Source organism: Cherax quadricarinatus, chromosome 4 (assembly GCF_038502225.1).
Source record: "Cherax quadricarinatus isolate ZL_2023a chromosome 4, ASM3850222v1, whole genome shotgun sequence".
Classification (NCBI taxonomy): Eukaryota; Metazoa; Arthropoda; class Malacostraca; order Decapoda; family Parastacidae; genus Cherax; species Cherax quadricarinatus.
Genome location: NC_091295.1, coordinates 12,452,855 through 12,597,033, shown reverse-complemented (window position 1 = coordinate 12,597,033; position 144,179 = coordinate 12,452,855). Strand labels below are relative to the sequence as shown.

Sequence of the window (144,179 nt, the reverse complement as noted above, 5' to 3'; positions counted from 1 at the left end):
GGAATGAAGGTGGGGGTCTAGGGCAGTACCCCATAATCAGACATTAACACTGCAGCAAAAAATGCATGAATTCTCACACTAAGTGGGATAAATAAAGACTACAAATACTACTACGGTTTATTTACAGAGTCATGTATTGATAAATGAAATACTGGGATAAATATAGACCAGGAACATGATTCTGAAGACGATTGACAGACGGCATTTTTAAAGACTTCTTCAAGTGTCATCTGTCTTATTAACATAGGTTTCTGTCTAAGCAATCTCTCTCTGAGTAAATTGACATAATCCCTTGCTCATTGATAAATGCACAGTGTTCAAGGCCAGCAATTGCTTGCCTTGAGTAAATAGAATTGTCAATGATTATTGCTTGAGTAGCATTTATTTTGTTAGTGGGTTGGATTTGTGAAGGACCTGCCAAGTATGGGCCAACAGGCCTGCTGCAGTGTTTCCCCTTTCTTATGTACCCACGACACCAATCATACGCAGCCCCTCCCACTCGTACATTTGTCCAATCTCTTTTTAAAGCTACCGAAGGTCCTATCGAAGCTAAAACCTTGGGTAGTTTAAAATTTAGGTTGGAGAAATACACGAAAACAACACACTAAAAACAACAGACATAGCCCCACTCCACAAATGTGGCAGTAAAGCAATCCAAAGAACTACAGACCGATAGCACTAACATCCATATCATAAAAATCTTTGAGAGAGTTCTAAGAAGCAAGATAGCCAACCACCTAGATACCCATCAATTACACAACCCAGGGCAACACGGGTTTAGAGCAGGTTGTTCCTGCCTGTCCCAGCTACTGGACCACTATGACAAGGTCCTGGATGCTGTAGAAGATAAACCCCTCAAGGAAGGCTCCTTGACGCTGGTGAGGGGCTCTTGATCTAGGGAATTGGATCTGTGCTCCAGTTCCCTGAATTAAGCCTGAATGCCTTCCATCCCCCCATAGGCGCTGTATAATCCTACGGGTTTAGTGCTTCCCCCTTGATTATAATAATAATAATAATGTAGAAGATAAACAAAATACAGATGTAGTGTACACAGACTTCGCAAAAGCTTTTGACAAGTGTGACCATGGTGTAATAGCACAAAATGCGTGATAAAGGAATAACGGGCACTTGATGAACTGGGATGAGGCACAACTCGTTCTCACTGAACCAGACCTCAGACGCTGACAGTGCCCAGAAGCCTCGCTAATCACCGTCACCGACACAATAGAACTTAACATTGGAAACCACAAAATTTCTAAAACATTAGCATACAAGATACTCAAGCATCACCAACCCAACAACGCAGGAGTCACGTGATCTCATCGTCTACCTGTCCTCATCCCATCATGGCATTCTTCAGGTCACCATGCATCACTCGCATCTCAATCTCTACCTCTGTTAGAAGTGATACCTCTGTATGTTAGAAGTGATCAAGGTCCCAGGACCGAAACGTTTTCTAATGTCATAGTGTTTGCTTGCGTGTCTTTCTAAACCATAAGGGGGATTACCAATAGACCCCTGGCTGTCTTCAAGAAATCACTGGACAGGCACCTAAACTCAGTACCTAACCAACCGAGCTGTGATTCGTACATCAGCTTGTGTGCGGTCAGCAGTAACAGTCTGGTTGATCAGACCCTGATCCACCATGAGGCCTGGTCTCAGACTGGGCTGCGGGGGCATTGACCCCCCAAAACATCTCCAGGTAAACTCCAGGAGTGAGAGGGGTTGGATATGAGTGGAGCTTGCACATGAGTAGCTAGAATTATCAAAGCTTATTGCTTGGATAGTGTTTATTCTGTTAATGGGTTGGATTTGTGAAGGACCTACCAAGTATGGGCCAACAGTCTGCCTAGCATGGTTATTGAGGCAGGTCCTTCACAATCCATCCCACTAGCAATATTTGCCCAACCCAGTTTTCAATGCTACCCAATGCTGATGATACCGTGCTAATGGGAGATTCTAAAGAAAAGTTGCAAAGGTTAGTGGATGAGTTTGGGAGGGTGTGTAAAGGTAGAATCTCGTCAACTATGGTGCTCTACACACCAACTCCAAGGCTGAGGGACTGATTACCTCATCTTTTTGTATATAGTTCTACTATCTTCAAGTTATGTCCTAGAACCTGTATTGATAAAGCCACTGGTTGGCAAAACGTCTACAATTAAAGATACGCAGATGTCGCACATGTCTAATTTTCATCTTGTCAGTATTATATACCATTCATGTACAGTTCATCATCATAAATGTAGAAAGTTGATAGTGAACATAGATAAGAGTAAGGTGATGAGGGTATCAAATGATTTAGATAAAGAAAAATTGGATATCACATTGGAGAGAGGGAGTATGAAAGAAGTGAATGTTTTCAGATATTTGGGAGTTGACTTGTCAGAAGATGGGTTTATGAAGGATGAGGTTAACCATAGAACTGAAGGAAAAAAGGTGAGTGGCAAGAAGGGAATGTGCTAAAGTATAGTGGTACCAACACTTACATGGGTGTGAAGCCTGGGTTGCACATGCTGCAGTGAGGAGGTGGCTGGAGGCAGTGGAGATGTCCTGTCTGAGGGCAATGTGTGGTGTAAATATTATGCAGAAAATTCAGCGTGTGGAAATTAGGAGGAGGTGTGGAGTTACTAAAAGTATTAGTCAGAGGGCTGAAGAGGGGCTGTTGAGGTGGTTTGGTCATTTAGAGAGAATGAATCAAAGTAGAATGACTTGGAGAGCATATAAATCTGTAGGGAAAGGAAGGCGGGGTAGGGGTCATCCTCAAAAAGGTTGGAGGGAGGGGGTAAAGTAGGTTTTGTGGGCTAGGGGCTTGGACTTCCAGCAAGCATGTGTGAGCGTGTTAGATAGGAGTGAATGGAGACGAGTGTTTTTGGGACCTGACGAGCTGTAGGAGTGTGAGCCGGGTAATATTTAGTGAAGGGATTCAGGGAAACCAGTTATTTTTATATAGCTGGACTCAAGTATTGGAAATGGGAAGTACAATGCCTGCACTTTAAAGGAGAGGTTTGGGATATTGGCAGTTTGGAGGGGTATGTTTTATATGCTTCTAAACTGTTGTATCTGGGTGGCTCTACATTATGTGTGAGTGAGATGAAAGTGTTGAATGATGATGAAAGTATTTTCTTTTTGGGGATTTTCTTTCTTTTTGGGTAACCCTGCCTCGATGGGAGACGGCCAACCTGTTGAAAAAAAAAATTATTTAAACATGTGCAAGTCCCACTCAAATCCAACCCCCTCTCACTCATGTGTTTATCCAACCAAGGAAGAAGCACGGCATCTAACCTAGTAGCACCTCCAAGAAAAAACTTCGGTTTTTGGAACTTTTCGAATTTCAGAGTTTTGGATAAAGAGATGAGGACTGTACTGACAATATGATTAACAAGATAAGTGTGCAACACTTATTTTTATTACCAAAATAATTTGGCTGCCCAGCAGGTGTTACAAGCTATCCAGAAATAAGCCTCCCCTCGTCCTATTGTCTTGTATGCTTGTCACATTTCTTGTAAAGCTTTTTTTTTATTTGCTGGGCTCCTGGATACACCAGTGTTCAGGGCAATTACCAAGCAGATTTGGCCTCTCGGTCAGCTATTCACAACCTCCCAATTTCCTTTGGGGGCATTTCTTTCTCTGACTATTCTTCAGTAGTCTCAGCAACTCTATATCCACTGGTAACATCGGTCTCGGTTAGAATGAAATAAATTATTTTCCATCAAACCATGACTGGGATTCTGGGCATCTTCCTTCTGCTGTCAGGCTTGCAAAACTTTGCTCTTATGATTACGAGTGAGACACGCATGACTCGTACACATACACCTGTCACAGATCGGGCCGTGGGGGCGTTGATCCCCGAAACCCTCTCCAGGTATACTCCAGGTATACATGGAGAAACAACTCGCCCCACTCTGTGAGGACTGCTGGGCCTCACTGTCTGTTCACCATACCTTAATTGATTATCCTATTTATTAGTGGGCGTGCATTTTTTTCTTTCGTCAATGACCTCTAGCACCAACTATAATTTAAATTTTACACTTGAACTAACCAACCTCTTGCTCACTCCTACCCCCTCACACACTTCTACCCTTCACACACCACTATCCACAGTGCTGTGTGACTACCAGGAGTGTACTTGGGGAGGGTCTAGGGGGTCAACGCCCATGCAGCCCAATCTGAGACCAGGCCTCATGGTGGATCAGGATCTAATCAACCAGGCTGTTATTGCTGGCTATACATAAACAGATTTAAGAACCACATCCTGGCTGATCAGGTACTGACTTTAGGTGCTTGTCCAGTGCCTTCTTCAAGACAGCCAGGGGTCTATTGGTAATCCACCTTATGTAAGCTGGGAGGCAGTCTTGGGACCCTGACACTTACTGTGTTGTCTCTTAGTGTAATTGTGGCACCCCTGCTTTTCATTAGGAGAATGTTGCATCTCCTGCCGAGTCTTTTGTTTTTGTAGGGAGTGATTTTCTCATGCAGGTTTAGTACTAATCCCTCTAGGATTTTCCAAGTGTACATTATCATGTATCTTTCTCACCTGCATTCCAGGGAATACAAATCAAGGAACCTCGATCATTCCCAGTAATTTAGGTGCTCTATGATACTTATGTGTGCTGTGAAAGCTCTCTGTACATTCTCCAGGTCAGCAATTTTGCCTGCCTTGAAAGGGGCAGTTAGTGTACAGCAGTATTCCAGCCTAGAGAGAACAAGTGATTTGAAGAGAATCATCATGGGCTTGACATCCCTAGATTTGAAGGTTCTCATTATCCATCCTATCATTTTTCTAGCAGATGAGGTAGATACATTGTTGTGGTCTTTGAAGGTGAGATCCTCTGACATTATCACTCTCAGGTCTTTGAGTAGTTGAAATTTCTCTCCACTGAACTTCAAATTGTTTTCTGCGGCACATTTAAAGATTTGGTTGACGTCCTCCTGGAGTCTTCAATGGAGGACACTGTCATGGCAATTCGGGTATCATCCACAAAGGAAGACATGGAGCTATGGCTTACATCTGTCTATGTCAGATTTGAGGATGAAGAACAGGATGGGAGCAAGTACTGTGCCTTGTGGAACAGATTTTCACTGTAGCTGCCTCAGACTTTACTCTGTTTACTATTACTCTTTGTGTTCTATTTGTTAGGAAGTTATAGATCTGTCTACCAACTTTTCCTGTTATTCCTTTATCACTCATTTTGTGCATTATCACACCGTGGTCGCTCTTGTCGAAGACATTCGCAAAATCTGAGTATACTACAGATTTAGCATAAAATGAGTAGGAAGCTTTAGAATGGGTAGGGGTTGTGTTGATCGTGTTTACATTGAAGTACATAAGTGAACAATATTTAGATAAAGGTAGGGATGTTTTCATTGCATTTATGAATTTAAAAAAGGCATATAATTCAATTCAATTCAATTCAAGTTTATTCTCTATAATGGTTACAATGTGGGGTTTACAGGTTTTGGGTACTGTGTGGTTTACATGTTATAAAATACTAATTACAGAGGGGGCCACTAGGACACCTAGCATGGCTAGGCATTTCGAGCAGACTTGGATTAATTCTTAACATTAAATCTTTACAGATTATAGTATTAAGGCTAAGTGACTACATCATAATTTGTGAGTTTAGCAATGTGAATGCTTTTGTTTTGGCACAATACAAGGTGTCTATATTGGAGTATCATAGGCAAACTTATGACTAGTTAGGATTTATTATTTTAAGATTAGTATTTCTGGGTTTATAGTCAGTGGGTGAGTGAGTGTAATTGTGAACCACTAGGTGGTTTATCATGTAGTTAGTTGTCAGGGTGGATCAGGGAGATAAGATGTTTTCTAACTGTAGTTTTGAAAGTGATGAATGTGTCTGCAGTTCTAGAGTTTTCAGGTAGGGTGTTCCAGATTTTAGGTCCTTTGAAATACATTGAATTTTTGTAAAGGTTTAGTCGAACACGGGGAATGTCATAGAGATGTTTGTGTCTGGTGTTATGCCTGTGGATCCTGTCACAACTATCAAGAAAGCATTTTAGGTCAAGGTTAATATTGGAATTTAAGGTCCTGTAGATATAGATTGCACAGTAGTAAGTGTGGATGTTCTGAACAGGGAGTATGTTTAGATCTATGAAGAGTGGGGGGGGAGGGGTGTTTTGCCAGGGATGGGATTTAGTGATTATTCTTACTGCGGCTTTTTGTTGGGTTATTATTGGCTTTAGGTGTGTTGCTGCAGTTGAACCCCAAGCACAGATAGCATAGGTGAGGTATGGATATATAAGTGAATGGTATACAGTGGACCCCCGCATACCGATTTTAATCCGTGCAAGAGGGCTCATTGGTATGCGAAATAATCGGTATGCGAATGAATTTTCCCCATAAGAAATAATGGAAATCAAACTAATCCGTGCAAGACACCCAAAAGTATGAAAAAAAAAAATTTTTACCACATGAAATGTTAATTTTAATACACACAAACTGAAAAAGGCATGCACACTTACATGACACTTACTTTTACTGAAGATCTGGTGATGATTGATGGGATGGGAGGAGGGGAGAGAGAGTGTTAGTGTTTAGAAGGGGAATCCCCTTCCATTAAGACTTGAGGTGTCGAGTCCTTTTCTGGGGTTACTTCCCTTCTTCTTTTAATGCCACTAGGACCAGCTTCAGAGTCACTGGACTTCTGTCGCACAACATATCTGTCCATAGTGGCCTGTACCTCTCGTTCCTTTATGACTTCCCTAAAGTGTTTCACAACATTGTCAGTGTACAGGTTGCCAACACGGCTTGCAATAGCTGTGTGAGGGTGATTTTCATCCATGAAGGTTTGCACTTCAAGCCACTTTGCACAGATTTCCTTAATCTTTGTAGTAGGCAACTTCTTCAATTTCTCTCTCCCCTCCTCTGAACCAGTTTCCTCAGGTCTGGCCTCTTGCTGTTGAAGTTGATCTATCAGCTCATCAGTGGTTAGTTCTTCATTGTCCTCCTCCACCAACTCTTCCACATCCTCCCCACTAACCTCCAACCCCAAGGACTTTCCCAATGCCACAATGGATTCCTCAACTGGCATAATCCTCTCAGGGTTAGCCTCAAACCCTTCAAAATCCCTTTGGTCTACACATTCTGGCCACAGTTTCTTCCAAGCAGAGTTCAAGGTCTTCTTAGTCACTCCCTCCCAAGCCTTACCTATAAGGTTTACACAATTGAGGATATTAAAGTGCTCTCTCCAAAACTCTCTTAGAGTCAGTTGAGTTTCTGAGGTCACTACAAAGCACCTTTCAAACAGAGCTTTTGTGTACAGTTTTTTGAAGTTTGCAATAACCTGCTGGTCCATGGGCTGCAGGAGAGGAGTGGTATTAGGAGGCAAAAACTTCACCTTAATGAATTTCATGTCCCCATAAAGTCGCTCTGCCACGTCTGTAGGATGACCAGGGGCATTGTCTAACACCAGGAGGCACTTAAGTTCTAATTTCTTTTCAGTTAGGTAATCTTTCACATTGGGGGCAAATGCATGGTGTAACCAGTCATAGAAAAAGTCCCTAGTGACCCATGCCTTACTGTTTGCCCTCCACAGCACACACAAATTCTCCTTGAGGACATTCTTTTGCCTGAACGGTCTGGGAGTTTCAGAGTGATACACTAATAAAGGCTTAACTTTGCAATCACCAGTAGCATTGGAACACATCAACAAAGTAAGCCTGTCTTTCATAGGCTTATGTCCTGGGAGTGCCTTTTCCTCCTCAGTAATGTAGGTCCTGCTTGGCATTTTCTTCCAAAACAGGCCTGTTTCATCACAATTAAACACTTGTTCAGGTTTCAGTCCTTCAGCCTCTATGTACTCCTTGAATTCATGCACATATTTTTCAGCCGCTTTGTGGTCTGAACTGGCAGCCTCACCATGCCTTATCACACTATGTATGCCACTACGCTTCTTAAATCTCTCAAACCAACCTTTGCTGGCCTTAAATTCACTCACATCATCACTAGTTGCAGGCATTTTTTTAATTAAATCCTCATGCAACTTCCTAGCCTTTTCGCTTATGATCGCTTGAGAGACGCTATCTCCTGCTAGCTGTTTTTCATTTATCCACACCAATAAGAGTCTCTCAATATCTTCCATCACTTGCGATCTTTGTTTCGAAAACACAGTTAAACCTTTGGCAAGAACAGCTTCCTTGATTGCCTTTCTGGTGCCCACAATAGTAGCGATGGTTGATTGGGGTTTCTTGTACAACCTGGCCAGGTCGGCGATATGCACTCCACTTTCATACTTATCAATGATCTCTTTCTTCATCTCTATTGGAATTCTCACTCTTATTGCTGTAGGGTTGGCACTAGAAGCTTTCTTGGGGCCCATGGTCACTTATTTTCCAGAAAAAGCACCGAAAACACTGTAAAAATACGAAATATTCCGATTGTATGCTTGGATGTTACCGCGGAGGCTGGCTGGTAAACAATGCCAGCGGCGGCACATGTGCGGCTGGCTGAGGGCGCACATTGGACGCGTCTCGGACGAACAGCGGTGAGCGGGTTTTTAAGCGGTATGCGAGGCAAAATTTTTGCGCTTAAAGCAAGCGGTATGCGGATTAATCGTTATGTGATGCCAACGGTATGCGGGGGTCCACTGTAGTGTGAGAAGGGCAGTTTGCGGTACGTAGTATTGTATCTTGGAGAGGATGCCCACCGTTTTGGATACTTTTTTTGTTATGTGTTGGATATGGGTGCTGAAATTTAGGCTGTTGTCGAGGTATAGGCCAAGGAATTTGCCCTCATTATGTCTGGCAATTTGAGTTTTGTCAATCTTAATGTTAAGTTGCGCAACACCTGCTCTGCTACCAAACATAATATAGTAGGTTTTGCCAGTGTTAAGTGTAAGTTTATTGGCTGTTACCCAAGTCAATATTTTGAGCAGCTCCTCGTTAACAATGGTGTTGAGGGTGGCAAGATTAGGGTGGGAGATGACATAAGTCGTGTCATCAGCAAAGAGAATGGGTTTCAGGTGTTGGGATATGTTTGGAAGATCATTGATGTAAATGAGGAAGAGCAGGGGTCCAAGGACACTTCCCTGCGGAACTCCATTATCAAGTGGCTGTATTGATGAGGCTGTGTCTTTAATGGTGACATATTGATACCTATTAGAAAGGTAGGATTTAAAATATGCAAGCACATGGCCTCTTATACCATAGTGGTCAAGTTTGTGGAGTAGGATGCCGTGGTCTACTGTGTCAAACGCTTTTCTTAGGTCAATAAAAATTCCTAGCGGATATTCCTTATTTTCCAATGCTGTGTAAAGCAGGTCTAGCATTTTTATAATTGCATCATTAGTGCTTTTATTTTTCCTGAATCCAAATTGGCAGGGGTTGAGTATGTTTTGTGACGTTATAAATGAATATAGTCTCCTGTGCACGAGTTTCTCGAAGATTTTGGATAGCAATGGTAAGTTTGATATTGGCCTATAGTTGTTTAAGTCTGTAGGGTCACCACCTTTATGTATTGGTGTAACCCTTGCTGTCTTGAGTAGTGTTGGGAAAGTGCTAGTTTCTAGTGACTTGTTAAAAAGTAATGTAATAGCATGCGAAAGGACATGGGCCGTTCGCTTGTACAATAATGGTGGGACGTGAGACAGATTCCCTGAGTTATTTTTAAGTGACTTTATGATCGCGGTGACTTCCGTGGGCTCAGTTGGTACAAGGTAGAAGGAATTTGGGAAATTTCCATCTAGGTAGTCCCCGGCACGGGCATTGGTACGTGGGATTTTACTGGTGAGATTAGATCCTATGTTTGAAAATAAGCCGTTTATCTTGTTAGCTGTATCGGTGGGATGCAGTGGTGTTTCATGAGGTTTAGTTAGAACAATATTCTCGTTTTTTTTTCAGTTTGTGGGTCCGCAGAATCTGGGAAAGTGTTTTCCAGGTCTTTTTTATATCTCCTCTTGTGTCAGTGAATCTGCTGGAGTAGTACTGTACAGTTGTTTGGCTTTATTAATTTGGTGAGAACCGTTGAATATTGTTTAAGAATATCTTTGTGTATTAAGCCCTGTCTATATTGCTTTTCATATTGGTGTTTCTTATCAATGGATTTCAGATTGCTGCTGGTTAGCCATGGGCAACCAAGCCATTTATTCGTGATCTGTTTTGTTTTTTTAGGACAATGTTTGTTGTATAGTCTAAGTATTTTGTTAAGAAAAATGTCTGTCCAATCGTCAGTACCATTGGCATTGGAGAATTCTGTAGGCCAGTCAACAGTCTCTAGGTCTGCTGTGAAATTCCTTATTGAGGCCTTGTCATGGAGTCTAAATGAAACTTTGTTATATTCGAGTGGTGGCTTACTAATGTTTGTTAAGAGGAAGGTTGGGTAGTGGTCAGTAGTGCTGCCTGTGATTATCCCTGATTTAAGTGGGGCTAGTATGTTGGTCCATATGTGGTCTATTATGGTTGCACTTGTCTCAGTCAGCCTGGTTGGTTTAGTTATTGTTGGTATGAGAAGTGCATTGTTCATATTGTTGATGAAATCAGTTACAGTCTGATCATCTGGTAGGCCAAGGTTGATATTGAAGTCTCCAGCTAAGAGAAGGTGGTGCTTGTTCATTTGTCTGTTTGTTATTAGTGACTTTAGATTCTCACTGAAGTTTGGGATGTTTGTGTGAGGTATCCGGTATATGGCACCGATTGTTATAGGCGCCTGAGGTTTTTTACAGTAAAATTAGCAAAAATGTATTCCCCATATTCATCACTAAAGCAATTAGTGCTAATACAAGATAGTTGGTTAGAGTAATAGATTGCAGTACCACCCCCAACTTGGTATGGTCTGCAGTTGTGGACTGCTGTGTATCCTGGTAGGGGGTAGATATCAATTGTGTCCTGCTAAAGCCAGGTCTCAGTAAGAATAATGCAGAAGAAGGGTGTCTTTAGTGACTCGAGGAGTGCCAGGAGGTCATCATAGTGTTTGCTTAAGGACCTGATGTTGTAGTTAAGAACTGATAGACTTTGAGCAGTGTTCAGGATAGTGTTGGCTTGTGATGCTGTGTAATAAAGGCAGTTACTTTCCAATAAGTTTTGATTGTGTGTTAGATTATGGAGGTTTAGATCAGGGTCAACGTGATCATTCATCTTTTAGGTTTAAATAGTGGTTGTTTATATCCTGTATTATGTGGTGAGTTCTAATACTGATTTCTGTAGTGGTTGGAGGTTTGGATAAGTATACCGCTAAAGCACTTTGGTCATATAGAGTATAGTCACTAATAAACATAATGAAATTGATATTGTCAATGTGTTGTGCTAGAATGAGCCAAAGTACAACTAGGTATAAACTAATACTATAAAAAAACAAATTACAAGTGGCACCAGAGTCACTCTTGTAATTGCCCTAAGGTCTAATATAATGAATTTATTGTTGTCTATGTATTGAGCTAGAATGAGCTAAAGTACAACTAGGTATAGTTAGTTTAGGTGTTGTCTAAGTATTGAGCTAGAATGAGCTAAAGTACAACTAGGTATAGTTAGTTTAGGTGTTTACCTGGAGTTTACCTGGAGAGAGTTCCGGGGGTCAACGCCCCCGCGGCCCGGTCTGTGACCAGGCCTCCTGGTGGATCAGAGCCTGATCAACCAGGCTGTTGCTGCTGGCTGCACGCAAACCAACGTACGAGCCACAGCCCGGCTGATCTGGAACTGACTTTAGGTGCTTGTCCAGTGCCAGCTTGAAGAGTGCCAGGGGTCTGTTGGTAATCCCCCTTATGTGTGCTGGGAGGCAGTTGAACAGTCTCGGGCCCCTGACACTTATTGTATGGTCTCTTAACGTGCTAGTGACACCCCTGCTTTTCATTGGGGGGATGGTGCATCGTCTGCCAAGTCTTTTGCTTTCGTAGTGAGTGATTTTCGTGTGCAAGTTCGGTACTAGTCCCTCTAGGATTTTCCAGGTGTATATAATTATGTATCTCTCCCTCCTGCATTCCAGGGAATACAGGTTTAGGAACCTCAAGCGCTCCCAATAATTGAGGTGTTTTATCTCCGTTATGCGCGCCGTGAAAGTTCTCTGTACATTTTCTAGGTCGGCAATTTCACCTGCCTTGAAAGGTGCTGTTAGTGTGCAGCAATATTCCAGCCTAGATAGAACAAGTGACCTGAAGAGTGTCATCATGGGCTTGGCCTCCCTAGTTTTGAAGGTTCTCATTATCCATCCTGTCATTTTTCTAGCAGATGCGATTGATACAATGTTATGGTCCTTGAAGGTGAGATCCTCCGACATGATCACTCCCAGGTCTTTGACGTTGGTGTTTCGCTCTATTTTGTGGCCAGAATTTGTTTTGTACTCTAAGTATTGAGCTAGAATGAGCTAAAGTACAACTAGGTATAAATTTATAATATAAAAATACAAATTAAAATGGTATTTGCAATTGCACTAGGGTCTGATATAGGTTGTTAACAAAATCAAGGGTATAACTAGATTTAAATTAACAAAATAAAATTCACAAATTAAAGTACCAAAAGAATAATAAGTAAAAAATAACAATGGCAATGACTTGGTTATAATATGATAGTAAGATGGTAGACAGGTACTGTTGTGATAGAAACACAGGCCTTATATCTAGGCTTTATTGAACATAGAATCTTCATAGTACTTCTGCAACAACAAAATATAATGACTAGTACATCTAATAACTGCTTCTACAGGGAGGGTGATGTCTTGCATATGTCAAGAGAAAAGTTATAACTACAGGCCACATATTTAAACTCACCATGTAATCTGCATCACTAATATATGGATATAAGAGAAGAGAATCACACACCACGTGTTGGCGCCCATGACACACACCAAGCTGTTGTTGTTGTTAAGGGCCCCGAGAGGTGGTGCAGTATTATCCTGCTGCTGCTCCCCACAGGAGCAGTATCACTACAATCTCTCCCTTCTAAAATATCAGAGACACTAATCTCCCAAACTGTTAGGTGGGCGACGTATACGTCCCGACCTTCGTAGCCCTTGAGCCTCTTCACCAGGTTCAATATTTTCCAGCGGGGTTTGACTAACTGCTGGAGCAGAATCAAATTACTAAATAAATAAATAAATAAATAAAAAGAATCCTCTATTTCCGTAGCGGTAGTCTCAAGGGGCTTTCCAGGAGAAAACGAAGCATCTATTAGTGTATTTTGAGATTCCACACTAATGGGGATTTCAACTGGGGCTAAATGTCTTGTAGATACTGTAGTCTCTTCACCATTTTGGTAGCGAATGTGAGCGTAATGTGGATTAGCTTGCAGGAACTCTACCTCTTCCACTAAAGGATCCGTCTTGCTCATCCTACGGCAATTCTTCAGGAGAATGGGTCCAGGATGACATAACCAAGTGGGCACGGAGGCTCCCGTAGAGGAACGACGTGAATAGTTGAGGAGTCTTTCATGAGGGGCTGCATTAGTAGCTGTGCACAGCAATGATCTAATAGAGTGAAGAGCATCAGGTAGGATAGTTTGCCAGTGTTGAACAGGTAGATTGCGCGACTTCAATGTCATTGTAACTGCCTTCCATATAGTACCATTGAACCGCTCCACTTGACCATTGCCTTGAGGGTTGTAGCTTGTTGTTCTGCTGCAGGCAATACCTTTGCTAGCCAAAAGCTCCTGAAGTTCGTTACTCATGAACGAGGATCCCCTGTCTGAATGGATATAAGCTGGCATACCAAAAATAGATAACAACTGTGAAAGGCGACTAATAACAGTTGAAGCAGTCATATTTGCACAGGGGAACACAAAGGGAAATCTTGAATATTTATCTACTATGTTAAGGAAATATCTATTCTGATTTATGCTTGGTAGAGGTCCTTTGAAATCTATATTCAGTCTCTCGAAGGCTGGGTGGATTTTATGAGATGAGTCTTCTCTGGCTGATGAAAGTTTGGCTTGCACTCTGCACATACTCTGCATGCTCTGATCACTTGTCGCACATCTTCCACTGAGTAGGGCATGTTCTTTGATTTGACAAAATGGTACAGGCGCGTAACTCCTGGGTGACACAAAGCCTTGTGGAGTGCTGAGAGTGATTGCAAATCATGACATGCTGCTCCACAGTGGGACCTAGAGAATGCATCAGGTGAGATGTTCTCTTGACCCGGTCGGTACAGAATATCAAAGTCATAACACGATAGTTCCATCCTCCAGCGTAATATCTTGTCATTCTTTATCCTACTTTTGTGCTTCGTGTCGAACATATACATCACGGACCTTTGGTCAGTCCTTATGGTGAAATGTCTACCAGTTAAATAATGCCTCCAGTGGCGAACTGCTTCTATGATGGCCTGGGCTTCCTTTTCTACAGCAGCATAACACTTCTCTGATCCTTGAAAAGTTCTCGAAAAGTAGGCTACTGGTCGTCCTGCCTGAGATAAGACTGCAGCAACGGCAATGTCAGATGCATCCGTTTCCACTTCGAATGGTAGGGACTCATCAATGGCTTGAACTACTGAGTTTTCAATGTCCTGTTTGAGAGTATGGAAAGCGGCTTCTGCTTCCTTTGTCACAGGAAATGTGGTAGCACTCAATGGGCGGACTTTATTTGAATAGTTGTAGATCCATTGTGAGTAATAAGCAAAGAGACCAAGAGTTCTTCGGAGTGACTTTTTGTCTTGAGGCATTGGAAGTTCCCATAGAGGTCGTAGTCGTTCAGGGTCTGGGAATATTGAACCTCCTTCCACTACGTAAGTAAGTAAGTTTATTCAGGTATACACAAATACAGTTACATAGAATTATCATACATAGCAGCATATGTGTAGAGAACCTAGGATAACCCAAAAAAGTCAGACTGAGTGACTTATTTCCATTGGGATGCTAAGCCTTTTAGTTGAAAAAGTGCACTTTTCCTCATTGTAACTGATATTTTTCTTCTTGGCGGCTTCCAAAAACTTATCAAGGTTTGCATCACGTTCCTCCTGGATCTTGCCACAAATAGTAACATTATCTAAATACGCATAAGTTCCCATGAGTTGCTCTTCCTGAATGAGTGAATCCATAATTCGTTGGAAGCAGGCTACCCCATTTGTGAAAATTTGTGTGGAGTGCCTCCAAGTGAGTCGCCTACCCTGGCAAATTCTGTTGACACCGAGCTCTGAGGTGGGTACCTCAGCCTCACAAGTGGCTTATAGGACAGATTTTCACAAATGATTGGTATTGCAAGAAACCTCGCCTGCATGCACGTATAAAGGACTAACTTACTTTCTTCTCTTAAATCTAACACTAACATTGTCATACTATCTTCTGACAAAGGTAATTCGGTAGTTATCCTTGATCGCGAGGATTACCTCCGTAAAGCTGATGTCTTGCTCTCTGACTCACGCACCTACACTCCTCTCATTTCCAACCCTCTTGATCGCATCAAGAGAACTTTCAACAAAAAACTAAGGACTCTCTCCAACCTCTGTCCTCCTGACTTTGACCTTGTTCAACGGTTTCGTGTCATCTGTCCCTCTCTTCCCTATTTCTATGGCCTTCCCAAAACTCATAAACCTGATATTCCTCTTCGTCCTATCATATCCTCTAGAGGTTCTGTCTCTTATTCTCTTGCTTCTTGGCTGGCCAAAACCCTCACTCCCTTTCTTGGTACTTTTTCTCCTGCCCACCTCCGTCACTCTCAAGACTTCATTGAACGGGTTCGCTCTCTCCCAACCTGTAAGATGCTTAGTCTTGACGTTGAGTCCCTCTTCACCAATGTCCCTCTTGATGATGTCCTTGATTTCCTTAGAGAGAAGGCCCATGAAGGGTTTCTTCATCTCCCTATCCCCACTGATGTCTTTCTTGATCTGATCCGCCTCTGTGTGGACTCTAACTCCTTTTCCTTCCAAGGGAAATATTATTCCCAAACCTTCGGTGTCGCTATGGGCTCTCCTCTCTCTCCTGTCCTTGCTAATCTTTACATGGAATACTTCGAGACTGTTCTTCTTCCTACCCTCGATGTGCAACCTTCACTCTGGCTCCGCTATGTGGATGACATCTTTCCTCTGTGGCCTCATGACTCCAGTCTCTTCCAACCTTTTCTTGAAGCTCTTAACAATCTTGCCCCTTCCATTAAGTTTAAAGCTGAATGGGAATCTAATTCCTTACTTCCTTTCCTTGATGTCCATGTCCACCGCTCAGATACAGGTTTTTCCTTTTCCGTTTACCGTAAACCTATGCACAGTGGCATGTACATTCACTACTTTTCCTATCATGCTTCCCCTGTCAAGAAAAGTGTTCTTATCTCCCTCTTTCTCCGTGCCCTCCGCATCTGTGATCCTCAGTTCCTTCCAGCAGAAATTTCCACTCTTTATAATTCGTTCTCCCGTCTTGGCTACCCTTCCCATTTCATAGACTCTGCCCTCTCACGTGCTAAACGCAATTTCTTCTCTCCCAAACTCTCTACTCATGGAACTCTTCTATCCTCTGCCTTCCCTACATTTCCGGTCTTTCTAATCTCAACAATTCTCTCCGTCCCTTAGACATCAAGCTTACCTTCCGCCAGACTAACACTCTTCGCACTAATCTCGTTCATACCTCTCCTCCCTCTACAGATGTTCCTGGTGTCTACTCTATTTCTTGCTCCTCCTGTCCTCTTCAATACTTTGGAGAAACTGGTCGATCTCTTTCTGACAGACTTAGGGAGCACAAAAATAGTGTTAGGCTTGCCGACACTAACAATGCTCTTTTCTGTCACGTCAGAGATCATAGCCATCATATTGACTGGTCTTCTGCTAAAACTGTCTTCCCTACTTCCAACTCGAACAGTCGCCGTTTAGTTGAATCCTCTCTTATACACAACTTTCCTTGTATGAACCTTAGCCCTGGCTTCGTCTCTGTAGATGCCTTCCTCTCCCACTACATTGTAAAATGCTCCAAACTTCAGAACACCCGTGACTTAACCTGAATCCTCATTTTTTCTTCTTCTTCTTCTTTTTCTTCTTCCTCTTCCCCTTTCCTCTCTCCTTTTCTCCTCTGGGTTGTCTTTCTCTCTCCTGTCTCGTGTTTCTGTTCCTTCTTTATTTTATTTCACCACTTCCCCTTTCACGCACCTCGGTGCACTTGCTCTCCCTCTGTGGGTTTCTAGCTCTCTTACAGTGCTCCCCTTCCTTTGTATTTGACTGGCTCGTCTTCCTTATTTCACACTTCTACCACTACCACTACTACTACCTCTTCTTCTTCTACTACATCTAATGATGAAATTAGACACATGTGCGGCGTCTGGTTGTCTTTGTTGTGGACGTTTCGCCATCCAGTGGCTGGCTGGATGGCGAAGCGTCTACGGTGGGGATGCCCGGGTGTTGTGCATGTGTCATTTCATCTTGTCGGTATTATATACAATTCTTGTACTACTACTACTACTACCACTACTACTACCTCCACCTCTTCCTGCCTATATATAGCCGTCCTGCTCCACCTCTGTTAGTGTGACTTTGTCAATGGTCCAAGTCGGACCGAAACGTCGTCGTAAGCTTCTGTCTTTTATGTGCGGGTTATTTGTGTATCGTTCCAGTCACGGTATTGTGCCTTTTTGTTATTTATTTATCCTGATCTTCACTTCCCTAAGCTAGCCTTAGCCCCTTTGGACTCCCCCTCAGAAACCACGTGCAACCGGGAGCATTAATTCCTGCAATATTCAATCGTAATTAGTGTCCTGCCTGCACCTCAGAAATTCCTATATCCAAGAGGGTATGTATCCCCTAGTATAACTATGCAGACTCAGACACTAGCTTCTAGACTGCTCTGAGACACTGGTACTTACTGGGCATGCTCTGCCAGCTGCAACACAGGCCCACAGATAAACTCACTCACAATCTCCCCAGACACTGGCCAGAAATCTACGAGATAAAGGAGGTCTTGTCTTACTGTATGGGCCTGACGGAGGAGGTCATCTACGGTACATCGAGGTGCCTCTACCAGATTTCCCTAGGTCTCAAATGTGAAGACACGTGGGGGCACCGTCTGCTGATCACGGCACGTCTTGTCCAGTTGGTGTCTGTCTTAAGAAGAACGAGCTGGTCTCCCTTCCAGACCCTCGTCTCTTCGTTCAAACTAGGGCTGCCAGTTCTCCCTAGCTAACTTATCCTAGTGTTTGCCTACATTATCGGCCTATTACTACCTATGTTAAGGTCTTAGGTCTACTTTATCATTATCTACAGATGCCTTAGTAAACCTAATATTAGTGTACTACCAGTAAAACTACCTACTCCTTCCCTGAAGAGTAAATCTATAAATTAAATACATGCCTACCAAGAATCCATCGCCGACAAGAGAATGCTTCCCTGTTTGGGTGGGGTATAAGGGCCATCCAGCTCAGCCGTCCCGTACGGCCATGCTGGATCTGTCCTGTGGAATTTTTGGGACCAAATAAATTTCCACATCCTCCCGCCGGCAAAGGTAGGCGCTAAGTCTAAATCAAGTTCACCTTCCGCAAGCCCCCACGGCGGACCCTGGACACGAGTGCCGTCCGGCCACTCTCGTCGAGCAGACTCCGGTCTAACTTCAACCGTCCAGTTTCCCCTGTGTGGACCTCTGGGGGTGTAAACTTGTTGATTCCGGTGGTCTTAGCACCCTTTCCCTTAACTTTAACATCTTTCGCATGTCTAGCCTTGACTGAGCGGCTCTGTACTTTCCCACCCAGTGGCCCACATGCCCTGGTAGCCTTTCCTCCCACTGTTACGAGGTTCCCTGGATTTAAAGGCAATCTATCTCCCTTTTTACGTACCCTGTAAAAGTGTTTTCCCAAGGTGGCCGAGCGTTCGTCACTACCTACCTGGTGCAGCTTCCCTGGCGGTTCATCGTGTATACTGGTACTCATTATCACTACTCCCCCAGCTATCATGGGGACAGCTTCTCCTCTATCTGGCGTGGCAGGGAATTCAGGTGGAATCCTGCCGCCTATGATGTATCCTACTGGGGATCTGTATAAACCAATTCCTTCCTTAAACGTCCGTCGTGTAGACAGGAAGTCATCTATACGATTGGCTCCCACCAGGATACCTACATTTCTGACTGTGTCAGTGGTAATTCCCTGGTCTGCTAGCTTCACGTCAAGGTCTTTCAATCGCTTAGCTGCTGCAGCAAGACCTCTCGCTGTAATTGCCCTGGGTAATGTCTCTACCACCAAAGCTGTAATGTCTCTGTGATGTCCACCTAATTTGACTGTGACATCCACCACATCATAAGATTTGGGTGGGACCTGACTTACAGCCCCTCCCAACATCATACTCACTTTCTTCGTGGCCTTCAAATTTAATTTAGCCACCAACTTCTTTGTTATCAAGGATACTTGTGTTCCTGGGTCAAAGAATAATCGGGTTGCTTCGGACCTGTGCCCATTCACAACCTTTGCCATGACTGTAGGTAGGGCAGCACCTCCGTGATTCTCACTCGGATTAGAGACTTCACTCCCACTAATCACGCTGGCTACCATTTCAGGCTCAGACTCACTTTCTATCTCTACCTGAGAGATATCCCTACTAGCTTGGGGTTCCCTTAAATTATTGGGACATAGCGCAGTATGGTGCTTACCTTTGCGACAGACTCGACACTCACTGAGCTGGGTGCCACAGTCTCTCGCAGAGTGTTCCCCACAACACTTGAAGCAGTCTCAACTCCCTTAGTCTCTGTTGCCTACTGCTCAGTGTTATATACTCCGGGCAACTCGTACTAGAGTGTTCGCCTTCGCAGAACACGCATATTCTGGCATGAGTGCCTCTGAGGTTCTGCTTAGAGGTTCTTACCTTAGACACCTCTTTACCATAGTACACTCCAACGTTAGTCGTACGAGCTTTAGACTGATCTCTCGAGATCTTTGAGCAACTTTCTGGGTTTTTATGTGGCGATGGTGGTGACTCTTCTCTCACACCTATACTCAAATGAGAAACGAGTTCTCCCAACCCCTCAACAATTTGTTTTATCGTGAACCTATTCGTCTGATATTTTAAGTGTAACTCATGCACTGTCGTGCTAGCCAGTTTCCTCTGAATCACCTGGGTAAGGACCCATTCTGAGTCATCCTCATCATGCAAATCTCTGAAACTATTTGTCAAGCTCATAATTTCAATACGGAACTTCTCTAGGCTTTGACGGTCATGTCGGCAAGCCTCTAGATCCAACAACCGATAAAGTATAGCTACCTTTATCTCCTCAGTGTTGCCAAACATGTCTTCTAATTGGTCTTTGACATGTTGGTAATTAGTGTCAGTAATCTGGTAGTGCCGGACCAGGTCTAAGGCTTTACCCTTAAGCTGCGACCGCAAATATTGCAACTTGACGGCATCTGACAAATTGTTCCTGTCATCTATCTGGGCTCTAAACTGATCCCAGAAAGCAATGTACTCTGTTAAGGTTCTGTCGAACATTGGTAAATTCAACTGGGGCAACATATTGACAGGTGTGTGGTTGTTTGGGGTACCTGCGGTGTTCAACCCCACCCTTGGAATACTAGCCTTTAATGTACTTAACTTATCTTTGTACATATTCATCTCCTGATGACAATCTACATCATCCTTAGTGAATTCGTCCATAGCCTGCTGAAGACTTCCCTGGGATTCATCATCCTCAATAGCCTGTTGCTCATATGCTGAGAATGCTTGTTCATAGGCTTCCCATTTTTCCCCCAAACTCTTCAAGCAGTCCTGCAAATCATCGCAGTCTACGTTACTGCGTTGGCAAGTAGCCTTGCACCTGTTATGCGTTCTGTTCAGATGCCCTTTGTATGCCGCTACTGATCGTTTTAATTTTGTTAACACTGAACCAGACTCTCCTGAACCCCCATCTGCCATTGTCGAAGTTTAATGAGGAGTGTGACACTAATTGTACTTTACCCAGTCCACCCCACAGCACGTCACGGTGTTAGGCAAGAATGAACGAGTCTTAAGGCTTCTCAACAAGCTTAACAATTCCCTTTGTTACACTGACTCTACTATGAATCAAAAATTTACACTGTTAGCTCTCAAATCCCAATCAAAATGTGTATCGATGTGAAAGCTTAACCTAGCACTTTCCTGTACAATGCCAGCAAATAATTACAGGACTTAACCTAGTCTCAGGTACAATTCACAAATCCCACATTAACATGAATCAAAGACAATGAAAATCACACAATAAAAAGTGCAGTATACAAATTAAACTCACTTGGTTAACACAAATAAATTCAACAATCAACTTGTGAAACAGTAAATGAATAATGTATGTAAATAGCTTGGCCTAACTGCCCAGTTTACTCTGTCTAGCATGGATGGTTGGATTAGGTAAATCCTAACCTAACTAGTGTGCTATAACTTAAACCTGTCCTAGCTACTATAACTGTTGTAAATATTGTACAAGCCTAGCCTAACTGTGGCTACCTTGCAAATCCACTGTAAGTAATTAACACACAAGTCTCCTACTCTGGATTACTTGTAATCACTGTAAATAATTAAATTCACAAGCTTCTCTAGCCTACCTGGCCTGCCTGTAAATTACTGTAAATAATAACTTCTGTGTATAGTCAGCTTGGCCTAGCCTCTGTGTAACTTTGGGCCTAGGTGTGCTAACTTAACCTAACTCTGTTAAACTGGTTCCTAACTGTGGCCTAGCTATGATAGCTTAACCTAGCTATTCCACATCACGGCTTTCGAAGGACCACTTTTGTGAAAATTTGTGTGGACTGCCTCCAAGTGAGTCGCCTACCCTGGCAAACTCTGTTGACACCGAGCTCTGAGGTGGGTACCTCAGCCTCACAAGTGGCTTATAGGACAAATGATTGATGTTGCAAGAAACCTCGCCTGCATGCACGTATAAAGGACTAACTTACTTGGTGTTGTAGCATATATCCTGATCTTCAACTTCCCTAAGCTTAGCATTAGCCCCTTTGGACTTCCCCTCAGAAACCACGTGCAACCGGGAGCCTTAATTCCTGCAATATTCAATCGTTATTAGTGTCCTGCCTGCACCTCAGAAATTCCTATATCCAAGAGGGTATGTATCCCCTAGTATACTATGCAGACACGGACACTAGCTTCCAGACTGCTCTGAGACACTGGTACTTACTGGGCATGCACTGCCTGTTGCACACCGGACCCACAGATCAACTCACTCACAATCTCCCCAGACACTGGCCAGAAATCTACGAGATAAAAGTGGAGGTCTTGTCTTACTGTATGGGCCTGACGGAGGTCATCTACGGTACATCGAGGTGCCTCTACCAGATTTCCCCAGGTCTCAGATGTGAAGACACGTGGGGGGCGCCGTCTGCTGATCACGGCACGTCTTGTCCAGTTGGTGTCTGTCTTAAGAAGAACGAGCTGGTCTCTCTTCCATACCCTCGTCTCTTCGTTCAAACTAGGGCTGCCAGTTCTCCCTAGCTAACTTATCCTAGTGTTTGCCTACATTATCGGCCTATTACTACCTATGTTAAGGTCTTAGGTCTACATTATTATTATCTACAGTTGCCTTAGTAAACCTAATATTAATATACTAACAGTAAAACTACCTACTCCTTCCCTGAAGGGTAAATCTATAAATAAATAAGTGCCTACCATCAATCGCCAACCCGGGGAGAGAAATGTGTTTATGTTCGGGGAGAACGCTTTTTGTTTGGGTGAGCTATAAGGGCCATCCAGCTCAGCCGTTCCATCACGGCCATGCCGGATCTGTCGTGGAACTTTAGGGACCAAATAAATTTCCACAGTATACCTGAATAAACTTACTTACTTACTAATCACTAATATATGGATATAAGAGAAGAGAATCACACACTATGTGTTGGCGCCCATGACACACCAAGCTGTTGTTGTTGTTAAGGGCCCCGAGAGGTGGTGCAGTATTATCCTGCTGCTGCTCCCCACAGGAGCAGTATCACTACAGGTACACAGGTACAAAGGATAATATAAAGGTTGAGTTGAATATACAAACTTGAAAATTTGGCAACAAAATGTTATGAAAAGTATAAAATAATGATTAACGTACAAAAGTAAAATTGACTGGTAGTAAATATGGTGTTTAATAAAATTTTAGTAAGTAATAATGATTACAAAAAATATTAATTAGCAAAAATAAAGTGAAAAAGTAATGTTTATTTCAAGTATTAAATTTTAAGAACAGTTATTTGGATTCAGTATTGCTCTTGGGAGATTCTGAAGAGAAGTTGCAGAGATTGGTGGATGAATTTGGTAGGGTGTGCAAAAGAAGAAAATTAAAGGTGAATACAGGAAAGAGTAAGGTTATGAGGATAACAAAAAGATTAGGTGATGAAAGATTGAATATCAGATTGGAGGGAGAGAGTATGGAGGAGGTGAACGTATTCAGATATTTGGGAGTGGACGTGTCAGCAGATGGGTCTATGAAAGATGAGGTGAATCATAGAATTGATGAGGGAAAAAGAGTGAGTGGTGCACTTAGGAGTCTGTGGAGACAAAGAACTTTGTCCTTGGAGGCAAAGAGGGGAATGTATGAGAGTATAGTTTTACCAACACTCTTATATGGGTGTGAAGCATGGGTGATGAATGTTGCAGCGAGGAGAAGGCTGGAGGCAGTGGAGATGTCATGTCTGAGGGCAATGTGTGGTGTGAATATAATGCAGAGAATTCGTAGTTTGGAAGTTAGGAGGAGGTGCGGGATTACCAAAACTGTTGTCCAGAGGGCTGAGGAAGGGTTGTTGAGGTGGTTCGGACATGTAGAGAGAATGGAGCGAAACAGAATGACTTCAAGAGTGTATCAGTCTGTAGTGGAAGGAAGGCGGGGTAGGGGTCGGCCTAGGAAAGGTTGGAGGGAGGGGGTAAAGGAGGTTTTGTGTGCGAGGGGCTTGGACTTCCAGCAGGCATGCATGAGCGTGTTTGATAGGAGTGAATGGAGACAAATGGTTTTTAATACTTGACGTGCTGTTGGAGTGTGAACAAAGTAACATTTATGAAGGGATTCAGGGAAACTGGCAGGCCGGACTTGAGTCCTGGAGATGGGAAGTACAGTGCCTGCACTCTGAAGGATGGGTGTTAATGTTGCAGTTTAAAAACTGTAGTGTAAAGCACCCTTCTGGCAAGACAGTGATGGAGTGAATGATGGTGAAAGTTTTTCTTTTTCGGGCCACCCTGCCTTGGTGGGAATCGGCCAGTGTGATAATAATAAATTGCACTAGTAGTTATACTAGAGGTTATTTGGCAGTACAAGGTATTTAAGAGTACTCTAAGATAGTAAATGTGGTATTAAAACAGGTTATGGTAATTAAACAAGTAATAGAGTGGATAGGGGAGCAATGTGGCAGATGTTGTAAGTGTATGGAATAGGTAGTAAGTTACTAAATTCTGTAAAGAGTTTTTATGAGGATAGTGAAGGATACGTTGTGTATCTTTATATGTATATGCTTCTAGACTGTTGTATTCTGAGCACCTCTGCAAAAACAGTGATTATGAGTGAGGTGAAAGTGTTGAATGATGAAAGTATTTTCTTTTTGGGGATTTTCTTTCTTTTTGGGTCACCCTGCCTCGGTGGGAGACGGCTGACTTGTTAAAAAAAAAGTGAGGCTCAGGATGGGATGTGTAGGAGAGAGGGAGATTATTTTTCAGTGAAAGTAGGCCTTAGACAGGAATGTGTAATGTCATTATGGTTGTTTAACACATTTATAGATGGAGTTGTAAGAGAAGTAAATGCTATGGTGTTGGGGTGATGGTTGGGATTAAATTATGGGGAATCAAATACAAAATTGGAGGTGACACAGTTACCTTTTACTGATGATACTGTGCTTTTGGGAGATTCTAAAGAAAAGTTGCAAAGGTTTGTAGACAAGTTTGTAGACTTCACAATACAGCACTACATTGCCTTCCCTATTATGTTCACTCTCATGACCGCCACAACCCTTCCATATATAGGATAGTCACTGATGTTAGCAGACATTCTTTAATTGTTCATCGCCCCTGTTTACTCTGTCCCTTTTCTCTTCGCCTACATTTGCTCTTGTCTTCTCTTCAGTTACCACCTTTCTATGTACATGTAGCATCCCAGTTTTCCCTACCCCCTTGGGAAGTTCCGACGGTTCATGTCTGTTCTTTTCCCCTCCCATGCACAAAAGCCCAACTGCCTATGGTGGCTTCTCACTGTCCTTTTCTTGAAAACTTCTGCTCTCATTCTCATGCCGTCACAGTGTGCACCATGGTTCTAATTCTTCTGATGGCGTCGGATTTACAGCAGTTTTTCCGGACAGCGTCATGCGAGGGCATTTATTATCCTCGGCTAGCATTTTTATGGCTGAATTGTGTGCCATTCTCGTAGTACTTATCCGTATTGCATCTATGCCTGTGTCACCATTTGTGATCATTTCAGGCTATAAGAAAATTTGATATGCCTCATCATATCCAACTTTGGTTATGCCATATCCCTAGCAAACACAAAGATATTGCTTTTTTGTTGGGTCCCTGGTCATGTTGACGTACAGGGCAAGGAACAGACAGACACTGCTGCGCAGTCAGCAGTACATGACCTCCCAGTTTCATATAGAGGTGTTAGTTCTGCAGACTATTTTGCTATAATTGCTACCCACCTTTGCACCCATTGGCAACAATGTTGGTCTGATCTGCTCCATACCTAACTCCAGTCTATTAAACCAAGTATTGGTTTCTGGCCATCATCTTGTCATCAGTGTCGAGGTTGGGAGACTACTCTCTCCCTTCTTTGCATCGGCCACACTCATCTTACGGGTATCTCATGGAGAGGCACCCTGTTCCACTCTGAGAATTATCAAGTTCCAGTTTCTGTTAGCTACATTTTGTTGGACCATCCTTTCTATCAACGAGCATGCAGAATTTACCTCCAACATCGTCACGGCTCTACTGCCCTTATTTTACCTTCCATTCTAGCTGATGGACCTTCCTTTAACCCAAACTCCCTCATTCACTTTTTGACAGCAACTGATATTTACTGCACAAACTCTGATGGTGATGACTCTAGCACTCCTCACAGCCCTTTCTACCTCAGTCTCTTGCTACCCACTACCCCTGCATCCTTCCCTGCCCTGCTGCGCTGTATGACCCTTGTAGGTTTAGCAGTTTTTTTTATTATAATAACAGTACTACACACAACACAGCACTACACTTCACAACACAGTGCTACACATCACTACACTACACAATACAGCACTACACTTCACAACAGCACTACACATCACTACACAATACAGGACTACATGTCACACATCACTACACTTCACAACACAGCACTACACATCACTACACTACACAACACATCACTACACTTCACATCATTACACAACACAGCACTACACAACACAGCACAACACTTCACATCACTACATTACACAACACAGCAGCACACTTCACAACACAGCACTACAGTTTGCAACACAGCACTACACATCACTACACAGTACAGCACTACACGTCACAACACAGCACTACACTTTACATCACTAGATTATACAACACAGCACTACACTTCACATCGCTACACTACACGACATAGCACTACACTACACAACACAGCACTACACTTCACAACACAGCACTACACTTCACAACACAACACTACACTTCACATCACTACACTACACATCATAGCACTACACAACACACAGTACTATATTTCACAACATGGCACTACACTTCACAACACAGCACTATACTTCATAACACATCACTACACTTCACATCACTAAACTACACAACACAGCACTACACTACACAACACAGCACTACACTTCATACAGCACTACACTTCACAACACAGCACTACACATCACTACACTACACAACACTACACTACATGACACAGCACTACACTTCATTACACAACACTACACAACACAGCACTACACATCACAACACAGCACTACACTACACAGCACTACACTTCATATCACTACACAACACAGCACTACACTTCACATCACTACACTTTGCAACACAGCACTACACATCACTACACTACACAACACAACACTACACAACACACCACAACACTACACAACACAGCACTACACAAAACTACACTTCACGGTACTACACTTCATATCACTGCACCACACAACACAGCACTACACTACACAATATAACACAGATGGGAACATAAAAAGTCTGGGCTGAATGGTACTGGCCTTGATACTGGCCATGTAGTCACAAACTGTAAGGCTGGAGGTGATGTCCTGGGAGACAGTAATAGTAAAGCTGGAGGTGCTGTCCTGGGAGACAGTAATGGTGAAGCTGGAGGTGCTGTCCTGGGAGACAGAAATGGTGAAGCTGGAGATACTGTCCTGGGAGACAGTAATGGTGAAGCTGGAGATTTTGTCCAGGTAGTCGGGAATTATACGCAGGAAGGAATACATATAAATGACCTCATAGGGGACAGGAGCCATAGTAGGGAAACAAGTGTAGTCAAAGATAAGATAAAACCAATATTGCAAACTAGAAATACCGCAGGAAATAGCAAACAAGAGGACTCCAATAGCAATAGTGAGGATAAATTACCAAAAACAACTGGTGGGAGCTCCATTGTTGGTGCTAGGGAGGATAGAAGTAAGACAGGGAAACATGCACCAACAGGGAATACAGTCACAGAAACCCAAGGCAAGCGGAAACCAAGCCTGTGCACATACTATGCACTTGGTATCTGCTGGCATGGGAAATCTGGAAAAACAGATGGGACGTGCAACTATGACCACCCTAGAAAATGCCATGCCCATATGACAACAGGAAAATGCAAACTCCCTTCCTGTAAGCTTTTTCACCCTGAAATGTGTACCTCTTCAGTACAGGAAAGACTGTGCTATAACTTAAATTGCCAGGCATACCATCTAAAGGGGACAAAAAGATACAAAACATCCAGGCCATGGGAAAACCTGGGTAGCCACAGCCACTCAAGAGGGAGAGGTTTTTTAGTGCCAGGAAGGAAAAAAAACTGGCAGGAAATGGCAGAAATCGTACACCAAATCCAGTCATTCCTGGAGTGGAACCACAGTCGATGGCCTCCACTCCAAACCAACAGATACAGATACTAATGCCGGATAACATTCTTCTTTGCAAATATACAGGGTCTAAAGCCAGCAACAAACAACAAAATACCTTTCATCCGTGGACTGCTTGCAGAGGCAAAGGCAATGTTCGCGGCTTTCACTGAGACCCACATAAAGGATCACTTGGACAATGAAATATGGATCCCAGGTTACAACCTATACAGATGTGACAGAGTGAACAGGCAAAAGGGGGGGGGGGTTGGCCTGTACATTGCAGAGTCACTTGTTTGCACAGAACTGCTTAATGCCTCAAATGACGTAGTGGAAGTTTTAGCAGTAAAGGTCGAGAACCAAAACCTAGTCATTGTGGTAGTCTACAAGCCTCCGGATGCAACATCCCAGCAATTCCAGGAACAGCTGTTAAAAATTGACCACTGTCTGGAAAATCTTCCAGCTCCTGCACCCAACATCTTGCTCCTGGGGGATTTCAACTTAAGGCACCTAAAATGGAGGAATATAGCAAATAATATTGTTGCAGTAATAACACCAGGAGGCAGCTCTGATGAAAACTCACACTCACACGAGCTTTTAAATCTCTGCACAAAATTCAATTTAAACCAGCAAATAATAGAGCCTACTAGACTGGAGAATACACTAGACCTCATATTCACTAACAATGATGATCTGATAAGAAATGTCACCATATCAAAAACAATATACTCAGATCACAACATAATTGAGGTTCAGACATGTATGCGAGGAGCCCCAGACCGACAAAATGAGACTAGTCACGAGGGAGCATTCACCAAATTCAACTTCAATAACAAAAACATAAAGTGGGACCAAGTAAACCAAGTCCTAACCGATATAAGCTGGGAAGATATACTAAGCAACACAGACCCAAACTTATGCCTAGAACAGATTAACTCGGTGGCACTCGATGTATGCACAAGGCTTATTCCTCTAAGAAAAAGGAGGAGTAGATGTAAAATAGAAAGAGACAGGCGCTCCCTTTACAGGCGACGGAAAAGAATAACAGAGCGGCTAAAAGAGGTCAATATATCTGAAATGCGCAGGGAGACACTGGTCAGAGAAATAGCAAGCATCGAACTTAAGCTAAAAGAATCCTTTAGGAGTCAGGAATCGCGGGAAGAACTAAAAGCTATAAATGAAATCGAAAGAAACCCAAAGTATTTCTTCTCCTATGCCAAATCAAAATCGAGAACAACGCCCAGTATTGGGCCCCTACTTAAACAAGATGGGTCCTACACAGATGACAGCAAGGAAATGAGTGAGCTACTCAAGTCCCAATATGACTCAGTTTTTAGCAAGCCGCTAACCAGACTGAGAGTCGAAGATCAAAATGAATTTTTTATGAGAGAGCCACAAAATTTGATTAACACAAGCCTATCCGATGTTATCCTGACGCCAAATGACTTCGAACAGGCGATAAATGACATGCCCATGCACTCTGCAGTTAGGCCTGAGTGGTTGAGGGGAGAGGACGTGTGTGTGTAGAGGGAAGTCCTAGGCCTTCTATATCAGAACTGCTTATCTCACCCGACTGATAACTCATCATGCAACAAATATCGTTGGAGCGCAGCTGAATTGCTGCTGGAACTCTTATGTGTGAACTGTGACTAGTGATATACCTAGTGAAACACAAACATCTTGATTTGAAGTGGCTGTAGGAGGCTACACCTTCACTCCACCTTGCCTCCCTCCCCTCCCTCCTCGATTTGGAACTCAGCCATTCGCCTCTATTTACTTATGGTCTAGAGGCGGTTTTTGCCAGACCACATAAATGCTTGAGTGCCGTGTCAGTCCTCTGTGCCGCACTCCACTCACCTTACGAAGTCTCCTGTGTGCCTACCTGCCTGCTACAAGCAAATATCCTAGTGGTTGTGTTAATTGCTGCAGATTTGTTGTAACTATTTGCACGAGTGGATTTCACTGACTTAGGACATTGTGCTACCATCAGTACCAACGTAGGCTTAAAATGAGTGAGGAATGTCTGGCCTGCTGGGTGACCTTGAAAATGGCACTATAAGACTCGCATGCCACTTACACCCATACTGCGTGTGTCCAGTGAGGTGAATGTCCCTTCCTCGACTTTCCTATTCACCGGTATCCCTTAGCTCGTCGCCATTATCTACATATGAGATAAGGGCGAGTTTAACCGATCCAGGCTAAACAGCTTTTTAACTGTAACAAGCCAGAGGTTCATCTATAAACATATTAAGTTTGTGCTGATTTATTTGTCCACAGAGTGAAAATTTGTCTGTCATTCCCAGACACGTGTGCTAGCTGTGTTAAGTGCTGCGGGTTTCGAGTAATTAATGAGTGGTGCAATATTGGTAACTCTCGAGACGACTGTGGCCCCGTGAATGACCTTGAAAATCGCACTGCGACCCGCAGGCCACTACACCCACATTGCCTGTGTCTAGCGAGGTGAATATCCCTTCCTTGTCCCTTCTATTCACCGGTATCCTTTAGCCCATCGCCAGTGTGAAACTCCTGTCAGCTATGAGTATAGCTGATGGTGTTGACGTAGATGATGGTGAAGGCAGATTTGAAACATATTTTAGTAAACAGGCTCGGAAAAAAGAACGAGGCTTCCAGAGAAAGCTTGCTGAAAGCAATACAGTGGGCGCACACCCTCCCAAAGCTGTCAGGTTAGATTTCCCTGACAACACTGATCAAGAGACCAAGTTTAACTGGTTTTTCGAAGCTAGTGTAAACAATCATGAGAAAACGATCAAGTTTGTCCGCGATGAGGATAACTACGTCTTTGTGCCTAATGATTCAGCATTTATAGACAAACTTCTCACTCACGAATATGCCAACATCAAACTCCGAGCTGCCCCACCAAGGGCACCTAAAGTGCTTATTGTCATCTACAACGTCAACAAGCACTTGAATCCTCAATATCTGGCGTCAGAGCAAGTTGCAAGCCCTCGTCGACTTTCCAACGGTCTGATATTAGCTGAGTGGACTGGCCAGGGGACTCTGCCACGCTATATTCACTCCCGTGCAGCCCTCAACAGACGCTATTACATTGCATTGTACAGACCTCCTCAACGTCGATGTTATAAGTGTCAACGCTGGGGCCACATCGCCAGGAAATGCCCATCTAAGTCACACTGGTGTGCAGTGTGTGCCAATGCTCATCCTTCTGAACGGTGTTATGCTATGATCAAACAGCAACAGACTGTTGCTAAACAATGTATCAATTGTAAGACCTCAGGAGTCACAGCAGCTCATGCTGACTGCAGTGTGAGGGCTGATCGCATCGCAGCCAACCGCACTTCACCCTGTACCCCTCATAATGGCCCCCCAGGACTACCAGGTACCTCGGGTCTGAATACTGGCTCATGCCTGCCCTCAGACAATGGGGTTGAGCACCTCACCTGGGGAGCACGTCAACAGACCCCCATCACATCGGCTGTCAATACCAGCCTAGCTGAGTCAGCTGACAGTCAGCCAAATAGCTCAGCTGACCGGGACTTCACGTCTCCAGATGTTCCAAGTCTTGCTCCTGTGGTATACAACCTGATGTCGCGCATAAAAATACTGGAAACACAACAGTTACTCCTGAAACAACAACTTGAACAACACAAGGAAAGATGTGTAGAGTGTACCAATAACAAGATTGTCACAATTTGTGAAAGCAAGTGTAAGGCTGCTGAACAAGGTGGTGGTGGTGTTCTTAATCACAGTAATGACGAATATAATACTTGTGTTGATAACTGTAGTGAGCATCATAACGAAGGCTATGGTGTCAATGATGTTAGTAATAGTGATGACCGTAATATAAGTGGTGGTGAAGAGTGTGATGAGGGCTATGGTGTCTATAATGTTAGTAATAGTGATGAGCATAATTTAAGTGGTGGTGAAGAGTGTGATGAGAGCGGTGGTGTCTATAATGTTAGTAATAGTGATGAGCATAATTTAAGTGGTGGTGAAGAGTGTGATGAGAGTGGTGGTGTCTATAATGTTAGTAATAGTGATGAGCATAATATAAGTGGTGGTGCAGAGTGTGATGAGGTTAGTCACATAGACATTAATGTTGAATACAATACTGTTGACAAATGTAATGAACACAATGTTGGTAGTGGCGCTGGTGATGACAGTTGTAGTGTTGCGTGTAATGTTAGCGGAGGAGGGAATGTGAGTGGTGGTGGTGTCACCTATCATACATTCACACATAAACAGCGTCATGCTCTGGGTTTACGAAGACTCCCACGAGGCCTTACAACTGGAGGTGCACTTGCAAAACTCATGGACAAGGGTAGCACTGTTGACATTGATAAGGTCTGCTATTTATATGAACAATTTTTTCATTATGCTGAGAAACTCAAGATGATCCCAGGACTACTATAATGGATCAAAACTCGTATAAACTTTCTATATTAAGCTGGAATATTGCATCACTTAGAAAAAGGCTTCCTGAACTTCATCATAAAGTAACCACCGAACCCATTGATGTTGTGTGTCTACAAGAGTGCAGAGTCCCTGAAAAATCCCAACCCCCTAAATTACCATCATTTGTTGCATATAACCTCAAATCTACTAACTCTTGTGTTCTATATATTAAAAAATCACTTCCCCATCAACTTCTTGCACACAAGAAAACAGAGGGGCTACAATATCACGGTGTTAGGATTTATATAGGGAACTCTGCTCTCAACATATTTAACTTGTATGCTCCTGCTGATAAATTTAATTACTTGGAGCTCCCAACTTGTGCTCATTCTGAGCCTACTCTTATTATTGGCGATTACAATGCGAGACACAAAAGCATTGGAAACTCACAGTTTGGTAATCGTAATGGCAATCAACTGTTGTCACTCTTAAACAGTCACGATAATGTCCAAATTGTAGGTGACCTTGAACCCACACATATCTATGGAGGCGTCCTTGATCTGTGCCTGGGCTTCAACATTACTTCTGCCAGTTGTGAGTCTTCCATTGTAACAGATATAGCGTCTGATCATTTCCCTAGGCTAACCTCTCTAGATATTGGTAATACTATCCTTCCTGGTGGGATATTCAAACGGAAACGTTTTAATGTTCCCACAGATCAGCATGATGACTTTGTTGCACATGTGACTGACTGGTATAATTCCTATGAGTGTTCCTCTGTAGAGACCTTTAACAATGATCTTGTGAGCAGTATTCAGAACTACTTAGAGCCGCCACTGCAACCTCTTGGTACTCTAAACCCAACAAACTTCCGTAATAATCATACCTCCTTCAAAAACCATACTTATTACAATGATTCTAAACTTCGTACACTGAAACGTACTGCTCGCAGACTAGGCCTAGCCTATAGAAAACATCGTACCCCTGGAATGCTGAGGCTCTTCCAAACTGCCCTTGCTGCTGCCAGAGAGCGTATGACAGAGCTGCGGCAAACCGACTGGGAAAAATTTGTCAACGGTCTTAATGCTCACACCCCACTTAGCCGGGCATGGAGGGACATAAATAGAATTAAGGGTAAACGAACTGGGCAGATCGCGCACCCTCATCCCTTGCATAGGGCGAATGAGTTAGTCAGTGCTTGGGCTGCTACATCTAGCTATGACAATCTTCCCAGTACCACACAGGCAAAATTAAATGATAAATATGATGCAAGGGAGAGACTTGTTTGCTTTATGCTCAGTAAGGCAGATGATTGCAACATTCCTTTCACTAATTATGAACTTGATGCAGCGCTAACTAAGGGCAACTCCACGTCGCCTGGTGAGGATGGTATTACTTACAACATACTCAGATTGCTGTGTCGAGTACCAGGTAATCCATTACTTGAATTATATAACATGAGCTATGTAACTGGGGAGCTCCCTCAATCTTGGACCAACAGCCTCATCATTCCAATTCCTAAGCCCAATCAACAAAATGCATTTCGCCCAATATCTCTTACTAGCTGCTTGTGTAAAACATTTGAGAGAATGATTCTTAATCGTCTCATGTACAGAATCAAACAATTTTTGTCTCCCCGGTTACATGGTTTCATGCATGGAAGGAGCGTGCATCATTGCATAGCCACCTTTCTCACCCTGCACACTGACAGTTCCTACACTACCTTCCTTGACCTTAAATCCGCTTTCGATGTAGCCAACCGACATGTAATAATTAGTGAACTTGCCAGAATGGATGTTGGAGGATGGCTTCTCCGCTGGATTAAAGGCTACCTGTCCAACAGAAAATCGTCTGTGTTGTTCCAGGGACATAGAAGTGTAACTAAAGACTTTGAATTAGGAACCCCACAGGGAGGTGTGCTCAGTCCCACACTGTTCAATATTCTAATTAATGCATTACTTAATGCTATGCCTAGTCAGCCCCATAATTATGTGATTAGTTTTGCTGATGATATAATGATTCACACCACCGGATTCTCCAACACCCAAAACATTCTTAATCATGTACTAGCCTCGTGTCAGGACCTGGGGTTGATAATCTCTACTGATAAAACAAAGATACTCAATAGGCGTCCTCCTCGACAGAGAGGCACAGTTCGTCAGATCCAATTGCATGATGGGTCTCTTCTAGAATATGTAAGCAGATACAGGTATCTAGGCTTTGAGGTTCCACTACTTGGACCTGTTGTAACAAGACTTTGTCGCCAATACAAAGAACGACTAAGAGCACTTAGAGTTGTGGCAGGGCTTCACCCCAGGTATGGTGCTAATGTTAAAATTGTGAAAATGATGTATCTTGCTTATATTAGATCATTGGTTGATTATGCTGCGCCACTACTTGCTCTTGTGTCTGACTGGAAGCTTGGAGGGCTGGAAAAACTGCAGAACGAAGCAATGAGGATCATCCTAGGATGCCCTCGTACTGCCAAAATTTTAAATATGCAAAAAGAACTTGATATTCCAAGCATCAGAGATCGTGTTACTGAAAGAAATATCCTAATTGGGGTTAATATGCTCAGGCAAGCTCATTCAAACCCCTGCACAGAAGCCCTCCAAACTTTCCTCAGCACTGGTGAACACTCCTCCAGATGGATCGAAAAGACTGGAACCGACCTCCGCATGAATCAGATACATGATCTATGTCAAGTAAGGCAACAGCGGCACTTCTCCGCTCCATGGAATATTACCCCATTCCAAACTACCATTCCTCCATTTCCCCCCAAACTACTTCTTAAATCACAACCAAAACTTCGCCTTGAAGCCAAACATGAGGCCTTAAGCTGTATTGATAACTTAGTCACACAGCACACACTCTCGCAAATTATTTACGTTGATGGTTCTGTTCACCAATCCACTGGTGCAGCTGGTAGTGCTGCTGTTGTCGTACAGAGTGATGGCTCTCTTAAAGAAATTGGAGCACGCATCAATAATTGGGCCTCTACCCTTCAGACAGAACTGTTTGCCATACTCCTTGCACTGAAATGCATCTATGTATCAAAGATTGACAGTTTAATTGTAACTGATTCTCTGTCATCCATAAATGCTCTCAACTCATTAAGCATAAATTGTGGCATGCTTGTGTCAGAAGCCAGACACAGGTATGGTAGGATTGTGGACAGTGGAGTCAGAGTGCACATGCTGTGGATTCCATCTCACATTGGTCTTCAGATGCATGATAGAACTGATAAATTGGCTAAGCTGTATGCTTTCAAAGAGGGAGTAGATTACAATCTTGGCTTGTCAGGTAGTAGTTTGAGAACAATAATACGAAAAGAACTTCAGCTGAATTTTATGGACTTAAGGCTCAGGGAGATTGACACCAGTGAGTCCATCTATCATCATTCTATCATGCAGGAGGAGCCACATGTCTATGGTGCATCCAACAAAATAAGCAGACTCTTGGATGTCACTACCGCCCGGCTCCGGCTGGGTTACAAGTATCTTTGGCAGGTTAAATCACCACCACCAGATGTAGACCAAACGAAATGTAAACTTTGCCAGATGGATTATTGTCACACCCTGCGTCATTATGTACTGGAGTGCGATAAAATTAATGAATTTAGAAACAACTCACTCAGAAGTGTTCAAGAAATGGCTAAGTATTTTATCCACAGTGGTATATTACAGACCATTCTGGAGAAATACCCTGACTTTGCTAGCTGTAAATAAAGCATTACCACATGTGTGCATGTGTGTGTGTGTGTGTGTGTGTGTGTGTGTGTGTGTGTGTGTGTGTGTGTGTGTGTGTGTGTGTGTGTGTGTGTGTGTGAGTATGAGTGTGTGTGTGTATGAGTGTGAGTGTGTGTATGAGTGTGTGTGAGTATGAGTGTGTGTGCGTGTGTGTATGAGTTTGTGTGTGTGTGTGTGTGTGTGTGTGTTTATGTGTGTGTGTGTATGAATTTGTATGTGTGTGTGTGTGTGTGTGTGTGTGTGTGAGAGAGAGAGAGACTCAGCAATCAACATTTGCACCAATAACTCACTACAGTTGTGACCGGGTGTGGAAGTGTGAATTGCTCATTACTCTAAAATTTGTTCATGATTGCAGCCATGTATAAACGTAAGTAACCATTCTTACAGTATTCATTACATTTGTAACTTGTGAGTTCATTACCTTTGTAACTTGTGAGTTCATTACCTTGTACCTAGTTCAGCCATCAAAACTTTGGAGCCCGGTCCCTGGACCCATTGTGTACCTCTGTAATCTGTAAATACCTTTGTAACTTGTAATGATTGTGACTAGACCTACCTGGAGTTCATTACCTTTGTAAATTGTGAGTTCATTACCTTTGTAAATTGTGAATTCATTGCCTCTGTAACTTGCTCAGCTATCAAAACTTTGAGGCCCAGTCCCTGGACCCATTATGTACCTCTGTAATCTTTTGACTACCGCCCACAGGATGGGTATGGGGTGCATAATAAACATATTAAACTAACTAACTAACATGCACTCTGCCCCAGGGCCAGACTCATGGAACTCTGTGTTCATCAAGAACTGCAAGAAGCCCCTATCACGAGCCTTTTCCATCCTATGGAGAGGGAGCATGGACACGGGGGTCGTCCCTCAGTTACTAAAAACAACAGACATAGCCCCACTCCACAAAGGGGGCAGTAAAGCAACAGCAAATAACTACAGACCAATAGCACTAACATCCCATATCATAAAAATCTTTGAAAGGGTCCTAAGAAGCAAGATCACCACCCATCTAGAAACCCATCAGTTACACAACCCAGGGCAACATGGGTTTAGAACAGGTCGCTCCTGTCTGTCTCAACTACTGGATCACTACGACAAGGTCCTAAATGCACTAGAAGACAAAAAGAATGCAGATGTAATATATACAGACTTTGCAAAAGCCTTCGACAAGTGTGACCATGGCGTAATAGTGCACAAAATGCGTGCTAAAGGAATAACAGGAAAAGTCGGTCGATGGATCTATAATTTCCTCACTAACAGAATGTTGTGATAGAAACACAGGCCTTATCTCTAGGCTTTATTGAACATAGAATCTTCATAGTACTTCTGCAACAACAAAATATAATGACTAGTACATCTAATAATGGCTTCTACAGGGATGGTGATGTCTTGCATATGTCAAGAGAAAAGTTATAACTACAGGCCACATATTTAAACTCACCATGTAATCTGCATCGGTGATAAATGGATAAAGTAGGAGAGAATCACACACCATATGTTGGTGCCCATGACGCACGCCAAACTGTTGTTGTTGTTAAGGGCCCCTAGAGGTGGTGCAGTATTATCCTGCTGCTGCTCCCCACAGGACCAGTATCACTACAATCTCCCCCTTCTAAAATATCAGAGACAGTAATCTCCCAAACTGTTAGGTGGGCGACGTACACGTCCCGACCTTCGTAGCCCTTGAGCCTCTTCACCAGGTTCGATATTTTCCAGCGGGGTTTGATTAACTGCTGGAGCAGAATCCTCTATTTCCATAGGGGTAGTCTCAAGGGGCTTTCCAGGAGAAAACGAAGCATCTTTCACATCTATTGGTGTATCTTGAGATTCCACACTAATAGGGATTTCAACTGGGGCTAAATGTCTTGTAGATACTGTAGTCTCTTCACCATTTTGGTAGCGAATGTGGGCGTAATGTGGATTAGCTTGCAGGAGCTCTACCTCTTCCACTAAAGGATCCGTCTTGTTCATCCTACGGTGACTCTTCAGGAGAACGGGTCCAGGATGACATAACCAAGTGGGCACGGAGGCTCCCGTAGAGGAACGACGTGAATAGTTGAGGAGTCTTTCATGAGGGGTTGCATTAGTTGCTTTGCACAGCAGTGATCTAATAGAGTGAAGAGCATCAGGTAGGACAGTTTGCCAGTGTTGAACAGGTAGATTGCGCGACTTTAATGTCATTGTAACTGCCTTCCATATAGTACCATTGAACCGCTCCACTTGACCATTGCCTTGAGGGTTGTAGCTTGTTGTTCTGCTGCAGGCAATACCTTTGCTAGCCAAAAACTCCTGAAGTTCGTTACTCATGAACGAGGATCCCCTGTCTGAATGGATATAAGCTGGCATACCAAAAATAGAGAACAACTGTGAAAGACAACTAATAACAGTTGAAGCAGCCATATTTGCACAGGGGAATACAAAGGGAAACCTTGAATATTCATCTACTATGTTAAGGAAATACCTATTCTGATTTGTGCTTGGTAGAGGTCCTTTGAAATCTATATTCAATCTTTCGAAAGGCTGGGTGGATTTTATGAGATGAGTCTTCTCTGGCTGATGAAAGTTTGGCTTGCACTCTGCACATACTCTGCATGCTCTGATCACTTGTCGCACATCTTCCACTGAGTAGGGCATGTTCTTTGATTTGACAAAATGGTACAGGCGTGTAACTCCTGGGTGACACAAAGCCTTGTGGAGAGCTGAGAGTGATTGCAAATCATGACATGCTGCTCCACAGTGGGACCTAGAGAATGCATCAGGTGAGATGTTCTCTTGACCCGGTCGGTACAGAATATCAAAGTCATAACACGATAGTTCCATCCTCCAGCGTAATATCTTGTCATTCTTTATCCTACTTTTGTGCCTCTTGTCGAACATATACATCACGGACCGTTGGTCAGTCCTTATGGTGAAATGTCTACCAGTTAAATAATGCCTCCAGTGGCGAACTGCTTCTATGATGGCCTGGGCTTCCTTTTCTACAGCAGCATAACATTTCTCTGATCCTTGAAAAGTTCTCGAAAAGAAGGCTACTGGTCGTCCTGCCTGAGATAAGACTGCAGCAATGGCAATGTCAGATGCATCCATTTCCACTTCGAATGGTAGGGACTCATCAATGGCTTGAACTACTGAGTTTTCAATGTCCTGTTTGAGAGTATGGAAAGCGGCTTCTGCTTCCTTTGTCACAGGAAATGTGGTAGCACTCAATGGGCGGACTTTACTTGAATAGTTGTAGATCCATTGTGAGTAATAAGCAAAGAGACCAAGAGTTCTTCGGAGTGACTTTTTGTCTTGAGGCATTGGAAGTTCCCGTAGAGGTCGTAGTCGTTCAGGGTCTGGGAATATTGAACCTCCTTCCACTACATAACCAAGGATGCTAAGCCTTTTAGTTGAAAAAGTGCACTTTTCCTCATTGTAACTGATATTTTTCTTCTTGGCGGCTTCCAAAAACTTATCAAGGTTTGCATCATGTTCCTCCTGGGTCTTGCCACAAATGGTAACATTATCTAAATACGCGTAAGTTCCCATGAGTTGCTCTTCCTGAATGAGTGAATCCATAATTCGTTGGAAGCAGGCTACCCCATTGGTGACTCCAAAAGGGACTCTGGTAAACTGATACAGGCCATCACTAGCCTGAAACGCTGTGTATGGTTTATCTTCATTCCTTATAGGGACTTGATGATAGGCACTCTGCAGATCAATTGTGCTAAACACGTAGTACTGAGCAATTTTGTTTACTGTATCGTCAATTCGAGGTAGAGGGTACCCATCAAGAAGTGTAAATTTGTTGATTGTCTCAGAGTAATCGATAGCCAGTCTCCGTTTCCTATAACCATCTTTAACAACAACAACCTGTGCACGCCAAGGGGAATCACTCGGTTCTATAATACCCTCCTTCAGCAGCCTCTGAGTTTCTTTCTCAATGAACATCCGATCCTCATAAGAATAGCGGCGTGACTTAGCTGATATAGGATGGCAATCCGCGGTAAGATTTGCAAACAGCTTTGGTGGGTCTACCCTTAAAGTGCTAAGTCCACAGACAACAAGAGGAGGCAGTTCACCTCCATATGTTAAGGTGACACTACCATGCAGCTTCTGAAAGTCCTGACCAAGGATAACATCAGAGCACAGTTGTGGCAGAATAGCTAAATGTACATCTTGATAATCCTTTCCATTAACTCTGAGATTTACCTTACAAAACCCTAAGGTCTGAATAGAGAGAGATGTTGATGCCATGGAAACGGTACCTGATGAGTGATGTAGAGTCAAGGAGAGCCGTTTAACTAAGTCAAGGTTGATGAAACTCTCTGAGCTGCCACTATCAATAAGACCATCTACTTCTGTTCCTTTGATGAATACTTTCACAACTGCCTTTGACAGTGAATTTGGAGTAGCCGCAGAAGTCACTGTTGCTAGAGTCGCATGATCACTGGAATGTGTGGAGGCACTAGCTCTTGTTGATGCATTAGCACGACATACTTTAGCAAAGTGACCTTTCTTGTGGCATTTATGGCACATTGCTTCACGAGCAGGACACTTTGGACGTGGATGTCTTGAAAAACCACAAAAGAAACACACCGTACCTGCTGCTGCTGTCACTGAGGCAGGTTCCCCAGTAACTTCATTGCAAGAGTCTTGGTCAGGAATTGCAGCACTTACCACTCGAGAAGGCTGAGTGGTACTGTATACTTCAGAATTCTTCTGGGCTGAATCTAGAGCTCTTGCCTGGTCAAAGGCAGCGGCTAAGTCGAGAGTTTTATTCTCCAATAAACGCTGCCTTATTATTGGTGATTGCAGGCCACTGATAAAAGCATCCCTGATGGACTCTTCACAATACTGAGCAGCTGTCACTGCTTGGAAGTGACAGTCCTTACCTAAAATTTTCAGTGCTTGAAAGTATTCCTCTAAGGACTCATCAATCTGCTGGCGGCGAGTTGCAAGGCGATAGCGTGCAAAGATTTCATTTGTAGGTTTAATATACTGAGACTTGAGGGTTTTGATAGCATCTTCGTAGGTATTACACTCAGAAATAGCCTCATATATCTTAGGTGACACAAAATTGATGAGCAGACTTAGTTTATCTAGATCTTCTTTAGGAAGGGCTCCCAAGAAGTTTTCGAAAGTCTTAAACCAGTGCTTCCATTCCTGAGCAGCCGTTGATAAGCTGGGGTCACAGTCTAGCCTCTCAGGTTTCAGTAAACGCTCCATGTTGTGATGTAGTCTAGCGCAGGATCACCACCAGGTAGCCCAGGATTCTATGTTCAATAAATTGTTGTGATAGAAACACAGGCCTTATCTCTAGGCTTTATTGAACATAGAATCTTCATAGTACTTCTGCAACAACAAAATATAATGACTAGTACATCTAATAATGGCTTCTACAGGGATGGTGATGTCTTGCATATGTCAAGAGAAAAGTTATAACTACAGGCCACATATTTAAACTCACCATGTAATCTGCATCGGTGATAAATGGATAAAGTAGGAGAGAATCACACACCATATGTTGGTGCCCATGACGCACGCCAAACTGTTGTTGTTGTTAAGGGCCCCTAGAGGTGGTGCAGTATTATCCTGCTGCTGCTCCCCACAGGACCAGTATCACTACACAGAACACAGAGAGTAGTCGTCAACAGAGTAAAGTCCGAGGCAGCTACGGTGAAAAGCTCTGTTCCACAAGGCACAGTACTCGCTCCCATCTTGTTCCTCATCCTTATATCCGACATAGACAAGGATGTCAGCCACAGCACCGTGTCTTCCTTTGCAGATGACACCCGAATCTGCATGACAGTGTCTTCCATTGCAGACACTGCAAAGCTCCAGGCAGACATCAACCAAATCTTTCAGTGGGCTGCAGAAAACAATATGAAGTTCAACGATGAGAAATTTCAATTACTCAGATATGGTAAACATGAGGAAATTAAATCTTCATCAGAGTACAAAACAAATTCTGGCCACAAAATAGAGCGAAACACCAACGTCAAAGACCTGGGAGTGATCATGTCGGAGGATCTCACCTTCAAGGACCATAACATTGTATCAATCGCATCTGCTAGAAAAATGACAGGATGGATAATGAGAACCTTCAAAACTAGGGAGGCCAAGCCCATGATGACACTCTTCAGGTCACTTGTTCTATCTAGGCTGGAATATTGCTGCACACTAACAGCACCTTTCAAGGCAGGTGAAATTGCCGACCTAGAAAATGTACAGAGAACTTTCACGGCGCGCATAACGGAGATAAAACACCTCAATTATTGGGAGCGCTTGAGGTTCCTAAACCTGTATTCCCTGGAACGCAGGAGGGAGAGATACATGATTATATACACCTGGAAAATCCTAGAGGGACTAGTACCGAACTTGCACACGAAAATCACCCACTACGAAAGCAAAAGACTTGGCAGACGATGCACCATCCCCCCAATGAAAAGCAGGGGTGTCACTAGCACGTTAAGAGACCATACAATAAGTGTCAGGGGCCCGAGACTGTTCAACTGCCTCCCAGCACACATAAGGGGGATTACCAACAGACCCCTGGCAGTCTTCAAGCTGGCACTGGACAAGCACCTAAAGTCAGTTCCGGATCAGCCGGGCTGTGGCTCGTATGTTGGTTTGCGTGCAGCCAGCAGCAACAGCCTGGTTGATCAGGCTCTGATCCACCAGGAGGCCTGGTCTCAGACCGGGCCGCGGGGGCGTTGACCCCCGGAACTCTCTCCAGGTAAACTCCAGGTAAACCATAAGTTTGCCTGTGATACTCCAATATAGGAGCTCCAATAGAAACTATGTATTGAACCAAAACAAAACCATTCACATTGCTAAATTTATGAACTGTAATGCAGTTACTTAGCCTTAATACCAACATGCTCCTTAATCTGTACTAATATAGAGTTTTGACTTAATCTTAGTCTGCCTGAAATACCTAGTCAAGCTAGGTGTCATAGTGGCCCTCTCTGTAATTAGTTTTATATAATATGTAAACCAGACAATATCCTATAATATGTAAACCCACATTGTAATCTTTATAGAGAATAAACTTGATTTGATTTGATTTGATACACTACACAACACTATACAACACAACACAGCACAGCACTACACATTGCTACACAATACAACACAACACTACACAACACAGCACTACACATCACTACACTGCACAACACAGCCCAACACTACACAACATTATCACTATATAACACACTACATTATCACTATATAACACACTACATTATCACTATATAACACACTGCACTACCTGGAGTTTACCTGGAGAGGGTTTTGGGGGTCAACGCCCCTACAGCTCAGTTTGAGACCAGGCCTCATGATAGATCAGGGTCTGATCAACCAGGCTATTACTGCTGGCTGCACACAAGCTGATGTATGAACCACAACTTGGTTGGTCAGGTTCTGACTTTAGGTGCCTGTCTAGTGCCTTCTTAAAGACAGCCAGGGGTCTATTGGTATTCCCCCTTATGTATGCTGGGAGGCAAATGAACAGTCTTGGGCCCCAGACACTTACTGTGTTGTCTCTCAGTGTACTCGTGGCACCCCTGCTTTTCATCAGGGGATTGTTGCATCTCCTGCAAGTCTTTTGCTTTCATAGGGAGTGATTTTTGTGTGCAGGTTTGGTACTAATCCCTCGAGGACCTTCCAAGTGTATATCATGTATCTCTCTCGCCTGCATTCCAGGGAATATAGATCAACCGTTCCCAGTAATTTAGGTGCTTTATCATACTTATGTGTGCCATGAAAGTTATTTGTACACTCTCCAGGTCTGCAATGTCACCAATGTCATAGACAACCTGGAAGCTTTCTACAACAGATGGGAACATAAAAAGTCTGGACTGAATGGTACTGCCCTTGATACTGGCCATGTAGTCAGAAACTGTAAGGCTGGAGGTGATGTCCTGGTAGTCAGCAAATGTGAGGCTGATAGTGCTGTCCTGGAAGACAGTAATGGTGAAGCTGGAGGTGCTGTCCTGGGAGACAGTAATGGTGAAGCTGGAGGTGCTGTCCTGGGAGACAGTAATGGTGAAGCTGGAGGTGCTGTCCTGGGAGACAGAAATGGTGAAGCTGGAGGTGCTGTCCTGGGAGACAGTAATGGTGAAGCTGGAGGTGCTGTCCTGGGAGACAGTAATGGTGAAGCTGGAGGTGCTGTCCTGGGAGACAGTAATGGTGAAGCTGGAGGTGCTGTCCTGGGAGACAGAAATGGTGAAGCTGGAGGTGCTGTCCTGGGAGACAGTAATGGTGATGCTGGAGATGCTGTCCTGGGAGACAGTAATGGTGAAGTTGGAGATGCTGTCCTGGGAGACAGTAATGGTGAAGCTGGAGGCGCTGTCCTGGGAGACAGTAATGGTGAAGCTGGAGATCTTGTCCAGGTAGTCGGGAATTATACGCAGGAAGGAATGCATATAAATGACCTCATAGGGGACAGGAGCCGTAGTGGGGAAACAAGTGTAGTCAAAGATAAGATAAAACCAATATTGCAAACAAGAAATACAACAGGAAATAGCAAACAAGAGGACTCCTTTCCTTTCGCATGCTATTTCATTACTTTTTAACAAGTCAATAGAGACTAGCACCTTCCCGAAACTACTCAAGATGGCAAGGGTTAAACCAATACATAAAGGTGGTGACCCTACAGACTTAAACAACTATAGGCCAATATCTAACTTACCATTGCTATCCAAAATCTTTGAGAAACTCGTGTACAAGAGACTGTATTCATTTATAACGGCTCAAAACATACTCAACCCCTGCCAGTTTGGATTCAGGAAAAATAAAAGCACTAATGATGCAATCATAAAAATGCTAGATCTGCTTTACACAGCATTGGAAAATAAGGAATATCCACTAGGAATTTTTATTGACCTAAGAAAAGCTTTTGACACAGTAAACCACGAAATCCTACTCCACAAACTTGACCACTACGGTATAAGAGGCCATGCGCTTGCTTATTTCAAATCTTACATTACTAATAGGTATCAGTACGTCACCATTAAAGACACAGCATCAGCAACACGGCCACTTGATACTGGAGTTCCGCAGGGAAGTGTCCTTGGTCCCCTGCTCTTCCTCATATACATCAATGACCTTCCAAACGTATCCCAACACCTGAAACCCATTCTCTTTGCTGATGACACGACTTATGTCATCTCTCACCCTAATCTTGCCACCCTCAACACCATTGTGAATGAGGAGCTGATTAAAATATCGACTTGGATGACAGCCAATAAACTTACGCTTAACACTGACAAAACTTACTATATTATGTTTGGTAGCAGAGCAGGAGATGCACAAATTAACATTAAGATTGACAACACTCTAATTACCAGAAATAATGGGGGAAAATTCCTAGGCTTATACCTTGACAACAACCTGAATTTCAGCACCCATATCCAGCATATAGCCAAAAAAGTATCCAAAACGGTTGGGATCCTCTCCAAGATACGATACTACGTGCCGCAAAATGCCCTTCTCACACTATACCACTCACTTATTTATCCATACCTCACCTATGCTATTTGTGCTTGGGGATCAACTGCAGCAACACACCTAAAGCCAATAATAACCCAACAAAAAGCTGCAGCACACCCCCCCACTCTTCAAAGATCTAAACTTACTCCCAGTTCAGTACATCCACACTTACTACTGTGCAATCTATATCTACAGGGCCTTAAACTCTAATATCAACCTTGACCTAAAACGCTTTCTTGATAGTTGTGACAGAACCCACAGGCATAACACCAGACACAAACATCTCTACGACATTCCCCGTGTCCGACTAAACCTTTACAAAAATTCAATGTATGTCAAAGGCCCTAAAATATGGAATACCCTACCTGAGAACTCTAGAACTGCAGACACATTCATCACCTTCAAAACTACCATTAGAAAACATCTTATCTCCCTGATACACCCCGTCAACTAACTACACAAATACCACCTGGTGGTTCACACTTACACTCGCTCACTCATTTGACCATAAACAGAAATATTAATCTCAGTCTTAAAATAATGAATCCTGTGATACTCCAATACTGAAACTATATACTGTGCCAAAACAAAAGCATTCACATTGCTAAACTCATAAACTAGTATTTAGTCACTTACCCATAATACCAACTTACCACATAATTTGTAATATTTTACAATTAAGAATAAAACTAAGTATGCCCGAAATGCCTAGCCATGCTAAGCGTTCTAGTGGTACACTCTGTAATCACAATTTTACTACATGTAACCCAAACAATAACCAAATTTCTGTAAACTCAGCATTGTAATCCTTATAGAGAATAAACTTTGAATAGTGAGGATATATTACCAAAAATAACTGGTGGGAGCTCCATTGTTGGTGCTAGGGAAGATAGGAATAAGACAGGTAAACATGCACCAACAGGGAATACAGTCACAGAAACCCAAGGCAAACGGAAACCAAACCTGTGCACATACTATGCACTTGGTATCTGCAGACATGGGAAATCTGGAAAAACAGATGGGACGTGCAACTATGACCACCCTAGAAAATGCCGTGCCCATATGACAACAGGAAAATGCAAACTCCCTTCCTGTAAGCTTTTTCACCCTGAAATGTGTATCTCTTCAGTACAGGAAAGACTGTGCTATAACTTAAATTGCCAGGCACACCATCTAAAGGGGACAAAAAGATGCAAAACATCCAGGCCATGGGAAAACCTGGGTAGCCACAGCCACTCAAGAGGGAGAGGATTATTCTTGGCTGTCCCAGATCTACAAAAGTTCTTAACATGAGGAAGGAGCTTGGTATTTCTAGTATCAGTGATAGGATTGTTGAAATTAACACTGTACTCGGTATTAGAATGTTGAGAAACGAACCAGACACTGTCACAGTGAATCTTACCAAGTGTCTAGAGGTAAATACACACAGATCTAAATGGATTGTGAAAACGTGCAATTGCATTAAGTTTTATAACCTGCATGAACTGTATCACTGTAGGCAACAAGAGCATTTCACCCCTCCATGGAAGATGTGTTCATTTAATATCACATACCTACAAGTCCCTCCCAAGAAGCTCATTGCTAGTAATCCCTTCCTTAAATCTCTTGTTAGAGCAACTGCTCAAGAAGAAATTTCTCACCTAGCTGGTAGTAACAAGTTATCACAAGTTATATACACTGATGGATCTAAACAGGAGTCTTCTGGCAGGGCTGCATCTGCTCTTGTTGCCACCTCCCTAGTTAAGAACGATAATAAATTTGTTGAGTTAGGCATAAGAATTAACAACTGGGCGTCTACACTGCAAACTGAATTGTTTGCAATCCTAATGGCGCTAAAGCTAACCTATGACACTGAGCATGACTCTATCATCATTACTGATTCTATGTCATCACTGAAGGCTCTTGACTCATATAATGACTCCAACAACATGCTCATTGGGGAAGCCAGGTATAGATACTCAAAAATTAGGGACAAAGGAATTAATGTACAATTGCTATGGATCCCATCACACATTGGATTACTCCTTCATGATAAAGTTGATATGTTAGCCAAGAAGAGTATCGAGAAGGAGAATGTAGAATATAACTTTGGTATAACTGTGTCTAGCATTAGGAATAATATTAGGAGAGAAGTAAATAATGAAAATGATTGTTATAGGAATGCAGTTAGAAGCCTGAGTAGATCTATAACCCACTATGATAACATGAACGTAGATAAGTATGTTTATGGAGCAACTTGCAATGTGAACAGACTGACTGATGTTGTAGTGGCCAGGCTTAGGCTTGGTTACAAGTACTTCTGGCAGTTTGGGAGACACACAGATGATGATCAAACTAAATGTAAATTATGTGATCAGGCATATGGTCACTCTCTTGAACACTATGTGCTTAATTGTCCACTTATTGAGGAATACAGAGACAGACAGTATAATAACCTATGTGACATGTCAAGATATCTTATTAATGAAAATAAGATACCAGATATACTAAGCAAATTTCCTAAATTTGCTTGTAACAGATAAGTGAACTATAGATATGTAGATATAAATCCATATGTATTCCTGTTAACCCTTTGGGGCCTAGTTCCTAGGCCTTTTGTGTATCCATATGCTCTCGCGCTACCGTCCACAGGATGGATATGGGGTGCACAATAAACTAGCCACTTCGGTGGCAAAATCTAAAAATCAAGAGGGAGAGGTTTTTTAGTGCCAGGAAGGAAAAAAAACTGGCAGGAAATGGCAGAAATTGTACACCAAATCCAGTCATTCCTGGAGTGGAACCACAGTCGATGGCCTCCACTCCAAACCAACAGATACAGATACTAATGCCGGAAAAAAAAAAATCCCCCCCCAGTACCAACAATACCACCAGTCCGATGACATTCTTCTTTGCAAATATACAGGGTCTAAAGCCAGCAACAAACAACAAAATACCTTTCATCCGTGGACTGCTTGCAGAGGCAAAGGCAATGTTCGCGGCTTTCACTGAGACCCACATAAAGGATCACTTAGACAACGAAATATGGATCCCAGGTTACAACCTATACAGATGTGACAGAGTGAACAGGCAAAAGGGGGGGGGGGGGTTGGCCTGTACATTGCAGAGTCACTTGTTTGCACAGAACTGCTTAATGCCTCAAATGATGTAGTGGAAGTTTTAGCAGTAAAGGTCGAGAACCAAAACCTAGTCATTGTGGTAGTCTACAAGCCTCCGGATGCAACATCCCAGCAATTCCAGGAACAGCTGTTAAAAATTGACCACTGTCTGGAAAATCTTCCAGCTCCTGCACCCAACATCTTGCTCCTGGGGGATTTCAACTTAAGGCACCTAAAATGGAGGAATATAGCAAATAATATTGTTGCAGTAATAACACCAGGAGGCAGCTCTGATGAAAACTCATACTCACACGAGCTTTTAAATCTCTGCACAAAATTCAATTTAAACCAGCAAATAATATAGCCTACTAGAATGGAAAATACACTAGACCTCATCTTCACTAACAATGATGATCTGATAAGAAATGTCACCATATCAAAAACAATATACTCAGATCACAACATAATTGAGGTTCAGACATGTATGTGCAGAGCCCCAGACCGACAAAATGAGATTAGTCACGAGGGAGCATTCACCAAATTCAACTTCAATAACAAAAACATAAAGTGGGACCAAGTAAACCAAGTTCTAACCGATATAAGCTGGGAAGATATACTAAGCAACACAGACCCCAACTTATGCCTAGAACAGATTAACTTGGTGGCACTCGATGTATGCACAAGACTTATTCCTCTAAGAAAAAGGAGGAGTAGATGTAAAATAGAAAGAGACAGGCGCTCTCTTTACAGGCGATGGAAAAGAATAACAGAGCGGCTAAAAGAGGTCAATCTATCTGAAATGCGTAGGGAGACACTGGTCAGAGAAATAGCAAACATCGAACTTAAGCTAAAGGAATCTTATAGGAGTCAGGAATCGCGGGAAGAACTAAAAGCCATAAATGAAATTGAAAGAAACCCAAAGTATTTCTTCTCCTATGCCAAATCAAAGTCGAGAACAACGTCCAGTATTGGGCCCTTACTTAAACAAGATGGGTCCTACACAGATGACAGCAAGGAAATGAGTGAGCTACTCAAGTCCCAATATGACTCAGTTTTTAGCAAGCCACTAACCAGACTGAGAGTCGAAGATCAAAATGAATTTTTTATGAGAGAGCCACAGAATTTGGTTAACACAAGCCTATCCGATGTTATCCTGACGCCAAATGACTTCGAACAGGCGATAAATGACATGCCCATGCACTCTGCCCCAGGGCCAGACTCATGGAACTCCGTGTTCATCAAGAACTGCAAGAAGCCCCTATCACGAGCCTTTTCCATCCTATGGAGAGGGAGCATGGACACGGGGGTCGTCCCACAGTTACTAAAAACAACAGACATAGCCCCACTCCACAAAGGGGGCAGTAAAGCAACAGCAAAGAACTACAGACCGATAGCACTAACATCCCATATCATAAAAATCTTTGAAAGAGTCCTAAGAAGCAAGATCACCACCTATCTAGAAACCCATTAGTTACACAACCCAGGGCAACATGGGTTTAGAACAGGTCGCTCCTGTCTGTCTCAACTATTGGATCACTACGACAAGGTCCTAGATGCACTAGAAGACAAAAAGAATGCAGATGTAATATATACAGACTTTGCAAAAGCCTTCGACAAGTGTGACCATGGCGTAATAGCGCACAAAATGCGTGCTAAAGAAATAACAGGAAAAGTCGGTCGATGGATCTATAATTTCCTCACTAAGAGAACACAGAGAGTAGTAGTCAACAGAGTAAAGTCCGAGGCAGCTACGGTGAAAAGCTCTGTTCCACAAGGCACAGTACTCGCTCCCATCTTGTTCCTCATCCTCATATCTGACATAGACAAGGATGTCAGCCACAGCACCGTGTCTTCCTTTGCAGATGACACCCGAATCTGCATGACAGTGTCTTCCATTGCAGACACTGCAAGGCTCCAGGCAGACATCAACCAAATCTTTCAGTGGGCTGCAGAAAACAATATGAAGTTCAACGATGAGAAATTTCAATTACTCAGATATGGTAAACACGAGGAAATTAAATCTTCATCAGAATACAAAACAAATTCTGGCCACAAAATAGAGCGAAACACCAACGTCAAAAACCTGGGAGTGATCATGTCGGAGGATCTCACCTTCAAGGACCATAACATTGTATCGATCGCATCTGCTAGAAAAATGACAGGATGGATAATGAGAACCTTCAAAACGAGGGATGCCAAGCCCATGATGACACTCTTCAGGTCACTTGTTCTATCTAGGCTGGAATATTGCTGCACACTAACAGCACCTTTCAAGGCAGGTGAAATTGCTGACCTAGAAAATGTACAGAGAACCTTCACGGCGCGCATAACGGAGATAAAACATCTCAATTACTGGGAGCGCTTGAGGTTCCTGAACCTGTATTCCCTGGAATGCAGGCAGGAGAGATACATGATTATATACACCTGGAAAATCCTAGAGGGACTAGTACCGAACTTGCACACGAAAATCACTCACTACGAAAGCAAAAGACTTGGCAGACGATGCAACATCCCCCCAATGAAAAGCAGGGGTGTCACTAGCACGTTAAGAGACCATACAATAAGTGTCAGGTGCCCGAGACTGTTCAACTGCCTCCCAGCATACATAAGGGGGATTACCAACAGACCCCTGGCAGTCTTCAAGCTGGCACTGGACAAGCACCTAAAGTCGGTTCCTGATCAGCCGGGCTGTGGCTCGTACGTTGGTTTGCGTGCAGCCAGCAGTAACAGCCTGGTTGATCAGGCTCTGATCCACCAGGAGGCCTGGTCACAGACCGGGCCGAGGGGGCGTTGACCCCCGGAACTCTCTCCAGGTAAACTCCAGCCTTGAAGGGGGCAATTAGTGTGCAGGAGTATTCCAGCCTAGAGAGAACAAGCGATTTGAAGAGAATCATCATGGGCTTGGCATCCCTAGTTTTGAAGGTTCTCATTATCCTTCCTATCATTTTCCTAGCAGATGAGGTAGATACATTGTGGTGGTCTTTAAAGGTGAGAACCTCTGACATTATCACTCCCAGGCCCTTCACATTACTTTTCCACTGCATTGTATAGTTAGAATTTGTCGTATACCCTGATACATTTTTAATTTCTTCAAGTTTCCAACACCTGAGTAGTTGAAATTTTTCTTCGTTGAACTTCATATTGTTTTGAGTGGCCCATTCGAAGATTTAGTTGATGTCTGCTTGGAGTCTTGCGGTGTCTTCGATGGAGGTCACTGTCTTGGTAATCCGGGTGTCATCTGCAAAGGAAGACATGGAGCTATGGCTTACATTTCTATGTCAGAAATGAGGATGAGGAACAGAATGGGAGCGAGTACTGTGCCTTGTGGACAGAGCTTTTAACCATGTTTAATTTAATATCTTTATTATGCACCCTATGCCCATCCTGTGGGCAGTAGTCAAAAGATTACAAAGGTACATAATGGGTCCAGGGACTGGACCCCAAAGTTATGATAGCTGAACTAGTTACAAAGGTAATGAACTCCAGGTAGATCTGATCACAATCATGGCAAGTTACAGAGGTAATGAATCAGCCTCACTCCTATACATGGTTGCAGTCATGAACAAATTACAAAGTAATGAGCCACTGATACGTCCACACCTGGTCACAATTGTAATGAGTTATGAATACAAATATTAAGTGGATCATACACCCACACTAGCGCGCGCGCACACACATACACACACGAGGGCGCACGCACAGACACATGCACATGAACGTACTAATATATGCATACACACAAGCACGCACCCCCCCCCCACACACACACGTGGTAATGCATTATTTACAGCTAGCAAAGTCAGGGTATTTCTCCAGAATGGTCTGTAATATACCACTGTGGATAAAATACTTTACCATTTCTTGAACATTTCTGAGTGAGTTGTCTCTAAATTCATTAATTTTATCGCACTCCAGTACATAATGACGCAAGGTGTGACAATAGTCCATCTGGCAAAGTTTACATTTCGTTTGGTCTACATCTGGTGGTGGGGATTTAAGCTGCCAAAGATACTTGTAACCCAGCCAGAGCCGGGCGGTAGTGACATCCAAGAGTCTGCTTATTTTGTTGGATGCGCCATAGACATGTGGCTCCTCCTGCATGATGGAATGATGATAGATGGACTGACTTGTGTCAATCTCCCTAAGTCTTAAGTCAATAAAGTTCAAATGAAGTTCTTTTCGTAATATTGTTCTCAAACTACTAACTGACAAGCCAAGATTGTAATCTACTCCCTCTTTGAAAGCATACAGCTTAGCCAATTTATTAGTTTTATCATGCATCTGAAGACCAATGTGAGATGGAATCCACAGCATGTGCACTCTGACTCCACTGTCCACAATCTTACCATACCTATGTCTGGCTTCTGACACAAGCATGCCACAATTTATACTTAATGAGTTGAGAGCATTTATGGATGACAGAGAATCAGTTACAATTAAAGTGTCAACCTTAGATACATGGATGCATTTGAGTGCAAGGAGTATGGCAAACAGTTCTGTTTGAAGGGTAGAGGCCCAATTATTGATGCGTGCTCCAATTTCTTTATGAGAGCCATCACTCTGTATGACAACAGCAGCACTACCAGCTGCACCAGTGGACTGGCGAACAGAACCATCAGCGTAAATAATTTGTGAAAGTGTGTTGTGTGTGACTAAGTTATCAATACAGCTTAAGGCATCATGTTTGGCTTCAAGACGAAGCTTTGGTTGTGATTTAAGATGAGTTTTGGGGGGAAATGGAGGAATGGTAGTTTGGAATGGGGTAATATCCCATGGAGCAGGGAAGTGTCTCTGTTGCCTAACTTGACATAGATCATGTAGCTGGTTCATGCGGAGTTCGGTTCCAGTTTTTTCGATCCACCTGGAAGGATGTTCACCAGTGCTGAGGAAAGTTTAGAGGGCTTCTGTGCAGGGGTTTGAATGGGCTAACCTAAGCATATTGACCCCAATAAGGATATTTCTTTCAATAATACGATCTCTAATGCTTGGAATATTAAGTTCTTTCCGCATATTTAAAATTTTGGCAGTACGAGGGCATCCTAGGATGATCCTCATTGCTTCGTTTTGCAGTTTTTCCATATATATATATATATATATATATATATATATATATATATATATATATATATATATATATATATATATATATATATACCTGGAGTTTACCTGGAGAGAGTTCTGGGGGTCAACGCCTCCGCGACCCGGTCTGTGACCAGGCCTCCTGGTGGATCAGAGCCTGATCAACCAGGCTGTTACTGCTGGCTGCACGCAAACCAACGTACAAGCCACAGCCCGGCTGGTCAGGAACCGACTTTAGGTGCTTGTCCAGTGCCAGCTTGAAGACTGCCAGGGGTCTGTTGGTAATCCCCCTTCTGTATGCTGGGAGGCAGTTGAACAGTCTTGGGCACCTGACACTTATTGTATGGTCTCTTAACGTGCTAGTGACATCCCTGCTTTTCATTGGGGGGATGTTGCATCGTCTGCCAAGTCTTTTGCTTTCGTAGTGAGTGATTTTCGTGTGCAAGTTCGGTACTAGTCCCTCTAGGATTTATCAGGTGTATATAATCATGTATCTCTCCCGCCTGCATTCCAGGGAATACAGTTTTAGGAACCTCAAGCGCTCCCAGTAATTGAGGTGTTTTATCTCCGTTATGTGTGCCGTGAAGGTTCTCTGTACATTTTCTAGGTCAGCAATTTCACCTGCCTTGAAAGGTGCTGTTAGTGTGCAGCAATATTCCAGCCTAGATAGAACAAGTGACCTGAAGAGTGTCATCATGGGCTTAGCCTCCCTAGTTCTGAAGGTTCTCATTATCCATCCTGTCATTTTTCTAGCAGATGCGATTGATACAATGTTATGGTCCTTGAAGGTGAGATCCTCCGACATGATCACTCCCAGGTCTTTGACGTTGGTGTTTCGCTCTATTTTGTGGCCAGAATTTGTTTTGTACTCTGATGAAGATTTAATTTCCTCGTGTTTACCATATCTGAGTAATTGAAATTTCTCATCGTTGAACTTCATATTGTTTTCTGCAGCCCACTGAAAGATTTGGTTGATGTCCGCCTGGAGCCTTGCAGTGTCTGCAATGGAAGACACTGTCATGCAGATTCGGGTGTCATCTGCAAAGGAAGACACGGTGCTGTGGCTGACATCCTTGTCTATGTCGGATATGAGGATGAGGAACAAGATGGGAGCGAGTACTGTGCCTTGTGGAACAGAGCTTTTCACCGTAGCTGCCTCGGACTTTACTCTGTTGACGACTACTCTCTGTGTTCTGTTAGTGAGGAAATTATAGATCCATCGACCGACTTTTCCTGTTATTCCTTTAGCACGCATTTTGTGCGCTATTACGCCATGGTCACACTTGTCGAAGGCTTTTGCAAAGTCTGTATATATTACATCTGCATTCTTTTTGTCTTCTAGTGCATTTAGGACCTTGTCGTAGTGATCCAATAGTTGAGACAGACAGGAGCGACCTGTTCTAAACCCATGTTGCCCTGGGTTGTGTAACTGATGGGTTTCTAGATGGGTGGTGATCTTGCTTCTTAGGACCCTTTCAAAGATTTTTATGATATGGGATGTTAGTGCTATCGGTCTGTAGTTCTTTGCTGTTGCTTTACTGCCCCCTTTGTGGAGTGGGGCTATGTCTGTTGTTTTTAGTAACTGTGGGACGACCCCCTTGTCCATGCTCCCTCTCCATAGGATGGAAAAGGCTCGTGATAGGGGCTTCTTGCAGTTCTTGATGAACGCAGAGTTCCATGAGTCTGGCCCTGGGGCAGAGTGCATGGGCATGTCATTTATCGCCTGTTCGAAGTCATTTGTCGTCAGGATAACATCGGATAGGCTTGTGTTAACCAAATTTTGTGGCTCTCTCATAAAAAATTCATTTTGATCTTCGACTCTCAGTCTGGTTAGCGGCTTGCTAAAAACTGAGTCATATTGGGACTTGAGTAGCTCACTCATTTCCTTGCTGTCATCTGTGTAGGACCCATCTTGTTTAAGTAAGGGCCCAATACTGGACGTTGTTCTCGACTTTGATTTGGCATAGGAGACGAAATACTTTGGGTTTCTTTCAATTTCATTTGTGGCTTTTAGTTCTTCCCGCGATTCCTGACTCCTATAAGATTGATTCCTTTAGCTTAAGTTCGATGTTTGCTATTTCTCTGACCAGTGTCTCCCTACGCATTTCAGATATATTGACCTCTTTTAGCCGCTCTGTTATTCTTTTCCGTCGCCTGTAAAGGGAGCGCCTGTCTCTTTCTATTTTACATCTACTCCTCCTTTTTCTTAGAGGAATAAGCCTTGTGCATACATCGAGTGCCACCAAGTTAATCTGTTCTAGGCATAAGTTGGGGTCTTTGTTGCTTAGTATATCTTCCCAGCTTATATCGGTTAGGACTTGGTTTACTTGGTCCCACTTTATGTTTTTGTTATTGAAGTTGAATTTGGTGAATGCTCCCTCGTGACTAGTCTCATTATGTCGGTCTGGGGCTCCACGCATACATGTCTGAACCTCAATTATGTTTTGATCTGAGTATATTGTTTTTGATATGGTGACATTTCTTATCAGATCATCATTGTTAGGGAAGATGAGGTCTAGTGTATTCTCCATTCTAGTAGGCTCTATTATTTGCTGGTTTAAATTGAATTTTGTGCAGAGATTTAAAAGCTCGTGTGAGTATGAGTTTTCATCAGAGCTGCCTCCTGGTGTTATCACTGCAACAATATTATTTGCTATATTCCTCCATTTTAGGTGCCTTAAGTTGAAATCCCCCAGAAGCAAGATGTTGGGTGGAGGAGCTGGTCAATTTTTAACAGCTGTTCCTGGAATTGCTGGGATGTTGCATCCGGAGGCTTGTAGACTACCACAATGACTAGGTTTTGGTTCTCGACCTTTACTGCTAAAACTTCCACTACATCATTTGAGACATTAAGCAGTTCTGTGCAAACAAGTGACTCTGCAATGTACAGGCCAATCCCCCCCCCCCCTTTTGCCTGTTCACTGTCACATCTGTATAGGTTGTAACCTGGGATCCATATTTCGTTGTCTAAGTGATCCTTTATGTGTCTCAGTGAAAGCCGCGAACATTGCCTTTGCCTCTGCAAGCAGTCCACGGATGAAAGGTATTTTGTTGTTTGTTGCTGGCTTTAGACCCTGTATATTTGCAAAGAAGAATGTTATCGGACTGGTGGTATTGTTGGTACTGGGGGGGGGACATTTTTTGCGACCTAGGTGTCCCAAATTCCTACTTGTCTAACTGATAAATAATAATTATCTGTTCATTTACTGTTATGTACATAATGATACATTCAGCTAAATGCAATTTTCCACACTTTCTATTTCTAGCTGTGCCCTCGTGTTCTGCTTTCCTGCCTCTCGCATAATTTGTTTCTGTCCACCCCATGAATTACCCTCAGCGTGTTGAACGTTATATCTCCTCTAGTCGGTCTGTCCTTTAATGTTATCAAGTTTAACTCCCATTATCTCTCCTCATTGAGCATATCCCTTAGCTTCGAGAACTTGTTTCGTTGCAAACCAGTTTCTTGATCAGGTGTTTATTCCATTGCAGTGCTGCATATTGCAATATGGCCGTATTTATGCTGCATAAAGCGTATTAAATGACTTCTTGCTTAGGTTATGGAAGGCTAATAATCGTAGAAGTATGTTGTAGCAGTTCAGTTGATGTGCACCTCAAGGCTGCAAGCCTTGAACAAGGCTTGCAGCTTTTGTACCCCGAACCTGTACTTCATTTATCTTCAATCTTCACGACTTTGCGCCTGCTGGAGTTAAATTCTAGTAGCCACTTGTTAAACAAGACCTACAGCCTCTGACTCTATCCCTTTTGTCATGTCATTCACGTACACGAGAAATAGTACCGGTCCTAGTAATGATTCTTGTGGAACCTCACTAGTCACATGAGTGTGTGTTTGTGTAATTTAAGGTTACTCGGGTCCAGTCTCTTTGTACGTACTTATTTATGCACGCGTTGTGTACAAGTATTGCGTATTACAGTTCTTAAATTCACTTTTCTACATAATGGGAAATACGTACTACACATGAGCCCAGTAAGAAAATAACAGCCTATTAGATAATAAAATTCTCAGATGTTATCATCTGGGAGCGGAAGCGTGTTAGCTGCATCGTGTATTTTCCTACACCGGTCAAATTCTGATAATTTGAGCAGGGGTAGTCCCTGGTGTTTGCCCAGGCCCTGCCCCAGGATCTGGCCCTAGCCCTGCCCCAGGATCTGGCCCTGCCTCAGGCCCTGGCCCTGCCCCAGGATCTGGCCCTGCCCCAGGATCTGGCCCTGCCTCAGGATCTGGCCCTGCCCCAGGCTCTGCCCCTGCCCCAGGCTCTGCCCCTGCCCCAGACCCTGGCCCTGCCCCAGGCTCTGCCCCAGACCCTGCCCCAGACCCTGGCCCTGCCCCAGGCCCTGGCCCTGCCCCAGGCCCTGGCCCTGCCCCAGACCCTGGCCCTGCCCCAGACCCTGCCCCAGGCACTGCCCCAGACCCTGGCCCTGCCCCAGGCCCTGGCCCTGCCCCAGGCCCTGGCCCTGCCCCAGGATCTGGCCCTGCCCCAGGCCCTGCCCCAGGATCTGGCCCTGCCCCAGAATCTGGCCCTGCCCCAGGCCCTGGCCCTGCCCCAGACCCTGGCCCTGCCCCAGGCTCTGCCCCTGCCCCAGGCCCTGGCCCTGCCCCAGACCCTACCCCTGCCCCAGGCTCTGCCCCAGGCTCTGCCCCAGGCCCTGGCCCTGCCCCAGGCCCTGGCCCTGCCCCAGACCCTGGCCGAGCCACAGTCACAGTTCCAGTTCACCAGCAGGACAGACACACCACTGCAGCGCTCCGCTACACTTCTCGCTCCTCGTATCTTTCCTTGATAAGGTTAGAACATTAGGATTTGTGATAAATATATAAGTCACGTGATGGTTAACACATATAAGAGGTAGAACATGAGTTAAGAACCACATGTGTCGTAGGTACAAGCAAATATATTGACATTTATGTTGCAGCAGCAGTCGACGTTGTTGACGTGCTACTCTCGCATCTCAATAATACTTATTTCATTACTTATATATTCATTAGACAGTCATTTAAGCATATATTAAGATTATGGAGGCAGGATACAGTATATACGTGCAGCTGGTCAAGGCTATCATGAAGGACAGTACTCGTGATTTTTTTTTGGTTGCAAGTGAATTGTGACTTGCTTATTTATACTTCTTTATTAATTAGTTATGTGGGATTGTGATGGTGTGTTATCTGCCAGCAGGGAGGCTGGAGATGCAGCAGTATTGCTGGGATTGTTGCGTCCTGGGAGTTACCAGAAGAAAAACCACTTGAAATAAGTACAAAATAACCAGTACAGTATATGACCTAACTGATTACATAGAGGCTGTAATGTGTCTATATTTGGTCTAACTCCCTGTAGTGTATTATCCCATATTTAAAACTTGTTAGTTTAGTAACAATTTGTCTCGGTTTGGCAGTTTTTTTGGTAGTGCAGTCTTTTGTATTTCTAAACAATGATCCTTTTAACACATACTAAATATTTACTAATTAATATTTATCCAATTGCATAATCACTTAGTGTCTAGCAGCTTACATTACAATTTAGCAGGAGTTATGCCAGTGCTTGTATGAAGCATTTGAAAAACTCCTATTCAATAACCAATACTTATCTAGTTCTTAAGTGGACTGTAATATTAAGATTAGTCTACCCGAAATGCAACACATGCTAGTGGCTTTCTTTTGTGGCTAATATTTTATTACATGTAAAGTATATCTTGTATGCTGCAGATAAGACAAAGTTGTGTTGTATCGGTATATTTCTGGTATATATATCACTGGTAGAATGCTACTATTAACTAATTGGATATTTTTCCATATTCTATGCACACAGCTTTGTTTTTGTAAATAGATTGTTATCAGTACATGTATTCTACAATATTAACTAAAATTTTGTTAATCTAAATCAGGCCAAACCAGTGATGTATGGAGTTGTATTATAACCTTGGGATTTCTGTTATGAATACTTATTAATAATAAGCCATAATAATAATAACAATTCTCCAAGGGGAAGTGGAATAGAATTTTTCCTCCGTAAGCCGTGCGTGTTGTAAGAGGCGACTAAAATGCTGGGAGCAAGGGGCTAGTAACCCCTTCTCCTGTATTCATTACTCAGTTTAAATAAGAGAAACTTTTGTAAGCCTGCCCATAATGCTCTGCATACAAGGGGCTTTTGGCATGTGCACCCAACTACTAAAATTCCTTGTACAACTATGTATCATGTCCAAATAAAAATTATTATTATTATTATTATTATTATTATTATTATTCTTTTTAGGTCACCCTGCCTTGGTGGGATATGGCTGCTTTGTTAAAAAACAAATATATATATAGGCCTGGTCTCAGACCGGGCCGCAGGGGCGTTGACCCCCGAAACCCTCTCCAGGTAAACATAATGATATCAATTTCTACAAGTACATGTACAAGATATACAGGCCTAGCTGATATCAATGACATATGACTGTATAGAAAGCCACTTGTTATGCAGAACATTTCAGGCAGACTCGGTCAATTTTGTCCCAGGATGCGACCCACTAGTTGACTCACACCCAGGTACCCATTTTACTGATGGGCGAACAGGGACAGCAGGTGTCTTATAGAAATACATCCTAATGTTTTCCAGCCATATTAAGGATTTAATCCCCGGACCTCAGTGTGTAGCGATTGAGGTACATGACACATACTAGCTTTATTGTACAAGCTTAGGCAATGATGCTTTGGTTTTGGATTTCTGTTAACCAGTTTTTCATTTTTTTTTTTTTTTGCACTCTGTTATTTAGTTCAGAAGTGCAGGTAGCAGTTATATATTTCTCTATTGCTTAATTTAAAAAAATTTTATTTCTCATGAGCCATACATAAATTGCAGGAGAAATACATAATTTGATACAAAAGTAGGCACAAAGGAAAACCACAAATTATGCAGTGCATTTGGGGCAAACTAATCATAAGACTTACTACTACATACTACTTAGATCTAAATCTAGTATATTATTTAAGACAACTTGGGTAGTTCACTACAGTCACGAGTACAATGAGAGGGGTTGCAAATAATAAATGGTCAGTTACAAGAGAATTACTTAGTATTTACATTGACTCAATGAGGTGCATTTTATGAAGTGATTGAATTAATTGGTGCAGTCACAGCATGACAATTTACAGTTAATGGAAATTACTTTTATTTGAGATTTGACAGGTGCTTATTAACAATATTAGTAAAGATATTGGCAGATGGGGAACTTTAACATTTTCAAGCAGAGAGTTCCAAATTTTTGGACTTTTATTTGTATGGAGTTTTTGAACAGGTTGAGATGTACATGTGGAATGTCACTGAGATACCTGTTTCTTATATTGTGTCCAATACTTATTCATTTCCAATTTGCACTTTAGAGGTGTATGTTTTGTACACTTAAACTACAACATAACTATTAACTAATTATTTTAATGTAGTTTAGGTGTAACTGCATTAAGGCAATTGATTTGTACCATCTTTATGGTACAGATTAGCTTAATAATTTATTTGTGAGAAGTTACACATGTTCCTAAATATAATATCCAATCTAATGCAACATTATACTTAAGAATGACATTTAAAAACTGAAAGTATAACCTAGAGTATACCTGGAGGGGGTTTTGGGGGTCAGTGCCACCATGGCCTGGTCTGTGACCAGGCTTGTGGCCATGGTCCTATTTTTTCAAGTCATTTATAAATTATTATACAGCAAACCCTAGGTATAATGAACCTTAATTTAATGAACTTTGAAATCGGGAGAAATCTATCAGGTCAATTGATTCAGAAACAAAGTCCATTATTGTTTCAATCATGGCCAAACAATCTCCATCCATCATAACCGCCATTGCCTGCCACCCATTTCCCCTATTAGTCCATTAAATTGAGTACATGTATTTATATCTGTTGAAAGTTACAATTAGTGTCTATGTACAAATGAAAAAAGTCACCTGATTTATATTTAAGCTATTACAGTGTTGGAAGTTGTGTGGGAGAACATTTGTATTACTAGGGCCAGGCTGCTGGACATTACCTTTTATTTATTCTGTAATTACCATATTTTATCTTACAAGTTATAAAAGTGCTAATACATTAAAACACAACTACTATACTACTGTGTTGTAATACGTATCATAAACACAAATTTTGTAATATCAGCTAATACAATGTTTGTATTGTAATGTACATATATAAAAAAGTTCACTGTTTCAAATAGGCTGCTTATAGTGCAGTATTACATTATACAGTTAGTACAGTACATACTATATTAGAAATACAAAAGTAATTATTATTTAGTAAAAAATTTTTGTAGCTGTAATTAACCATTAAACTGTCCAAACATAGATCTACGTTCACTCGCGAAGCGCTCCGAACGTAAATCTATGTTTTTTATACATTCTTTTGGAGAAATTCAAGGTCGGAGTGCTACGCTTGCAAACATAGATCTACGTTTGGACAGTTTAAGGGTTAAAAAGTATAAATAATGGAGATTTTTTAATTGTAAAATTTATGTAATGTATCTTAACAAATATGAACAGAAAAGTTTTCCACAGAATTAATGCTTTGTACAATGTGACTGTTTTCTTATTGTCGTAAGTCTTCATGCGATTATAGTGAGATTCATTATTATTTTCCCCCTAGGATACATAATGTCATCACCGTGCAGTCTTACACCAGACAGTCCCAACAAAGGGTTCCTTCTTCAGATTCCCTCACCTATCATCACGAGACGTAACCGAACCAAGTCTACGTAAGAATGGGAACTTGTCTTCATAATATCTCATTTAAACAATGTTTCTGTTTTCCTATATCTTTGTATAAAAAATACACCTACCATCCGACTTATGACCTGCCCGACATACGACCACTTGACTTACGACCATGTTTTGTATGCAAATGTTCTGGGAAATAAACAACTGTTTGTGTTTTACACAATGTTTCTCCTAAACCTTACAGTATAAAATACAGTACTAACAGCATAAAAAGTAAAGTAAAAAATGAGATACCAAAATAAAACAATCAAATAAAATTTATTAATTAATGTGATGCTGATATTCAGCAGTAAGGTTCGACGTGCGTCCATTTTGACTTACGAACAGTTAGTTGGAACCAAGCTCAGTTGTAAGTCGGATGGTAGGTGTATATGGTTTTTGCATATCTTCTGTACAAGGAAATAAAATGGTATCATTGCAGTACTGTACTGTGCAAGTAAATTATCTACCATAGTACATTATCTCAACCTGCTTTCTAATAAAGAGTAATGCAAAATATCTGAAAAGCTTCCATTTCACACTTATAAGTTTGGTAGTACCTTCCTGAGTAGTTACTGTCTGCTGACCTTCTATGTCTATACTGTATGTGAAAAATCTTTTGTACACAATTAAATCGTGAAATTTACATCACAATATTGTATAAGGTGTCAAAGAATTATAAGTAGTTAGCTCATGGTGATTGTCTGTTCTTGTACACTGTACTTTATACAGTACATTACTTTTCCAATGAATTTTATAAAGCTGTTCATAACAGTTGTTTCTAGTACCTTTTTTTTAACACTTATGTAATGACGGTTCTGTGTGTATTTTCTAGTTATTGGCTGCTTTTCCTTTCACTGGTTCATTTAATACAGCTTCTCACTTAGCAACATACTCATTTACTGACGCCTCGGACTTACGACAGGCTCTCTGATCAGTATGCATAATAATAATAATAATAATAATAATAATAATAATAATAATAATTAATAATAAAGTTTATTTCTTTGTAAAGGTAACAATGTGTAATTGCAATTTTGATTTGCTAAGTACAAAGATAGCCACTATCATGCCGAGGCATTTTGGGCATACCTAAATAATGTATACTAGAGTTGATTTCCTCTAAATGGTGCAAAGGTGACATTAAAACAATATTAAAGATGGTTGACACAAACCCACTGCCATTATATTATGCTAATCACTTAGCAACAAATTCGCTTACCAACGTGGTCTTAGGAGCGGAACTCTATCATTAAGTGAGGTTGAGGCTGTATTGTCTTTGCAAGACATGTTATTTTCATTATGGTATGTTGCTGTGAAAGATACGTACATCCTTCAGTCTGTTAGGGTAACCACTATTGGTTCAGCCCATGAACTGGATGACTAACTGCACAGGCATCACCTCAGTCTTAATACTTAAAACAAACAAAATTTGTTTCTTTGCAAGATTATGTTGAGATTATGAAATTACAATAATGAGTTGCAGTGCAAAGAGAGCCACTATCATGCCTAGGCATTATGGGCAGACTTAATTTAACGGCTTACAGACTACTTAATACTAAAGAAATTGATCATAGTTTGTTTAAGTTGTACATCTTTTTTTTTTTTATGATAGACACTAATTTTACTCTAATTACAATAGTTTCAATAATAAATATTGATGTTATGAGTAAAATTACTGTCTACTATAAAAAAAAAAGATGTACAACTTAAACTATGATAAATTTCTTTAGTATTAGTCTGTAAGCCATTAGATTAAGTCTGCCCATAATGCCTAGGCATGAAAGTGGCTCTCTTTGCACTGCAACTCATTACTGGAATTTCAATCTCACTGTAATCTTGCAAAGAAATAAATTTTGTTTGTTTTAAGTATTAAGACTGAGGTGATGCTTATGAAGTTAGTCATCCAGTTCATGGGGGGTAGTTACCCTAACAGACTGAACTGAACTATGTATATATCTTTCACAGCAACATACCATAATGAAAATTAATGTCTTACAAAGACAATGCAGCTTCAACCTCACTTAATGACAGAGTTCCTCTCCTAAGACCATGCTGGTAAACGAATTTGTTGCTAAGTGAGAAGCATACTATAATGGTAGTGGGTCTGTGTCGACCATCTTTGATACTGTTTTAATGTCATATTTGCACCAGTTATAACATTTCTGGTATATTCTTAAGTCATAACTATAAAGTAAGTAAATAAATTTATATAGACACAGGTACAGGAGGGCCCCACTTATACGGCGGGTTAGGTTCCAGGCTACCGCCGTAAAGCGGAAACCGCCGTAAAGTGGAACACCCTTTTTTTCCACTTACAAATGCATACAAACACTAGATAACAAGTTTACACTAACATATATTATGTTAGCAATAGAACCAGGCATCAAAAAACAATAAAAAAGTACAATACACACACAGTGCACTCATTACTTACCTTAAAATATTTATAGTCTTAATCTAGGGTGAGACAAGTAGTATTTATTGTAAGAAATCAAGTGTGGTATGTATGGTGTCAGCCAGGCTACCATACCAGGCCACCCCACCCACACATACTATTCTATGATATTTAAGCATCCCAGAGCGATAAAATGTATATACAGTTCACTCATTACTTACCTTAAAATATAGGGTGAGATGAGTAGTATTTATTGTAAAAAATCAAGTGTGGTATGTATGGTAGTCAGCCAGGCTACCATACCAGAGAGAAAGAATGAGTGCATGAGAGAGGACAGGCGCAGAGTTATGTAAACAAACCAGGCGAAGGTAAGTTTTGTAAACAGTGTACACGTCTGGTTTGTGTACAAGTTACATTGTGTACAGGTTGTCTCTACATTGATACGGTAGAATAAATAAAGAAGAACACTCCCATTCTCATGTAACATCATTTTGAGAAGAAATGATGCTCTGAGTGAAGGCAATGGAAGTAAGTCACTCTGACTTTTTTGGGTTATCCTAGGTTCTCTACACATATGTTGTTATGTATTTATGTTATGTATTGTGTTTATTATATAATTTTGAAAAAAAATATCACGGATGGATTAATGAAAATGTGTATATTAACGTAATATACAACATTTAATGATACACCGAGCTCAGACAGCGTAAACAAACTGAACAGGTTGTGGACGATCACTTGGTCAGGCGAAATAGACGGTATTAATACGTGTCCAGTTTTAGTTCATTCATGTACATTTGTAAGAGTTTGTGAAACTTTTACCTTATAATATTTTTATTATTATTATAATAATCACGAAACAAATACTCTTACACTGTGTACAAGTTAGTACAGAATTATAGCTATAAAGTGAAGGCATACGAAAGGAATATTTTTCTACAGTTATCCCTAGTAACAGGTGACGGGCTAGAGAAAACGTAATTCTTCCGACACTTCTACAAACCATTTGGTAAACATCTCGTATATATTTGTATAAATTTTTATACTGTGGGTGCATGTATCATGTTTGTGTGTTACATAATGTGTTTCTTATATAATTTTGAAAAAAATATCATAGATAGATTAAGGGAAATGTCTATATTAACGTAATATGCGACATTAATGCGCCCAAGAGATTATTATTATTACTATTATTATTATTATTATTATTATTATTATTATTATTATTATTATTATTATTGCATCAAGAGTAGAGAGACTCTTAGTGATTTTAATGTGTACCTACATGCCAGCACAGTGTGTAAGTTTATTTAGGTACAGGTGTACACAAGTTTAATTATCAAGTACAATACATATAAAATATAAAATAACTTTAAAACACTTGAAATTTTGGAAAGTTTCCAGACATAATAAGGAGATGTGCTCAGGGAGAATGTAAACAAACTCGGTGGGCCGCTGTGACCGTATTAGAAAGACAGGTGGGGGGAGCCGTATAGCGAGTTTTGGTCATAATTTGAAATGTCTGTATTAGCGGAACGCCGTAAAGCGAAATGCCGTAAAGCAGGGCCCTCCTGTACACATAAGCACAATTATCATACATAGTTTAAATTACCTAGGATGACCCTAAAAAGTCAAACTGACTCAGATCAGATGTGAGTGGTAAATTTTTGGCTAGATGTGAAAGAATGGATTTGTGCAGTGTGTGTGCGTGCGTGTGTGCGTGCATGTCTGTGCGTACGTACTCGCCTATTTGTGGTTGCAGGGGTCGAGACTCAGCTCCTGGCCCCACTTCTTCACTGACCGTTACTAGGTCCTCTCTCTCCCTGCTCCATGAGCTTTATCATACCTCATCTTAACACTATATATGGTTCCTGCCTCCACTACATCACTTGCCAGATTATTCCACTTCCTGACAACTCTGACTGAAGAAAAACTTCCTAACATTCCTTTGACTCGTCTGGGTCTTCAACTTCGAGTTGTGACCCCTTGTTTCTGTGTCCCATCTCTGGAACATGCCGTTTCTGTCCACCTTATCTATTCCTCGCAGTATTTTGTATGGTGTTATCATGTCTCCCCTATCCCTCCTGTCCTCCAGTGTCGTCAGGCCAATTTCCCTTAACCAACCAACCTACCTACCTACCAACCTACCTACCAACCTACCTACCAACCTACCTCCCTCCCAACCAACCTCCCTCCCAACCAACCTCCCTCCCAACCAACCTCCCTCCCAACCAACCTCCCTCCCAACCAACCTCCCTCCCTCCCAGCCTCCCTCCCTCCCAGCCTCCCTCCATCCCAGCCTCCCTCCATCCCAGCCTCCCTCCATCCCAGCCTCCCTCCCTCCCAACCTCTCTCTATCCCAACTTCCCTCCCTCCCAACCTCCCTCCCTCCCTCACACGCATACACCTTTGTGTGTGTGTGTGTGTGTGTGTGTGTGTGTGTGCGCGCGTACGCAGAGTATAAAAAAAAATCCTGCTCCACACAGTACATGATGGGAAAAAGCAAAAATCTGATGGTCTTTGTTTTCTCAGATGGTTTCTATGGTTTTATTGGCTGTTTCTGAGTATCATTTGATAGAATGGAAAGCATACTACTGAAATAGCAATGATTTTGGTTGGTTTAAGGACAGGAAGTAGTTTGAAATTGGACTCAAAGTAGTGGAAATATTAAATTTTTGCCAACTTTCCTGGGACAGGTAAGGCCCCCCTACACTCCCTGGTCTGTTTTATGGGTTTTTTATAGGCCTAATTTAATTATTGGGGCACCGTAAGCCATGACCAATCATTCCTGGTTATATTTTATTATCTCAGCAATAGAGTACTTTTTTTTTTTTGTGATTATGAATTCGAAATGGAGGCAAGTGAAATATAGGAGAGGCCTAGGGACATATTAATGAACAGAGGAAATGTTTGTGTCTTGAATATCTACATTATTTATTTTGGACTATTTTTAAATTGGTATTTTTTTGTTTAATTTTGTGTAAAATTGGCCAAATTACTGACTTTCTCTGCATTTTATAAAGTAGTTGTAATAGTTGCATGAGGAGTGTCATGTACACAATCGATAGAATGGAAGGCATGCTAATGAAATTGCAAAGAATTTGGTTGAGTGGAGCAATGGAATTGACTTAATAGTACTTGAATTGGGTGAAATTGCCAGTGTGTAAATTGCACCCAGACCGCTAACTTTGCACCTGTGTAATTCCATAAGCTTTCAATCAAATTTCATACTTTTGGTGTGTTTACTCTCAGAAAAAGATTCTCTGCCATTTCAGATTTTTTTTTTTTTTTTTTTTTTTTTAATGTAGACACTGACAACAATATTAATTTCAGGGGTCCTTCCAGATGCATTTTATTGTACAGTAAAACATCTTTTACTCAAAATATTTGAAACAAATACCTTGCTTCTGATAGCCATTACTGCTAATTGTGACATAATAATATGGTGTAATTGTAACATCAAGCGGAGGTGGTATGTTGGGTTACAGCAGCACCAGGTACAGTGTACTATACCAGTTTCAGGTGATGTATGTATGTATTTTTGATTGGCAGAACCCTGGTACTGTAATAGATTATGGATTTTTCCTTAGGTTTCTTCACTTCAATTTTTTCATTATGCTTCTATAAAGTGTATGAAGCATTAAAATAGTCACAGTGCACAGGAAAAATAATTTGTATGCTTATATTTGGGTACCTGCTCTTCAACAGGAAACAGTGAGTAGTACACAAAGCAGTAGAGTACAGAAAGGCCCCACTTATACAAGAGGTTAGGCTCTGGGCTATTGCTTTAAAGCAAAAATTGCTGTAAAGTGAAACAAATGCAACTCGGAGACACACACTCCACTTTCGTAATTTGCGATTATCTCTTTCTTCAGTTCGATAGTATTTCTGAATCTTTTTACCACAGGGCTGACACTAGAAGCTTTCTTTTGGCCCATGTTGGCTTATTTAGCAGTTACAAGCACTAGAAACAATGGAATAATACAAAATGTATCGCATGTACGTGTGGAATCGTCCGCACTGGCTTGTAAACAATGGCACACTAGCTGTACTGGAAAGGACGGGTGGTTCAGGCCGTGCAGACACGTTCGGGACACGAATGCCCTTAACAGGGTTCTTGGGCGTTAGCCGAGCCAATATTTTGACGCAAAAATGCGCCGCTAACCGATTTTGGCGTTAGCCGATGCCGCCATTACCCGAGGGTCCACTGCACATTACATGCATTACTTACCTTAAAATATTTTCATCCTTAGCTTATAATGAGTGGTGAATATATTTATTGTGGGAAGTCTGAATAAGTGAAGAATGGGTATATAACTGAAAACTGCTGCATTAGCGAAATGCTGTAAAGGGGGACCACCTGTATAGCACTAAACAGTGTGAAACATTGAAATGGCAATCTGTAATAAGCTGGGGACCTTGGTGATTACTCCTGTATGTTATTTAAAAATAGGTTTGTTAAAAAATCTGTGATGTTAATTTTTTTTTTAATACGTCAGCCGTTTACCACTGAGACAGGGTGATGTTAATATAATTTACTTGCTATTACTATGTTTTTTATATTATTATTATCACCTCTATTGGCAAAAAAAAAAATTACTAGCAAATTTTTTGGCATTTCTATTTAGTTCGAACACTATTTAATTGTACAGAAAGTTATTGTGATTTATTACTTGATCATTATGTTGAAGCAGCCAGAATGTGTACTGAGAGTATTGATATCCACAGGACAGAAATAGCCAGCAGCAACCCTGAGGTGAAAGGCAAAGTAAAATACTTTTGCCGCACTAAAGGACATGGCTTCATTATTCCAGATGATGGCTCAGAAGACATTTTTCTTCACATTTCTGAGTAAGTCTTATTTCAGCCCAATTATATTGGGATACATTTATTTGTATATTTATTAATGCTGTACTGTACTTATTATCACAGTATGATTATTATGGTCAAATCATAATAGGTATGTACTGTATATTTCGTGTAAGTGTTTTTGATTGATTGACAGTGGCTCTGTCTTGATTGACAAGGGCTTTGTCTTGATTGACAAGGGCTCTTGATTAGCAAGGACTTTTTTTTTGATAGGAGCTCTTTCTTGATTGGTCAGAAGAACATATTGTAAAAAATTTACCTTTAAACAGACCTTTAAAAATTATACTATATACAGTAAGCCATGTTATAAGTGACACTGCATAGCTTAATTTTATTTAACCCTTTCAGGGTCCAAAGCCAAAATCTGAAGGGGTGCCCCAGTGTCCAAGAAATTTTGAAAAAAAAAAAAAATTATTTTTTCTTACAGAATTAAAGATAATATTTTTGTGAAGGCAATAAAACAAAAAAAAAAATTCTGATCAATACTTACCGAGATACAGTGGCAGGAAGTTGACCCAAAATGACCGGGTGGCGGCAACATCAGCGACTTCCGCAAAATTGCATTTTTTTATTTCATGTTTTTTTATACTTTTTTCTTTTCTTTTCTAATTTTCTCTTTTTCTAGTAACATTTGTGGTCTGAGAGACAAATATAATGTATATTGTATAAGTGTACACTCATTGTATTCAGCACAATAACTGCACTAATTTGTTTATCATTATATTGCTTACAAAACTTGTTTACAAGTTTATTGTAAACAAAATGATGAAAATATTAGTGCAATTATTGTGTTGAATACAACTGTACCATATAGTACTATATGGTACAATGGTACCATATTGTACAATGGCACCATATGATACAATGGTACCATATGGTAGAATATGGTACAATGGCACCATTTGGTACAGTAGTACCATATGATACAATGGTACCATATGGTGCAATGATACCTTATGGTACCATATGGTGCAATGATACCTTATGGTACCATATGGTGCAATGGTATGGTACAATGTACCATATGGTACAATGTACCATATGGTACAATGTACCATATGGTACAATATACCATATGGTACAATATACCATATGGTACAATATACCATATGGTACACTATACCATATGGTACAATATACCATATGGTACCATTGTATGACATGGCACCATTGTACTATATAGTACCATTGTACAATATGGTACAATGGTACCATATGGTTCAAAACCATAGAATTCCACTTCAGATCCACTTCTATCAGTCTTAGAACTGTAAGTTGTGAAGAGGAGAGTCAGAATTCGCCAGGAGAGTGAGTGGGGAGTGAGAGCTTCCTTGCCGCCAGGCATGATGAACAAAGCTACTTTGGCGGCGTTCCCACAATGCCATGCAGGCTTCCAGATTTTTTCTATAGTGCACGCTCTGACCACCCAGACCCACTCTCTCAGATGTACTCCTACCAGCCTTCTTGCGCTAAATTTGACGCCGCTAGAATTTTGGCGTAGATCTACGGTTTGGACCCTCAACATAAAGCTGTAGATCTATGGCATGGACCCTGAAATGGTTAAAAGTGATTGAAAAAGTGCATCCAGACTTGCATAATGCATACAATAATTTTTGGGGAGTACTCTTCATATTTTTATAATTCATACACCAGACTACAAGCAGTGCTTACCCCAGTTTCTAGCCTCCTAAAGCATTTTTCATATATAACCGATGTTTTCTGAAATTTGCATAACTTATAAATGTCTAATTTATATAAAGCGCTTGTATAAAAAAATTGAAGAGAATATTTAGTGCATTAATATAAAAAATTCACAGAAGTTCAGTAGGAGAAGAAAGTTTGCTCAGATTATTTACCCCAGAGGTTAGTATTCTACAACAGCTCTTAACCCTTTCAGGGTCCAAAGGCAAAATTGGAAGGGGTTCCCCAGTGTCCAAGAAATTTTGAAAAAAAAAAGAAAAAAAAAATTTCTTACAGAATTAAAGATTATATTTTTGTGAAGGTAATAAAACAACAACAAAAAATCTGATCAGTACTTACCGAGATGCAGAGGCAAGAAGTTGACCCAAAATGACCGACTGGCGGCAACATCAGCGATTTCCACAAAATCGCATTTCTTTATTTTACGTTTTTTATACTTTTTTCTTTTCTAATTTTTTCTTTTTCTAGTAACATTTGTGGCCTGTGAGACCAATACTGTATATAATGTATATATATATATATATATATATATATATATATATATATATATATACAATCTAGGTAGTAGGTTGGTAAACAGCAACCGCCCAGTGAGGTACTACCATCCTGCCAAGTGAGTGTACAGTGAAAACCTATAATTGTTTTGCATGATGGTAGGATTGCTGGTGTCTTTTGTCTGTCTCATAAGCATGCAAGATTTCAGGTATGTCTTGCTACTTCTACTTGCACTTAGGTCACACTACATATACATATACAAGCATATATATACACACCCCTCTGGGTATTCTTCTATTTTCTGTCTAGTTCTTGTTCTTGTTTATTTCCTCTTATCTCCATGGGGAAGTGGAACAGAACTCTTCCTCCGTAAGCCATGCGTGTTGTAAGAGGCGACTAAAATGCCGGGAGCAAGGGGCTAGTAACCCCCTTCTCCCGTATAAATTACTAAATTTAAAAGAGAAACTTCTGTTTTTCTTTTTGGTCCACCCTGCCTTGGTGGGATGTGGCTGGTGTGTTGAAAGAAAGAATATATATACATCTAGGTAGTAGGTTGGTAGACAGCAACTGCCCAGGGAGGTACTACTGTCCTGCCAAGTGAGTGTAAAATGAAAGCCTGTAATTGTTTTACATGATGGTAGGATTGCTGGTGTCCATTTTTCTGTCTCATAAACATGCAAGGTTTCAGGTACATCTTGCTACTTCTACTTACACTTAGGTCACACTACACATACATGTACAAGCATATATATACACACCCCTCTGGGTTTTCTTCTATTTTCTTACTAGTTCTTGTTCTTGTTTGTTTTCTCTTACCTCCATGGGTAAATGGAACAGAATTCTTCCTCCGTAAGCTATGCGTGTTGTAGGAGGCGACTAAAATGCCGGGAGCAAGGGGCTAGTAACCTCTTCTCCTGTATATATTACTAAATGTAAAAGGAGAAACTTTCGTTTTTCCTTTTGGGCCACCCCGCCTCGGTGGGATATGGCCGGTGTGTTGAAAGAAGAAAGATATGTACAGTCACTGGACATGTTTTTAGAACTGCTGCAGCTTGTGGAAGTCCTTAAAACAAGGTATCATGCACAGAGGTACCTTACATTCCTCACACATAAAGCGAGTGTCTTTGTGTCTTTGTTGCCGTCGTTTTGTTTGTGCACAAACAACACATCTCTTCTTAGCAAATTTCTTCTTAGTTGCAGGAAGCTGTATTTTGAAGTGATCACCTTCACTCCTCAAACACTTGGGTATTTCCTGAGGAGTTTGAGGATGGTTTTGTATAGCAGGTATTGTTACCTGGTACTTCATTGAGAGTTTTCTGACAACAAACAAAATTCACCATATGGTGGTCTGTTGCCGGTCTTTATTTGGTACATATTATATGCATTGAGCATTGAAATGTCCATGAGATGGAAGAAAAGTTTCATGTACCACTTGTAACTCTTATGAACACAATCAACAAAGCCTATTTGCATGTCACATTTGTCAACCAAACGCATGTTTTGTGTATAGTCAATCACTGTCACTGGTTTTTTAATACGTTCATTAGTTACTCTATCAACTTTGCCACTGTCTTGCATTTTGTTGGGGTGAATGGTTGTCAACAATGTGACATCTCGTTTGTCATGCCACCGTAATGCCATGATGTCATTGGCAGTAAACACCTGCACCTCACCACTACGAGTGCCTACGTTGAACCTGGGCATATGTTTACGATTAGAACGCACTGTGCCAAGCACATCTGTCTTGTTCACTTGCAAGAAATCATTAAGTAAAGGGCTTGTGTACCAGTTATCAGTATATAATGTATGCCCCTTACCAAGATAAGGTGCCATCATGTTTCTCACTATGTCACCTGAGATACCCAGTAACATCCTGGTGTCTTTCAATGTTTTACGTCCCGTGTATACAATAATATCCAGTACCAGGCCACTGTCACAGTCACAGGGTACAAACAGTTTTATACCAAAGCGTTTCCTCTTGCTCGGTATATACTGCTTGAATGACAGTATACTTTTGAACAAAATCAAAGACTCGTCAATTACAAGATTATTGAATGGATAAAAGTACATGTCGAACTTTTGTTTGAGATACATAAAAACATTTCTAATCTTGTATAACCTGTCACTTCTGTCAGGCCTGGTTTTGTCAGAGAAGTGCAACATACATAACAGTAAGATAAACCTGTTCACTAGGATGATTTCACTGAAGGCCAGGGTACGAATTAGCCAATCTGTGGACCAGTATGCTTTTATATTATGCTTATAGACATGAGGCATAAGCATTATTGTTGCAAAAAGCAAATACATTTCAGCCATAGTTGTCTCTTTCCACCGGTTTAGTCTTGACTGTGGTGATATGATCATATTTGCCATGGTGTACTCAAAATACTTGTTACTTTCCCTGACAATAATTTCCATCAAGGGCTGGTCAAAGAATAGTTCAAAGAATTCCAGTTCATTTGCAGTGTTTCCAAGGGAACAAGCTGGTAGGATTCCACTTTGAGAGTCATCAAACTGATGGGGAGTGGGAACAAAATTGGGATTTTGCTGCCAATCCCAGATACAGTTTGCTGGCGGATACTGGACATCATAAGCTAGTTGTGGTTGTAGTTGTGATGTGGTGGTGGATGATACTCCGCTTTGTCCTTGACATGAGGAGTTAGCAGCTTGGGTCCCAGCCTGGGCTGGTGAGTCATGCATGGCCGTGGCACTACCATCACCACCAATACCACCACCTACTGATGCCTGTGGTCTATCCATGCCAAGTGTAGCCACATCATCCTCACTTTCACTGTATTCCTGGTGTAGGGCCACGGGATGTACTCTGTCCTTTGGGCACTGCATAGGGAACACTCCCGAGTGCATGTGGTAGCGTATATACCGACGCTTCACTTGTGAATATGATTCCTCACTATCACTACTCGAATGATGGTCAAGAGCAATAAAATCGCAATCCACATCACTATCATCATCATTACTGAAGTCTGAGGCCTGGCCACGCGAAAATATTAGTTTTCTCTTGCGACGAGGTACAACTGAAAGTGACTGAGACATGCCCACACCAGAGGTAGAAGGTTGAGGATCATCAGGATTTTCTGCACTTTTTTCGATATTCTGGTCATTCCTTTCAGTCACTAATTGATCAAAGCCATAGAATTCGTCTTCATTTCCACTTCCATCAGAGTCAGAGCTATCAGATAGGAAGAGGAGAGTCCCAATTCGCCTTGGAGTGAGAGCTGCCTTGCGACGAGTCATAGTGAACAAAGGTAACTGAGGCAGCGTTCCCATAATGCCATGCAGGCGCCTAGAATTTTTTGTTTACGGGGCACACACACCACGCAGACCCGTTCTCTCAGATGTAGGCCTACCAGCCTTCTCACGCTAAATTTGGTGCTGCTAGAATTTTGGCGTAGATCTAGAGTTTGGACCCTCAACGTATAGCCATAGATCTATGGCACGGACCCTGAAAGGGTTAATTGAATTACGTATAAGGTGGTGTGATGGTTGATACATCCACTTTGCTGGGCACTCGAGTTTGTTCGGAGAAGATGAAAAAAATTATTGAAGGTAGAGTCCCAGACATTAGGTAAAAGGCAGTTGCATTACATCACTGAAAATTCGGAGGTAATTATTAAAGAAAGAAGCTTCTGCTGCAGTGTGTGCTTTTACAGGAGAGTACAGTGGACCCCCGCATAACGATTTTAATCCGTGCAAGAGGGCTCATTGTTATGCGAAATAATCGGTATGCGAATGAATTTTCCCCATAAGAAATAATGGAAATCGAATTAATCCGTGCAAGACACCCAAAAGTATGAAAAAAGAAATTTTACCACATGAAATATACATTTTCCTACACACAAAGGGAAGGATACATGCACAATAGTAGAGTAGTACATGCACAGTATATATTGTGCATGTACTAGTCTACTAAATGAAGAATAAATGACACTTACCTTTATTGAAGATGCAGCAATGACTGATGAGACACTGTGTCCTGGGAGTGCCTTTTCCTCCTGAGTACTGTAGGTCCTGTTTGGCATTTTCTTCCAGAACAGGCCTTATCACACTGTGTATGCCACTACGATTCTTAAATCTCTCAAACCAACCTTTGCTGGCTTTAAATTCACCAATATGAGCACTAGTTCCAGGCATTTTTCCCTGTTCACCTGGGTGTTAGTCGACTTGTGTGGGTTGCATCCTGGGAGACAAGATTAAGGACCCCAATGGAAATAAGTTAGACAGTCTTCGATGACACTGACTTTTTTGGGTTATCCTGGGTGGCAAATCCTCTGGGGTTAATTGTTTCTTGGTATTCTCAATAAGCCACACCAACAACGGTGGTACAACAGCAACAGACGATGCTACAGCAGCAGCAGACGATGCTACAGCAGCAACAGACGATGTTACAGCAGCAGCAGACGATGCTACAGCAGCAGCAGCAGCAGACGATGCTACAGCAGCAGCAGACGATGCTACAGCAGCAACAGACGATGTTACAGCAGCAGCAGACGATGCTACAGCAGCAGCAGCAGCAGACGATGCTACAGCAGCAGCAGCAGCAGACGATGCTACAGCAGCAGCAGACGATGCTACAGCAGCAGCAGACGATGCTACAGCAGCAGCAGACGATGCTACAGCAGCAGCAGCAGCTGACAGTGCAGCAGCAGCAGCAGCTGTACCACCAATAGTAGCGATGGTTGATTGGGGTTTATTATACAACCTGGCCAGCTCGGAGACACGCACTCCACTTTCATACTTATCAATGATCTTTTTCTTCATCTCTATTGTAATTCTCACCCTTATTGCTGTAGGGTTGGCACTAGAAGCTTTCTTGGGGCCCATGGTCACTTATTTTCCAGAAAAAGCACCGAAAACACTGTAATAATACGAAATATTCCGATTGTATGCTTGGATGTTACCGCGGAGGCTGGCTGGTAAACAATGCCACTGGCGGCACATGTGAGGCTGGCTGAGGGCGCACATTGGACGCGTCTCGGACGAAAATCGGTGAGCGGGTTTTTAAGCGGTATGCGAGGCAAAATTTTTGCGATTAAAGCAAGCGGTATGCGGATTAATCGTTATGTGATGCCAACGGTATGCGGGGGTCCTCTGTACTGGCAGACTGCTTATACAGCAGCTTAGGTTCTGGGTTACTACCATAGAGCAGACATTGCTGTAAAGTGAAACACAGTCTTCTTTCACTTTCATATGCATATGAATTCCTGATAACATGTTCACACTATCGTATATTAAGTGAGCAATAGTGCTAGGCCTAAAAAATGTATATGCAGTGGACCCCCGGTTATCGGCCATAATCCATTCCTGAAGGTTGGCCAATAACCGAATTAATGTTTCCCATAAGAATTAATGGAAAGAAAATTAATTTGTTCCAAACAAAAATATTCACAAAAAAAAATAATTTTTTTTACAATTATGTTAACCCTTTCAGGGTCCGTCCCATAGATCTACGGCTTCACGTTGAGTGTCCAAACCGTAGATCTACGTCAAAATTCTAGCGCCGTCAAATTTAGTGCGAAAGCACTCATAGGCCTACATGTGAGAGAACGGGTCTGCATGGTGGGTGTGCGCCATAAACAAAAAATCTAGGCGCCCGCATAGCATTGTGGGAACGCCGGCTCAGTTACCCTTGTTCACCATGCCTCGTCGCAAGTCAGCTCTCACTCCCCGGAAAATTGGGACTCTCCTCTTCCTATCTGATAGTTCTGACACTGATGGAAGTGGAAATGAAGACGAATTCTATGGCTTTGATCAGTTAGTGACCGAAAGGAATGACCAGGATATCGATAATAGTGCAGAAAACCCTGACGATCCTCAACCTTCTACCTCTGGTGTGGGCACTTGTGACTCACGGTCAGTTGTGCCTCAACGCAAGAGAAAACTAATATTTTCGCGTGGCCAGGCCTCTGACTTCAGTAATGATGATGATAGTAACGTGGATTGTGATTTTATTGCACTTGACGATCATTCGAGTAGTGATAGTGAGGAATCATATTCACCAGTGAAGCGTCGGTATGTACGCTGCTGCATGCGCTCGGGTAGTGTACCCTATGCTGTGCCCAGGGGACGGAGTACATCCCGGAGTACATCCCGTGGCCCTACACCAGGTTTAGATAGTGATAGTGAGGATGGTGTGGCTACACTTGGCATGAATAGACCATGCCAAGTGGTGATGGTAGTGGCACCGCCATGCGTGACTCACCAGCCCAGGCTGGGACCCACGCTGCTGACTCGTCAGTTCAAGGACAAAGCGGAGCGTCAGCCACCAGCCCACCACAACCACAACCACCCGCACAACCAGCCTATGATGTCCAGTATCCACCAGCAAACCGTATCTGGGATTGGCAGCAAAATCCCAATTTTGTTCCCTAGCCCCACCACTTTGATGACTCTCAAAGTGGAATTCTACCTACTTGTCCCCTTGGAACCATGGCCAATGAACTGGAATTCTTTGAATTATTCTTTGACCAGCCATTGATGGAAACTATTATCAGGGAAAGTAATAAGTATTTTGAGTAGACCATGGCAAATATGATGATATCACCACAGTCAAGACTACACAGGTGGAAAGAGACGACTGTTGCAGAAATGTATTTGCTTTTTGCAACAATAATGCTTATGCCTCATGTCTATAAGCATAATATAAAAGCATACTGGTCCACAGATCGGCTAATTTCTACCCCGGTCTTCAGTGAAATCATCCCAGTGAACAGGTTTATCTTACTCTTGTGTATGTTGCACTTCTCTGATAAAACCAGGCCTGACAGAAGTGACAGGTTATACAAGATTAGAAATGTTTTTATGTATCTCAAACAAAAGTTCAGCATATACTTTTATCCATTCAAGAATCTTGTAATTGACGAGTCTTTGATTTTGTTCAAAGGTAGACTGTCATTCAAGCAGTATATACCGAGCAAGAGGAAACACTTTGGTATAAAACTGTTTGTACTCCGTGACTGTGACAGTGGCCTGGTGTTGGATATTGTTGTATACACGGGAAGTAAAACATTGAAAGATACCAAGATGTTATTGGGTATCTCAGGTGACGTAGTGAGAAACATGATGGCACCTTATCTTGGTAAGGGGCATACATTATATAGCGATAACTGGTACACAAGCCCATTACTCAGTGATTTCATGCGAGTGAACAAGACAGATGTGTATGGCACAGTGCGTTCTAATCGTAAACATATGCCCAGGCTCAACACAGGTGCTCGTGGCGATGACGTGCAGGTGTTTACTGCCAATGACATCATGGCATTACGGTGGCATGACAAACGAGATGTCACGTTGACAACCATTCACTGTAATGAAATGCAAGACAGTGGCAAAGTTGATCGAGTGACTAATGAACGTATTCGAAAACCAGTGACAGTGATTGATTATACACAAAACATGCGCTTGGTTGACAAATGTGACATGCAGATTGGTTTTGTTGATTGTGTTCATAAGAATTACAAGTGGTACATGAAACTTTTTTTTCATCTCATGGACATTTCAATGCTCAATGCATATAATATGTACCAAATAAAGACCGGCAACAGACCACCGTATGGTGGATTTTGTTTGTCTGTTGTCAGACAACTCATAATGAAGTACAGTGGACCCCCGCATAGCGACCTTAATCTGTGCAAGAGGGCTGGTTGTTATGTGAAATATTCGGTATGCGAATGAATTTTCCCCATAAGAAATAATGGAAATCAAATTAATCCGTGCAAGACACCCAAAGTATGAAAAAAAAATTTTTTTACCACATGAAATGTTAATTTTAATACACACAAACTGAAAAAGGCATGCACAATTACATGACACTTACTTTTATTGAAGATCTGGTGATGATTGATGGGATGGGAGGAGGGGAGAGAGTGTGTTAGTGTTTAGAAGGGGAATCCCCTTCCATTAAGACTTGAGGTGTCGAGTCCTTTTCTGGGGTTACTTCCCTTCTTCTTTTAATGCCACTAGGACCAGCTTCAGAGTCACTGGACTTCTTTCGCACAACATATCTGTCCATAGTGGCCTGTACCTCTCGTTCCTTTATGACTTCCCTAAAGTGTTTCACAACATTGTCAGTGTACAGGTTGCCAACACGGCTTGCAATAGCTGTGTGAGGGTGATTTTCATCCATGAAGGTTTGCACTTAAAGCCACTTTGCACAGATTTCATTAATCTTTGTAGTAGGCAACTTCTTCAATTTCTCTCTCCCCTCCTCTGAACCAGTTTCCTCAGGTCTGGCCTCTTGCTGTTGAAGTTGATCTATCAGCTCATCAGTGGTTAGTTCTTCATTGTCCTCCTCCACCAACTCTTCCACATCATCTCCACTAACCTCCAACCCTAAGGACTTTCCCAATGCCACAATGGATTCCTCAACTGGCATAATCCTCTCAGGGTTAGCCTCAAACCCTTCAAAATCCCTTTTGTCTACACATTCTGGCCACAGTTTCTTCCAAGCAGAGTTCAAGGTCTTCTTAGTCACTCCCTCCCAAGCCTTACCTATAAGGTTTACACAATTGAGGATATTAAAGTGATCTCTCCAAAACTCTCTTAGAGTCAGTTGAGTTTCTGAGGTCACTACAAAGCACCTTTCAAACAGAGCTTTTGTGTACAGTTTTTTGAAGTTTGCAATAACCTGCTGGTCCATGGGCTGCAGGAGAGGAGTGGTATTAGGAGGCAAAAACTTCACCTTAATGAATTTCATGTCCCCATAAAGTCGCTCTGCCACGTCTGTAGGATGACCAGGGGCATTGTCTAACACCAGGAGGCACTTAAGTTCTAATTTCATTTCAGTTAGGTAATCTTTCACATTGGGGGCAAATGCATGGTGTAACCAGTCATAGAAAAAGTCCCTAGTGACCCATGCCTTACTGTTTGCCCTCCACAGCACACACAAATTTTCCTTGAGGACATTCTTTTGCCTGAACGGTCTGGGAGTTTCAGAGTGATACACTAATAAAGGCTTCACTTTGCAATCACCACTAGCATTGGAACACATTAACAAAGTAAGCCTGTCTTTCATAGGCTTATGTCCTGGGAGTGCCTTTTCCTCCTGAGTAATGTAGGTCCTGCTTGGCATTTTCTTCCAAAACAGGCCTGTTTCATCACAATTAAACACTTGTTCAGGTTTCAGTCCTTCACTTTCTATGTACTCCTTGAATTCCTGCACATATTTTTCAGCTGCTTTGTGGTCCGAACTGGCAGCCTCACCATGCCTTATCACACTATGTATGCCATTACGCTTCTTAAATCTCTCAAACCAACCTTTGCTGGCCTTAAATTCGCTCACATCATCACTAGTTGCAGGCATTTTTTTAATTAAATCCTCATGCAACTTCCTAGCCTTTTCGCTTATGATCGCTTGAGAGACGCTATCTCCTGCTAGCTGTTTTTCATTTATCCACACCAATAAGAGTCTCTCAACATCTTCCATCACTTGCGATCTCTGTTTCGAAAACACAGTTAAACCTTTGGCAAGAACAGCTTCCTTGATTGCCTTTCTGTTGCCCACAATAGTAGAGATGGTTGATTTGGGTTTCTTGTACAACCTGACCAGCTCGTAGACACGCACTCCACTTTCATACTTAGCAATGATCTCTTTCTTCATCTTTATAGTAATTCTCACCCTTATTGCTGTAGGGTTGGCACTAGAAACTTTCTTGGGGTCCATGGTCACTTATTTTCCAGATAAAGCACCGAAAACACTGTAATAATACGAAATATTCCGATTGTATGCTTGGATGTTACCGCGGAGGCTGGCTGGTAAACAATGCCACTGGCGGAACATATGAGGCTGGCTCAGGCCGCACATTGGATGCGTCTCGGACGAAGGACGGTGAGCGGGTTTTTGGGCGGTATGCGAGGCCAAATTTTTGCGATCAAAGCGTCCGGTATGCGGATTGTATGGTATGCGATGCGTACGGTATGCGGGGGTCCACTGTACCTGGTAAGAACACCTGCTATACAACAAGGTCCTCGAATTACTCAGGATATACCCAAGCGTTTGAGGAGGGAAGGTGATCATTTCATAATACAGCTTCCTTCAACTCAGAAGAAATTTGCTCAGAAGAGATGCATCGTCTGTGCACAAACAAAACGACGGCAACAAAGACGCAAAGACACCCCGTTTATGTGTGAGGAATGTAAGGTGCCTCTGTGCATGGTGCCTTGTTTCGAGGAGTTCCACAAGCTCCAGCAGTTCTAAAACCATGTCCAGTGATTGTAAATATGTAAATATATGATAGAACATTAGTATTATACAATATTTGTGCATGTTTATTGTAATAAACAACAGTGGTAAACAATAATATGATAATAACTTTAGTGTGGTTATTGTGTTCAATACAGTGAGTTTATATATATACATTATATACAGTATTGGTTTCTCAGGCCCCAAATGTTAGTAGGAAAAGAAAAAAATTGGAAAAGAAAAGAAAAAACTACAAAAACCGCTAAATAAAGTAATGCGTGTATGTGGAATTCATCGATGTTGCCGCCACCACATCATTTTGGACAAACTTCTTGGCACTGTATCTCGGTAAGTACTGATCAGAAATTTTTTTTGGTCTTATTACCTTCACAAAAATATGCTCTTTAATTCTGTAAGAATTTTTTTTTTTTTTTTTTTTTTCTTCAAAATTTCTTGGACACTGGAGCACCGCTTCAGATTTTGGCCTTGGACCCTGAAGGGGTTAAGTATTACATACCTTTATTGAAGGCTAATGCTGGCTTCTGGAAGATAGGGAGGAGGAAAGAGGGGGGAGTTAGTGTTTGGAAGGGGAATCCCCCTCCATGAAGACTTTAGGTAGCAAAGCCTTCTCTGGTGTTACTTCCCTGCTTTGTCTTTTAATGCCACTAGAACCAGCTTGAGAGTCACTGGACCCCTGTCTCACAAAATAACTGTGCAGAGTGCTCTGTTTCTGGCATCTCCTTAAGATTTCCCTGAAGTGGGACAGGATTTTGTCACTAAATATGTTGCAGATATGGCTTGTTTCAGCTTTGTCAGGGTGGTGTTTCTCTACAAAAGCTTGCACCCTGGTCCACATTGCACACACCTCTTTAATCTCTGAAGAAGGCACCTCCTTCACTCCCTCTTCCTCCTCCTCTGAAGCAAGTTCCTCAGCTGCAGTCTGTTGCTGTTCACAGGAACTTTACTAGGAACTTTCTTTGGAGCCATGGTTACTTATTTCACAGTTGCACTGCAAGAAAAACCACTAAAAACAATGGTAAACAAGCGAAATGTTTGGATGTATGAGCAGAAGCTTCCTCAGCCACCAAGAGACAAAGCCAAACTGAAGCGCAAGTTGACCCAGCCGACGGATGGACGCGTCCAAAACGGCCGATAACCGAGAGCCAAAAACCCTGCCGATAACCGAGTTGGCCGATAACCAAACTGGCCGATAACTGGGGGTCCACTGTACAATACAGTAGAGCCCCCACTTATATGGCAGGTTAGGTTCCAGGCTACCGCCGGAAAGCAGACATCGCTGGAAAGCAGAACACCATTTTTTCCACTTATAAATGCATATAAATGCCAGATAAGAAGTGTACACTAACATATATTACATTAGCAATAGAACTAGGCATTAAAAACAATAAAAAGTAAAATACACACACAGTACACCCATTACTTACCTTAAAATATTTGTAGTCTTAATGCAGGGTGAGAGGTGAGTTTAATTTGTAGGAAGTCAGGTCTGGGAGGTATGGTAGCCAGCCACGTCAGCCCACCCCACCCACACGTAATATACTACATTTAATTAAAGCTCCCCAGAGCGATAAAATACATATACAGTATATTCAGTAATCACTTTAACCCTTAAACTGTTCAAACGTAGATCTATGTTTGCACGTGTAGTGCTCCAAATGTAGATCAGTGTTTTATTTTTCATTCCTTCAAATTTGGCACAATAGGCTTGAGTCGCCTAGACATGAAAGAATGGGTCTGTGCACTAAGTGTGCACAGTATTAAAAAAATCAGGGAGCACTTAGTACCTTGTGGGAGTACCAGTTCAATTGAGTGCCAGCTAAAGCATGGCATACACCAGGGATTCACTGATGCCATGTTGCATTAACACTCCCATTTTAAGAGGAAAGTAAAAATAGGTTAGATAAATATGTGAGTGAGTGTGGGTGGGTGTGAGTTGGACCTGACTAGCTTGTGCTACTAGGTTTGATGTCATGCTCCTTCCTTCAATGGATGTGACCTGACTAGGTGGGCCATTGGTCTAAGCTGGTGGGGGGAGGGTGACATGGACCTGCCTTGCATGGGTCAGTAGGCCTGCTGCAGTGTTCCTTCTTTCTTATGTTCTTATGTATTCGGCAGGCTGGCTGGCTTGCTTTGGCTGTCTCTGGCTCTGTCTATATCTCTGTCTATCTATATCTTTGTCTAAATATATCTCTATCTATATCTCTGTCTCACATGCGCACACAAGTACAGTTATTATACATAGTGTAAATTACCTAGGATAACCCAAAAATTCCAGGTAGAGATAGACAAATAGACAGACAGACAGACAAACATGTTTGTGTGTATCAGTGAAAACAAATATAGCCAGGGTTCCCCGAGCGCCCATTTATCAAATGCCACAGTTGTCGTAACACCATTCTTCAAGGAGTTTGATATACTATACTCCAGGCAGACAGAAAGACAGGTAAGCAGAGACAGATACAGACATATTTGTGTGGAACAGTGATAACAGATACAGCGAGGGTTAGCTAAATACATGAGCAAGTGTGAGTGGTTGTGAGTTGGACCTGACTAGCTTGTGCTACCAGGTCTGATACCATGCTCTTTCCTACAGTGGATGTGACCTGACTAGGTGGGTCATTGGTCTAAGCCGGGGGGGGGGACATGGACCTGCCTTGCATGAGCCAGTAGGCCTGCTGCAGTGTTCCTTCTTTCTTATGCATTCGGCAGGTTGGCTGGCTTTGGCTGTCTCTCTATCTGTATCTGTCTATTTATGTCTCTCTTACATGCACACATGAGTACAGTTATTATACATAGTGTAAATTACCTAGGATAACCCAAAAATTCCATGCAAAGGTAGACAGATACAGACAAATAAATAGACAGACAAGACATGTTTGTATGTAACAGTGATAGCAAATACAGAGAGGGTTAGCTGGAGCAGTGGGCATTTATCAAATGTCACTAGGCTGTCAACAGTATAGGGATGCCTTTCATAACACCATGCTTCAGGGTATATGCCAGAGTATCTAAAACATTGCTGGGACCTATAAATACTTTGAACATATTTCTAGACAATAGTAAATAACCCAAGCAGGTGTAAATGTTCACCTGTCAATGTGATTGTGACTATGTGAGCACTATTTCAGTACCTAATATTACTGTCAGAACAAAGATTGGCTATGAAATTACAAGAACTATTATAAATTTTAATTATCAGAACATAAAAAATATATAAATTAAAATAAAAACAAGAAAAAAGGTATATTGGCAACACTTCTGCAAGCGGCAGGAGTCAATGTTGCTATCAGTTGAGCATCCAGAGCCAGCTTCACAGTCTTATATCTCGGTAAGTACTGACCCTAATTTTTTTTTTTATCCTGTAACATGTAGAAAAATGTGCTCTTCATTTTAAAAGAAAAAAAAAATTATTTTTCAAAGCATTTGGAGCGCCACGCAAGTGAACGTAGATCTACGTTTGGACAGTTTAAGGGTTAAAGTATTTGTAGTCTTAATGTAGGGTGAGAGATGAGTTTAATTTGTAGGAAGTCAGGTCTGGGAGGTATGGTAGACAGCCATGTCAGCCCACCCCACCCACACATAATATCCTACATTTAATTAAAGCTCCCCAGAGTGATAAAATACATAATACTGTACATTCATTAATTACCTTAAAATATTTGTTGTCTTAATGTAGGGTGAGAGGTGAGTTTTATTTGTAGGAAGTCAGGTTTTGAAAGTATGGTAGCCAGCCAGGGAAGCCCTCCCCACCCCACCCACACATAATGTAAACAAACCAGATGAACGCTTGTGGTTTTCGTCACTTTACATTGTGTACAAGTTGTATCCATGTTGATACAGTAGAATAAATAAAGAGAAACACTCCCATTCTCATGTAACACCATTTTTAGAAGAAATGATGCCCTGAGTGAAGGCATACTTAGGTACAGGTACACATACATATAATTATCATAATAATAATAATGTAGGTATGTAGTCTGCCTGGGCTACATACCTATACCTACCTACATAGCTACACGATATTTAATGTGGCCCAGAGCCATATTATTACCGTCGACATACCATGTTCACTGAGTTTAATCATTTCTAACTACCTTTAGATCCTATCATAAACAAAAGGAGAAGTAATGAATAATTCATGCCAAGAATTGTAAACGAAAGCGTTATGTATTAACCCTCTGACTGTTTTGGTTGCATATATACGTCTTACGAGCCACCGTATTTGATATATGTATACTCATAAATTCTAGCGGCTTCAAATCAAGCAGGAGAGAGCTGGTAGGCCCACATGTGAGAGAATGGGTCTGTGTGGTCAGTGTGCACCATATAAAAAAATCCTAAAGCACCCAGTGCATAATGAGAAAAAAAAATCCGACCTTTTTTTTATTTAACCCTTTCAGGGTCCGTCCCGTAGATCTACGGCTTTACGTTCAGGGTCCAAACCGTAGATCTACGCCATGAGCTCAGCTCACTCTGATAAACTGTGAGTGGTACATTTGGGCCTAGATATGAGAGAATACATCTATGTGGTATGTGTGCACCACATAAAACAGATCCTGCAGCACACTGTGTATAATGAGAAAAAAAATGAAATCATGATTTTTCGATTAAAACAGCAACTTTGCAGTGTTTTTTCGTATGTTTTTTATAGTTGTATTTGCGATTTCTTGGTCTCATTTGATAGAATGGAAGACATATTACAGAAATAGAGATGATTTTGATTGGTTTTAGCACTGGAAATGGCTTGAAACTGAGCTCAAAGTAGCAGAAATGTTAAATTTTTGCCGATATTCAAGAGTAAACAAACGACCTCATATGTCTAATACACGTCAGCTGGTGGGTCTAATATACATTCACAAATATGGTGATGATATTTATACAATTATTACAGTATTGCATAACAGTAAATCTTCTATTTTTTGGTGTGAATAAAAATTCATTATGTGAATAAAAAATAAAAATGGAATTTATTTGTAAAGCCTCAAAACATAACTAATGAACAGAGGAAATGTTAGTTTAGTGCCAGGAATGCCTACATTGTTCATTCTGGACCCTATTTTGAAATTGGAATATTTTGAACTTTGTGTTAAATTGGCCAAATTAACAATTTCCGATCACTTTATTTTGTAGTTGAAACAGTTGACTTGGCGATTTCTTGTGCTCAATCGATAGAATAGAAGTAATACTAATGAAATAGCTAAGAATTTGGTTGATTGGAATAATGTAATTGGCCTAAAATGGGAGTCAAAGTCGGCAAAATCGCCGATTCGTAAATATCGCTGACACATCAAAATTCGTGAGAGCATAATTTCGTCAATTTTCCACCAAATTTCGTACTTTTTGTTTTATTACCTTCACAAAAAGATTCTCTACGATTTCATAAGAAAAAATAACAAATTTTTTTTTTTTAAATTCTTGGACACTGGTGCGTGACTCCAGATTTGGGCCTTGGACCCTGAAAGGGTTAAAATGCTGACTTTGTGATCTATTTTCGTATAATATTTATGGTTGTATTCTCATTTTCTTGGTCTCTTATAGAATGGAAAACACATTACAGAAATAGAGGTGATTTTGATTGGTTTTACTACGAAAAGAACGTTGAAATGGAGCTCGAAGTAGGGGAAATGTTTGATTTTTGCCGATGTTCAAAAGTAAACAAATGATGTCATTTTCCAATAAATGTCCAAGTAGCCATTCTAATATGCAGTCATGAATGGGTTGACATTATTTATACAATTATAACAATATTGCAGTAGTCTGCATAACAGTATATCTTTGATTTTTTGTTTGAATAAAAATTCAAAATAGTAAGCAAGAGTAATATCAGAGGGGCGTGGAGACATGACTGATGAACAAAGAAAATGTTATTTTAGAGCCAGGAATGTCTGCATTGTTCATTCTGGACCCTACTTTGAAATTATCATATTTTTTAATTTTTGTGAAATTGGCCAAATTGCAAATTTCTGACCACGTTATTGGGTAGTTGAAATCGGTAAATGGGCAGTTTCTTGTACTTGATCAATAGAAAAAATGGAGTTCTAAAGAAATAGATATGAGTTTGGTCGACTGGAACAATGGAATTAGCCGAAAATAGGGTTTAAAGTGGGCAAAATTGCCAATTCGTAAATATCGCCGAGGTTGCTAACTTTGCGAGAGCATAATTCCGTCAGTTTTCCATCAAATTTCATTCTTTTGGTGTCATTACAATCTGGAAAAGATTCTCTATCATTTCATAAGAATTTTTTTAAATTTTGCGACATCAGGAGACATCTCAGGATTTATGGTTGCGACAGTCAAGTGGTTAAGGGGAATGAAGTAATGTTTTCCCTTCACCCAGCTACCATACCTCCATAGTATATAAACAGCATGTTTATATGCTATGTAATGTGTTTCTTACATAATTTTGAAGAAAATATCATAGATGGATTAATGAAAATGTCTATATTGATGTAAAATTAGACATTTAATGTGCCCAAGAGTGATTATTATTACATAATAGAGAGATGTCCTCATGGAGAATGTAAACAAACCGGGTGGTGTGTGCCATATTTGAAAGACCGCTTGCCGTATAGAAAATTTTGGTCATAATTTGAGATCACCGTATTAGCGGAACGCCATAAGGAGAAACGCCAAAAAACAAGGCCCTGCTGTACACACATTACTCATCTTAAATTATTTTTGTCCATAGCTTATAGTTAGTGGTGAGTATATTTATTGTAGGAAGTTTGAATAAATGAAGAATGGGTATAATTGAAAATTGCTGCATTAGTGAAACACTGTAAAGTGTGGCCCGCTTGTATGTACAGCCTTTCCTCACTTAGCAACATACTCATTTACCGATGACTCGGACTCTTGACGTGTTCTCTGACCACTATTCATACCTAAATAATGTATATTAGAGCTGATTTCCTCTATTCTGTTTATTACGTTATACAGTACACTACTGTATAAACATTTAAAAATATACCGGAAATGTTATAAATGGTGCAAAGGTGACATTAAAACAATACGTAAGATGGTTGACACAAACCCACTACCATTATAGTGTGCTCTTCACTTAGCGATGAATTCGTTTACTGACATGGTCTTAGGAACGAAACTCCATCATTAAGTGAGGACAAGCTGTATATACATAAAGGTGTATTTTTTCAGTGTTTATGTAGCCCCTGTTTTAGGGGTTTCATTGACTCATGTTAGTCAATAGGCCTAATAAACTGACCATTGCACATTAACATACATTACTTATCTTCTCCAGTAACATGCAATGCCAGTATGTACATAGTTTTTCTGGGCCCTTGCATAGGGTCAAAGACGCAATTAGAGTATTGCAAAGTCCATGATATCCACTTATATGACCTCATGTCCAGCACTTCATGCAAGCAAGTGCAACTATGGCCTTGCCATAGTTGCACTTGCTTGCTTAGTTTACATGAGTTTTAAAACAAATTGCCTATGCTTCTCCAATGAGAATCTTGAGCCAATCATCCTTGGATTATGACCTGAACTGGGATACTGTTTTATTGAAGAAGAAAGAAGCAGTATGCATTCAATAGTATTCCCAGATTTTTATAAATTTTGATTGATTTTTTTTATATAAATTGGCCATAAATTGAGGGCATATGTTAGGGCAAGTTGAGTTATGCCTGAGAAAATGTTTTGCAGTATATTTAAGACAGTGAGAATTGCCTTGATACTGGTGAAAGGCCCTTGGAATTCAAATTTACTGTGCTTAGATCAAGTCTGATTCCCTCCCATTCTCCAGGAACTGTATGACCCAGTGGGTTTAGTGCTTCCCCATACTATATACAATAATAATAATCTATATACATATTAAAATCCAGAAACAGAATTAGCAGATAACTTATGATTATGGTTGGTAAAGTGGTGAATAGTGAGGCCCCATTTTTTCCTCAATTTATAGAGAAAAACAAGTTTTTTTTGTTAGTCACTTTGTCTTCATGGGTGTAGCACAAGTTATTTACAGAAAATTAACAATAAAATTACTTGTTTATTTTAAGGTGATTAACTTTGTCTTGTATAATTTGTTTTGCAGCATTGAAGGAGAGTACGTTCCTCAGGAGGGAGATGAAGTGACGTACCGCTTGTGTCCCATCCCTCCTAAAAGAGAAAAATGCCAAGCCACGCATGTGCGTATTATTAACTTCACCCCTGAAGTGCATCATCGCTGGGACTGCAAACCTGAAGAGGAAAAGCATTAGGATCCATGCAACTCACTAACAACTGCCAATATCAGTATGGTTATGTATGTGATCTTTGCTTTAACTGTATTTTGCTGATGGTAAAGTGTAACTGATTTTAAATCATTTTGTTGCAATGTAGGCCGGCAAAAACACACACACCCTAAAGATTGAGTCGGAAGTCAATTGAGCCATGCCAGGAGTGCCAGAAAACCTGCCTGATCTGCTGGGTGCATACAAACATGCACACTCAGTATTTACTGCACACACATTAAGGCAATAGATATATCTGATATAATTATGAACCTACAATATTAATGACAGTTATAATGTTGAAGTTTGATGGTGGTCATTGTATAAAAATGTATACATGTTACGTAGAAGTAATTTCATCAGTAATAATTACATTTCAGTGCCACACTACCACTGTTGTTAGTATTATCTGTGACTCATTAATTATTCATTATTAATCCTAATACTCAACAATGATCTTGAATGGCTGTTCTTGTAAACACTTACCCCTGTTTTATTGCTTTTACTAAAGCTACATTATACATTGTTTTGTTACAACTATATTTGTATTTGTGTACAGTATATCTATGTATATGTAATGCCTTTTGACCAGTTGGTCAAACAAGGAGAAAATAAAATCTAGAGAATTCTCTCATGCATTGATAAATATATGGTATTTTATGAATTAACAGGGTACAGGAATTTTAAGTGTTTTTACATAAACTTACACAGTAACAATTTAAACTCAACTTTGGCAAAATGATTGTGGCTTTATAAGCCAGTATTGCAAGCTCTCTCTGATAACAGCGATTCCTTGATTTAACATATTGATAGGGGGAGTGAATGTTCTTTAAAAGTCAATAGTCCATTAAATTCTAAGGATGAAATTGATTTTCCACGATTGTAAAATTAACAGATAATTCTCAATTTGTTAAACCCAAAAGTCAGTTTACCCAGCAGATCACAACAGTAACAGATAATTCTGGATTTAACAGACTGTATTAAATCTGAAGTAAATCTGTCCAGTGGATCATAGCATTAACACAGTTCTGGGTTTAATGAACCTAGTCTGTGACTTATGGATGCCCAGCCACAGATTTTTAATGTTAAATCCAAAATGTGTTAAATCAGGGTCAGTAAACTCAAGGTTTTTACTAGACATACATTCATGTACACATATGTATATGCATATACATGCATGCAATAAGATCACAGTAAACAGGTGATATCACAATATGCAGAACAACCACTGTGAAAAAATAGTGAAATTCAAAGTGCTTTTGTGACATCTCACATTATCAGGGAACTATATGGAACTTCTCACATTATCAAGGAACATATAGTTCCTTGATAATGTGAGAAGTCACAAAAGCGCTTGGGATTTCACTATTTTTTCACAGTGGTTGTTCTGCATATACATGCATACTTACGTCAGGGTTGGCATAATTGTCTACGTTTTAAAAAGGTACATCTCACCTGGGTGCTAGATTTAAAAAGAAAAATGCATATAAGTAGGCAAAAATGAGGTTAATTTTTTTTTACAATAAAACAACCTGATAGAATATTACTGTCAGTCCACAGAACAAAAGACAGTTGTGTTTATTAACTAACTTGTGTTGTTTTTTTTTTTTTTTTTTTTTTAGATACGAACAGACTTCTGGTGGAAAACTTATTTTGTCTATACAGTTGACAGTTATATTATACAGGTTTATTTTCCATGCTTAGGCTATTACGTTATTGAAAAATTGCGGCAAAATTTTATATAACGCTTAATAAAATTAACTTAATACAGTTTAGCTTGTTCAGTTTGTGGGTGGGGAAGAAATTAGGAGCGTCATCCACGGGCTACAGGGGTATTTACCAAGCTTCTGGAACAAATTTAACACTGCAGATGCCATCAGCTATGCTAGAAGTGCATGGAGTGAAGGGCCCCAATCAGCATTAAATGCAGGCTGAGGAAAGTTATGTCCTGTAGCTAATTCTTTCACTGGTTTCCCCTAGCTTGAGAGTTGAGTACAGGAAATTGTTCAGCTGGCAAGGAGAATACCAGGTGATAGCTTTGAAGATATGATGGAAAAAGATGTAAATGAGCTCTTAGAAGATGATAATGATGAAGACAGGAGTCCAGAGGAAATGTTGGCAGAGCTCAATGTACAGATACAAGGGAACCAGATAAAAGATGATGAAGAGCCTCCAGAAAAACAGTTAACATTGCAGCAGTTAATTGAGCAGTTTCATGTTGCTGCTAAACTAGTGGACTTTTTCTCTGAAGAGGACCCTGACAAATCTAGAAGCAGTACTTTGAAATGGGGTCTAGACCAGCTGATGATGCCTCATTGTCAGCTGCATATTGTAGTGCAGAGTAAAAGAGCCCAGAGATCCATTACTGGTCTGTCACCCCCTTTTTTTTTGATCTCTGCCGTGATGGTGTGTGTGTGTGTGTGTGTGCAGGCCCTAAATTTGCCTGCTGGGACAGCTGGCCTCTTGGTTGCTTCTTGCCCATTATCTGCTGAGAAGTCCTTCCTCATAAGTCAGTTCTTGTGACTATTATTACCAGAGGTTATGCAGCCCTAAAGCCACCCCACTGGTTATGCATTCTCCACTGCACTGTGGAACCTTCTAAGGTCTTCACAACATACAACTCAACTTTAGATGATGGTATATGTAGTTCTTTGTTGAGTATCTTGTATGTTTGTAGGGACATTGCTCTTCTCCAGGTGATTATCACTGCTCTAAGGACAACTTCTTGAGGGTCAATGGGCTATACGTTGATGATAGCTGGCGGCGACTCAGCATTGTCTTGTGATGTATTATAGAGATGAAGCTGCTGGGTCACTCAACTCCTGATCTGACCAGTATCATAGTACTCGGCCTTCCATTGATACTTATCTGCCATGGACGCGATGTTAGAGTCGCTCGCAATCTTCACATTGAGCATGAAAGCCTTCCTGTTTTCCAAATCACATATCAGTAAGTCAGGCTTTCGTGTACCAAGCACTGTTGGTATCTGCAGCTCCTTAGCCACAGCATGCTTCTTTACCACACAATCTGCGGCGATGCATCCACCACGTTATGTCGTCGGACCCGTTGCCCATGGAGTCTTGGACACGCCTGCAGGTGTCCCAGGGACTCATGTTGATCACAACCTTCACAGGTTGTATTTATTGATCTTCGTCCTCTTGCACGCCTTGTTTTAGTTGGCATTAAATTATGTTTGATCTTCAAGGCATCAATATATATGGCCTCCTTCATGAGGCTCGTTCCATTCGCCATCCATCTATGGACCTGCGGGACGAAATGATGTTCCTTCAGTCCCGCGCCATCTACCGAACCCACTAAGACATTGGTCCATTCCTTAAGCTCCTGCTGTCTAATCGTTACAACAACATTCCTCACTTTACTTTGTCCAACAAACCTTAATGCCTTAAGGGTGTTCGGGTGTAAGGCCAGGTACCTTATTACGTGATCTTCTGAATTGTGGAATGCATCAAGCCTGTTCCTCCACAATATTGGAACCCTTGTTGACAGACAAATATACCCTAGATGCCCCGCAGCTGCTGGTGCATAATATACACCAATTGCTGTATCTTTTGGTAACTTCAGCCATTTCTTAAACATTTGCCTGATCAATTTGTCCGACGTCCTCAAGGTAGTCTGACAGACGCCACCCAGCACCATGATATGTATGATGCCAGGAATCAGGTGCTTATTTAACGTATATAACCATTGTTGTGGTTTTAGGGGAGCTTCGTCAAGCGTCGCAAGTTTCTCACGAAGCTTTTGGATGTCAGGCTTTTCCCTTCCAGCTGAAGAAAAGTGCATTCCCAAGTACTTACATACTGCTGTTGGTTGAAGGGAATGCACTCGGGCTTCGTAAATTTCCATTTTGTGCGTCATACATACGTACCATTTCTTCATTCTTGGTACCATTTGAAGTTTTAAAGTGGCACACTTCTGTGTGTTTATTTCTAACCCTGATGCTTCCAACAGCCTCAAAAACAGCTGCAACTGTGCATGAAGACCTTGTTCGGACTCAGCAACCAACACCACATCATCAGCAAAAGCCAAGGCAAACACCTTTGACTCAGCATCAGCTATTGGCCATCCAATCTGCTCGTTTAAAGCCAACAGCGCTTCATTCATTGCTATATTAAAGAGAATGCATGAGAGGGGGTCCCCTTGCTTCACCCCTCTACACACACTCCCTTCTTTTCCCATAACCTCAGTAGATGCATCAGCATAAGTTGACATAATACAGTGGACCCCCTGCCTTACAATATAATTTCATTCCAGAAGTATGTTCAGGTGCCGTTACCGAACGAATTTGTTCCCATAAGGAATGTTGTGAATTAGATTAGTCCGTTTCAGATCCCCAAAAATACACATACAAAAGCACTTACATAAATACACTTACATAATTGGTCGCATTGGAAGCTGATCGTAAGGCGGGGGTCCACTGTATAATTAATCACCAAAAGAGGTACATTGTGTATTTGGAATGCCCTTCTAACCGAAGAATGGTTTACGGAGTCATGGGCTTTCTTCACATTTAAAAATATAGTATACAGCAGTTTTATCTTGGTTTTGCTCTCACTAATTTTTGCATCCAACAACAACACATTCTGGGCCAGGCCATCCGTGGGTAGAAACGCTCTTTGTGCCATGTGGAGGGGAACCCAGTTGACCCACCTCGCTGCCAGTATTTTATGAAACGCTCTCACAATAATACTAGATATAGTGATGGGTCTGTATTGACCTGGTTGGTCAGGATGATCCACCTTAGGCAGAAAAACAGTTCTGGCCTTTCTAAAAACCTTCGGCAAATATCCAATATATATCCAGATGTTAAACAAATCGACCCAGAAGTGTTCAGAAACATTTTCAGATCTTTAAGCATCCATCCATCAGGACCTGGTGCAAAAGTGCCATTGGACGCAGCTACCGCTCTCTTAAACTCATCCACCTTGACAGGTAACTGTAGCTGCCATAATTGATTTTCAACAAGTATCTGCCTTGGTCTTACATCCTCCTCAGATGATCTAGCGAACAAATTCAACCAAAACTCCTGTAGTTGCTTTTTAGATACAGCTTGCTGTTCAGGGGCACCCAAGTGCCGCCAACTTCCTTCCAGGACCATCTTTGCACACTTGGACCTATCCTTGTTATACAGCTTCTGCAGATCTCTATAAACTTGTCTCCTTCTAGCTCTTTTTCCTCCCCTGTTGTTATACTGGGGGCATTCCTTCCTTGATTTCCTTCTCTTTCATTTTTAGTACGTAATCATAATTTCTGCCATTTCGTCCAATACATTCTGGACAGAGGCAACACATTCATTGTTAAAACCAAACTCCCCATACCCATCCCTCATTTTCTCCACACAAAGAGTAACAAAGTGTAACATGTTCTGTAGTTTCTGAGATGTGTTCGCGTATGCACACGTGTTCAATGTATCAAGTAGGTGCTGTGTTAGTGCATGTACTGTTGGAACACACAAATTGTGGGAGATCTCAATTCCGAAGTGTCCCTCCCTTCCCCCAATTCCGTCGTTCTCAGCCTTCTAGTGAGGAACATCTTGAATCCTTTGAACACCTCCACCAACAACAACCTCAGACATTAATCTGTCTACTAGAGCTCTATAGGACGCGACCTTCCGGTGACCCTTTATTGCCTCCACCAATCTCTTGGTGTGGGCTTCCGCCAACAACAGGTTCATCCCCGCAGGGACACCTTGACCGAATTTCCTGGCCTCTCTCAAGATCTTCACCTCAGCCATAGCCAACACATACTCTTCCTCCTTAGACCATCTGGTCCTCACATGGGCAACTGCCCCCTCCACATCCCTATGATATTCATTGGGATGCTTACTCCTCTTATGGATGGACAACCTATTCCTGGTTCTACAAACCATACAATACTTAAGACATCGAAATGGAGCTCCATTGCCAACAGCTACCATCACTAGATAAGGACCACTCAACAGAAGTAGGGTTTTGCCGTGCACAGAACTTGAGTGAGACTTGCTCACTTGTATGACAACCCGTAAAAGCTAAATTCACATAAAAAGGCTTTGCATGTGGCAGAATGTGCAGTTTTAGCCTCAGGCTGACTGATCACCTGCGTTACCAACTCTCACCTGGAATATATCCGGAAGTACTACACGAGGATCTTAACCCCTTGACTGTCGCAACCCCAAATCTTGAGGTGTCTCCTGGTGTCGAAAAATTTCCAAAAATAATTTTTTTTTCTTATGAAATGATAGAGAATCTTTTCCCGATTGTATTGACACCAAAAGAACGAAATTTGATGGAAAACTGACTGAATTACGCTCTCGTGAAGTTAGCGACCTCGGCGATATTGACGAATTGGCGATTTTGCCCACTTTGAGCCCTATTTTTGGCTAAATCCATTGTTCCAGTCGATCAAACTCATAGCTATTTCTTTAGGACTCCATTTGTTCTATCAATTGAGTACAGGAAACTGCCCATTTTCCAATTTCAACTACCCAATAACGTGGTCAGAAATTTGCAATTTGGCCAATTTCACGAAAATTAAAAAATATGACCATTTCAAAATAGGGTCCAGAATGAACAATGCAGACATTCCTGGCTCTAAAATAACATTTTCTTTGTTCACCAGTCACGTCTCCACGCCCCTCTGATATTACTCTTGCTTTCTATTTTGAATTGTTTATTCAAACAAAAAATTGAAGATTTACTGTTATGCAGACTAATGCAATATTGTAATAATTGTATAAATAATGTCAACCCATTCATGACTGCATATTAGAATGGCTAGTTGGACATTTATTGGACAATGACATCATTTGTTTACTTTTGAACATCGGCAAAAATCAAACATTTCCCCTACTTTGAGCTCCATTTCAAGGTTCTTTTCATAGTAAAACCAATCAAAATCACCTCTATTTCTATAATATGTTCTCCATTCTATCAAATGAGACCAAGAATACAACCATAAATACTACACGAAAATTGACCACAAAGTCGGCATTTTAAATAAAAAAAAAGGTTGGAGTTTTTTTTTTCTCATTATGCACTGTGTGCTGCAGGATTTTTTTTTTATATGGTTGATTGGGGAGTTTCTTGTGCTCAAACAATGGAAGTAACACTAGCGAAATATCTAAGAATTGGGTCGACTGGAATTGACCTAAAATAGGAGTCAAAGTGGGCAGTATCACCGATTCGTAAATATTGCTGATGTAGTGAAATTTGCGAAGGTGTAAATTTTGCCATTTTCCAACAAATTTTGTACTTTTTGTTTTATTACCTTCAGTAAAAGATTCTCTACCATTTCATAAGAAAAAATAATTTTTTTTTTAAAATTCTTGGACCCTGTAGACTTGGATCCTCAAAGGGTTAAGAAACCTGCTTAACTGAGTAATTTTTTTTAAAGCCAATTATGGAAAAATGTGTTGCTCATTATTGTGCCAATCCTAATGTAAATATTCACATACACATATTCATACATCTATACACATATATGCATATACTCATGTATGTACAAGAGGGCCCTGTTTCTATGGCTGTTATGTTCCCGACGATAAGTGAAATTCACCGACAATTGTAATTTTTTTTTATGTTGAATGCATCTTGAAACACCTGATATGTTTACATTATCATATATTAAGTGCTCAGTACAGCTAGCCATAAAAAAAAAAGGTACAAAAGTAAAATATACACACAGTACATACAGTATTAGAATATACAAAGAGTCACAGAAAAATTTATACTGGCAAGGAAAGAGTTCAAGAACAGGGACCCCAGTGTTTACGTTGATGTGTAATGAGATGGTCAAGAATAGAAGGGCATGGATATGAAGACAACTGATACAAGGCTGACACATGGAAAAAATAAGCACAATTGGCCGAGAGAAACTTTGAAATTTTATTTGTGAAGCAAGCTGCTGCTTCAGTCAGTGAACACTGATGGACAGCAAGCTTGTTTATACAAATCATAGTCAGCTGAGTTTCTGGGTAACAGAGGTCATAATATGGGTGAAGAGCAAGAAAGGGGTGCTGAAGGCATCTACATTGGTGTTATTGCAACTTGATCTGTAGCCTGCAGGATGTCTCGCCTCCATGCATTTCAGGTCACAGCCACTGCACAGTATGATATAAACACCTGCATTATTGTGGTTCAGGCATTTGTCTTTAAACTGGGTTAAATCTTTTATGGTCCTAGATTTGATAGTAACAGCACTTATCTTGTTCTTGGAGAGGATGGGTGTGATGTGTCCTGTTGAAACCAGAGAACAACATAGAAGAGTCTTTCTTCCTGTTGCTCTCCAAGAGCAATACATAGGTGTTGTTGCCATCACATTTAGCACCATCAAAGACTTAACTAGGCTGAAAGCCAACTGCTTGGACCACAGTAACATAGGTGTCTGCATTATACCATACAGTGACTGAGAGCAGAAGCGTACAGATCAGATTGCAAAAACATCAGCGTGCATCAAGAACTCACAATACAAATAATGCTTGTTACACATGAGGACACGCCTACACAGTTGCTGTCCTAGAAAGATTTCCCTCTGATCTTCGTGGAAAGAAATAAAACACTTTTCAGATGCCTAAAAGCTGCTCTTATATGGACACAAACTTTTTTTTTTTTTTTTTTTTTCAACAAGTCGGCAGTCTCCCACCGAGGCAGGGTGACCCAAACAGAAAGAAAATCCCCAAAAAGAAAATGCTTTCATCATCATTCAACACTTTCACCTCACTCACACATAATCACTGTTTTTGCAGAGGTGCTCAGAACACAACAGTTTAGAAGCATATACTGTACGTATAAAGATACACAACATATCCCTCCAAACTGCTAATATCCCAAAACCCCTCCTTTAGACACAAACTATGATCCAATAAAATTAAGGAGCTTTCAGTTTAGTGAAACCTTCAGCCCAACTTCTTTAGCATAAACAGGTCTTCGATTGGACCTGTCATCCTGCAGTGCCCTTATCTCTTGCTCTGCCCACACTGTGACTTCATTGATCCAGCCACTTGCTTGATTACACTTTTATAAATATGCTTGTTGTGGATCCCTGTGTACTGACTGAAGAAACATGTTCCATAAAAAAAATGTCTCAAAGTGCCTCTCTGCAAATTGTGGACGTGGAAATCGTATGAAAATAGAGGATAGTAAAAAAATTGAGCACTGAATAACCCTTTTGGGTTTAGCACATCTTGTTTATAATACAGTAAATGTCCAATAAAAACAGATTATTGGGGAAGGGGTGTCCAGTTTAGCAAAAAATTAAGTGGATGTAGTCTGCTTAATTGATCGACTGCCACACATGAACAAACGCCACTAAATAACTTAGTCCTCTGTATTTTGGAATACTGAACACAATAAGAATAAACCAGATTACAGTATAGTATTAGTTGTACCTGAAAAGAAAATGAGTTAAAAATACAGCATTACATTACAGTAAAGTAATTTTTGTATTTTCTGGTGGATAGATGAGTATAGTATTGCCATGTGGTCTAGTGGTGTCCTGAATAACTTACTGTGAGTCAGAGGGCAGCACTGTATGATTCTTGTTGATTTAGCACTTTCTTTGATTATTACAATATTATTTTTTTTATTAACACATTGCCCATTTCCTACCAAGGCAGGGTGGCCAGAAAAAGAAAAACTTTAATCATCATTCACTCCATCACTGTCTTGCCAGAAGCATGCCTACACTAGTTATAAAACTGCAATGTTAACACTCCTTCAGAGTGCAGATACTGTACTTCCCATCTCCAGGACTCGATGATGATAATAATTTGAGTCAGGAGCTTTAAAGCTCCAGCAGTAACATGACAGGCAATGTGGGAGGCATACAGGTAGATTGTGTGGGAGATGGTTCCTCAGATGTAGATGGCTGAAAAGATGTAGATAGCTCAGGCCATTTTCATGTGGTTCCTGGGAATAACTTCGTAATTTTTCCCTGCCTCTCAATGTCAGAAACTGTTTTACTACTCCATATTCCACTGAAATGCCAGCCTCCAGCTTCCTTATTAATTCAAATTTCTGCTTAACTCACTTTTTGGCACCATCACTTGCCTTACAGGCCATTGTTAATAACATTGTACACAGTACATTAATAAAATTATTAAAAACACTGTAAATCCAGAAAAAATTAGAGATGAAATGGTGTGGGCATGCATGCGGATCACAAACTGACATGGGCAGTCACTAGTCCCACTGCCCAGAAACAACGAAAATAGATGTGCCTAGGACGAACTTCTGACTGTACAAACTTTTGATTAAGCAGAGTCAGTTAATTTTATTAAATGTACAACCAGACTTTATAGCTGCTCGATTAAGCAGATTTGGTCCACTTCATGACTTTTTAACAAGACACTCCATTAAATGAATATGTTGAGCCTTTGTCTGGACTAATGTTTCTTGTCCCTTTTAGCTGATATTTGATTTGTGGAAGTTTGTTTTATCGAACGTTTACTGTAATAATGTTGTTAATAATAATAACAATACTAGAAAACTGAAAACTAAAAGTAAGATGATGATGCAAAAATCACAGAAGCATAGGCTGAAGCTGAGTTGAAGCAGATAAATATGCTCATAAGACAAAGGATTTCAGTAAGAGATCAGGTTATAAGACACAATAAGGAGGGGGTGAAATGACATTGGAAAACAGGGAGGTATGTGAACCTTAAACATAATGTTCAGACAGGTCATCTTTAATGAACTGAAGAAAATACTAAGGTAAGGAATTAGTTTGAAAATTGTTGAAATTCATGAATTAAGATACTGTACTGCAAATTTATAGGAATCAAACTGTATACATACAACTATACATAATGTACACAAATACACACACCACCCATACACTAATATATACACATTATTATTACAATAATTTTTCTATGTTAAGGGAAATATTTTTATAATATTTTGTTTTAGATTTCTTTGCTATTTTTATAGTAAATAAATGATTTTGTCCAAGTATTAAATGAAGTTTGCAGTAAGATAATGTGTGATTTATGAAGAATAAATTTGCTGCTTGTTTGGCAAGAAATATTCTTTAGGTATCTGCCAACATACACCTGTGCCAATCATTAATGTAGTGGTTTTAGAACTAAAGAGAATTGTTATCTTAGTGTAAAATATGATCATTTATTTGATTAATTGTCTTTCATTAGAGAAAATACTCTTAATATTAATGCAGCTGTTGTGTGTTCAAAATAATGGTTAATTAATCCAGTTTTTTTTATTCATACTGTTGCCTACTACTTGCAAATTATTGGTTCTGTTTTATAATTTTTCATTAATATTTTCTAGTTTGCAACACATGTAGAATTTTTGTACTGTATATAACTAGCTGCACTAACACAGTTGTGCTAGTTGCTGTTGATGCAAACTACTTGAGCTTATCATAGTTACCTTAGTAATACAACTACAACATGTTATGAGATTAGTGATTAATAAAATTTTACAATAATACAAGGTATGTTTGTAACTTGTAAAAGCATTTTCCACAAGGCCAGCATTGATGCTATATTTTGTATCCTACACAACAGGAAAGATATAATTAATTTTTGACAAAAGTAATGTATGTTCATTTCTACCTTGTTCTTTTCATTGTTTTTCAGCAGTATGCTCTGTTAAAGAATTCATGCAGCCCTTTGATTTTCCTAAGATATTATTTAAATATTTTGTGGCCATTTTCTTTTAAATCTTATCTGCATGTGATCTGTGTTTTTAGGTATTTTTAGATGCTGTAGCTTAAATGTTATAATATGGCCACTGATAAGTCTTTAACCCAATTTTTTCTCTTAATTGTTGTGGTGTGATGTATATACTGTATGCTAAGAGAAATATTTTCTTCAGTGGAACTTGGAGGGAGTTTACCTGGAATATGCTGCACTTCATTCACATGTATGCTTACCTCTCCAGGCTCCAGCAGGGTCCATTTGTGTGCTTTCTTCTTGGTAACATTCCTTCATCTATGGTTGCCATGTATTATTTAGTTATGATTGACATCACCTGTGTCTCCCAGATTGCATTGGAATCCAGTTGTTGCTGTCTCACCATTGCATCTATAATTGCATTCCTGTCTTCATAGAAACTTCATTTATGAGGGGCACCCATGCCTATGTGAATTTGCACATGCATTTGACCTCGTTCAAAATAAAAATTGACTCCATGGCTTGGTCCTCCCTGGTTTAGTCCAGGTAGGATGCCATACTTGACCTCTACAAAGCCTTCTAATATGTTCAGATTCATCAAGAGTTCTGTAGGCTCTTCCCTTTTTTTTATTTTTTATCTTAATGGATTACATTTTTTGGCTCTGCATTTTGGCCTCAAGATGGCACTCTGAATCTTCACACACATCTTTTGTAGTGTGAGCACTTGAGGTAGATAAGAAGACACACCATAACACACTGGTGATAGGCTCATTATTTACCTTTACATCTGTTGTTCTCTGGACAGTGTTGTTGGCATTTCAGAAATGGGGGCTTCTTCAGTATCCATGATTAATCTTTTCTTCTTAGATGTGCTTCTTACCTCCTCCTTCACAGCTCCACTAGGATAAAATCTTTTCTCTTTTTTCTTTTACAAGTGTGTATGAGAGCCTATGACCAGTTATGCTCTCCATTTTTGTTCTCCTGGCATCACCTGTGGTGGGATGGCCTCATGAATGTTGATTTCCTTGCATCAACATGGCTCTGACTTAGGCCATGCTGGTGTCAATTGTTTACTGGTGTCTCAGTGAGAGTTGGCCCACTTTGTGTCCTCTCTGCCTCCAACCATCCCCCATTCCTAGAGGATGAAAGTAGTATAGGACTTTGTGTTGGTAGTTATTTTGGCTATACACACCTCTGAAAGTGCACTGTAGATAATGCACATAAGCTACATAACCTATACACAGAATTGACACTGGTTACTTGATTGTGGTCTGCTCTTTCCTTAGGCATTTGAGGCCTGTACAACTGGCCCCATAATTTTTTTCTGTTGGATTCCCTTCCCTTTCTATACCTGATTTGCTTCTTCAGCATGGCAGGTACTTCTCACAGAAAATACTAATTAGGTACTTTTCCTAGTCAGACTAATCTCTGAACCCAGTCATTGGTGTGCCAGGAAAGTGTGCTTACAGTTTAGGCCTCTGTATGTTACTACAGTTGTGTACTTGTCTTCATTCACTTGTTTTGGCACTTATATTTGAATGTATTGGCAGAGTCCTCTGGCTTTGCAGTAAGCCATCCCTTTGGCTTATTGCATCCTCGTACCAGTTTAGGTATTTTCAGACTGAAGACCCTCTTTCTCACTATTCAGTCATGATCTGTGAATGTTTAAAATTGCTTACCATACTTCCAGGTTACTATCATTGAGATATGCCAATGGCAATCAATGGCTACCTCTTCTTTCATAGTTATGGGGAGTATGAGTGCAGATGCACCATCCCAGGGCCCCACAGCACAAAATATCATTTTAAATGCAGTGAAAAAAAATTCCCCTTTAAGGTCCTTTGGGAAAACCTTAAACATTTTCCACTGCCTTTCCCCAGCTGCTTGTTTCTGCCGACAACTGGATTCTGATGTAGTACTCTGGAAGTCTCAGGTGACATTGACCTAAGAAGCAAACATCTAATGATGAGCAAAGCAAGTGTGTATAGACCTTGCTGAGGCTTGTAGAGTTGAGTATAGTCTTTTTTTTTTTTTTAACACCAGCTCTTTCCTGCTGAGGTAGGTGACCCAAAATAACTAAGCACATCCACAGTCATCCATTCAACAGCACTCCTGCCAGATGTGTTCAGACATCACAGTTCAAACAAGCCTTCAAACTGCAGCATCTTCATTCCTCCTTCAAAGAGCAGATGCTATGCTTTCCACCTCTAGGATTCAAATCTCACTAACCAATTTTCCCTGGATCCCTTCATGAATGTTATTGTGCCCACACTCCAACAGCACATCAAGCTATAAAAACCACTTGTCTCCATTCACTCCAGTCTAAGATGCCTGTTGTATGCTTGATCATTGAGTGTGGCATATTTCAGATGAGCTCCCAGGACCCCTAATACAGAGATGTATCTTTTATTAGGATCAAAATACAATTTTGTTTACTTAATATTGACTGCTTTTTTTTATACGATTGAATTTCTTTCAAGTGGTAGCAGTATTATAGACCATCTTCTATAATAGTTTTACAGCTTATATATACATGTAATGTGTTTTCATAAAATTGAATGAAGCATTCCATCATTATCATAATTGAAAATAATAATTCTGAGAGAGTACGAAAGTTACAAAGACTGATAAATAATGTCTTTATATCCTGTAGTAAAAATTCCACAATTCTGCAAGTCATTTCAGGGATTGACACTAATAGCATCAATTCTAAAAAATAATAATGAATGCAATAATTCCTTTAATCTTTTAGTCTTTTTGGTGTGTATTTGTATAATGTATACTGAAGCTTATTTTATTTGTTGTTGTGCATATAAAAATGTAATAGGTCTAGAAATCTGTTATTCACTACTCATATTGTGCATGAATCAATATGAAGATAGTTTGTATGTACTGTATTTGTGTTCACTCACTCAAGAATTTAGAAACCTTTGAGAAAATCTTAATGTCATTTACCACAAACTCTGTGTTTGCATTTTGCAATTTGCTAAGCTTGTTACTCTAATTTCAAGTAGCATGATCAGTGCTATTTTTATCTGATATACACCTACAGTATTCATATGTTAATACAATAATCACCCACTTAGCTTAACAACAAACATGTGCTCTAGAGAAGAGTAACGCTAAAATTCTGCTTCATCCGACTCCCATGTTATTATTGAAAAAGCGTTTTGGTGAAATTTTTTTTTGCATACTTTTGTGTTAAGGTTTTACATTGATGAAAGTATCAGATAGGCACCAGTGGCTTCTAAACACAAAATATTTATATGACAAATACATTATACAAAATACAGGGAAAGTAACATAATACTCAACAGTGATGGTTGACTTTGTTAATGTGAAGAGCAACTGGTGGTAGATCCTGCAAACACAGGGGTTACACACATGCACACATTTAAAATAATGAACTTTAAAGTATTGGCCTGAATAAGTTGTTTTTATATAATAAAAAATAAGCTAAGGTGTTAAATTTGTTAATTCTTAAATACTAATTAGTTAAACCACAATTACTTTTAGCTATATGTTGCCATGCACAATGACAGTTTAAAAAATTTACCTTATTAAACAAAGCCAAACTTTGGCATGTGTATAGATGAAAATATTTACCAGATGTGCTATAATGATAAATAACAAACTAAACAGTGTAACCCCAAGAAATTATTTTCAGAATGTATGTAATTGTTACAAAATTTGGTGATAAAACTTTTGCATAATTTGACAAGCCCCTGGTTATACAGAGCTCGGTACTTCTCTTCAAATAAGGCTAACAGTAGTCTGACTAATGAGATGTTTTCTGCTCTCAAGTAAACTTACGTCATACAAAAAGAATTACAGTAATTATAACTAGTCGACTGTGTTTACAAATGCTCTAAAAATTATTTATAAATGTTGAATAATGTTAGGTAAAAGGACACAAGTGCACCTAATGTGACATTTTATTGTGGCAGCATTTTTGTTCCTGGAGAGCAAAACATTGCCACAATAAAATGTCACATTAGTTGCACTAGTGTTCTTTTATCTAACATATTGTCGGTAATTCTAGCAACATTAAATACAATTTGTTAAGTAATGTCCAGGTAATATGTTAAAAACTAAATTCTTGCATAGTACAACTGACCGTTATTTGAATAAAACAGAGACATTCCCTGATGCTGCGTAACACCTGAGGTAGTTGTGGTGGGTAGTACTCCATCTAGGCACCTGGGAAAACACTGACCTCCTAACAGAATGCCCCTGGCATAACCAAAGTGCTATAGTCATGTTTTGTTGTTTTCGAATCCAGTGCATTTATTTTATGCACAGTATTTGGTAATCTGGTGAATGTGGTGGGGGAATTATTTTTAATGTAACCAAATTTGGATGTTTTTTCAAATTTCAGTAAATTTGTTATGAGTGTTAAGTATTTTATTTTTATCAAATGCATTGGTTATTTTGTATTATGGAATAACAGATGTGTGGTGGGCTCAGATTTTTGGTAAAAATCTGTTGAGATGTGGATTTTTTGTCTTCGTCTCTAGGAGGTTGATAATTAAGAACATTGTGAGAAGTTGATAAGCAAGATTGTTCCCTACAAACTTTTGGCACATTCTTCTCATTAAATGAGATTGTTCCCTAATGTATCCTTAGTTGTTAAGAGATTATTCCTTACATTAATTTTAGTTGCTAAGCAAAATTACAGCAAATCTTTGCTAATTTGGGGATTATTGTATAAATATTGAACCTATTAAATGACTTTAATGGTACTTGTAATCCCTTTCTCTCACCTCAGATTTAGTACTTTTCATGGATATTTAAGTTAGGTAAAAGGACACAAGTGCAACTAATGTGACGTTTTATTGTGGCAATGTTTCACTCACCAGGAGCTTTATCAAGCTCCTGGAGAGCAAAATGGTGCCACAATAAAATGCCACATTAGTTGCACTTGTGTCCTTTAACCTAACATATTGTCGGTAAGTCTACCAACATTAATGGATATTTATATTTTCCTTAGTCTTTGATCTTATTCCCTGTCCAATTTATGTTTGCAGAAACTGAGACATAAGCAAAACAAATTCATCGGCTTCATTATTATAGGGACCATCTACGTTTGTAAGTAACCATAATGAATTTTAGATTTTGTATATTCATTTTGTATAATTTTTTTTTTTTTTTTTTTTTTTTTGAAAAGTGTTACCATATTTAGCGTCAAGGTTGAATGTCACGTAAGGAACAATCAAAATTCTGGGCAAATATTAGTGAAAGGTCAAGGTGTCATATTTAATGTTAAAATTTGCCTGCTTGAGAGTGCCAGATTTAAATAAAGGGATGCATTTTTGGAGTGTTTTTTTTTTTTTCTTTCCAATTTCTTCATTTTTAACTGTCTAATAATTTTTACCATATTAATTTTTGTAGCTGCTTGTAGGACACTTCAAGTGTTTGTAATTGAACAAAAATAGGTGGAACTCATTGTTTAAGCTAGGGATTGCTCACATTGTACACATGCATGTTTTAGCTTCCCACTCTCTGAATCTCAGAATACATACATAGGTCCAACTTTTACCGTAGGCTTTCTTCTGTTCTTTATCTCTGCCTGTTTTTCTTCTATTTGATTTTTAAGCCTTTACATAGTACAACAACTAATACTTGACTTTAGATTTTACCATTTACAACCTTAACATTGAATAACCAATGCCTTTAACCCTTTCAGGGTCCAGAAGCCAAATTTCAAAGTGTGCACCAGGGTCCAATAATTTAAAAAAAAATTGTTGTTATTTTTTCTTATGAAATGGTAGAGAATCTTTTTCTGAAGGTTATAAAACAAAAAGTACGAATTTGATAGAAATTTGACGAAATTATGCTCTCGCGAATTTTGATGTGTCAGTGATATTTACGCATCGGTGATTTTGCCAACTTTGACTCCCATTTTAGGCCAATTACATTATTCCAGTTGACTAAATTCTTAGCTATTTCACTAGTATTACTTCTATTCTATCGATTGAGCACAAGAAATCGCCAAGTCAACCGTTTCAACTGCAAAATAAAGTGATCGGAAATTGATAATTTGGCCAATTTAACGCAAAGTTCAAAATATTCCAGTTTCAAAATAGGGTCCAGAATAAACAATGCAGGCATTCCTGGCACTAAACTAACAGTTCCTCTGTTCATTAGTTATGTTTTCAGGTTTTACAAATGAATTCCATTTTGAATTTTTATTCACATAATGATTTTTTATTCAAACCAAAAAATGCAAGATTTACTGTTATGCATTATTGTAATAATTGTATAAATAATATCACCACATTTGTGAATGTATATTAAACCCACCAGCAGGCATGTATTAGACGTGAGGTCATTTGTTTACTCTTCAACATCAGTAAAAATGTAACATTTCTGCTACATTGAGCTCAGTTTTAAGCCATTTCCAGTACTAAAACCAATTAAAATCATCTCTATTTCTGTAATATATCTTCCATTCCATCAAATGAGACCAAGAAATCACAAATACAACTGTAAAAAACATAAGAAAAAACACTGCAAAGTCGCTGTTTTAATCGAAAATTACGGTCTCAGTTTTTTCTCTCATTATGCACTGTGCTGCAGGATTTGTTTTATGTGGTGCACACGTACCATATAGATGTATTCTCTCATATCTAGGCCCAAATTTACCGCTCACATCTTATCAGAGTGAGCTGAGCTCATGGCGTAGATCTACGGTTTGGACTCTCAACTCAAAGCCGTAGAACTACGGCACGGACTCTGAAAGGGTTAACATTTGCATTTACTTACTAGCCTCCATACTTTCAGTTGTATATTTATGACATATTATTTCAGCTGTTGTAGTCCTTGTCTGTATACAAGCTGTCTTCTATTATCATTGAGCATCAATAAAATATATATCAGTGCTTTCCAGACAGTGTTCTTGCTGCCTGCTATGAACATTACTGGCATTCACTTAACATTATGCTTGGCACATTTGACTTATGTAGATGAGAACTTTTTACACTTTAAAACTTTCTTGATGAATTGTTTGTAATATTATATAAATACATGTATTTACAAAATAATTCCTTTAGAATGTTTGTTTCCAATAACTTTTTTTGACGTTTATATAATTTTGTGTTCTCTGAAATGTTCCAATATTTTGAACGTGCTGCAGATCATTAGCTACTTTAGTTATCTTGATACTTTGCCACTTTATACTTTTTTGTACATATTCATGTGCTCATACATTTCCACCTACTTATAACCAAATTTTGTTAAATTATATGGCATATCATAGTTTATTCTGTGTAAATAGGCCAGCTCTATTAAGTCCTTTTCAATTTTTAATGGGGATACAATCATGCACATTCAACTCGGGTTCAGACAGCACTTTCTAATTTACTTACTGTTGTGTTATGTATTCAAATTTAAATTTTAACCAGACCCAAAGCAGTGTCACTTGTATCACATAATACCTTCTTCGTAGTCATAATACAGTGCTGTACAGCACTTTGTGACAATTGTTACCATTGTGTGATAATTTTTAACATGCACACAGATGGTCCATTTCTATGGTCCATCATTGCAGTTAGTTCATTACTTCAAATTATTGTCCCTGTAAAGTAGCTGTAATTTTCTTGATCATCTTAACTAATAGCTCTTAAAGAATTGCAGTTATACAGTATTTAGTAAACTGTTATCTAACGTGATTTTTCTTATTTATGAAATGAAACTTGTATCTCTATTGTAATTTTCTTTTTCCCCTTAGAGGCATTAAACATCCTTTTATTCTGTAAACTGGCATCCGCTCCATATCCAAGTACTGCGTGCATGGTTTAAGGAAGTCATTCATTGCTCTGTTGAAGATTTTTAAAAGTTACTGATATCATGGAAAATTTTTGTTAGAGTATCAGGGCTACTCAGTTATCTCACACAGTTTAAATTTTTATTAATATAAGGATGTTTTTCTGTATGAAAGTGCCAATAATGGTAAAGTATGATATTCTCCATTTGTTTAATAACAGTGAAGACATTTTTTACAAATAACATATACATCTTTAAGAGTAATATTGCTACCTTTATTTTCTGAATGTGTATTCATTTTTGCTTTGATTATCTTAATTATAATTAGTAATAAATGAAGTTTTAAATTAAATTGCTTTGTAAAGAGCTTGGAAGACCAGTTAGTGTGTTCCGAAGTTATGATATCATTAGAAGGCTTTAAATTTTTTAAGCACATTGTACCTCTGCAAGGTAGGTTAACTGTAAGAAAGAAATGCTTTCACTAATATTCATTCTTTAACTGTATTGCTAGAACTGAATGGACATCACAATTCAAATAACTCAGAACTGCAACATTCCCACCTATACTGACAGATCTGAGTGTTAAAGTAAGATTGAGAGTTCTCCCTTGTGCACTTCAGTATCATCGTTTATGAGTTTTATTCATTTTATTCACTAGTTTGAGGATATAATGCACTATGCTAAGCAGGGATTGTGTCTGTCAATAGGTAAAATATGGGAGCTTTTTATCATCTCACTGGAAGGGATAATATTACACCAAAAATTATAAGGAGAAATTACTAGCTGATGTTGATAATTTCAAATGTTACAATACAGTATTTTGTAAAGTTACCATAAATTCAACATTGACTCCACTTTGAGTAATAGCTATAGAGCTTTATATTTTTTCCATTTTTTTTCTTAAAAATTCTGTACAGTACAGTATCATCATAACCCTTGCACATTTTGTCATGAAACAACCAACTTGTACAACCAAGGCCCCAAGATATATATATCTTTCTTTCAACTCACCAGCTGCTGCTGCTGTACCACGGTCAGCTGCTGCTGCTGCTGTACCACGGTCAGCTGCTGCTGCTGCTGTACCATGGTCAGCTGCTGCTGCTGCTGTACCATGGTCAGCTGCTGCTGCTGCTGCTTCTGTACCATGGTCAGCTGCTGCTGCGCCACCATCAGCTGTACTACTCGAAGATGTGGAGAGAGTGTTGTTGGTGTGGCTTAACGAGAAACAATTACCAAGAAACAATTAACCCCAGAGGGTTAGCCACCCAGGATAACCCAAGAAAGGCAGTGTGTCATCGAGGACTGTCTTAACTTATTTCCATTGGGGTCCTTAATCTTGTCCCCCAGGGTGCAACCCACACCAGTCGACTTACACCCAGGTGAACATGAAAAAATGCCTGGAACTAGTGCTCATATTGGTAAATTTAAGGCCAGCAAAGGTTGGTTTGAGAGATTTAAGAATCGTAGTGGTATGCACAGTATGATAAGGCATGGCGAAATGGAAAAATTCCAACCCCAACATGTGTTCAATTGTGACGAAACAGGCCTGTTCTGGAAGGGCTCAATGGACAGATTTTTGGTGTGACAGAGGTCCAGTGACTCTAAAGTTGTTCCCAAATTAATACATCTCCATCTCCCCTCCTCCCATCTCATCACTCATCACTACAGCTTCAATAAAGGTAAGTGTCATTTATTCTTCATTTAGTACAGTGCAGTATTTATTGTGCATGTATCCTTCGTTTTCTGTGTAGGAAAATGTATATTTCATGTGAAAAAAAACTTTTTTCCATACTTTTGGGTGTCTGGAACAGATTAATTGGATTTTCATTATTTCTTATGGGAAAACTAATTCGACTAACGATCAATTCGACTAACGACAAGCTCTCTGGAATGGATTAATATTGTTGGTCAAGGGTCCACTGTATTATTATATAATAGGGAAGCACTTGGGGGGGGGGGTAGAGGGGATGGAAGGTATTCAGGCTTAATTTAGGGAATTGGAACACAGATCCAATTCCTTAGATCAAGAGCCCCTTACAACGTACATACTACTAATAATAATAATATAGCAATAATAATAATAATACAATATAATAGTAATAATAATAATGCAATATAATAGTAATAATAATAACAACAACAGTAAGGAGAAACTTCAAAAGGCTGCCAGTAGTTGGTGCCACCATCAGCAAAACATTGGTAACCACTACTTTTCACCTGTCTAGACTTAAGTAATCTATAAGTATTAGGTTAAGTCTGCCTGAAATGCCTCGACATGATAGTGGCTTTTTTTGCTTCAATCATATTATGATATGCAAACACACTGTAACCTTTGCAAAGAAATAAATATATTATTTATTTATTTATTTATTTCAGGAACCTCCCTTGAGGAGGAAGTTCGCATCCTGAAATTTCGTTTGCATCCAGAAGCAAAAAATCGACCGAACAACGGTTCATATCCTGAAAAGTTCACATGGTGGGGCGTTCGTAAGCCGAGGTTCCACTGTATAGTAATTTTTTGGGGTTTGAGAAGCAAGACTTGCCAACTAGTATGTTGGAAAAATACTATGTGCAGAGCAGATGTTTATTAAACTACTGTATGTTTTCCAGTAAAAAACAGCTTTATGAAGTATTAACCTTATCAAGTCAATACTATTAACACTGTACTGCATAACCCTTATGGGTTTAGCACTTCTTGAAAATATAATTTTTTTTTTAATGTAACATGGGTCAAAAAATTGGCTAGTAATTTATCTTTTTATTTCCTGGGAAGCTAATAATTAATTCAAGTGAGGTATAACTAGAGATCTTCATTTTACCCATTTTCATACATAATCACTACATGATATAACATCGTACGAGAGAATTGCACAAACCTCAGTTATGAGCTAGTAAATAACAGCAAGCAGATCCAAAAGCTCTTTCAAATTCTATCAGAAATAATGATTTTTGAACATGTCGTTGGGGGTGCAAGACTATAGTGTGAGATTTACATAATTCAAAACCATTAGTCCTGATACTTTCAGAAATTTTCTACCATAATCAGTCAGTAATTTTCAGCTATTGACATAGCAGTGAACAATGTCCAATCCTTCCCCCTTATTTGGCTTACCAAGTAACAAGTATTGTGCTGAAAATACATGTATCTTTTTGTAGTAAATCACTTGTATTCTCACACTGAGAGTTAAAGTATAGTACAATACTAGGAAAAAATTCTCCTATGGTGAGTTCATCATTATCACTGGCCTCTTCTCACTTATTAAATGAAAGGCTTCATCTCAGTTTTCTTCATTACTTAACTAAAAAAAACTAAATTCTTTTTTTGTGATATTAGTTTCATTTGCACAGGTGATAATTTCCTTCAGTAATCTTCTACAGTCATATTTCCTGCAACATAAGCCTTTTGTGATATGTTTTATAATATCAGCTTTTGAAGCCACCTGTACTAAATACTTAATGAAAAAGCTCTTTTTGGTGACATGGATCCTTCCCATAGCTCTAGTCTTTCATTCATTCCATTGATTACTGGGTTATAATGTATAGCATTATGAGATGCTTAAATATAGATGGTGTTATGTGACAGTCACAGAAGCCATTGAAGGATAGATAAAATTAATTGTTTAAATTTTTTAAATTGTTTAAATTGTTTAAACTATTGCATAAAAACAGGTATAAAGCCTGAATCACACACTGAATCTGTTTGGGTAGAATTTTCAGAGAGGCATGAAAAAATTGATTTTAGTCATTACTGACATCAGCTAATAGGCTGTGATGCATTTTTTTGCAACTAGTGATTAAAGTAAAAGAAATGTCTCTCCTGCTTTCACTGAGATTTTTTATGAACTTTTTAAGATATTGGTTAAATTTTAAATATAATAAGAAATTTAATCAAGAGAAAAGGAGGTAAGGAACATGTTCATCAGTTCTTTCAGTAGGGAAGCATTTCAAGAAAGAATGGGTAGGTGTCATTATATATGAAAGCTGCCTATGGTTATTTTCAGTAGCCAGAGAAAGCACCCAGTATTCACCAGAAAAAAAGGTATTTACATTTATTAGTGTGTGTGCAAATCATTGTTTAGCTGTGTGTTTTATATCTATGAGAATAACCCACAATCAACCTATGAAAATAGCTCAGATATTTTGCCACTCTAGCTAGAAGCCCTCTTGAAGATTCTTCCATTGAGCCAAATAAAAGTATGTATATCACTTTAAGCATGTGAGAGTTAATATTAAGTAGATTTTTTACATTTATGATGTTAAGCAAATTAATCATGTGCAGTATTGCAAGATTTGTCACTTGTACTTTGCTCAGGACTTAGATGTCTATTTGACTGGTTTGCCTTACAACATGTATGAAGAAAAGCAAAGTAGTATTCTACATTTTTAACTGCATACAAGAAAATTTGAATAATTTCTTAAGAAGTGCTTAATATAAACTGTACATTAAATTCATCTACTGTTACTTTTATTGTAAAAGTTCAATAGAATTTTTAATTTATGAAGTAATCTAGTAAGTGAGTATGATTATTTTTTATAGGAGATAGAATGTTAATGAATACTTTGCTGAAATAACACAAGATGCAAAAATTAGATTTCTGAAAGCTAGATATAATGCAGCATTTAATTATTTAGCTACATGTATACCTTTTGGGGAGAGGAAGGCTGTGGAATATTAAGGTTGCCTTAGTCAGGTATAAGGTTGTTCCCATGCACTCACTCACCACATACTGAGTACAGGTAAATTTCAACACTTTCATTTACTTTAAATCAGCTAAGGAAATTGGTAGCATAATTCTTACTAATGTTTAATTTTCCTGTGCTGCTTTCACATATGTAATTGCTTTAGTACACTGAGGTTGAGAATGTTGTTACCCTTATTCCTCATAATAAACAATTATTACATTACCTTTGGTTCAATTTATAATTTTTTCTTAACCCTTAAACGGTCCAAACGTATATATACGTTCACATGCGCAGCACCCCGAATATTTTGAGAAAAAAAAACTTTTTTTATATAGGAAAAAAGAGCATGTGGTACCCAGGCATCCCCAATTTTTTTCATATGGCACACACTGAGTGTGCACACCCATTCTCTCAGGGCTATCGTGCCAATATTGAATAAATGACAAATGAAACATATATATACGTTTGGGGCGATACGTGAGAGAATGTATATATATGTTTGGACCGTTTAAAGGTTAAATATTTTTACTATCATTTTTGTATTTCATCTTAAATGTACTGGGGCCAGTAAACCATTCTATGCTTTTGAGTATGACCATTTCTAAGAGTAGTTATCATAATTAGGTATGTGTCTATAGATTAGTGATGCCTACATAGTGGTGGCATGTTTCATAAAATTTTGGTTATTGGTGTTTAAAAATATAATTTGGAAGATTGTAACTCAAGTTTAAAACACTCATCATCGTTACATTCTTCTCTAAGCATTTATTTTTTAATGCACTAGCCGTCTCCCACTGAGGCAACATGACCTAAAAGCAAAATTTTTGGTGTTCTTTTTACATTTAGTAATTTATACAGGAGAAGGGGTTACTAGCCCCTTGCTCCCGGCATTTTAGTCGCCTCTTATGACACGCATGATTTACAGAGAAAGGATTCTTTTCCATTTCCTCATGGAATCTAAGCATGTTGACATTAATAAATAATAAGGTAACACTGTCTGTAAGAACTTATTTTCACTTATTTCTCGCCATGTTATACAGTACTGAAATTTGCCTTATTTATCTTTTTCACCATTCATTTTGGAATAAATTTAAAAGCACCTCTTAATATTTACACATCATCCATATATTCCTGGTATGCAATATGAGTATATACTGTTAAGTGCTAAAGGATGATACTCAGTACAGTACTTTAAAAACACCATTTCTAAATCTTGGTTACTGTATTTGTAAAGAATTTTTTACATACTATATGACTGGATGTTAACTAGTGATTATAGAATAGCTGTTACTGTCATGTTTACATCTTAGCCAAGGTTGTTTCCTGAGTGTGAGTTCCATTGTGTCACTCGGCAATGTTCTCTTTATTCTTAGTGTAAATAATGTAAGAAATTATTGCATCAAAATAATAATCAAATATAAAGTGTATTTTTAAATATACATACTGATTATGATTATATAGGAATATTGTTTAGCCTTGTGTAACTTATATGATTTAACAATGCACACTTACTCAGGAAATGAACTACTGTAGGAGTATGAGAATTTTAATTATTAAAGGTTGTAAGTCTTGCTTGAATGAGAGGAATCACATAATAAAAGAGATAATGTATTAACATGAAATTATATGTTTGTGGTTTTAGTGTGTCTCACAGAAATGTTCAAAATACCTCACAGATAATGAGATAGATCACTTCTACAGTAAATGCTGCATTAATTAATCAGTGAAGATGAATGTGTTGCTACATAAGTATGTGTATGATAATTGTAAACAATATAATAAAATTTTGCCTTAGATGGGTTTAAGTAAAAATGTTGAAGAATTTAAGATCATAGAGATTTTGTGTTTTAAATAGCAAAGGAAATTTTGCCTATTCTCAGGAACAGGAATTAATAATGAGATAGAAATAGTAATGGGATAAGAAGTTTTGAGTTAGAGAGATTAGGTAATGAAACCAAAAAGTTGGAAAATGTAAACAATATGAAATTAGCTTGTTGCAAGAGCTGCTGTTGTGTAATGGTTAGCACATTTGCTTTACAAACAAGCAATTTTAGGTTTGAATGACTAAGGCAAAGATCATATACTCTTCATCTAGCACAAAAACCATGTAGACTATTTCTGATTACAACTTTAATGCCCTCATTCACTGACTTCCTAACTGAAACCAACTTGCTCAAATCTTGTATAGTGATCTCTTGCTTAACAACCAGCTCCTGCTTGTTTAATTACCAAATTCAAGGCTACAGGCCATCTTCCTCAATTAAAAAACACTTCCCTGTACAGTGACAGAGTAGGCATCACCAACAAATGAACACACACGACTCCTTGATCGCGGGTTCTATCCCCGCCCATGGTATGGTTTGAACACACACATGGCAGGCACAGCACTTGCTAGTGTGGTGGTCTACTTATCAGTCATAACTGACTGACTTCTTGTCATTTATTATTTTTTTTACTTACAAAACTTCACAAGAAAACCTGCTGATTGGGTCAGCTGACATATGTTCTGTGTTTGTGTTTCTTTGAGCTTGTGTACAGATCTCTGTATGCCTTATCCTTTATAACATAAAAGATAAAAAAAAAAAAGCATCAAGTGGTAAGGGTGATGGGTGCAAAAGCAAAGAGGAAGAGCATTACTCTGGACAGTAAAATGGATATTTTTTTCTACATGTTGGTGTAGGGGAGAGGTTGTCTGATATTGCCAGGCATGTTGGTATGATTCAGTCTACTGTGTATACCATCCTTTGTAAACATGAACCAGTTGTAGAAAGTGTTGGCCCTACTAATTTTTTTGCTGTTGCTTATGACTTGCAGATACAGCATAATAAATTTGAAAATTTGGAGAGGCATCTCAGGTGTGGATTGAGGAACAGAATCAGAAAAACATGTCACTACCACATTGATTCTTCAAACAAAGGACTCAAGTTAGGTTGATAATTTAATGCAAAAAAAAAAAACAGTGAGGCTACACAAGACTTAACTTTCACTGTTAGTAATGGAGTGTTTGCTTACATAGGTGGTGAGGCTGCTAGTTCTGGTGCTAGTGCCTCATATATTGATGTCCTGAAGGAAATTATACAGGAATGTGGCTACACATCTCATTGTGAATGAAACTGCATTGTAATAAGTGAGTATGCCATCAAGAACATTTGTCTCCAGGATTGAAAGCATCAAAAAAACTGACTAACACTGTTGTAGGAAGCAATACAACTGTGGCTTTCATGCTAAAGCTTCTAGTGTACAAATTTGACTGTCAGCCTCCCTGTAATTTAGCATGACAATAAGAAAGCATGGGTAATAAATCTGGCTTTTACAAGTTGGTTTGTCATATTTTTTACCCTGGTGTTAAATACTGAGCTGATAACCTTGCTCACAAAACATTTGTGCTCAAAATATATCTGGACTGAGTTCCTTCCCAAGAACACCACAGCCTTGTTTCAATTAGTGGATCAATGCTCTGTTCAGTCTTTCAAGTTATGTCAAGAACACTTGTGAAACTTGTTAAAGATACTGATGGAGAGAATATGCTAACAATGAAGGAATCCTGGAGAAAATTGAATATCCTGAATGACACCAGTATCATCACTCAAGCTTGGAAAGAAGTCACAGTTGCTGTAGTGAGCACAGTGGAAGAAACTGACCAAAAAGTGTTACTGACTTGAATGGATTTGATGAATCATTTCTAGGTGTTCACTGGAAATTTGTTGTCTTAGGTATGCAGAGTTTAACAAGGATGACATGGTGGAGTTATTGGAGTCATGTCTAGCATCTCGACAATGTAAAGTTAATGCAGTTTGATGAGATTGCAAAATACAAAGATATAGACGAGATAAGTACAGTAGAACTCCCATATCCGTGGATTTGATTCCTGTTTCTGTTATCCATGATTTACGGTGGCCCGAAAATAACCCATAATTTTGCTTAATAATGGACACAAATCTCAGAAGTAGTGGTGCAGGCAGTTCTTCAAAGCCTAAGAGAAGCCGTGAAGCACTTCTCATCAGTGAAAAAGTTCTAATTCTCATCTTATTGTGCATAATTTATCAAACTATCATAGGTATGTAAACAAAAAGCTACTTATATATGCCGATAGCTCTAACATCCCATATCATAAAAATCTTTCTAAGAAGCAAGATTGCCACCCAGGGCAGCATGGGTTTAGAGCAGGTCGCTCCTGTCTGTCCCAGCTACTGGATCACTATGACAAGATCCTGGACGCTCTAGAAGACAAACAAAATGCAGACATAATATACACAGACTTTGCAAAAGCCTTTGACAAGTGTGACCACAGTGATAGAGGAATAACAGGAAAAGTTGGAAGATAGATCTATAATTTCCTAACAAATAGAACACAGAGTAGTAGTAAACAGTAAAGTTTGAGGTGGCTATGGTGAAAAGCTCTGTTCCACAAGGCACAGTACTCACTCCCATCTTGTTCCTCGTCCTTATGTCTGATATAGACAAGGATATTAGCCACAGTGCCGTGTCTTCTTTTGCAGATGACACCCGAATTTGCATGACAGTGTCGTCCATTGAAGACACTGCAAGACTCCAGGCAGACATCAACCAAATCTTTAAATGGGCTGCAGAAAACAATATGAAATCCAATGATGAGAAATTTCAATTACTCCGATATGGAAAACATGAGGAAATTAAAACTTCATCGGAGTATAAAACAAATTCCAACCACACAATAGAGCGAAAAACTAATGTAAAAGACCTGGGAGTGATCATGTCGGAAGATCTCACCTTCAAAGATCATAACATTGTATCAGTCACATCTTCTAGAAAAATGACAGGATGGATTATGAGAACCTTCAAAACTAGGGATGCCAAGCCCATGATGAGACTCTTCAGGTCTCTTGGTCTATCTAGGTTGGAATATTGCTTCACACTAGCAGCACCTTTCAAGGCAGGTGAAATTGCTGACCTAATACATGTACAGAGAACCTTCACGGCACACATATCTGCAATAAAACACCTCAGTTACTAGGAACACTTGAATTTTCTGAGCTTGTACCCCTAGAATGTAGGCGGGAGAGATACGTGATCATATACACTTGGAAAATTCTAGAGGGATTAGTACCAAACTTGCACATGAAAATCACCCGCTATGAAAGCAATAGACTCGACAGATGATGCAACATCATCCCCAATGAAAAGCAGGGGTGCCACTAGCACGATAAGAGACACAATAAGTATCAGGGGCCCAAGACTGTTCAACTGATTCCCAGCGTACATAAGGGGGATTACCAATAGACCCTTGGCTGTCTTCAAGCAGGCACTGGACAAGCACCTAAAGTCAGTACCTGACCAGCCGGGCTGTGGTTCGTACGTCGGTTTGCGTGCGGCCAACAGTAACAGCCTGGTTGATCAGGCCCTGATCCACCATGAAGCCTGGTCACAGATTGGGTCGCAAGGGCATTGAACCCCGGAACCCTCTCCAACTATAGGGTTCACTACTGTCCGCAGTTTTGGGTAGCAAGAGTTGATCTTGAATGTATCCCCTGTGGATAAGGGAAGACTAGTGCCAAGATCTGCAAGTAGCAGCAGAATTCTTGAAGTCCATTGACCTCAGTAAAGAGTACAAAATGGCACTGGATATCAGAGTTAAGAATGTAGTGCAGTACTACAGGAAACTGTACAAAAACAGGCTTGAGCCAATCATCATTTGAAAGTTACTTTAGGAGGAATGTTAGTCCCTTTACATTCAGTACACATTATGTTGATAGCAAGCAGCTGTCTATATCCAGAACATATCTAGCTGATGAGCAGTCCTCTATAAGCTGTGCATCATCAGCTGCATTCAAACTTAGTTATTCACCTGCACCATTCCCTCCTCATCAGGTGACTCCGATGAAGAAGTCATACCTGTGGTAACATCCTTTCTTGCTCTCTCACTCCCTTTATCCTTACCCTCCCTCTCTTGCCTACCTTCCTGGTTTTATCCCTCCCTGCTCCAATATGTGCTGAGCTGGCTTCAAAGAATCCCTCTATGATTCTGTTCAACTGTATGTACTCCCATCTCTGGTGAGTTCATTTTTTTCATTTTTATTTCTATGTCAAATTTTAATTTCTTTTGTGTTCTACATGTAAATTGAGGGTGTAACACCATTATGCCTCTTTTAAATAATGGCAAGTATGCCTCTACTAAACAGTGGCAGGTATAACACCATTATGCCTCTACTAAATAATGGCAGGTACATCATTATGCCTCTACTAAACAATGGATTCACCTCTGGTAAGTACATACATATATTTTTTAATTTCAACATCAGAAAAAATAGGAATGAGATACAGTACATTATTGTCCTGGTCCACATCTGTTATAACACTGGATTCCATGGGAAAATGTGATTCGTTTGATGAAATTTTTGCTTAAACCATTCCTTTGATTATTATCTAGGTTGTTAAGCTGAGATTTCACTATTTTTCACAATGAGCTTACACTTTTAACTCTGATGTTATTACTCTTGATGTGCAATGTTAAATGACCCATGTGTGCTTAGAGCTTTTTTACGAATACAGTAATGTATTAGAGTGCAGTACAACTACTAATTATCTATACGTACTTACATTTTTCCAGTTAGAAAAAAATTGTGTATTCATTAGATAATTTTAAATGGTGTGTTCTAAGAAGAGTGTACTGTGCTAACTTCAATAAGAGTACAGTAAAAAAAAATCAGAGGAGATGATTGGTATTATTTTATTTAAAATCATTAATGCATACGCATGGTAAAAACATACAAAATTTACTCATTCCCTGGGCAGTGAGGATATTCATTAGTATACAGTATATTATTTCTTGGTTATACTAACAATATAAGTATTTTTTTACAGGTACTCTGCTGGATTTGGACCCTCCCCCCCCCAAAAAAAAAAGTAGTAAATGGAAAAAATATATTATACAGTAAATATTCAAACCTGTTACCCAGCTTACAATATACTATTTACATGGCAAATGAGATACTGTACCATGATCACTAATAAAATTTTGTATTCAAGGTTACTTCATAACACACTTAAAAGGTACAAAAATGTGAGCAAACTCTAGCTAGTCACTTATTAAAAGCCTTGGGTCCTAATAACTCGTTCAGGGTAGAACAAGGTGCCCTCTTTTCTTTTCCATTAATACACTTATTGTTCTACTTAGTATCTCGTAATTTAATATTTTAGTTACAGCAAGAGCAGTCACAATCTAGAGACATCACTAAATAAAGCCAAAAACTCGTTACAACCATCTGGAGCTGTATGACTCTTACAGTTTTAAAGCTTAAATTTATTATAATATCACATCTAAAATTTTATATTAATGGAATGAAAAGAAAAAAATATTTGGTAAGAACACTGATTATTATACTTAAATTTGTTATTTTTACTTATTTCCCAATAAAAAATTATAACCTGTATTTCTACTAAATTTGAAGGATAACCTCAGTGGAACATGAATATTCATCAAATTCTGTATGCATGCATACAGTGTACACAGCTTAATCACAATGAATGGTAAGTAGATTCCAAGTGCTTTTGTGATCTGTCACATTTTCAAGGAATATTAGAGGAAATTAAGTAACAGGTGTTCTGCATCCATTACTGTACTGATGTTTATTTAATTTGAAATGTCAGTGTCTATATGAAGATGGACTTCCTATGCCTGTTTTATACACTATACATGTATCCACTTTCCACTAGGAAGTTAATATTTCAGTACAGTGTTTATAATTTTGAGTACTTCAGTGTTCTATAACATAGAGGATAAAAATGTTCTTAAATCTTAAACTGTGATAATTTCAGCTACAGTAGGACTGTACGTGCTAAAATCTTTGTTTACACAGGCAGTTAATTTGCGCAGAAACACATATGCTTACTTAATGTACACTTGTAAGTGCAGTTTCATGATACAGGCATCAAATTAACTAATCAGCAGCTTAATACACTTTAACTTACAAAAGTAAGTCAGTAGTTAAGCTAATAGTGTTTAGTGCTAACATGCATTGTTTCTTGCACATATTTTTGCACAGTGTTTCAGCAATAAGCAGAGAGGCAATTGGCTTTGGTAACCATCCTCCTACAGTATACTGTATGTGGGGAGTTTTTTGTATACTTAATCTTTAAAATATGTCTTATTCCATGGTTAGTTATAAATGGGGGTCTACAACTTAGGAATGAGGAGTTATGTACATTCATACTTAAAAACAAGGCTCTTATGAATCAGTTAAATTTTTATGACTACTAAGCCATAGTTATGAATATATGTGAAACATCCCTTGTATTGTTTTCTGTGAGAAAGGTTCATTGTTACAAGCAACTCATAGTTAGAACAAAACTCGTTCATAAGCTGAGGAGCCCTGTATAGTTTATTTTTTGCAGTGTTAAGCTAGGCAGGAATGATTCACCCTAGTGTGTCTAATTTTCTGATTTCTAATTCATAGCCATGTTTTTTAAGTGTAAATTAATAAGGTTCTGATGTATTATATTAACATGCATTAGTGGTTTATGCATCTTCCAGAATATTGTGATAAAATTATTCAAAATTGTAGCAAAAATATTTTTTATAAATTTTTTATATTTCATTTGTATAAAACTTTGGGTAATGTTGTCCTTTAGTAATGTATTGTCAAAATAGTATGTATATGCAACTTGTTCTTTTATTTTTATGACAACACATATGTCACTTTAAAGTTTTCATAAATCTAACAAGGTTGCTGTATATCTAAATTACATGACAAATTGATAAGTTATGCCTTGCTTTACATGTTTTGATAGTGCATTCAACCTTTATTTTCTGGTGACTGTCATAAACTTGATATCAAAGCATATGTATTGACAGCAAGTGTTTTTTAATAACAATATGCCCCACATTATATGCATATTTTGGTTCTTACTTGAAAAATGAACAGGTAAACTTTGCAGAATGAATTATATGAGTTTTATATGAGACACTACATTTTTTATATTTTGCATTGTATTTTTTTTTTTTTTGGGTATGTGTTATATCAATAAATTGAAGAAATCTCAGTTATATTATTTAAGACATGAGTAAGAGGAGGTTGTATAGTGTAAAAAATCTCTTATATTTTTAGACATGACTAACAAGAGGATTTTATTTGAAGCAAATAAGATATAGTTTGGGGGACTTTGAGAAGTCAATTAGGGCTTCCCAGTCTGACATTATATCAGTAATGCAGTAGGAAGGGTGAGAAACCATATTTTAAGAAGAAAATTAAATTTAAAGAGAAAGTTCAAGTTCAATGCATTTCTTCGGTTGAAGAAAATGTTTAAAGTTCAATACAGAGTTTTTCCAACAGGACAGAACAAAGTAAGAGAGACATGGAGACAGAATGAGGAAAGGAAAAAAATAAGAGGGAAATTATTTTACCAGGAGGAAAAGCCCCTAGTAGGGATCCTCAAATTGAATCCCATCCCTTCTGTTAACCTACACCAGCCATGGCTTTACCCCTTTTCATTTCTAGCATACTCACATCTTCCCACCAATCCGGTGGTAAAAAGATACTTTCAATAAAGAACCTTTTATAATGACATTTTTAACAGTAACAGTGGCATGTCTCATAAGCAAAGTATTACTTATCATATAAAAACTTTGAAAACTGCAGGAGAGAAGCATTTGTTGCTTAAAAATCTGTCCCATGAATGCAACACTGGATTTGCAGCATTTTCTGTCTAACTTTTGCAGAGTTAAATGATTTGGCAATGTTTAATATAAGATGAAACCTTAATTTCAATTATAGCAGCCCATTTATTTCCAAATCCATGTAAATAGGTTGCGGATCAATATAATATGCTGACCTAAGGTAAGTTCTTATGGGCTAGAAGAATACAGAGCTTACCAGAAAGATACTAGCATGATAAGTTGAAGACTTATGAAGAAGTGGGTAAATGCATTATAATAGAGCAAAACAAAATCAACTGTATAATCAAGGAGTAAAACAAATAACTAAATTATCCAGGAGGAGTGGATAACTTACAATGCCAGGAGAGACAAGAGTACAAGTGACATATTATTGCACAGGTTCAGTTCCTTGCATCATGAGTCCCTTACTGGGATCAAGGAACATCCTTTGAGGGGACTAGAAGAGATGCAATAAATTTTTTTGTTGCACTAGTTAAATCTTGAACAAAAGTTTTTTATTGTACTTTGAGATGCAGAGAGAGTTAGCCAGGACATATAAATGGAAGATAAGTATGTGGATGAGCAACAGGGACTTTAGGAAATATATCACAGAACAGATGAGGCTCAAATCCATGAGGCAAGTCCTAAAACTCATGGCCAGTGAGTACCTTTCCAGCCTTAGGGTGGTAAAATAAAGAAATGATGTAGGCAAACCCTGCTATACACTACATGAAGATTAGGTATGATTGGACTATGTAGGGAAAATAATGAAACCACTTAATAAGAATTAAGAGGCAGGGTCTGGAGCTACGAATTAACTCCAGGTGAGTATGCAGAGATGGGGAGGGAGGGGGGAAGGATCAACACAGGAAAGAGGAGTCCAGGAAATGCCTCAAAACTCCACAGACAATTCTTGCTCATTAACTCTAGAAGTGGATGAAGAAAGCAGCTTGCCCAGAGTACTCGTGTGTACTCGCCTAGTTGTGTGTGCAGGGGTCGAGTCACAGGTCCTGGCCTCCACCTCTTCACTGGTTGCTACTAGGGGTGTGTGTGTGTGTGTGTGTCAAGACTCACGAAATCGTAATGACACGATTGCAAACAAACCATACCACGGGCGGGGATAGAACCCGTGATCAGAGAGTCTCAAAACTCCAGACCGTCGCATTAGCCACTGGACCAGCTAGCCACAATAAAATTCTTCCAGCTAGGTATATTTCTACACCATAGGAAGGTTAGCATAGGCACCACTGTGAACACAAATGCAAGTTTTTAAAGACGAATCTCCAGCTAGCGTGGCCGTGACGAACTCTAGCTCAAGTCCCCTCAAAGCCGTTAACATGAGTCACAAAATCGTAATGACACTATTGCAAACAAACCATACCACGGGAGGGGATAGAACCCGCAATTAGAGAGTCTCAAAACTCCAGACCGTGCCTAACGCGACGGTCTGGAGTTTTGAGACTCTCTGATCGCGGGGTCTATCCCCACCCGTGGTATGGTTTGTGTGTGTACTCACCTAATTGTGGTTGCAGGGGTCGAGACTCAGCTCCTGGCCCTGCCTCTTCACTGATCGCTACTGAGTCCTCTCCCTCTTTGCTTCCTGAGCTTTGTCATACCTCTTCTTAAAACTGTGTATGGTTTCTGCCTCCACTACTTCACTTGCTAGGCTATTCCACTTCCTGACGACTCTATGTCTGAAGAAATACTTCCTAACGTCCCTGTGGCTCGTCTGAGTCTTCAGCTTCCAGTTGTGACTCCTTGTTTCTGTGTCCCCTCTCTGGAACATCCTATCTCTGTCCACCTTGTCTATTCCCCGCAGTATCTTGTATGTCGTTATCATGTCTCCCCTGACCCTTCTGTCCTCCAGTGTCGTCAGTCCGATTTCCCTCAACCTTTCCTCATATGACATTCCCCTGAGCTCTGGGACTAGCCTTATTGCAAACCTTTGTACTTTCTCTAACTTCTTGACGTGCTTGACCAAGTATGGGTTCCAGACTGGTGCTGCATACTCCAGTATGGGCCTAACATACACAGTGTACAGTGTCTTGAACGATTCCCTATTAAGGTATCGGAACGCTATTCTCAGGTTTGCCAGGCGCCCGTATGCTGCAGCAGTTATTTGGTTGATGTGTGCCTCCGATGACGTGCTCGGTGTTATGGTCACCCCAAGATCTTTCTCGCTGAGTGAGGTCTGTTGTCTTTGTCCACCTAGCCTATACTCTATCTGCAGTCTTCTTTGCCCCTCCCCAATCTTCATGACTTTGCATTTGGCAGGGTTGAATTCGAGAAGCCAGTTTCTGGACCACGTGTCCAGCCTGTCCAGGTCTCTTTGCAGTCCTGCCTCATCCTCATCCGATTTAATTCTTCTCATCAGCTTCACATCATCTGCGAATAGGGACACTTCAGAGTCTATTCCTTCCACCATGTCGTTCTCATATATCAAAAATAGCACTGGTCCTAGAACTGACCCCTGTGGGACCCCGCTCGTCACAGGCACCCACTGTGATACCTCTTCACGTACCATGACTCGTTGTTGCCTCCCTGTAAGGTATTCCCTGATCCATTGCAGTGCCCTCCCTGTTATATGCGCCTGAACCTTCAGCTTCTGCACTAATCTCTTGTGGGGAACTGTGTCAAAGGCCTTCCTGCAGTCCAGGAAAATGCAATCAACCCACCCCTCTCTCTCGTGTCTTACTTCTGTTGCCTTGTCATAAAACTCCAGAAGGTTTGTGACACAGGATTTGCCTTCCATGAATCCATGCTGGTTTTCATTTATAATCTTGTTCTGTTCCAGGTGTTCCACCACTCTCCTCCTGATAATCTTCTCCATGACTTTGCATACTATACATGTCAGAGACACAGGTCTGTAGTTTAGTACCTCGTTTCTGTCTACCTTTTTAAATATGGGGTCTACATTTGCCGTCTTTCATATCTCAGGTAGTTGTCCAGTTTCAAGGGATGTGTTGAAGATTGTGGTTAGGGACACACACACTGTGTGTGTACTCACCTATTTGTACTCACCTAGGGATGTGTTGAAGATTGTGGCCTTAAAACTATTAGGGACTATTCCACACACACACTGAAGAAATACTTCCTAACATCCCTTTGATTCATCTGAGTCTTCAACTTCCAATTGTGACCTCTTGTGTATGTGTCCCATCTCTGGAACATCCTGTCTTTGTCCACCGTGTCTATTCTGCGCAGTATTTTATATGTCGTTATCATGTCTCCCCTGACCCTCCTGGCCTCCAGTGTCGTCAGGCCGATTTCCCTCAACCTTTCTTCGTACGACCATCCCCGTAGCTCTGGGACTAGTCTTGTTGCAAACCTTTGCACTTTCTCTAATTTCTTGACGTGCTTGACTAGGTGTGGATTCCAAACTGGTGCTGCATACTCCAGTATGGGCCTGACGTAAATGGTATACAGTGTCTTGAACGACTCCTTATTGAGGTATCGGAACGCTATCCGTAGGTTTGCCAGGCGCCCGTATGCTGCAGCAGTTATCTGATTTATGTGCGCCTCAGGAGATATGCTCGGTGTTATACTCACCCCCAGATCTTTTTCCTTTAGTGAGGTTTGCAGTCTTTGGCCATCTAAACTATATTGTGTCTGCGGTCTTCTTTGCCCTTCCCCAAACTTCATGACTTTGCATTTGGCAGGGTTAAACTCAAGGAGCCAGTTTCTGGACCAGGCTTGTAGCCTGTCCAGGTCTCTTTGTAGTCCTGCCTGATCCTCATCCGATTTGATTCTTCTCATTAACTTCACATCATCTGCAAACAAGGACACTTCTGAGTCTATCCCTTCCGTTATGTCGTTCACATATACCAAGAACAGCACAGGTCCTAGGACTGACCCCTGTGGAACCCCGCTTGTCACAAGCGCCCACTCTGTGTGTGTGTGTGTGTGTGTGTGTGTGTGTGTGTGTGTGTGTATGTATGTATGTATGTATGTATGTATGTATGTATGTATGTATGTATGTATGTACTCGCCTAGTTGTGCTCACCTAGTTGTGGTTGCAGGAGTCGAGTCACAGCTCCTGGCCCTGGCTCTTCACTGGTCGCTACTAGGTCACTCTCCCTACTCCATGAGCTTAATCACATTTCTTCTTAAAACTATGTATGGATCCTGCCTCCACTACATCACTTTCCCCACTATTCCACTTCCTGACAACTCTGTGACTGAAGAAATACTTCCTAACATCTCTGTGACTCATCTGAGTCTTCAACTTCCAATTGTGACCTCTTGTGTACCATCTCTGGAACTTTCTGTCTCTCCACCTTGTCAACTCCTCTCAGTATATTATATATCGTTATCATATCCCCCCTGTCTCTCCTGTCCTCCAATGTCAGGTCGATTTCCCTTAACCTCTCCTCATAGCACATGCCCCTTAGCTCCGGGACTAGTCTCGATGCAAACTTTTGCACTTTCTCTAGTTTCCTTATGTGCTTGGCTAGGTGTGGGTTCCAGACTGGTGCCGCATACTCCAATATGGGCCTAACATACACGGTGTACAGGGTCCTGAACGATTCCTTATTAAGATGTCAGAATCCTATTCTTTGGTTTGCTAGGCACCCATATGCTGCAGCAGTTATTTGGTTGATGTACTCACCTAATTGTGGTTGCAGGGGTCGAGACTCGGCTCCTGGCCCCACTTCACTGAATGCTACTAGGTCCTCTCTTTCCCTGCTATATGAGTTTTATGGAAAATTTTATAGGGGTTACCTGTACCTACCTCAACATTACATGCATACGAGTAATCTCATTGGGAGACAACAACCATGTTGTTTACCGTAGTCACCCCGTGTAGACATGTGAGAAAATTTAACCACCCCTGGTCGCTGCAGGTTTACCTGGAGAGAGTTCCGGAGGTCAACGCCCCCACGGCCCGGTCTGTGACCAGGCCTCCTGGTGGATCAGAGCCTGATCAACCAGGCTGTTACTGCTGGCTGCACGCAAACCAACGTACGAGCCACAGCCCGGCTGGTCAGGAACGGACTTTAGGTGCTTGTCCACTGCCAGCTTGAAGACTGCCAGGGGTCTGTTGGTAATCCCCCTTTTGTATGCTGGGAGGCAGTTGAACAGTCTCGGGCCTTTGACACTTATTGTATGGTCTCTTAACGTGCTAGTGACACCCCTGCTTTTCATTGGGGGGATGTTGCATCGTCTGCCAAGTCTTTTGCTTTCGTTGTGAGTGATTTTCGTGTGCAAGTTCGGTACTAGTCACTCTAGGATTTTCCAGGTGGTCCCTTCGACCTCACAATCTAATTCATATCTATCCGAGACTAGTATAAATTGGATAGCACCCACAAGTATGGCACTACTAATTAATTGTGGACTGTATAGATTATTTTAGTTTAACTGAATGAAGAGGGGGGGGTAGGTTACACATGGATATATCCATCAAGGAAAAACACTTGTACATAATCCCACCACTTACCAGATATTCTCTGGTGGTCACTTGATGTAGCTGGATTACCCATAACCTATCCAATTACAACATACCTAACTGGCCAGTATCAGTCTGCTATAACTAGAAGGGTTACTTAACTGTGGGTGATTGATGCTCCTTATTTCCTCCATTCACTATCTCATTTCGATGTCCACCCCCCAAGGAAGGTTCCTTGATGTTGGTGAGGGGCTCTTGATTTAGGGAATTGGATCTGTGCTCCAGTTCCCCGAATTAAGCCTGAATGCCTTCCACATCCCCCCCCAGGCGCTGTATAATCCTCCGGGTTTAGCGCTTCCCCCTTGATTATAATAATCATTTCGATGTCCTGCTACACCGACATGGTTCTTATTCCAGCAGGACGAGGTATCCGTTGGTTTGTCCGGGTTTAGAAGTCGGGACTCCACAAAAACTTCACTATCACTACGACAAGGTCCTAAATGCACTAGAAGACAAAAAGAATGCAGATGTAATATATACAGACTTTGCAAAAGCCTTCGACAAGTGTGACCATGGCGTAATAGCGCACAAAATGCGCGCTAAAGGAATAACAGGAAAAGTTGGTCGATGGATCTATAATTTCCTCACTAACAGAACACAGAGAGTAGTCGTCAACAGAGTAAAGTCCGAGGCAGCTACGGTGAAAAGCTCTGTTCCACAAGGCACAGTACTAGCTCCCATCTTGTTCCTCATCCTCATATCCGACATAGACAAGGATGTCAGCCACAGCACCGTGTCTTCCTTTGCAGATGACACCCGAATCTGCATGACAGTGTCTTCCATTGCAGACACTGCAAGGCTCCAGGCGGACATCAACCAAATCTTTCAGTGGGCTGCAGAAAACAATATGAAGTTCAACGATGAGAAATTTCAATTACTCAGATATGGTAAACATGAGGAAATTAAATCTTCATCAGAGTACAAAACAAATTCTGGCCACAAAATAGAGCGAAACACCAACGTCAAAGACCTGGGAGTGATTATGTCGGAGGATCTCACCTTCAAGGACCATAACATTGTATCAATCGCATCTGCTAGAAAAATGACAGGATGGATAATGAGAACCTTCAAAACTAGGGAGGCCAAGCCCATGATGACACTCTTCAGGTCACTTGTTCTATCTAGGCTGGAATATTGCTGCACTCTAACAGCACCTTTCAAGGCAGGTGAAATTGCCGACCTAGAAAATGTACAGAGAACTTTCACGGCGCGCATAACGGAGATAAAACACCTCAATTACTGGGAGCGCTTGAGGTTTCTAAACCTGTATTCCCTGGAACGCAGGAGGGAGAGATACATGATTATATACACCTGGAAAATCCTAGAGGGACTAGTACCGAACTTGCACACGAAAATCACTCACTACGAAAGCAAAAGACTTGGCAGACGATGCACCATCCCCCCAATGAAAAGCAGGGGTGTCACTAGCACGTTAAGAGACCATACAATAAGTGTCAGGGGACCGAGACTGTTCAACTGCCTCCCAGCACACATAAGGGGGATTACCAACAGACCCCTGGCAGTCTTCAAGCTGGCACTGGACAAGCACCTAAAGGCAGTTCCTGATCAGCCGGGCTGTGGCTCGTACGTTGGTTTGCGTGCAGCCAGCAGCAACAGCCTGGTTGATCAGGCGCTGATCCACCAGGAGGCCTGGTCACAGACCGGGCCGCGGGGGCGTTGACCCCCGAAACTCTCTCCAGGTAAACTCCAGGTATCCTCGGGACAGGAACCACGAGGACTACACGTGTTCATTCGGAACAAGGTGACTTATTTCACTTCACACATTCTCTTAACTTAGTGTTATTATCAGCGATTACAATTCACACGACAATTTAACGTCTCGTAATTATTATGCACAGAGGTCACACCGGGTCACCCCAGGCCCGGTGGCCTGGGGTGGCCTGGTGGCCCGGTGGCCTGGTGGCTAAAGCTCCCGCATCATGCACGGAGGGTCCAGGTTCGATTCCCGGCGGATGGAAACATTTCGACACGTTTCCTTACACCTGTTGTCCTGTTCACCTAGCAGCAAATAGGTACCTGGGTGTTAGTCGATTGGTGTGGGTTGCATCCTGGGGGACAAGATTAAGGACCCCAATGGAAATAAGTTAGACAGTCCTCGATGACGCACTGACTTTCTTGGGTTATCCTGGGTAGCTGACCCTCCGGGGGTTAAAAATCCGAACGAAATCTTATCTTAAGATCTGAGACCGATGAGTGATGATTAAATCACAGGTATTTTCCCCTGGACACACTCCATGGCATTGCACCAGTCACCACCGGTCCTACCATTATTCACTAATTTTACCACTTTATTACAGTGGTCCGGTAAATCACGTTCCTTCACTCTTCACCAGGAACAGTTACGACACTTCCTATTATGAAGTGAGGCCTATATTAATCCTTAGGCCACCGTGAACGCCAATTTCCTGGTCCCATGCTTTCCCAGCCTCTTAACTCCATTCAAAACACTCCCGCTCGTGATGCCCTGTCTTGACCTCTCCCCTGCCCATCAGCGCAGGTGCAGAGCTTCCCTGTTGGTTCTAGTCCATTTTCAAATACATTTTTGACCCATATCGAAACATTAAACACATATTAGGCACTATAGCTTCGGAAGATTAAAATATTTTCCACACTGTGGCCAGGCGGAGGTCGTTGTTAGACGACTTAAATAACGTGGAGTACAATTTTCCCATCTTCACTGGCCACCTGGCTTGGAAACTCCAACATTAGTATTTACAAAATCACCCATTAATTCTTTCCACCTGTTAACTCCTCAGGTTGGGCTCCATCATAAGCACACTCAAGCTTCCATGCTTCTGGTATTAACAATTTCCCTCTTATTGTAAGGTGTGACACTAAGCCTATGCTCTCTGGGTTAATTTATTGGGCATACTGGAATTATGAGACTTTAACAATAACAAGTCTCTCTCAGTATCCCAAGTCAGCCCCAGCACATTCAACTCCAGGGCTATCCATATTTATGGATCCCTCAAAATGGACTAATTACTGTTCCATTCCCTCAGGGGCATCCTTGCACCTTGCATTATTTCATTAAACCCTTCATATATCCTCATTAGTTCCTCTTCAGTTGACGTCACACCCAGGAAATTGTCCACATAAGATTATGTATCCATTTACTACGCTCAGTGGACCACCTGTGCACTTAAGGTGTGCATTTATCGTCGCCTGAAGTAAGAACAATTTATTATTTAACTGTTTATTAATTATATCATTATAAGCAGTCAACAATTCTGGTGTCTTGCTCAGTTTGCAGAGCTGGGCCCTTTAACTGTCCATACGCCATCCTATAATTAGTAGGGAATTCTGGACGGTTCAGCTTCCACGGAAGTCGCACCCAGTTATGTCCAGATTCAAATTTAACATCCTTCAGGTATTGTTCCTGAGTAAAGGAATCATCTGGACTTTCCTCATTTATATTAATACCTATGCTGTCCAGCTCCCACAAATTAGACTGGTTCAACATCATCCTCGGTAGAAGAATACTTGTACTGGGTTGACCTTTCATGAGTAAGACACACCGTGACTGTATTGACTACTTCCTCTAGTCATTATTACTACGCGGTAGCCTGCCATATATTACATGGCCCGTACCAGTGTTGAGGAGAGTGACACTGCATAGTTTTGGATTTATGCCCTTTATCCTGAATTATTACATCCAACACCGGCAAGGCTACCTCAGCTAGGCCATCATTATTGCCATTAGCTGCAACCTTTACATCAGTCACTGTAGTGTCAGGGCTATTAACATTGTCATTATTGTCACCATTATTATAAGAATTACATACAACCTTGCACATAACTGTATGGTGTCTTCCCTTGTTGCATTGATAGCAACTGTTCAATTTGATATGACAATCCTTTACATTATGATTGCCTAGACATCTGATACATCTGTCAAGTTTTTTCATTCTTTCCACTTTAATATCCCACGAATTATGAATTATAGGCATTACAGTTCTTAGTGAAATGAGTACCCTTGCAGAAGAGACAGTCTCTCCTTTCCTTGCCTGACCTCTTATTAACTGGGTTACCCTTACTGAGGTACTTATTCCTCTTACCTTGATGTGAGGAACCATTATTACTGATTCCTGTCGCTTGATATGTGCCTATGTAACCCTTAATTATGATTATTACCACTGGGATTATTTTTCCTTTGTGAGACTTGACAGATACTTCAGAGTCATTATGTGTTATATCCTTAGAACTGTTTGGCTGACTGGTCTGCAACTGAACAATTAATTCTTGCCGACCTAGTCTGATTTCCTCCAGACCGTACTCTGGAGGTTTTGGCAAACCCACCCTTTGCATTAATAGGTTGATCAACTGCCTGGTTTACACCCTTTAATTTATTCAAAGCCTTACTTTTACAAGACAGTTTTTCTTCCAACTCGTAATGCTGATTAATTAAAACATTCACTTCCTTTCCATCTTCACAAATCTCCAGCAGATCTCTTTCACAGTCTTTAAACCACAATTTGTACCACTCAAAACTACTCTCTAAAGCATCTAAATATAACTTTAATTCATTAGGGTTTACGGTTTCTCGAGTCATTAAATCCAAGCACTTACTGTATGCCTTCGTCATGTGGCCCTTAATAGCCTGTAATGATGCTTCCATTACTTTAAAATCCATGGACTTGTCAGCCACTTTAACTCCATCAGATCCAGTCATGGTTAGAGAATTATTAATCACTGATTATACAACTTAAGTAGGTGTCTTATAAGAGTAATTCTTGCACTTTACTCTTGTATAAATCCTAGCCACACATGTGCTAGTAATTAATTGGGCTAATTATCATCCACCACACGATCGATTAAATTTGTGTACCCTATACCCACTTCCTTCAATCAGTCACTTAATTATTAAGTAATTAATTCAATTAATTTTTCACTGATTGCATCCGGTTTGAAGGACCAGCGGGCAGATATGGAAAATTTTATAGGGGTCTCCTGTATCTACCTCAACATTACATGCATACGAGTAATCTCATTGGTAGACAACAACCATGTTGTTTACCATAGTCACCCCGTGTAGACATGTGAGAAAACTTAACCACCCCTGGTTGCTGCAGGTGGTCCCTTTGACCTGACAATCTAATCCGTATCTATCCGAGACCAGTATAAATTGGATAGCACTCACAAGTATGGCGCTACTAATTAATTCTGGACTGTATAGATTATTTTAGTTTAACTGAATGAAGGGGGGGGTAGGTTACACATGGATATATCCATCAAGGAAAAACACTTGTACATAATCTCACCACTTACCAGATATTCTCTGGTGGTCACTTGATGTAGCTGGATCACCCATAAAAGACCCAAAAAAAAAAAAAAAAAAAAAAAAAGACCCGGGCCGGGCGAATACCGGCGAATAAAAAAAAAAAAAAAAAAAAAACCTATCCAATTACAACATACCTAACTGGCCAGTATCAGTCTGCTATAACTAGAAGGGTTACTTAACTGTGGGTGATTGATGCTCCTTATTTCCTCCATTCACTATCTCATTTCGATGTCCTGCTACACTGACATGGTTCTTATTCCAGCAGGACGAGGTATCCGTTGGTTTGTCCCAGTTTAGAAGTCGGGACTCCACAAAAACTTCACTATCCTCGGGACAGGAACCACGAGGACTACACGTGTTCATTCGGAACAAGGTGACTTATTTCACTTCACACATTCTCTTAACTTAGTGTTATTATCAGCGATTACATTACAATTCACACGACGATTTAACGTCTCATAATTATTATGCACATTAGAGGTCACTCCATTAAGATCTGAGACCGATGAGTGATGATTAAATCACAGGTATTTTCCCCTGGACACACTCCATGGCATCGCACCAGTCACCACCGGTCCTACCATTATTAACTAATTTTACTACTTTATTACGGTGGTCCGGTAAATCACGTTCCCTCACTCTTCACCAGGAACAGTTATGACACTTCCTATTATGAAGTGAGGCCTATATTAATTATTATGTCGCCGTGAATGCCAATTTCCTGGTCCCATGCTTTCCCAGCCTCTTAACTCCATTCAAAACACTCCCGCTCGTGATGCTCCGTCTCGACCTCTCCCCTGCCCATCAGCGCAGGCGCAGAGCTTCCCTGTCGGCTCTAGTCCATTTTCAAATACATTTTTGACCCATATCGACACATTAAACACCTATTAGGCACTATAGCTTCGGAAGATTAAAATATTTTCCTCAAGTTTTATCATACCTCATCTTAAAGCAATGTATGGTTCATGCCTCCACTACATCACTTGCTATGTTACGTGGGTACTTTAAGGAGATATAGGAGTAAGAATACACTCGCTAGGTTGTTGATAACATGTATATTGGCAGAGTCTTGAGGGGAGGCCTACCTATCCTGCCTATGCCTATACTGGAACTGAGAGGGAGGCCAGAGGCTGACCGCTCACATGCGTCACTGCGTGACATCACACCTGCTAGCCACTGAGCCTAGCTAAGGGACCCATATATATATATATATATATATATATATATATATATATATATATAATGTATATATATATATGTATATATATATATGTATATAATAATATATATCTGTTGGAGTGTGAGCAGGGTAATATTTAGTGAAGGGATTCAGGGAAACCGGTTATTTTTATATAGCCGGACTTGAGTTCTGGAAATGGGAAGTACAATGCCTGCACTCTAAAAGAGGGGTTTCGGGATATTTGCAGTTTGGAGGGATATGTTGTGTATCTTTATACTTATATGCTTCTAAACTGTTGTGTTCTGAGCACCTCTGCAAAAACAGTGATTATGTGTGAGTGAGGTGAAAGTGTTGAATGATGAAAGTATTTTCTTTTTGGGGATTTTCTTTCTTTTTTTGGGTCACCTGCCTCGGTGGGAGACGGCCGACTTGTTGAAAAAAAATATATATACCTGGAGTTTACCTGGAGAGAGTTCCGGAGGTCAACGCCCCCGTGACCCGGTCTGTGACCAGGCCTCCTGGTGGATCAGAGCCTGATCAACCAGGCTGTTACTGTTGGCTACACGCAAACCAACGTACGAGCCACAGCCCGGCTGGTCAGGAACCGACTGTAGGTGCTTGTCCAGTGCCAGCTTGAAGACTGCCAGGAGTCTGTTGGTATATATATATATATATATATATATATATATATATATATATATATATATATATATATATATTCTCAAACAGCTTCAGGGAGAACCTTGAGTTTTCCCTGAAGCAAGTTTATTATATATATATATATATATATATTATATATATATATATATATATATATATATATATATATATATATATATATATATATATATATATATATATATATATATATATATATATATATATATATATAAAAGAATAAACTTGCTTCAGGGAAAACTCAAGGTTCTCCCTGAAGCTGTTTGAGAATTTTCTCCTACCACCCCCTATATTTTATATATATTTTATTTAAAGACAAAATACATTGACAAAACATTCACAAAAATACAATGGAAAGTAAAACAACATAGGTAACTCAGAGCTACATCTCGAATACTTCGTCCAGCTCCCCGGCGGTGGGCCGCATGGCCAGAATGCTGCAGGCATTTCCTCTATGGATCGCAACACTGAGTCTCTGAAAGAGGAAGCTGGTCGCCCTGTGGTCCTTGGTTTCTATGATGAGCTTTTCACCCAGCTCTATTAGGAACTTTAGAGCACAATTGCCCCATGCTCCAAGGGTCTCCGACCCTATTGGGATGAAGTTATAGCAAGGGGGAAGGTCTTCATATTTGCGGATCTCCTGGGTCTCCCTGTGGCTGGGAGCTCCACCCCCTTCCACTACGGAGTATGGCAAGTAGGTGTCTGCCAATGTGGCGGCACAGGTGTAGTCCCAGGCAATCTGCTTTCCATCCTTCCAAGGTAGCGTAGTGGCTCCATCAGGACGCTTTCGACTTCCGTCAGACCTCTGCACTTGGGGTTCCCGTTGAGCTGGGCAACCGAAACCATACCCCCGGCCGGGATTGAACCCGCGGTCATAGAGTCTCAAAACTCCAGCCCGTCGCGTTAGCCACTAGACCAGCTAGCCACAATAAGATTCATCCAACTAGGTATATTTCTACACCATAGGAAAGTTAGCACAGGCACCTCTGTGACCACAAATGCAAGTTTTTACAGACGAATCTCCAGCTAGGAACTCTAGCTCAAGTCCCTTCACTGCCGTCAACATGACTCAAGAAATCGTAATGACACGATTGCAAATAAACCATACCCCCGGCCGGGATTGAACCCGCGGTCATAGAGTCTCAAAACTCCAGCCCGTCGCGTTAGCCACTAGACCAGCTAGCCACAATAAGATTCATCCAACTAGGTATATTTCTACACCATAGGAAAGTTAGCACAGGTACCTCTGTGACCACAAATGCAAGTTTTTACAGACGAATCTCCAGCTAGCGGCTAACGCGACGGGCTGGAGTTTTGAGACTCTATGACCGCGGGTTCAATCCCGGCCGGGGGTATGGTTTATTTGCAATGGTCATTACGATTTCTTGAGTCATGTTGACGGCATAGCTGGAGATTTGTCTGTAAAAACTTGCATTTGTGGTCACAGAGGTGCCTTGCTAACCTTCCTATGGTGTAGAAATATACCTAGTTGGATGAATCTTATTGTGGCTAGCTGGTCTAGTGGCTCTGACTCTATGACCGCGGGTTCAATCCCGGCCGGGGGTATGGTTTATTTGCAATCGTGTCATTACGATTTCTTGAGTCAGCTGGGCAACCGGCTGTGGCGAGGCTTCTCTTTATGATGTCATTGACCTCCTCATGCCTGGCATACTTCCCTTCTGCTGTGTGACACAAGAGACCATGAAGTTCGAATGTATGTATGTATATATATATATATATATATATATATATATATATATATATATATATATATATATATATATATATATATATATATATATATATATATATATATATGGATGATATGAACTACGATATACTACACAAGCATATACAATACTGACAGCTAGACTATTCCACTTCCTGACTGCTCTTTGACTGAAGAAGCCCTTCCTAACATCCATTTGACTCTTCTGAGTCTTCAGCTTCCAACTATGACTGCTTGTTCCTGTGTCCCCTCTCTGGCACATCCTGTCTCTGTCCACCTTGTCTATTCCATGCAGTATTTTGTATGTCGTTATCATGTCTCCTCTAACCCTCCTGTCGTCCAGTGTCGTCAGATGTGTGCCTCAGGAGATGCGTTCGGTATTATACTCACCCCAAGATCCTTTTCTTTGTGTGAAGTTTGTAGTCTTTGGCTCTCTAGACTACTTCATCTCGGGTCTTCTTTGCCCTTCCCCAATCCTCACGACTTTGCACTTGTTGGAGCTGAACTCCAGGAGCCAGTTTCTGAACCAGGCCTGCAGCCTGTCCAGATCACTTTGTAGTCCTGCCTGGTCCCCCTCTGATTGAATTCTCCCCATTAACTTCACATCGTCCACAAACAGGGACGCTTCTAAGTCTAGCAAACAGGGACGCTTCTGAGTCTGTTCCTTCCGTCATGTCGTACATATATACCAGGAACAGCACCGGTCCTAGGACTGACCCCGGAACCCCGCTCGACACAGACGCCCACTCTGACACCTCATCACGTAAAATGACTCACTGTTGCTTTCCTGTCAGGTATTGTCTGATCCACTGCAGTGGCTTTCCTGTTATACCTGCCTGGTCCTCCAGCTTTTGCACTAATCTCTTGTGTGGAACTGTGTTAACTTCTTGCAGCCCAAGAAAACAATATACCCACCCCTCTCTCTCTTGTCTTACTGCTGTCATTCTGCCATATAACTCCAGTAGGTTTGTTAGTTAGTTAGTTTAATATGTTTATTATGCACCTCATACCCATCCTGTGGGCGGTAGTCAAAAGATTACAGAGGTACATAATTGGTCCAGGGACTGGACTCCAAAGTTTTGATAGCTGAGCAAGTTACAAAGGTAATGAACTAGATCTGGTCATAATCATGACCAAGTTACAAAGGTAATGAGCTCTAGGTTGAGCTGGTCACACTCATGAATAATTGCAAAGGTAATGAATCATAAACACATTAATCATGAGAATTTACAAAGGTAATGAGCTCCGGGTAGAGCTGGTCACAATCATGACAAGTTTCAAAGGTAATGAATGATAAACACGTTATGACATGATTACAATCATAGACAAATTACAGAGTAATGAGCAGTTAACAAACATATTAGGGAATTCAGTCATTGCCCCAACAACAGATGTTGCTAGGTGCCTGTCTCTCCTCGGCAGACAGCCATTGCAAACAGCAGCAAGTTGCCCCGGGATCTGCTGCTTGCACGAGCACCATCGACCCTCCCCAAGAGGTCCAAGAAGCCAGTGACTCCGTTAGCAGCCCGATGGAGAGCTGTCCTAGGGACATGTCAGTGTCCTGGTGGACGCCAAGTTGATTGAAGATCCCAGGCCCTCGTGTGCACGGATGTGAAAGGTAGGCAGATGGATTTTCGGGTTTCTAACATACAGAATACAAAAAGTAGTAGTAAACAGAGCAAGATCTAGCATCAGCGAGGTAAAAATCTCAGTGCCCCAAGGCACTGTCCTGGCACATCTGCTGTTTCTCATCCTCATAGCATAGCATCAGCGAGGTAAAAATCTCAGTGCCCCAAGGCACTGTCCTGGCACATCTGCTGTTTCTCATCCTCATAGCATAGTTAAAAACACCTGTCACACTTTATCATTTGCAGATAACACTAAAATAAGCATGAAAGTCACTATGGTAGAGGACACTGAAAAATTACAGGAAGACATGAGCAGGGTTTTCCAGTGGTCAGCGGAGAACATGACATTCAGTGGTAATAAGTTCCAGCTGCTTAGGTATGGAAAGAATGAAGAACTCAAAAGGAACACTATATACAAAACTCAAGAGGGTCACCAAACAGAACGAAAGGAACAGGTAAAAGACCTGGGAATAATTGTCAGCTGACCTTTCTTCTAAAGACCATAACAAGATAAAGATCACGACAGCCAGGAAGATGACAGGGTGGGTCTTGAAAACTTTCTAAACAAGAGAAATAATGCCGATGATGACACTGAGTCGCTAGTGCTCCCTCATTTAGAATATTGCTCAGTAATGACGGCTCCATTCAAAACGGGAGAAATATCAGAGCTGGAACAAATACAGAAATCGTTTACGGCTCACATTGAGCCAGTAAAGCACCTAAATTACTGGGAACGCCTTCAAGTCTTGAACATGTACTCACTGGAGCGGAGGAGAGAGATACATGTACATGATAATATATACCTGGAAAGTACTTGAGGGCCTGGTCCCAAATCTGCACATTGCCATAACGTACTAGAGCGAGATATGGGAGGAAGTGTAAAATAAACCCAATGAGGAGCTGGGGTGCGGTGAGGACAGTAAGGGAATACTATCAACATCCGGGGTCCCAGACTATTCAACATCTTACGAAAAGATATCAAACACGCCTGGAACAAGTGTAGAAACTGGACAAGTGAAGAAACTGGAGAAGTATCTTCACCAGGTGCCAGATCAACCAGGCTGTGATGGATGTGTGGGGCAGCAGGCCTCCAGCAGCAACAGCCTGGTTGACTAGGCAAGCACCAGTCGAGCCTGGCCCATGGCCAGGCTAAGAGTAGTGAAACTCTCGAAACTCTTCAAAGGTATATCAGAGGTAGGGCTAGGTAGTAGTAATTCTGGTGTGCTCAGTTCATCACCTTTGGTGTGAGTGGTTAGCCCCTCAAGCATAAAGCAGTCATGCAGCCAGACCTATGCTTTAGGGACTTACTACCTACTAAGGGTAATGGACTCATCATAATTACTAAAAATACTTTTAGTATAAACATAGGTGGTAGCCTCAGACCAAAAGGGCTCCTACCCTATGATGCTCATTAGGCTCCTAGTCAAGTAAGCTTTTAGTAAAAGGTAATAAAACAAAAGTAAAAAATATTTATCTTTACCAAATGTTACAATGTATAACAACTCATTAAAATTGAATACAATGAATATAAAGGTGTTAGAGGCGAGTAACACCTATACATATCACTTCCAGAAACAGCCACACTATTGTGTTTGAACAATTTCCTTCATCAACAGTATCGTTGCACAGAACACTCCAAACATCTCAACACACCATTAAACTACTGCTGGTAGCTTAGCACAAATAAAACAAATTTAATTATGGTGGTATAGTATAGCAAGGAAGAATCTTGCTCGTACAGACCAGGCCACGGGGGTGTTGACCCCCGAAACCCACTCCAGGTATACATATCACCCACTAGGGGTGTCTATACCACTATCTATCAGCTTATAGCATAACTGAATACAAATTTAATTACACTTTACTGATGAAAACTTTAAATGCTGTACTGTATCAGTTATGCATGTGCAGGCTCCAAGAGCCTTAATGAAATTAAGTTACAAGAGTGTGCAAGCTGCTGATGTTTTCTTCACAGTGCCAGTAGTGTCACCACGTTCTGCAGCCGCCGCAATTTCAACGACCTCATCAAAATTGGGAAAGCCCCTGCGTTCCAACTTTGAGAAGACCATCTTACCATCGACGTTGACTTCAAAAGAACTTCGGCGGCCAACAAAGCCAGTCACCTCTGCTTGAGGAACTTTTGCCTTTATCACCCTGGCTAGTTCCTCATAGCGGGGGGCGTACCCTCATCCACCGCAATACTCTACGACTACTTTCACCATGATGACCTCGAGTGTAGAGGTCTACACGAGGGAAATTAACAGAAGGATGTTAATACGTCTACCCTCGTTGGTGTCTGTGATCAAACTGAGTAGGTTTGTGACACAGGATTTCCCATCCCTGAAACCGTGCTGATTGCCGTTGATAAGTTCATTCTTTTCTAGGTGCCCTACCACTCTTCTGATAATCTTCTCCATGACTTTGCATACTATACATGTCTGTGACACTGGTTTGTAGTTTATTGCTTCGTGTCTGTCTCTTTTTTTTTAAATTGGGACTGCATTTGCTGTGTTTCATACTTCAGGTAATCGCCCTATTTCAATAGATGTGTTGAAGATCGTTGTTAGTGGTTCACAGAGGGCCTCTACCTCCTCTCTCAGGTCCCATGGAGATATGTTATCCGACTCTGTCACCTTTAAGGCATCTAGCTCACCTAGCAGCCTCTTTTCCTCAGTTGTATGTATTGTATCCAGCACTTGATTGTGTACCCCACCTCTCCGTTTTTCTGGAGTCCCTTCTGTCTCTGTGAATACTTCTTTATTTATTTATTTATTTATTTAATGTCTTTGCAAACAGTACATTGAGACTGTGTATATACAATAGTGGGTTGCAATACAAAGAGAGCCTCTATTATGCCTAGGCATTATGGGCCAACTTAACATTATTGGCTTACAGTCTACTTAATACTAAGGAGTAGTATATCATAGTTGTACAGTAGAATATTAATTGTAAATGGATCAAAATTTGTATAATACAAAGATATATTTATATTCTAAATGCTTTTGTGAAAAACAATGATTCAATTTTATTCCCGTCAGCAATGGATAAAATGTTCAATGTGATTGTTTCAGTTATGATGTGGGAGTACATACCTGGAGTTTACCTGGAGAGGGTTCCGGGGGTCAACGCCCCCGCGGCCCGGTCTGTGACCAGGGCTCCTGGTGGATCAGAGCCTGATCAACCAGGCTGTTACTGCTGGCTGCACGCAAACCAATGTACGAGCCACAGCCCGGCTGGTCAGGTACCGACTTTAGGTGCTTGTCCAGTGCCAGCTTGAAGACTGCCAGGGGTCTATTGGTAATCCCCCTTATGTATGCTGGGAGGCAGTTGAACAGTCTCGGGCCCCTGACACTTACTGTATGGTCTCTTAACGTGTTAGTGACACCCCTGCTTTTCATTGGGGGGATGGTGCATCGTCTGCCAAGTCTTTTGCTTTTGTTGTGAGTGATTTTCGTGTGCAAGTTCGGTACTAGTTCCTCTAGGATTTTCCAGGTGTATATAATCATGTATCTCTCCCGCCTGCGTTCCAGGGAATACAGGTTCAGGAACTTCAAGCGCTCCCAGTAATTGAGGTGTTTTATCTCCATTATGCGTGCCATGAAGGTTCTCTTTACATTTTCTAGGTCAGCAATTTCACCTGTCTTGAAAGGTGCTGTTAGTGTGCAGCAATATTCCAGCCTAGATAGAACAAGTGACCTGAAGAGTGTCATCATGGGCTTGGCATCCCTAGTTTTGAAGGTTCTCATTATCCATCCTGTCATTTTTCTAGCAGCTGCGATTGATACAATGTTATGGTCCTTGAAGGTGAGATCCTCCTACATGATCACTCCCAGGTCTTTGACGTTGGTGTTTCGCTCTATTTTGTGGCCAGAATTAGTTTTGTACTCTGATGAAGTTTTAATTTCCTCGTGTTTACCATATCTGAGTAATTGAAATTTCTCATCGTTGAACTTCATATTGTTTTCTGCAGCCCACTGAAAGATTTGGTTGATGTCTGAATGGAGCCTTGCAGTGTCTGCAATGGAAGACACTGTCATGCAGATTCGGGTGTCATCTGCAAAGGAAGACACGGTGCTGTGGCTGACTTCCTTGTCTATGTCAGATATGAGGATGAGAAACAAGATTGGAGCGAGTACTGTGCCTTGTGGAACAGAGCTTTTCACCGTAGCTGTCTCGGACTTTACTC

General features: G+C 40.6%; 1 protein-coding gene across 9 annotated transcripts; it reads left to right on the top strand.

The window, feature by feature from the left end:
- Positions 1–58,312: 58,312 nt before the first annotated feature.
- On the top strand, positions 58,313–123,414 carry LOC128684207 (cold shock domain-containing protein CG9705). Of its 9 annotated transcripts, XR_011393195.1 has the most exons (7): positions 58,360–58,468; positions 58,857–58,932; positions 62,301–62,409; positions 69,537–69,659; positions 90,146–90,355; positions 110,731–111,395; positions 112,093–123,414. XR_011393195.1 is itself a non-coding variant. In XM_053770365.2 (6 exons), exons 3-5 carry the CDS (start codon positions 62,309–62,311, stop codon positions 90,309–90,311), a joined length of 390 nt encoding a protein of 129 aa, XP_053626340.1. In that variant the 5' UTR covers positions 58,360–58,468; positions 58,857–58,932; positions 62,301–62,308; the 3' UTR covers positions 90,312–90,355; positions 121,240–123,414. The 9 variants fall into 9 exon arrangements, 8 of the variants coding, with proteins under 8 accessions (XP_053626345.1, XP_069950529.1, XP_069950544.1 ...); XM_053770365.2 differs by lacking the exon at positions 110,731–111,395 and having other exon boundaries at positions 121,240–123,414; XM_053770368.2 differs by lacking the exon at positions 110,731–111,395.
- The last annotated feature ends 20,765 nt before the right edge of the window (positions 123,415–144,179 follow it).

Coding starts and splice junctions, on each gene's coding strand:
- LOC128684207 (XM_053770365.2), top strand. CDS start 62,309: ATGTCATCACCGTGCAGTCTTACACCAGACAGTCCCAACAAAGGGTTC. Junction 62,410..69,536: donor CGTAACCGAACCAAGTCTAC/GTAAGAATGGGA, acceptor TGATATCCACAG/GACAGAAATAGCCAGCAGCA. Junction 69,660..90,145: donor ATTTTTCTTCACATTTCTGA/GTAAGTCTTATT, acceptor TTTGTTTTGCAG/CATTGAAGGAGAGTACGTTC.